At 40.8% G+C, this 144,179-nt stretch overlaps 6 protein-coding genes and 2 long non-coding RNA genes across 10 annotated transcripts in view; 5 read left to right on the plus strand and 3 right to left on the minus strand.

The window, feature by feature from the left end:
* Window positions 1-14,656: 14,656 nt before the first annotated feature.
* Window positions 14,657-30,672, plus strand: LOC144033817 (putative G-protein coupled receptor 149). The gene is made up of 5 exons (XM_077542156.1): window positions 14,657-15,738; window positions 17,387-17,568; window positions 18,620-19,134; window positions 25,970-26,113; window positions 27,874-30,672. Exons 1-5 carry the CDS (start codon window positions 14,804-14,806, stop codon window positions 28,369-28,371), a joined length of 2,274 nt encoding a protein of 757 aa, XP_077398282.1. The 5' UTR covers window positions 14,657-14,803; the 3' UTR covers window positions 28,372-30,672.
* Window positions 30,673-33,470: 2,798 nt separating this feature from the next.
* Window positions 33,471-70,851, plus strand: dhx36 (DEAH (Asp-Glu-Ala-His) box polypeptide 36). 3 transcript variants are annotated; one of them, XM_077540747.1, is made up of 27 exons: window positions 33,471-34,015; window positions 34,127-34,284; window positions 34,613-34,720; window positions 35,495-35,768; window positions 35,847-35,885; window positions 36,264-36,434; window positions 36,516-36,595; window positions 37,340-37,414; window positions 39,209-39,375; window positions 39,469-39,550; window positions 39,628-39,768; window positions 40,703-40,808; window positions 42,790-42,877; window positions 44,344-44,399; window positions 44,516-44,580; window positions 44,931-45,074; window positions 47,680-47,797; window positions 49,014-49,112; window positions 50,561-50,734; window positions 50,836-50,922; window positions 51,007-51,090; window positions 51,481-51,580; window positions 51,711-51,801; window positions 52,368-52,488; window positions 54,158-54,310; window positions 55,080-55,360; window positions 70,514-70,851. In XM_077540747.1, exons 1-26 carry the CDS (start codon window positions 33,773-33,775, stop codon window positions 55,326-55,328), a joined length of 3,273 nt encoding a protein of 1,090 aa, XP_077396873.1. In that variant the 5' UTR covers window positions 33,471-33,772; the 3' UTR covers window positions 55,329-55,360; window positions 70,514-70,851. The 3 variants fall into 3 exon arrangements, with proteins under 3 accessions (XP_077396873.1, XP_077396872.1, XP_077396874.1); XM_077540746.1 differs by lacking the exon at window positions 70,514-70,851 and having other exon boundaries at window positions 55,080-55,598; XM_077540748.1 differs by lacking the exon at window positions 70,514-70,851 and having other exon boundaries at window positions 34,637-34,720; window positions 55,080-55,598.
* On the minus strand, window positions 55,797-84,758 carry LOC144033043 (rho guanine nucleotide exchange factor 26-like). Its single transcript, XM_077540749.1, has 15 exons — window positions 84,545-84,758; window positions 82,614-83,982; window positions 82,258-82,309; window positions 81,996-82,138; window positions 78,634-78,690; window positions 78,348-78,508; window positions 73,869-74,021; window positions 73,624-73,753; window positions 73,102-73,176; window positions 71,960-72,049; window positions 71,716-71,870; window positions 65,099-65,308; window positions 58,418-58,488; window positions 58,210-58,314; window positions 55,797-57,396 (listed from the first exon to the last, which is right to left on the minus strand). Exons 2-15 carry the CDS (start codon window positions 83,892-83,894, stop codon window positions 57,254-57,256), a joined length of 2,826 nt encoding a protein of 941 aa, XP_077396875.1. The 5' UTR covers window positions 83,895-83,982; window positions 84,545-84,758; the 3' UTR covers window positions 55,797-57,253.
* A 967-nt stretch (window positions 84,759-85,725) lies between these two features.
* LOC144033542 (uncharacterized) lies at window positions 85,726-87,925 on the plus strand. Its single transcript, XM_077541726.1, has 3 exons — window positions 85,726-85,933; window positions 86,078-86,692; window positions 87,692-87,925. Exons 1-3 carry the CDS (start codon window positions 85,850-85,852, stop codon window positions 87,923-87,925), a joined length of 933 nt encoding a protein of 310 aa, XP_077397852.1. The 5' UTR covers window positions 85,726-85,849.
* Window positions 87,926-88,128: 203 nt separating this feature from the next.
* Window positions 88,129-90,338, plus strand: LOC144033371 (uncharacterized). Its single transcript, XR_013287957.1, has 2 exons — window positions 88,129-88,431; window positions 88,667-90,338. It is a non-coding gene; the product is annotated as an uncharacterized LOC144033371 (long non-coding RNA).
* A 2,667-nt stretch (window positions 90,339-93,005) lies between these two features.
* On the plus strand, window positions 93,006-95,460 carry LOC144033044 (uncharacterized). The gene is made up of 3 exons (XR_013287857.1): window positions 93,006-93,066; window positions 93,870-93,958; window positions 95,315-95,460. It is a non-coding gene; the product is annotated as an uncharacterized LOC144033044 (long non-coding RNA).
* Window positions 95,461-119,779: 24,319 nt separating this feature from the next.
* Window positions 119,780-123,894, minus strand: LOC144033195 (ras-related protein Rap-2b). The gene is made up of 2 exons (XM_077541124.1): window positions 122,833-123,894; window positions 119,780-121,226 (listed from the first exon to the last, which is right to left on the minus strand). The coding sequence occupies exon 1, from the start codon at window positions 123,428-123,430 to the stop codon at window positions 122,879-122,881; it is 552 nt and encodes a 183-aa protein (XP_077397250.1). The 5' UTR covers window positions 123,431-123,894; the 3' UTR covers window positions 119,780-121,226; window positions 122,833-122,878.
* A 16,478-nt stretch (window positions 123,895-140,372) lies between these two features.
* p2ry1 (purinergic receptor P2Y1) overlaps window positions 140,373-144,179 on the minus strand; it is a 7,197-nt gene continuing 3,390 nt past the window's right edge. Inside the window, exon 2 of the mRNA XM_077541862.1 lies at window positions 140,373-144,179. This exon is cut by the window's right edge and continues 259 nt beyond it. Coding sequence (XP_077397988.1) covers window positions 143,343-144,179 — 837 coding nt within the window. The 3' untranslated portion in view covers window positions 140,373-143,342.

A 144,179-nucleotide genomic window follows, 5' to 3' on the forward strand; every position in this document is an offset into this window, starting at 1 on the left:
CAAAAGGAGGGAAGACTTTTTCTTTTTAAAGGCAGCCAAACTGCTCATTTCGGAGTCAGCTGGATGGGGGACGATTCAAAACACACGAGATGAGGTTTGATGAGGAGATGTTACACGTCAGATGTGTGTGCGTGTTTGTGGAGACGGGAGGCAAGCTGGTGCACAGATGGCTGCCAAGAAAACCGATCACTCTGACATGTATTTTGGAGAAATATATGTAGCAGGAAAAAAATGCGCGTGTCACATGACATAATGCTGCATGTCTTCTTCGAACAAATGTGACAATTTACTCCCCCAAAAAATGCTTGCCAGCATTAAAGGGGGCCAACTTCTATCAGTCTCAGTATGCTTAATCCTTCAGAGAAGCATTTAAACGAGCCCAGGGGGAGTGCTAATGGGGCCTTAATGAAAACCTCCACCCTGCTCATTAAAGTAGACACACACACAGTCACACACACGCCAACAGACGCATGTGCGCACACACCCCAATATCAAGACAGAAAACAAATATACAGGACAGGCAGAGGGCCACTGTGTGTGTCACGTGACCTGCGTTGTGCTTGCCTTTCATCACCTCCACTTTAGCGCATCAAGAAGACAAATGCAGCGGTCGCCATGGCAACTTGTTAAAAAGCATCCCTTGCCGCAAGCAACTTTGATGTGGGGGTCATTTGTTGTGCTATTTTTCAAGCTGTCAGTCTACATGTTTGCATTATATTACATTCTGGGTGTTGATTAAAAATTTTTTTTTAAAAATCATAATATCACCACATCGCATCATTATTTAATTTACGCAGTGAACTTGTTTAACTCTTTTACTGCCACAAGTTATCAAAAAAACAAAACAAAAAAAACAAAAGACGGAGGCTTTGATCATTCACGAAAAGATACAATGCTTCCATCTGCTGGCCATAGTTGGGAATGTCTTTGATTCCACAACCCATTGACCAAGCAGCGCTGCACTTAGATGTTGCACTTTGTTGACGTCATTTAACGTTTATGGCGGCATATGTGATTTTACTAATCGTTATTAAACATTTTTGGCGGTCAAAGAGTTAATATATGAAAAAAGACAGAACACGTTCTGTGTGCTCCTGTTTTGGTTAGCAATAAAGTTGAAGCCAATAGCCTTTCTGTGACTGAGGTTATTTCTACCACTGTCTTTGTCTTGGGGCTTAGGGAGGAAAAAAACAAAACAAAAACATTTTTTAAGCAAAAGCGACAACACTTTACTTTTAATGAAGAAAATGTTTGCTCCGGTTCCTGTGATGCACAATAGACAGATGTTGGTTGTTTGCGCGCCCACACTCAGTGTTTGTCATCATTTTTCCCCGCATAAATATATTCCACTAGTCTTTATCGTTAGACTTTGACGAGCCTTCTGCTTGGCCGCCTCCTTTCGTAATTGATTCCGTTATGCCGGTTCGAGCCGAAGGAATTCATCGTGATGATTAGTGTGACGCAGACTGTGGCGACGGAGGGTCACAGTTCACAGATGGAGGTGAGACCCCCACTCCATGAAAAACCAGATCTAATTTGCCACATTTCTTCACATCTTGTTGATTGTTCCTCACACAGCTGCGACTCAGCTGGAGAGCTTAATGTCGTCCATCCTTAACTAACAGTTTCTGGCAAACAGATATGAGTCTTTGAAAAGCACAAACTCGGATTATGGTCATTTCATAGTAACAGTACACCAAAACTGTGTGCACGCTGGTTTGAAGTTCACTTGCGCACAGTGCAACAAGGCCATCTGGTGGTCAGTCAGAAAATCTGTATTATTATTATTATTATTATTATTATTATTATTATTATTATTATTATTATTGTAGCGTGTCGTGTGTCGCGTTTCGGAACACTCTCCGTAAGGAAAAATACACAAGAACTTGTACTGCGTTTGGGGAGCAACTCCGGACTGCCCCGTTTATTTCACAACTCCCTCCAAAACTCCTTTTCTCCTCCCCTCGTCGCCTCGCTCTTCCGTCATCATTCCACGACCTTCCTTTTGACGCTTACATGCGTCCCCCCAAACTAGAAGAAATGTCCTCATTTACATAAGCGAGATTAAACAAAGGAAGGAGAAAAAACAAAACAAAAAAAAAAACAACCCAAAACATCCAAAGGTAGAAGCACACTTCCAACATAACCTACCAAAACAGCAAAAAAACAAAACAAAATACACCGCACACTTAAAAAAAAAAACAACTTTTCCCCAGTATTGTGAACCCAACACAAAATACAAGACATTTGAAACCAACAGGGTACTTCTGACAGGACTTTTTTTTCCCATCTTTTTTTTATTTAGCCCTTTTAAACACACTCAAACAAAATTATCACCCCCATAAGTATCCCCCCAGCCAGGCAGGAGGCCGTGAGGGCCTACCGAAACGTGAAAACCTAGAAGCCTCAATACCCGGAGCAGGTGACTCACCCAACCCCTGTGCAGAAGCACCATCTCCATCCCCATCCCCAAGAGACCCACCAGCAAGGCTGTCAGATGAAACATCATCCGGCGATGCCATGAGCAGGGCCGGAGAGGGAGGGGAGGGAGATCCTCCACTGGAACCGTCCCTGGGGAAAACCACAGGCAGATTGTAACGCCGCAACCTGTCATAGTGGACGGTCTGAAAAGGAGAGTCCTCAAACGGGCTGCCAATCTGGTAAGTCACCCCTACCTCATCATCCCTATCCATGCGCCGCCTCACTACATAAGGCCCTTTCCAATGTGGGGCCAACTTACGGCGGCCCTCGGTCGGATCATTCAGCCATACAAGGTCTCCGACCTCATAAGGATCATGCCTCAATTTAGCATCATAGTGGGCTTTTTGTTTCTTGCTCGCTGCAATGTTGTTGTCCTTTGCCTGACCGAAAGCCGACCCCAAACGTCTGAGGAGAGAACTAGCATAGTCCCCTGGAGGCACCCCCTCCGGGCTGCCCTGCAACATCGGTCCCAAGACCACCTCAACCGGCGTCCGGGCCTCCCTGCCGTGAGTGAGGAAATACGGCGTAAATCCAGTACTTGAGTGTACACTCGTATTGTAGGCAAATGCAACATGCAGCAGGAAAGAGTCCCATTCCCCCTCACAGGACAAAAGGGTTTTGGCCAGCTGATCAATCAGCGTCCTATTGAACCTCTCGACCATCCCATCAGATTTGGGGTTATAAGGAGTGGTGCGAGTTTTCTTCACGCCCAACCGTTGGCACAACTGTTTCACCACATCGGATTCAAATTGTCTTCCCATATCTGTGTGCAGGGTCTCCATCACCCCGTGTTCCAAGACATAGTTCTGGAAGAGACAATCAGCGACCGTGGTGGCCTTCTGATCAGGGATGGCATACAAGTTGACAAACTTAGTGAAATAGTCCTCAACAACCAGGACGTAACGGTTGCCTTTGGAGGTGAGTGGCAACTCCAGTATGTCGGCGGCGACACGCTGGAAAGGCCTCACCATATGCGAGGTCCTCATGGGAGCCTGATATTGTGGAACTGGGGATTTCCTCCTCTGGCATGCATAGCACTGATCACACCAGGCCCTGATATCATTGTCCATAGTGGGCCAATAACACACACTCCTAGCACGTGATACAACACGCTCGTATGCCAGGTGAGCTGTCAGCGGTGTGCCATGCAGCTGAGAGAGAACCTCTGGGACCAACGCAGCTGGGACCACCACCTGAGTCGTCCGCCCCATGTCAGTCAGCCAAACAATCCTGCACAGTAGGTCATCAATGAAAGCGAGCCGGTGAAACTCACGCCAAAATCTCCTCAAACTCCGACTCGCCATCTTCAACCGCCATCTAGGGGGTCTGCGGCCCTCCTTCAGCCAGCCCAACACTTGAGCAATGTCAGAGTCCTGCTGCTGGAGTTCCCGGACATGAGACCCATTGTGAGACAGCGTGTAAATCAAATTCTGGTCTGACTTAACTTGGGGGCTCGGAAACGAACCCACTACAGGGGCGGCGGGGGACGACTCCACAGTACATATGGAACCGAGGGCATCGGCTGGCCTCGTCTGGGTACCCGTATGCACGGGACCACCCGCTATATCATGGTCATCCCCATCGACCAACTCACCACTGAGAATCGGCCTCCGAGATAAAGCATCGGCGTTAGTATGTTGCACCCCAGTTTTGTGCACGATTACCCAGTCGTACGGGTCCAGTTCAAGGGCCCACCGGCTCCGACGCCCCGTTCTGTCATTGTCAATCGGGAGACGTCGGAGACCGACCAATGGCCGGTGATCCGTAACAATGGTGAAGGGGCGAAGGCCCAGGTAGTGTCTGAAATGACGAACTGCCCAAACTATCGCCCACAACTCCCTATCGTATGTAGACCACCGGCGTTCGACTGCTGTAAGAGAGCGGCTCGCATATGCAACCACTCTCTCCTGACCATCGGCATCTTGCGCAAGCACTGCCCCGACCGCCCCCTGTGAAGCATCGGTATGAAGAATGAAACGGTGGGAGAAGTCTGGATGCCTCATGATAGGTTCAGAACAAAGAGCATCACGAAGGAAGTCAAAAGCCACCTGGCACTCGGATGTCCATAAGAACGGAACATCCTTCCCTGTGAGCTGACAGAGGGGGGCAGCGCGCAGGGCAAAACCCCTCACAAACCTTCTGTAATAAGAGCAAAGACCCAGGAAGGCGCGCACCTCAGTGGCCGACCGTGGCACAGGCCAAGACTTCACTTTGTCTGTGTTCTTGGGGTCTGGACGCAGTCCCTCAGCAGACACAACATGACCAAGGAAAACAACATGGTCCCGGGCAAGGTGACACTTCTCCGCATTCAGACGCAGGCCAGCGGCCCCCACCCGGGAGAAGACCTCTTCAAGCGCCGACAGGTGCTCCTCGAACGACTTACTGAATATTAGTATGTCGTCAAGATAGACCATGCAGATATGCCATGGGAGCCCCTTTAACACGAGCTCCATAACCCGCTGAAATGTTGCCGGCGCATTGGTGAGTCCCATGGGCATAGACCTGAACTGGTAAAGACCCTGCCCAGTGGTGAAGGCTGTTTTTTCACGGTCCTCCTGGGCCACCTCTATCTGCCAGTAACCATCAGAAAAATCCAAGGTACTGAACCAGAGAGCACCAGCCAAGGCATCCAGTGAATCATCGACCCTGGGCAATGGATGGGAGTCTTTAATAGTTACTGCATTAAGACCCCTATAATCCACGCAAAATCGCCACGTGTTGTTCTTTTTCTTAACAAGAACTACAGGGGATGACCATGGGCTGCAGCTCTCCTCAATGACACCCTCCTCCAATAAGCGCTGCACCTGTCTATTGATTTCTTTACGCTTGTCTGGGGAGGTACGGTACGCCCGTTGTTTTATTGGGGTGTGGCTACCAGTGTTGATGTGATGTTTAATCAAATTAGGGTTGCTCACCCCACCCCGAGCCTGGCTGAACACGCCCCGATGCTTCTCCAGCAGGACCTGCAGCTGCAGCCTCTGATCATCGGACAACGGCCCATCAGCTACATCTGGCAAGGGAGCATTCCCCCCTTCAGAACCAAAACACTCTGCGGGGGTGATTAGATCACATTCATTAACATGGTGGAAGACCCCCAAATGAGAGCCAGAGTGTAATTTCAGTGCTTGGCCATTTGGGTTAAGTAGCCGCGCAACAGTGCACCCATTCTTCACCGGCGCTACCGAGCGCGCCACCACCAGTCCCATACTTTCACGTACCTCGGGTTCTACATAACCTAGGTAGGTGCCAAGGGGCGGCCCAATAGTTCGGGTAGGCTCAACCTGAACCGGAACAATCATTTCGCTGAAAGGAGGAACCGTAATGTCAACATGCATGGAAACATTGCAACATGTTGGAATAAAGTCGGTTTCCTGGAGGAGAGGAATGTTGACATCGCCGATAATGAGTAACTTGCGGCCCACATCCATAACGGCCTTAGTTTGACGCATAAAGTCAAAACCCAGCAAAATGGCTTGCGTAGCCCCCCGCACAACATGCACAGTTTGTTCATAGGATTTCCCCCCCAGCAGTATAGGAAGTGTCACAGTACCTAGAGTGTCCAACAGTTGTCCATTCACTGCACGTGCAAACATGTACTGTGTATTCAAAACACGTTTACGCAAAGTTGGGATGGACATTTTGAACTCCTCCGAGATAAGTGAAACATTAGAACCAGAATCCATTAACACGTTCACATCAACACTTCCAACTGTCCCCCGAATGTAGGCAGTAGGTTCTGACTCACCCACCAAACAGGAGTCCACCAATGGGGGTGAGGAGGGCACTGCTAAGTCATCATTGTGACCCGGTGGCGGCAACACTGGCATCTGGGTCTCGATGCCAGTTACTGGTCGTTTCCCTGGCCCAGTCCGTGGGGTGAGGGAGAACGCCGGGACGGAGACAAAAACCTCACTCCACGTCTCGCCTGCCGATCTTCAGTGTAGGGCTGTCCTCTCGGCCTCTCGCTACGATGTCGGGGTGGCGAGAAGGTTGTAGCAGTGGACTCGCGGGTCCCCCGCTTGTGGGGAGACCACTCCTCGTCGCTGAATCCTCCCTGGCGTCCACGCTGCGGAGACCGACCTCTTTCGTTGTCGCTCCTCCGGAAGTCCTGGGAGCGGGACCTGCAGCCAACTCCGCCACACTCGCAGTGACAAGCACGTCGTCCACTATGCTCCCCTGGACTCAGCTGGCGAGTCCCAGGAAAAGAGGCGCGACGCCCACCACACTCATCCTCGCGGGCACGGGATCTTAAATCTCTCACTTCTGTCTGTAGGTCGTCCATCCTCGAAGTAAGTCGCTCCAAGGCATGGACAAGTTTCTCCGTTGCCTTCGCATTGCAATCCACAACACTCCGAGCAGATGAATTCAGGGACGCCACGACTGTAGGCTGCGGGATGGAGTAGGTCGACGGGGTTGCGCCTACCCTCAGAGTTTGCCTGGCCCGCTCACAACGTCCCGCGACGATCAAGGCCTCATCCACATCCGTGGCCCCTTGCTCGTGGCACTTAGCCTGAAGGGCAGGGTCAAGGCCAGCAAGAAAACGCCTGAAAATTTCGCCATTCCTGGCGGCTCTGTCATAATCCGGAAACGCTTCGGCCACGAGTCTGGAAACGTCAGCGGCATACACATCCAGACTCTCATTAGGCTGACGGGGCCGGGCATTGATGCATGTCTGAAAATATAGCAGGAACTGCTTCTGTCCAAAAGCCTCTTTCAACTTCTCCTTAACTCGCTCATAGTCACACTGGACCTCCGGCGCCAAACTGTCCCACAGCAGAAAAGCCGCGCCGTCCAGCCTCGTAGGGAGGAGACTCACCAACGTAGCGGCGTAACTCCCGCTCCTGGCGTGCGCGCGGACGGCAGCCTCAAACTGCTTTACCCAGGTAGCAAACGGCTTCTCGCCGTCCCCGCGAAACGGCGCCGGGAGCTCGACTCTCACTCCAGTCACGCCACCAGTCCACGGGGTGGCACTCCCGTAAAAATCTTCCTCCGTGTCCCCGTCGAAACTTCCGCGTTTCACTCCTCCCAACATGCCGCTCCAACGCAGTACTGCTAGCCGGCTAGCCGAGTAGAAAGTTCGGTAGATTCCCGGAGAGGAACGGTTCCACACAAAAAAAAAATCTTGCAGGAAACACACACAATCCCACCGCTGCCACCAATGTAGCGTGTCGTGTGTCGCGTTTCGGAACACTCTCCGTAAGGAAAAATACACAAGAACTTGTACTGCGTTTGGGGAGCAACTCCGGACTGCCCCGTTTATTTCACAACTCCCTCCAAAACTCCTTTTCTCCTCCCCTCGTCGCCTCGCTCTTCCGTCATCATTCCACGACCTTCCTTTTGACGCTTACATTATTATTATTATTATTATTATTATTATTATTATTATTATTATTATTATTACTTTATACATTCATACTGAGAGGTTGCTCTAATATTTTGTACACTGTGCACTTGTAGAGTGATTGCTATTTTATTTATTCATTCATTCAAGTTTGTAAGAATAATATGGCCCCAGTAGATGATAATTTACACTTTCAACCATTTTTAACCTTAATGAAAATATGAGAAAATGCATGTGGTCTAATGAGTAACTGATGGTGTAGAGTGAGTGGTACATTTAACCTGACTTATCATGCACAGGGATGGCGCTACACTGAGGCTAGGGGGCGCTATAGCCCCATCAGAAATACTGTACAGTAGTAATAGACCCGTCCAGCATTTTTTTGATATTCTAAAAACCATCAACAAATTATTTTCATAGCGCCCCCGTGTACCAGTCAGCCCCCCCCCCCCCCCCCCCCCCGAAAATAAATAAATAAAATGAAACATGGGATGAATACAAAATAACCAGTAATCCACCATGTCTAATATTTTATCTTGGAATGATTTATATAATTCACTTGTTGCAACCTGAAATATTTTAGGTAAAAACAACAACCTTGGGGTAAACTAACTTAAGGCCGGGCAAGTCAGTTACTTCCAGTGTTTAGTTCAAATTAAAATGATGAAGTTCACTTCATTACTGACTAATCAGGTGCCACCAAGTTGCGATAATTTAATACCAACAGTATGTCGTCATAATAGTTGTCCATTTCAACTATGCACTCATACTTGCCCAAATAAACATTGTGATCTGGTATGCACATTCAATCGTAATTTTGATTTTTGATCAAATACAATGTGAATTTTTGGAGGGACTTCTTTGCATTTTGAATTGATAAACTTATAATGGTAAAATTGTATGTCTTTGTTAAAAGGTTTTAAATTAAAATGGGCCGGTCTAAGCCATGAAACTCCAGGGCTAAAAATGAGTGTCATTCATGTAAGCAATATAGAAAATGGATGGATGTGTTGTTTGTATTGTATTAGTGTTATTAAATATATTTTTTTGCAGCATGAAATATAGCCATAGAGGAAGAATGAATGTGTGTGTGTGTATCTCTTTGTACCTGCTGCACTCATGGGAGCGCCTAAGATGAATTCACAGCTTTGAAGTTGTCTCAGTTTTTTTTTCTTTTTTTTTTTTCTTCCATTCGCTGTCTTTGATGTGCAGGTAAAAGAATTTTTAATTAACAATTGATGCAACTAAAAATAATGAGGGCATTGTTGTAAAATGTGCTGTGCTGAAATGCGCCACAAACACATAAAGCTATTGTTAGTTAGTTTTAGCTTAGTTTTCATCTTTGGTAATTAATTTAATGCATGAGCCTTTGGGGATGATTTTCAGTAGATTTATTTTGATATTAACCGGAATAAGGATGATTGAAAATGTGCCACACAGAAATGATGTCATCTAGCAGCAGCCAATAGAAGGCACCTTCAGATGACGTCGCCCCCATGGTGGTTTTTCAAAATTGCGTACAAGTATTACACATTGAAAAAAAACAAACAAACAAACAAACAAACCTAAAACTAATACTGAAACTAACTAAACGTAAACTAAAACTAAAATAAAGCATTTATTAAATAGCTAAAACTAATAAAAACTATCAAAACCTCCCTGAAAACTAATTAAAACTAACTAAATAAAAAAAAAACAACCTCAAAACCAAATAGAAACTAACTAACATGAAAAATTCCCTGGGAGTGGGTGGCCCAAAAATAGGAAAATGGGCTTGGGATACTCCAAATTTTGAGGGGGAAGGTGAATTTATTCCATTTTGGAATGAGGCTGTAACATAACAAAACGTGGGAAAAAAATGAAGCGCTGTAAATATTTTCCAGGTGCACTGTACATTAAATCTCTTTATTCATGTTCAGCTTGCCATCTGTGTAAAGTGTACATTGACCTTCAAATGAAGGAAGTCAGACTACATGTGGAGAACATGTCAACTCCGAGCAAGGATTCGAACCCAGAACCTTTCGACTGTGACATCACGTGCTAATCATCATGTAGCCATTGCAAGACTCATGATGAGTTTTTCACTTCCTATCCTCACCGTGGCTTCGACTTCAATGTTAAGCCAATGTTATTGTAAGATTTATGAGATATGTCAGGATAGGATGTCGGCAGTTGTGAGATCAAAAGTCTAAAATAATAATAATAATAATAATAAAGTTTTTTATTGGATTAGACTTCAGTGAGTGTTTATTGAAGTCGACAGTGCAATGAAAGTAGATACAAGCAAGTAATGAAGATGTCAGGTTTGAGCATTCCACTTGATTTAATGCTTCATTAAAAAAAAAAAAAAAAAAAAAAAAAAAAAAAAAAAACCCTGCAATGTAAAAGTTAAGGAAATAGTTTGACATAAATGAACAATTTTAGCTGGTGTTAAAGAACATCTGGATGTGTTTCAAACCGCGGAATGACAATTACATTTGACTGAGTTAACTTTATGGAAGGGTTTCATTTCACGACAGCACAGTTGACCGTTTTTTTTGCATCACACTGGGAGGTCAAATCAAATCAGAAGAAATGAACGGGGGTATATTTTCCACCTTTAGTAATATCTCGGGTTTTATGATGTTATTTCCTCTTACATTAGATGATTTATCTCATTTTAATGTATTTATTTAGGTGGAGTTTAATGCCTTCACAGACATTTTCATTTAACCGTACTTACCTGTATTTACTTCAATACATTGTGTCCGCTCTGTAGGACTTGGATTGTTGTATTTGATTTTAAAGACTTACATTCAGAATTTATTTATTTGTATTGACTTCACTTTTTTTTTTCTCCACTCATTCACTCCCAGCCATTTTCACAGAAGCAATTCCGTTCGCTCCCGGCCGTTTTACTGGATTTTGACTGATTTTGCAAGGCCCACAGAATATTGTGTTCTATTGCTATAAAAGCATGGAACCTACCAAAAGAAAGATTAAAGTCTCTTCTTTCATCAGGAGAAAAAAAGTATGTTTCTATCTGTTTCCGTTTAGCAGCAATTAGCATTAGAAGAGAGCTAAGTTTCATCAGTTTTCACAAATCTATTTAAAATTCTAATTTAGCTTTTTTTCTAGATGGCCCTGGTTGAACTCCTTTGTTCTGCTGCCACCTGCTGGCCGTTTGTGTAATAACTGCCATTTCTGCAACCGTTCTTTGCAGCTGAGAGGCTGCATCAAAGCCTTCTGTATGCTCTAGCATAAAAAAACAAACAAAAAACAAAAAACGTATAAATACGTCTTTGGGACACTTACAACATTAAACAAAAACATATTTACACGTTATTGGGAGCAAATGAGTTAAGTATAAGGTACTTTTCATCATTCAGACCTTCTCTTAAAGGGATACTTGGCTCATTTCGCCATTTCCAGCAATAAAAAGTTAATATTTTGTTTTTAATTCATTTGGTAACTTCATTATTTTTCATGTGCAATCAATATCTTTAAAAACACGTTTTACCACTTGCTGTCGACTGAAAATGAGATCACAGGTGCGAAAGTAACGACCAATCCTGGCTCAGCTGTTGTCTGTGTTTGGTCATGTGATCAAATTAATTATAGGCAAAATATTAACTTCTTACTGCTGAAAATGACCCAATGAGTCAACAACACTTTTATCCACTTTTTGGGGGGGGTTATTCAGCTACATTTATAATTATTGACATTTTTTGTTACGATCTAGTTATATACAGAACACCAAGTCACACGTTACCTCCCATATTACACCCATCATGCACCAAGTTTATTTTAGTTAACTAAAACTAACGAAAAACTAAAATTAAAAAAATTTAATTAACGAAATAAAATACAAAAGAAAATGCTTTAAAAAAAAACTGAAACCACATTTTATGTTGAAAAAACAAAAACTATAATTATATCAAAAATGTCATTTGTTTTTGTCTTTGGTAATGAATTTAATGCATGAGCTTGTGGGGATGATTTTAAGTAGATTTCTTTTTATATTAACCAGAAGAAAATGTAGTCACACAGAAGTGACGTCATCTATCAGCAGCCAATAGAAAAGCACCTTCAGATGACGTCGCTCTCATGGTGGTTTTTGAATATTGCGCACAAGTAATACACATTTTTTAAAAGAAACAAAAAAACTAATACTGAAACTAACTAAAACTAAACTAAACTGAAGCATTTCTTAAATAACTAAAACTAATTAAAAAAAATAGCAAAACCACCCTGAAAACTAATTAAAACAAAACAAATTAAAACAATAAAAAAAGAACACACAAAACAAAATAAAAACTAAATGAAAAATTCCAAAACTATAATAACCCTGGTACACACACAAACTAGGTCACCTTGCAGTGAAAGTCTGGGCTCAGCTGGTCCGTGCGTTTTCATGTGCTCATGCGTACACCCACGAGAGTTGCATTTTGTCCTCTAATGTTCCCCGCTGCCGTCACTGTGGCTCCAGAGAGGAGTCATTAGGCGGCCTCTCAGTCACTTAACCCAAACTCGATTAGCCAGCCGCGAGTCACAGATGTTTACACTCGTGTTTAGGATGCTTCCCGCAATGTAGCGTGCCGCTATCCAACGACATCATGGAGTAGGAGAGGCGCAGCGGACTTTACAAGTGTGGCCTGTCATTGCGCAGATGTACAAAAGAAAATGCCATAAATAACGGAGTACAAGCAAGAGTGAACACTCATGAAACCTTGTGGACAAACATGGTGGTCCTTCGTAGCTGAAAATCCTTGAAAAGCTCATGGAGGGACAAAACAAGGACACAGCCGGGTTGTAATTGGCATACACGCACATACACGACTAACTTGGCCTCGATGGAGTGTAAACATGTGTTCGGCGGCGCTAGGTCATTTCCAAGTTGTAAAATCTTATCTATAAAGAATTATGTTCGCGATTTGGGTTCGAAGAAGCCATTTCAAGGTGAATTCTTGAACTCATGTTGTCATATAGTCCAATATGCCCAAATGGTCCCCAGTTGGAAACAGGTACCCTAAACAAACACGGTGATACGATATTGCCAAGTTTGTTTGTTTTTCTGTTGTTGTTTTTTTTGCCAATGACATCCCTTGTGGGCTAAGCATGCGAGACTGATTTCCATGCGTGATTCATGCATGGAAAGCGGCAGTGCAGGACCTTTAATTGCTGCTGGCAACTTTAGAGGAGATTTATTCTGCCATATTTCCCCCCAAAAAATATAAAACAGCTCCCACAAGTGTCTTAACTGTTTTCATCAAAATATGCCTAAGATTAAAGGGACAGCAACATGAAAAGTCAACTTTTTGGAGCTTTTAGCCGTGTGCTTAAAAAAAAATAAAAATGCTAATTTCTCACTAAAAACATGACGGAAGTGGTGTTTTCCTCCATTTGTCCCTCTCTGAGAAATTCTCAGTCATTCTGCTCTCCAAGCACCATCCCCTCACAACCTGAGAAAATGAGCAAGTGCTCACTTTATGACATCATAAAGTGTGGACCCACCCCCGCACCGCGTCTGCAGACTAAACGCACGCTCACTTTCTCTGAGACTTCCATAGGATAATGACAAAAGTACCCGTCACTAAACATCAGTAAACATTCTGTCCAAATGAATTCAAAGCAATCAATTATCTTTCACATTTGCAATGCCAACGTGCAATGGTAAGTGGCTGTCTTAACTCATTGACTGCCATTGACGGAAAAAGACGTCAAATAATGCATTTTTGCTGGGCTGGCAGTGAATGTGTTAAGTGGATCTGGCTGACACTTGTGTAAACTACAAGTGAAACTTCTGCACTGTTGACCCTAACTAATTAAATAGTATAGTGGTTAGTGTGAAAGCAAGGATGGATGTATTTTTAGTTCCATCAAAATCAAAATTGATGTCTGTCAATGCAAAGTAAATGGTTTTCACTAGGGGTGTGAATTGCCTAGTACCTGACGATTCGATTCGTATCACGATTCACAGGTCACGATTCGATTCGATACCGATTAATCCCGATACGAATGTATAAGTCGATTGTTGTGATTTTTTTTTTTTTATTCAAATTTAGAAAATACTAAACAGTAAACTTGTACAGTGTAAGATTTGGATGAAAATGCATTATTTATTCATCTGAAACTTCAGTCTTATACGGGTTGTAATCTTTCATGTTTGAACAGCATTGAAATAAAATATTAAGGCTCAATGTTCTATTAATATAACATTCTTCCATGCTTAAGGTGTGAACCCTAACCCGAAGTAAGACGTTTTGTTGAATACTTTTCCATTAAAAATGGAAGTTTAAAAATCGATTCAGCCGCCTATTGAATCGATTTGAGAATTGCGCGATGTAATATCGCGATATATTGCCGAATCGATTTTGTTTTAACACCCCTAGTTTTCACAATCAAATCAATACCTTTATCCTGTTTTGTGGGTGGTGCTTATTTGACAGTATACTGTCAAATAAGCACCACCCACAACACCACTGTACATAGTTTATTGTTCTCTTTGTTAGTAAAACCATCTACTGAATAATTTTCCATAGCGTTGGAACCAATCCCTAACTTTGAGTCAGGTGCAGCAACCAATTTGAACCCATTCATCACAGCTGCCTATACTTAAAGTTTATAATTTACTGTCCTACCTTAATTAGGTTTGGTTTATCTCAAGGGATTGCTCAGAGTATTAGAAAACATAATTCATTGTCTTTGCTCATTATGCAGGTGGTACACGTGTATGAAATTAATAGTGGGAGCTGTAGTAGTTTGTTTGTATGATGAGCCCAGCCCCATCGTGACTGAAGAGAAAAAAGGGGGTGGGTGTGCACATAAGCGAGGCGACGTGCCCCCCACGTCGGCGCGCTCGGAGCGGCCAACTCAGCTTGGTCGACTCCACACGCACGCATCTCAAAAGAAAAAAAAAAATCGTGATGTGCTTTTCTGCTTTCCGTGCAAACTTTAGCGTCGTCCGATAGTAGGGAGACAATTAAGTTGATCGCCGGGAAGATGTCCACGCCGTCCGACCACGGCCACCTCTCGGCGGCCACGAGCGGCGGCGGGACGGCCGCCACCGAGGTGACGACGGCGGAGGGGCGCATCCGCCTGCTCCTCTTCGCCTTGTGCGTAACCATCGCCGCCGCCACCTTCGTCGGCGGCGTGTACTCGCTCCTGTCCCTGCTGCAGATGAGGAGGAAGACATCCCTGAGCCTCATCGTGGCGTCCATGTCCGTGGACGACCTGCTCAGCGTGGTACCGCTGTCCCTCTTCATCCTCCTGCAGTGGGAGCGCGACGGAGGCTCGGCCAGCTTGTGCACCCTGGCCGGGCTCCTCTACGTCTTCCAGGGGGTTTCGAGCAACATGAAGGCCTGTTTGATCGCCGGCTACACTTTTTACGTCACCAAGAAGAGGTTCGGGGCGCCGCGCTCCGTCCGGCGGCCCCTCCGGGTGATGTGGGCCATCGCCGGCGTGTGGGCGGTCAGCCTGGCCGTCAGCGTGCTGCCGTTGTGCGGCTGGGGCAGCTTCGCGCAAGCCCCCCTCGGCTGCTTCCCGGACAGTGGCGGCTTCTACACGTTGCTGCTCTTCCTTTTGTATTCGCTGTGCTTTTGCGGCTTGCTCTTCTTCTTCCTGCCGCTCACCTACCGGCTGCTGTGCTCCGGAGAGCCGCAGACGAGCGTGCAGCCGTGCGCCGGATATCCGGGCGACGTCCGCTCGCTCTCTCGGGACAGCCTGGACAAAAGTTTGGGCGCCTACAACCAACTGAGCCCGAGTTCGTGCGGGACGACGTGCGAGCTCGGGGAGGGCATGGAGGCGGACGCGGGGTTCCCGGGGTCCGTCTGCCGGCAAATGTCGGCGGCTGTGGGGGACTCGCCTGTGGTGTTCGCGCAAAAGCGCTTCTCGATGATCCTGGCGGTTGTCAGGGTTACTTTGTGGATGCCAATGATGATGAGTAACGACACGCGCACCACACAACATTTATTCGTCAATTGCAAATGTGCTTGATTTAGAAAAGTGTCAGGAGAGGAAGTGAGATGCCATAAACCCATTCTAGCAAACTATAACGTCTTCTTTTTTTTTAATAGGAAAAATGATAATTAACTCTAACATCAAGAATTAAATACTTTTGCCACATTACGTTGATCCTCCTGGTGTTTGCGACTTGACCACCAGGGGGCAGTATAATAACATATGGATACACATGAAAGGTGACAATCGGCCAGAAAGCCTCAGTAATATTGGCCATTCTTTGCAGAGGATTAAGAATATATGCCTGTGAATATTGCTATATTATGTGTACATGTGTTGTTGCTACGTGTGTTTCAATTGTATACACTATACAGACTGAGTTTATGACTATTTTGTTGATGTTACTTAAATTATTGGTCATTGTATTGGGTAGTACAAACAATACAACTACATCAAAACCGCCAAATACTGTATTGTACTCTTAAGAATCAGCTAGAGCTGTCAAAATTAATCGATTGGTCGACAAGTAATCGATTGTCAAAATAATCAACAACTATTTTAACAATCGAGGAATCGTTTGGAGTCATTTTTTAATTTAAAAATGTCCAAATCCTCTGATTTCAGTATATCAACAATGATTTCTGTAGTCTTTCATAAAAGAAGAGTATCTTCTGTCCATCCATCCATCCATCCATTTTCTTGACCGCTTATTCCTAACTCAAAATAAGACCTTTCCAAACATCAGTTTTTACTTTGGAAAACAACCAGTAACATAGAACAACATCAATCCACCCCCTTTTTTAATGACTACACAAATACGAAGTACAAAATAAACACCAATCACTGGTTCATAAAAAGTAATCGGGGGCAAAAAATATATATATATTTTTTTAAATACACTTTACTGCAAAATTTAAATGAGTCCAATTCGTCCATTAACTCATTTGCTCCCCAAAACGTATAAAAACATTCTATTTTAAATATTGCCAGTCCCAAAAAAACATATTTTTAACATTTTTATTTATTTATTTTTTTTATTTATTTATTTTTTTTTTTTAATACAAGAGCATACAGAAGGCTTTGATGCAGTTTCTAAAATGAAGAGAACGCTTAAAGCAATGGTAGTTATTACAAAAACGGCCAGCAGGTGGCAGCAGAGTATAAGAGATCAACCAGGGCCATGTTGCAACAAGCTCTTTTTGCCAGTGTTCTCACCAGGTTTGTGAATAACGATGAAACCTAGTTATATTCTAATGCTAATTTCTACAAAACAGAAACAGATAGAAATGTACTTTTTTTCCTAATGAAAGAAGAGACTATTATCTTTCTTTTTGTAGGTTCCATGTGTTTATAGCAATAGAACACAATATTATGTGGGCCTTGCAAAATCAGTCAAAATCCAGTAAAACAGCCGGGAGCGAAGGGGGTTGTTGCTTCAGCGAAAATGGCGGCGAGTGAATGAGTTAGTCGACTGAATAATCGATAGTTTAATCGATTCTAAAAACAGTCGATAGTGACAACACTAGAATCAGCCCTGATAAAAGAACACGAGCGATTCCCTTCACTATCCTCCGCGCCTTCATCCGCATTCATTCGTATTCATGTCCTCCCTCTCTTTCATTCACAGACTCTGATGCTGGCGCGCCACGCCGCCAATGCCCGGAGCTCGTCCCTCGAGACACTCGGCTTCATCCTCACGTTGCTGGCGCCCGCCGTCACGCCGCTCTTCGTGCTTTCCAAGCGCTGGATCCACATGCCGTGCGGCTGCTTCATTAACTGCAACCGGGAGCCCGCGCCCGACCCCTCAGGTAGCCGGGAAATCAAATAACGGCACTGACTAATCAACTATAAATTAGGAGGCCTGAATACTGTATTTTATAATTATTGTGTATTGTGTTCAAATGGATGTGACCAGATAAAGCAGCACACGTCAAATAAATGGCATAATTTTTTTTTTCCCCTAGTAAAAAATATAAGTGGTTGAAAGCAGCATATGTCACGCTTTTGACTGCAACCCACTGTGCCTGCAGAACAGACGTGACGTCTGTAAGCTGGGGTTCATGTTGGAGTTTTGCGCTGGCGTGGAGCAAGTGCTGCTAACATGAAACAAAAACAACAAAAATGGGAAACCCCCCATGCTGAAGCATTCCCAAATATGTTATTGTGATTTTTATTCTCCACACTTTTTTTTGCCACGTAACAACTCCCACATAATACTTCCAATTTACACTGTTCAAATTTCAACTAGCTTAAAAAATTCACGCCTCCCGAAGTATATATCATTCATTTTCAATGGGGCACTGAACTTTTTTTTAAGTATCGCTTTCTGCGCCCACTATATAACATCATCATTACCAGGTGTCTGATACTGCTCGGTGGCAACAGTTGGTAAATAAAGTGCTTTGCCCGGTAATCATAAGGTCATAATTTCATAACTTATCTCTCCATTGACTTCATAAGCATTCCGCATGTATTCAAATCTTAGCATTCAGCTTTCAGCATTCCCACGCAATTTCTCCAGAAATTGCACTTAGTCTAGTTCCCAGTAGTGGTTATTCTCTTCGGTAGAAACCTCTGGGTACCTCACGATACGATATGCGATACAAGCCAAGACTCACGATAACGATTATCTCACGATATGACGACATCGCCATTTTCGATATATTGGTCAGGTACTAAATCCATGATAATCTACGATAAAATTAATCAAGACATAAACGTATGTTTTTTTTTCAATGAGAAAATTGTTTCTCATTTCTAAGACTGATATTCCCATGTGTCGTAGTAGACACCCCAAATACAAATACGAACAAAGACAACTACCCGGACAGAAATGATTGTCAAATCTTCTATTCACAGCAATAAAACGAAGATTTGAGTTCAACCTTTCCCTCCACAAAGGCTGCGGCGTGTTCAAGCTGTCGCACGCTCCCATGTCTGATGGCGCCGCGCTGGCCGAGAAGCCAACCTACCGCAGCCTCCTCAACAGCGATTTCCCCGACAGCCGTCCGCATGCGCTGGAGAGTGGCGGCCTCTGCAGCTTGGGCCCAAATTTTGCTTTCGGCGCTACGTTGCCCGTGGACAGCTCCTTTCATTCACACCTCTTGCTGGAGGATGTCGGCGGTGGGGGCGGCGGCAGCGGCGGAGAGGCGCCGGTTGACTGCCGCCCTCCGTTGCTGAACCGCGAGAACCTTGGAGGTGAGGAGGGTTTTCACTCCATCCCTCTTCATCAGCGAGAGAAGGAGCGTCATCTCACAGACACCTCGTCCGTGTTCGAGGGCTCGGAGAGGAGGCTGTCGCACGAAGAGTGCCGGAAAATTGAGTTGACAGATTGGGAGTGGTGCAGAAGCAAATCAGAGCGAACGCCCAGACAGGTAAAAACCACTGGCCACATGCTCCATTTAGAATTTAAAACACCCAAGCACTTCATGTAGCAATTTGTAGCTGTCGTTTTGCGGTTTATTTGAGATGTTTAAGTCCTATTTCTCCAGAAGATTAAAACCCATTTCACAATGGCTGCGGAACGGACGCGGTGCGTTTTCCGTACGGCGGCCGTACGGACGGCGCAAGGATAGAACGCATTCAAGTTTACGTGTCAATTCACAATGATTGCGGCGATGTGGAAGGTTTCCGCAAGCGTTGTATTTCTTGGACGCTGCATGCGGAATTTCATGAAGCTGAAGAAATGACACAAGGAAATGCATCAAGGAAAGGCCGGTATATTTTAACACATTCACTGCCAGCCCAGCAAAAAAAAAAAAAAAAAAAAATCATTTGACGTCTTTTTCTGTCAATGGCAGGGAATGAGTTAAAATAAAACCGTTTACAAACTCGTTTTTTTGGGAGGGAAGCTAGCTAGCTACCTAGCATGACATGAGTCGGACATTTAAGACAAAAAATGAGCTCTGAATAAATGAAACATGACAAAATGACACTATTTAAACACAAAACGTACTTACAAATGGTGGAACAACCATGGTAGAAGTCACAGCAATAATGTCCAAAAGGCATATCAAGGTGACAACAGGCAAGCGTGGCTATTGCTTACAAATAAGACTCTATATACACTAGGGATGTAACAATAAGCACGATATTGTGATATTAAAACTGCCACAATATCGTCATCGTCATGTTCACGATATTTAAATGCAACCAAAAAAAAAAAAAGTCAGGTTGATTGCCATTTGTGCAGTCTGGCACCCTCTGGTGGCTAGTTTTTTTTTTTTTTTTTTTTTTAGTACAATTAAATTTTCATTAGGGATGTTTTGGCCCTTTTCGTTTGGTCAAGAGCAGGGTTATTATAGTTTTGGAATTTTCATTTTAGTTCGTTTTTATTTCATTTTGAGTTTTTTTTTTTTTTAATTGAGTTAGTTTTAGTTTTCAGGGTGCTTCTGTTAGTTTTTATTAGTTTAATTATTTAATAAATGCCTAGTTTTAGTTAGTTTCAGTATTAGTTTTAGTTTTTTAAAAATGTGTATTACTTATGCACAATATTTAAAAAAAAAACACCATGGGAGTGATGTCATCTGAAGGTACTTTTCTATTGGCTGCGGCTAGATGACGTCACTTCTGTGTGACACACTTTCAAACGTCCTTATTCCGGTTAATGTCAAAATAAATTATTTAAAATCACATTTAAAATCATCCCCAAAGGCTGATGCATTAAATTAATGACCAAGGACTAAAACGAAGGACATTTTTGCAATAATTATAGTTAGTTTTAGTTAGTTTTGTAAACATCAAATGTAGTTGTAGTTAGTTTTTATTTAAAAAAAAAATCATTTTCGTTTTTATTTTATTTCATTAAGGAAATTGTTTTTTTTTTATTTTGTTCGTTAGTTTTAGTTAACAAAAATAACCTTGGTCAAGAGTACAATTACCTTTTTGATTAAAGAAGCGGTTTCTTCTTTTCATTCGGACACATGTTTAGCTGTTCTGAGAAACTGCTGCTTTGTCGACTCTCGACTCATGCTAATCAAAATTTATTCGCAAGATTATAATTGTTTTTGAACTGCACAGCTGCCTAGCAAGGTCTGTTTGCCGTCTGTTTTTTTTTTTTTTTTTAAAGTTATGCCTAACTGTCTCATCTCTCCATCTCTTGATGTAGGCTAAACCTCAAATGGATTGCGACCAGTCGCGCAATCGAGCGAGATGCTGTCTCCCATCCTTTCGGCAGCAAATGTCAGCCTGTCAGTCAAAAGCAAATATTCATTGCATGCGGCTCCAACAGAGTCGAGCTCACAGTTGGGCTCGGATCTATTTATTGACTTGGTAGGGGAGGGGTGTTGTGTTGGAGCCTGCAATGTGTATTCGCGACGGTCTATATTAATTGCATTTATCCATTAGAGGCTAACATGTTTTTTGTAATTGGGGTGAGCTCTGTACAAGGACATTGTGAAGGAATTCAACAACTGAACTCATCTTAGCTTAGCCTTTTTTTTTTTTGTGTGCTTCGTTCCCAAGCCCAATTGAAATGAAATTAACAAATACAGAAATACAGACATATTAGATGTAAATTCAAAAACAAGACACAATTCAAAACTATTCTCTCAAAATATTACACAAAAGATACAAATCAGTCAAAAATACAAATATGTTATGACAAAAAAGTTCAAAAATATGAGAAACAAAATCAGACAAAAGCATACAATATTATATGCTACACCAATAATTTCTCATTTCTAGGTTCGGTCATGTGACATTCACAAGCTGAGCTGTGATTGGTTACGTGAGCCCTTGTGATGTCAATTTCAGTCGACAAGTTGCAAAATGTGTTTTTAAAAGGTACTAATTATACATGAAAAATAATGAAAATATCAAATTCATTATAGGCAAAATATAAATGTTTGACTGCCAAAAATGGCTAAGTAAGTAAAGTATCCCTTTAACGGCCGGTTAGTTAATGGCGGGTTAAGAATTTAACTGGCAGTTAGGGGTTAAACAGTGGTTAAAATAACCGAGAATTGAACAACCGGGCCCAGGTTGCAATCTGTTTCATGTTTGAACAGCATTAAAATCAAATATTAAGGCTTAATGTTCCATTAATATAACATTCTTCCTTGCTTAAAGTGGGAACCCTAAGTAAGACTTTTTTTGTTGAATATTTCCATCAAAAATTGATGTTCAAATATCAATTCGGCTGCATATTGAATCGATACAAGAATTGTGTGCTGTCAATATCGCAATATATTGCCGAAATGATTTTTCTGAACACCCCGAGTCAAATTGAATGTCAAAACTATAAAGGATTCCAGGCTCAGACACCCCTGCTGCTCTCTGCAGATGAGTGAGTAAATAAACGCCTCCGTCAACTATATGAAAAAAAATACAGAACGTCTGAAAAATGGCAAAATTAAAGAGCCTCCCACTCCTCATGGTGCATGAAAAGCAGCTTATTTATCCAGTCGTGCAAGCTGCAGAGACCCACCAAGCTATACATCACCGACAAAGTTTGCGATTTACTGTCTGTGTTTTGCTGCTCATTAGCAGGCTCTATGTCATTATCCATTGTCTCTGCTGCATACTGTCAAGCCCTCTGGCCTTCCGCCTCCAAAGCGAGAGAGAGGCAGAATTAAAGCTTAAAGACATCTTTAGCCTCTCAGTGACTTTAGACCGCGCCGGCGTGCACGTTTGCTTTATTGTGCGTTCACACGGAGCAAAAGTGAAAGCTTTTAAGCAGATCCATTCTCATAAATAGACACTATTACTGTATATGGTTACAGGGTGCACAATGAAAAGGAAATTTGTATTGAATGTGGCGAGACGCGACGAAGACCGTAATCGATGCGCTGCAAACATCAGAGAAATTGCTCACATTGATCGAGACAGACTAGAGAATGAGTCTCACAAGTAACAACATTAGGCGCAGTACACCTGTGGCGTTATTTTCTACACAAGCAGCGATTAACTTTTAAGACTCAGCTTTGTCAAGAGTAGTATTCCACGGAAACGTTGTACATTTTGAGAATATGAGATTTGGAAAGAAAGACTTGAAATAAGTCATGACGTATCACACATTATTAAGCCAACACTGTCAATAGTTTTCTTTGTGTTAAAGGGGAAGTCACCGCCACCCCCCATGCATATGTTCTATGCAGCCCAACTGGTCATCTAGTTAATATTGCGTTAGTGGAATATGAGTTAAGCAGCAATTGATCCGTCTCAGGGCCGGCCATTTTGCCACTTGGCTGTCGACTGATGATGACATCACAGTTGCTCAGGTCTCAGGTAACAACCAATCACATCTCAGCTTCAGAAAACAGCTGAGCTGTGATTGGTTGTTGCCTGTCATCTTCAGTTGACAACAAGTGGCAAAATGGCCACCCCATTGATGTCAACTGAAGATGACATCAATATTGCTCAGGGCTCAGGCAACGACCAATCACAGCTCAACTGTTTTCTGAAGCTGAGCTGTGATTGGTTGTTGCCTGTCATCTTCAGTTGACAACAAGTGGCAAAATGGCCACCCCATTGATGTCAACTGAAGATGACATCAATATTGCTCAGGGCTCAGGCAACGACCAATCACAGCTCAACTGTTTTCTGAAGCTGAGCTGTGATTGGTTGTTGCCTGTCATCTTCAGTTGACAACAAGTGGCAAAATGGCCACCCCATTGATGTCAACTGAAGATGACATCAATATTGCTCAGGGCTCAGGCAACGACCAATCACAGCTCAACTGTTTTCTGAAGCTGAGCTGTGATTGGTTGTTACCTGAGACCTGAGCAACCGTGATGTCATCTTCAGTCCACAACAAGTGGTAAAATGGCCGCCCCCTGAGATGGATACAACTGACTGGATTTTGCTTCATAACTCTTATTCCACAAATGTAATATTAATCAGAATGTCATGTTTAGACTCGTGTGGTCACATAAAACATATTATTGTCAAGAAATGTTTAAGGTTGACTTCCACTTTAAAAGGATACTTGACTCATTGAGCCATTTTCAGCAGTAAAAAGTTCAAATTTGGTCTATAATTAATGTGGTAACCATTATTTTTAATGTACAATGAATAGCTTTAAAAAGTATTTTTTGTACTTGCTGTCGACTGATGATGACATCACCAGTGCTGTTGAGGAAGTCGGTAACGACCAGTTATGGCTCAGTTTACTGATGAAATCCAGAAAACAGGTGAGCCATGATTGGCCGTTACCTACTTCCTTAGCACAGGTGATATCATCAGTCGACAGCAAGTAGAAAAATGACTTTTGAAATGTATTAATTGTACATGGAAAATAAGGACGTTATCAAATTCATTCTGGACAAAATATTAACTTTTCACTGCTCAAAATTGTTCAATGAGTCAAGTATCCCTTTAAAAAGTAATGTTTCTACTTGCTGTCAACGGATGATGACATCACCTATACTGAGGAAGTAGGTAACGACCAATCATGGCTCAGCTGTTTTCTCGGTTTGGTTAGCAAACTGAGCCATTATTAGTCGTTGCCTACTTGCTGAGCACAGATGATGTCATCATCAGTCGACAGCAAGTAGAAATATTCCTTTTTAAAGGTCTTAATTGTACATGGAAAAAAATAATGAAGTTATCACATTAATTATAGACAAAATATGAACTTTTTTACTGCTGAAAATGGCTCAATTAGTCAAGTATCACTTTAACACACCCCACACCAGAGGATAATCACTCAAGAGATATCCGAAAATCGCACCTAAGCTAACTTTGATCACAATGGAGGGAAAACGGTCAAATTTGGTCTGATTGCCTATATGAGAGAAGCCCGCTTTAGCTTGACTCGAAGTATTATAATGCTAGCTAGCGAGCTAAAAATATGCCGTTTTGAAGAATTACTTTCACAATATATTTATTATTGTGGCGTTATTATGTACGTAGCTCGTGGAGAATTGCATCATAAGTGTTCTCGTGGTTGCTAAAGAAGGGCGAAACGATGCGTCTGCCGACCTGACACACTTGGCTACGATTCCTGCATCAGCTGACACTACTCTGACTTCCATTCATTCATTCATTGGAGACGCAGGATCACCTTCATCCAACGCAGCAGCCTCAAACGTAATCATTTATGATTTGATTTCTGGCAGATCCCGCTTAAATAGATTTATGCCCCCACAATGAGCTCACTTCCATGTGTGTGCTCATCACGCTGATGGCTTCCAAGCAATATTTGATTTACTTGACAATGTGCCGTCAGCATTCAAGTCTGGCTGCCTCCCGCTTTCCCCTCCACTCATTCACAATGATACAAGAGACACTGGCAAGGTAATGGAGCCAGGCATCGACATCCTCTTTTGACTCTAATGTGCACCTTCTCCGCAATCGTTACAGCAGAGGCCGTTAATGTAAATAATGTAGAAGCCTTAATGATACCCGTCACAGTCTCCGCCTGCTGTCTCCTTTGGAAAACAGAGTCGCCGCAGCTCAATTATTCAGTGATAAATCTACCATAAAGTAGCCAGGGCCTGGGCTGCAATTAAACAATCACATTATTGGTGTGGAAACAAAGGAAGATGGAGAACACGACTGTCTAGATAGCTGCAAAGCAGGTTGGGTTTGTTATATATTTACCGTATTTTCAGCACTATAAGGTGCACCTCATTATAAGATGTTTGACATCAATGAATGACATATTTTAAAACTTTTTTCATATATAAGGCGCTACAGTAGAGGCTGGGGTTATGTTATGCATCGATTAGATGGTGCTGCGCTAAAGGGAATGTCAACAGATAGTCAGATTGGTCAGTCAAACTTTATTAATAGATTACAAACCAGCTTTCTGACAACTCCATTCACTCCCAAAATGAATAAACAGCTGTTTTATTATTTTCTCTGAGGTAAAGTATTAGTATTAGCTAGCGATCCAAGATGGCGGGATCTTCTGCGCATGAGCGTCATCGATCGTGCAGGGTCACCGATAGCGTCTTGACCTGTTGCGGCTCACTATTGATCCATCAATAAGGCGCACTGGATTATAAGGCGCATGGTTAGCTTGTGAAAAAATTGAAGGCTTTTAGGTGCGCCTTATAGTGCGGAAAATACGGTAATATATATATATATATATATATATATATATATATATATATATATATATATATATATATATAATTTTGTGTAATAAAACTTATTGACATAGTGTGTAATGTAAGTTATGTATAAATATAGAGACCATAACTTAAGATGAATAATCGTACACCGAAATGGACTAACTTTGGATGGACTCTTCTCTCAATGTAGAGGTCATCAGCTGGTCTGTCCATCCCGCTGTGCGCCTTCCAGGGAACCGTGTCTCTGCAAGCCCCCACCGGAAAGACCCTCTCTCTGTCCACCTACGAGGTCAGCAGCGACGGACTGAAAATCTCCCCCAACAATGCCAAGAGGGTATGCAAAGACGTCCTATTTTATTTTCTATTCCGAGTCCATAAATTGTTTATTTATTCAAATCACATTTTGTTTATTTTATGTATTGGTTTTGTGTCACAGATGAAGGCGGGCTGTATTTCAGGCCAGGGTACTTCCGAGCAATATGTTTTTGATTGACCTTGGGGGAGTTATTCATTTACTGGGATGCTTATGACTAAGCTTGTTCATCACATTGAATAAGATGAAAATCTTTTTATTGCTTGGTCATTGTTGATTTAAAGGGGAAGTCAGCCTTAAACATTTTTTGACAATAATATGTAACGTGTGACCTCACTAGTCTAAAATTATGATTAATATTACATTTTTGGAATGTAACTCATTAAGCCGTTTTTATCCATCTCAGGGAACGGCCATTTTGCCACATACTGTCGATTGAAGATGACATCACAGTTGCTCAAAGGCAACGACCAATCACAGATCACCTGTTTTCTGAAGCTGAGCTGTGATTGGTTGTTACCTTAGACCTGAGCAGCTGTGATGTCATTTTCTTCTGATACTGATAAAAACAGCTAGATTTTGCTGATTAACTCATATTCCACTAACATAATATTAACCAAAAAACAAAATTTGGGGGGGATTTTGGCTTCCACTTTAATTATTAAAGAATGTTCTAAACATCAATTTATGTGAATAAAGATGACTTTGACTGTTGATCTTCGAAGTTAATACAGTATAAACTTGTTTTTTTAGTGAGGGGCAGCATAGTGCTGAGTGGTTAGCACGTCTTTGCCTCACAATTTTGAAGTTTGGTTGGTTCGCGACCAGTCCGTGGTTATGATAGTTTTGGAATTTTTCATTTTAGTTAGTTTTGAATTTGTTTTGAGTTTTGTTTGTTAAATTTAGTTAGTTTTAATTAGTTTTCAGGGTGGTTCTGTTAGTTTTTACTAGTTTAGTTATTTAATAAATGCATAGTTTTTGTTTAGTTTTAGTTAGTTTAAGTATTAGTTTTAGTTTTTTTTTAATATGTATTACTTGTGCGCAATATTTTAAAAACACCATGGGAGCGACATCATCAGAAGGTGCTTTTCTATTGGTTGCTGCTAGATGACGTCACTTCTCTGTGACACACCTTCAAACGTCTTTATTCCGGTTAATTAATATCAAAATGAATCTACTTAAAATCACGTTTAAAAATCATCCCCAAAGCCTCATGCATTAAATTAATTACCAAAGACTAAAACGAAGGACATTTTTGCTGTAATTAGTTAGTTTGAGTTAGTTTTGTAAACATAAACTATAGTTTCAGTTAGTTTTTTTTTTTTAAGCATTTTCATTTTTATTTTATTTCGTTAAATAAATTGTTTTTTGAATTTTAGTTTTAGTTTTTTCGTTAATTTTAGTTGACTCATTGAGCCATTTTCAGCAGTAAAAAGTTCATATATTTTTCATGTACAATTAGTACCTTTAAAAAGTAATTTTTCTACTTGCTGTCGACTGATGATGACATCACCTGTGCTGAGGAAGTAGGTAACGACCAATCATGGCTCAGTTTGCTGACCAAACCCAGAAAACAGGTGAGCCATGATTGTTCGTAACCTACTTCCTCAGCACAGGTGATGTCATAATCAGTCGACAGCAACTAGAAAAATTACTTTTTAAAAGTATTAATTGTACGTGAAAAATAATGAAGTTATCAAATTCATTCGAGACAAAATATTTACTTTTCACTGTTGAAAATTGTTCATTGAGTCAAGTGTCAATCTCCTGCTGGCTTACAGGTGGAGGTGTACCGCTCCAAATCGGTGGGCCATGAGCCCAGTGCGGACGACGACAAAACATCAGGCGGCCAGACAGGCGATGTGAACATCGCCGACGTCAGCATGGGACTTGACATCGGAACCGAGGTCGGGGACACCAACGTCAAGATCCACCTGGAGGTCCTGGAGATCTGCGATAACGAGGAGGCCATGGACAGCGTCTCCATCGTGTCCAACATCAGCCAGTCGTCCAGCCACGCCCGCTCGCCGTCGCTGCGCTACTCGCGCCGGGAGAACCGCTTTGTTTCCTGCGACCTGGGCGAGACGGCCTCCTACTCCCTGCTCATCCCCGCCGCCGGCAATCCCGAGGCCGAGGCCATCAACATCACCATTCCCGACACGGTGGAGGCCCATCGGCAGAACAGTCGCAGACAGACGCAAGGGAGCTCGGGGTATAAAGAGGAAATACAGCTGCTCAACGAGGCCTACAGAAAACAAGCTGGGGACACCGAGGACTGAAATTCTCCAGGACAACCTCTGTCGAGGCCAACTGTTATCAAATATGATTGGCCTTTATTTGATTTTCTGTTCATTTGTTACTTGGTTGCCATGCACTTCCATTACACCCTACAAACGGAGGGTTATTGATCATACGACAGAGTCGCAAAACTGGTAAATCATTTTGTTTCTCGGGTGGAAAACACAATGGCGACATCACCGACCTTACATACTCTCCATCCATATTTCTCCGGTCCAGAGGTTAGGGTCAACCAGGTTTATGTCCATGTCCAATCCAACCTCCCAGAGGTGCACAGTGCACCTAGACCAGCCGGTAAGACATAATGTCATGGGTCTGCCCCCAGGCCAGCTCTAAACTTTTGACATGCCCTGAAGACATTCTCAGGGAGGCATCTAGGAATCATTCATAATAGATGCTCCAGACACCTCAATGAGCTCCCATCTGTCAAGACATGTTTGGTTCACAAAGTCCGAGTTTTGGACCATAGGTGATAGTGGGTACACACAATGATGGGTAATTTGAGAGCATCAACAATTCATTTGTCAATTTTACGCTCCGTCTGTCATCTTCCCCCCCCCCCAATCCATTCAACCTTCCATTCATCCTTCCATTTGCTAGAAATGAGCAAAAGGCAGACTAGCCTACACCACACAGTATGCATCCGCATTTCCAGTGCATAGTATAAACTCGGGTCAACACTGCTTGCTATTTAGGTTTTTCTATTTGCAAAACTGGGTCAATGTAAACCAGAGTGTCATTGTAATTTTTAAATAAATGAGATAAATAAACACAGATTCATGTTAACACATAAATGTTAGCTTACTTGTTGCTACGTCTTAGTTTTGGTCCTGCTAGCCCAGGACTGTTCGCCAGTAAAGTACTATTAATCCATTTCCCAGCACATGGTATCCATTTTCTAAAAGCAAAATTAGGAACATAAACTATAGTGAGACTTCAACCACCGTATTGTTCTGCGGCTCCTCATCGCTCGTTGGCCTCCATTTTTGTTGTTTGCTAGGGTGTCTCTTTCTGGCTAATGCATTAGTGCGACATGTTTTTTTTGTTGTTGCCAGCATTACATTTGTGATGCCGGTCAACTATGCAGTGGAAATGGAGCAGCAAACAATCAGTCACTGTCACTGAACCACTACACGATAAGAAACCAAGCAAGACCTCAAGATTGGTTAAAAAACGATCTGAAAAGGATAGAGAAGATGGAGAAGATGGAGCGCCAAGAACGCAGGAACCGGAAGTTGGAAAGCGATTGTTGCAGGACTCGGAAGATGGAACGTGACGGTCACAGGACTCGGAAGATTGAACGTGACGGCTGCAGGACTCGTCCAAGTCCTGCTCCACATAGTCCATTGCTATTCACTTTACTAATTTTCTTGTCAACATGTTTTGCATCTAGCAAGCAAATTAATGGCAAACGATGCAAAACCTCCTCCTGTCTGTGTTGTGTGTTTGGCGGCGATAAAGACAAAGTAGGTTTGATGAAGAAAAATTGGACTTTCACTCGATGTACGCAGCGATAAATGGACTGAGACATGTTTTCAGGGTGAAAATGTGGTCACTTGTCTGATGTCACCAATGACCGGGCCGCTAGGGGAGTGGTCAGCTGACCCTTGAGTCTGACTCATCCCTGTTTTTTTGGGGGGGATTTTTTTTTTTTTTTTTTTAGTGTTTCATTACAAAAATTCTCCTTGACCACATGTGCGCAGGCCTGATGATAGTAATAGTTTTTGATGAGGCTGCCACAAGTGTTCATACTGTGTTTTTCTGTTGCTCACTGCACTGTATTTGTTTGAATTATGCTGTGTTCCTTCTTGCGCCTGCTCCACATTCATTATTTATTGCGCGGTCTTGTGTTTTTGCTAGCAAATGAAGAGACTGTGAGGCTAAATAGGAAAAGGTGCCAAGGAGAGACGAGCGCTTTGAAAAGACTTCACGCCGTTCACGGCATTATTGGAGGCGATGCGAGGACTCTTTACAGTATGCCTCTGCGTTATACAGTGTATGTTTTTTTTTTTTTCTTTCTCCTGCACACAAGAATGTCCCGTAGAGTGCCTCCAAAATCACAAAAACAATTTGAGTCTGACTTCCCATCCAATCAGAGAGCCATCTGGGGGATTTCATGCATTCGTGCTTAAATCCACAACTCGGATTCCAGAAGTCATTTTGTGCATTTTGACACCAATTTGAATTCTTATTTTTCTGGCGAGCGTCTATCACAAGCAAATATGCCTTCACGTTCCCAGATAATGAAGTAATTATTAGGTGGTGTGCCAAAAAAAAAAAAAAAAAAAAAAATCAATTCTCATAAGAATTCTCATTCAGAACCGATTTTAAATGTCCTAAAATCGATTTTATTTAAATTATTTTATACTGTCTTGCCCTTGTTTGTGTACTGGGAGAACGCTGTTCATGTTGTACCCGATTTGGCCACTTAGTGGCCGTGTGGTTCCGTGCGTTCTGATACACAGTTAAGTCGTAGCCACATTAGAAAGTAGAAGGAAAAAGTCACTATCAAGTTATGCCAATAAAAGTTGTTTTTTTGCAGTGTAGGAAGAGCATATGTCGGTGACTAATGTTAAGATGCTTCTCTGTGTACATTCCTGAATTTTTTTGTATGAATAACCGTTCTTTTGAGGAATAAGAGTGCCGCGAGTAGCGTGCGACTTAGCGCTAGCGAGTCAGGCTAGAGTAGATCATGACAATTATTTGCTCATTTATAAAATGAAGCAGAAATTATTGTCAAATCAAGTCATTTTGAATTGAAAATCGATTCTAAATTGAATCGCAGGCCCAAAAATCGGAATCGAATCGTGAGACAGTCAAAGATTCCCATAGTCAATATAACAAAATAGTTATTCCATACCAATTTGAAAATATCTGTTTATATGTTTTTGATGGTATGCATAGCCATCTTGGATACATTATCTTTAAGGCAGTTGCAGTATTTGTATGCTTCGAAATCATCGTTTGGCCATCGCACCTCATCATTTGGAACATGTCACTTCCCCCTGAAGAATGTTGTCATTAAAAATGCATTATGTGGAAACACTGCCTCCAGAGAATTTCCATTTCCAGGCAAGACATGTACGAGAATTGCAGTAAGAACCGCAGCCGTCGTAACTGAATGTCAAAGTTGAATTTCTACCATGTGAGCTCTTATTGGAGCCGAAGGTTCCGAGTGAAGCATCCAAGCGCAGAGCAGAGGATACAAGTTGAAGTCCTCAATTATCCACTCGCGCCTTATTTTCAATTCATCTTTGCGTCAAATGGATCGATTCACGTTTTGATTTCTTGGCAGTGGGAGTTTTAGCATCAGGCTGTTTGCATATTTATTTATTTGTGTCTGTCATCTGGCTCAGTACACAATACACTACTGGGATTCCTTATTAGAAGAAAAACAAAAAAGAGGGGGGAAAATAATCTATTTAGGCTTTCATTTGTTGCACTGCTGTGATTAATCCGCAAAACCTTAATGACACATTCATTTTGTGCTGTTTAGATGTGTATATTGTATTTATTTTTAATTGCTTAATGAGGACATATAATGGATTTGTTCCCCTCCCGCCTCTTAAACAGTTTCACCATGTCTTAATAGAGGGTCTCTGACATTCTTTGGTCAAAACACACGAAAGATAAAGAATTACGCCACACTTGTATCCATGGGTTCCCAAATCTACATTTGGTCATTATTATGATCAAACATTTTTCCCCCCAATAATATATCCTATAAAAGTGTGAGTGTGTTGTATAGTGCAAGTAGCTATGAGATCCAAAAAGTAGAAAAGGTGAATGTGGCACTGAGAAAGTTGTTGAATAAAATATTCCGGCCCCTTTCCTCCTTTTTTTTTTTTTTTTTTTTGTCTCATTCAAGGACTTCCACATCCCACTCACAACCTCACAGCATCATCAGAAAGAAACCGGCATCTGTTGCCATAGTTAGCTTTATAGCGCAACCACTTTGTTCAATACATTGCTAAATATTCTTTTAAGAAAAAAAAGTGTTTTCACCCAAGGCTTTTTTATGATTCAGCGGGCCCACGGATCATTTGTATGCACCGCTGGTCGCCTTGAGGCAAACAAAACAAGGTGCATGTGCAGACTAGGAATCACCAGCGATGGGGAAAAAAAAAAAAAAATCCACTGCCTCATCCCTCACAGTCTTCATCTTCACAATGCGAAAAGCACTCTCTCGTTACTTTTTTCCCACTTGATGCCCCCTTTCTCTCATTCAGCTTCACTTCTCTCCTGCTGGGCAGCACCAAATAACACCACAGAAACATTTACTGCTCTTGGCAGATACAAATTAGGTTTGTTTTGCCCAAGCGCATGGAATAGATGACCTCAAATAAACACCTCCTTGTTTCTGAGGATGCCACTAGGTGACTGGAATGACTTTTATTCATTGACGATACCGTGTGTTCTTTGTAGGTCAGATTTTAAACTAAGGTTCCAGTGATTAATAAAGAAATAAAAAACAAACTTACCTGTATTATAAGAGACACAGCTTTAGTACATAATTATGCATCCACATTTTGCGTTTTTATGTCCAATTCTTGCCTTCCTTTTTTGGGGGGGTATTTGACACATTAATTTATGAGGGGGAGGATTAAAAGACACCAGAAGTGCTTTAAATTTTAGAAAAAAAAGCCAAATGTAGCTCATGTCCTTTAATTGAAAAAAATAATAAAAAAAGAAGCCACGTAGAAATGTATTAACAGTACTTTGATTTAAAAAAAAATGGTGTAAATCAGTATTAAGTATGTAATTGCTTGAGAAAGGTGACTTATTTTTTCAATTTCAGAGGTTCTCTGCTGGCAGAGAGTACACCGTACAAGTAGGTTCTATTATCTATCTATCTATCTATGTATCTATCTATGTATCTATCTATCTATCTATCTATCTATCTATCTATCTATCTATCTATCTATCTATCTATCTATCTATCTATCTATCTATCTATCTATCTATCTATCTATCTATCTATCTATCTATCTACCTATCTATCTATCTATCTATCATTACACGTGTAGTTCCACCCACTTGCCCGTGTAAACCAATCGCAGCTCCTGACGTCTTTTTCAAGCTACAACGACCGGTGACGTCAAATTGTGCGACACGCCGGTCGGATAGAAACAAACGCGTGAATAGCTGATGCCGTCTCGTTTATGGAATTAGAATATTTCTAAACGACATATTTGGAAGAATAGCTAAATAGTTGGTAAACGTCAACGCTAGTGGGGTTTCGTTTTAAATGTATGTCTTAACTCATCCCATGAACCGCTTAGCGCCAAGCTAATGCTAATGCTACTTATTAATGCTCCACGCTTGTGTTGACAAGTTCTGTCTTGTTTTTGCGGACGTCGCTTGTGTGTTTCTCGCGGCGGTATGAGTTCCAAGTATGCAGGCGGGGGCGGTGGACGAGGCAGAAGAGGAGGAGGTAGTAGTAGGGGTAGCGGTAGAGGTTACCGTGATGGAAGCAGAGAAAGAGCCAACCGGGGAGGTGCGAGTGTCAGCCTCGACCATGACGACAACAGTGGTCGCCATCCATCACATTTGAAGGGTCGAGAGATTGGCTTGTGGTATGCGAGATACGGAGCCGTGAGGAAGAAACAGGCTGACCGGAGATCGGTATGTTTAACACACTCACTCTCTCAAGTAACTGAGTAGGTGCTGTTTGTCTAAATTTGCTAGAACCACACTTGCTGTATTAAAGCTCAATTTTTTCCTGCATGTGTGCAGAGGGCAGTGGTCCAGATGGATGAGGCCAGAGAGCAGCACATTATCAAGTTGCTCGACTCCGTCCAGAAGGGTCAGCCAGGTCTGGAGAGACCAAACAGAGATGTCAGAGGCTCTACATCAGACAGCTGGCGTGCACATCCCAGTAAAAGTGGTCACTGGTGAGAAGTTCTGATGTGATCGCTTTTCGATCGAGCTAGGTACTTAATTCGATCATGAGGGAAATTCACTGTTCTTGTTGTCTCCTCGCGATGAAAACAACACAAATTTACTATAATTAATAATATGCTAAATATTAGAATAAAAGAAAACACAGTTTCAGTGTCGTCAAAATGTCTGGAATTAGGTGTATGGTTTCAGTATACAAGTTGCTGACACGGTGCAGTACCAAGATGAGAGATTGTGATATTATCGTTTAGCTCGCAGGGTGAAATTAAAAAAGACTAAGATAAACACGGATACCAGAGTATTGATGTCTGTTTTTAAAAGTGTGTTGCTGACCAATCGTTGTAGCTACTTTGACGGAGACATGACTGAAGAGGAAAAACAGAAGATCAAAGTTGAGGAGGAAGAGATTGACACAGCACACAAGAAACGGTAACTATCTAACTGTCCCAAATCTTTTATTTACTCATCTGCAGAGACCAGCAGGCGTTTATGAGAGATTCGGGTTTGTTGGTGGCATAATGTAATGTATGTCATTTTATTCTTGTTTACAATCAAGAATGCCGTGCACTTAGAGGCAGATGTAACTGTTCTCTACTCAACCAGTTGCATGCAATTGATGCAGACAAGCTGGCGAGTCACTGCATATTTTGTTGGATCTTGTATTCATCCATTAAAAAAAAAAAAAAAAAAAAAAAAAAAAACTACATTTTTTTACTACACAGGAGTATATGGTGTTTCAGTTATGCAGTGCCTCCGCTTGACCACTATTTTGCACTATGTAAAAGGAGTATATAAATAAGAGGATAAGAATGTAGAATCTGGTTCAAGTAGCAATATAGATGCTGTCTTTTAAACAAAGACAAAGTAAAGTGTATTAACAAAAAAAACAAGATTTCTTCTTGAGAATGCCACATTGAAGTTATAAATTAAAACTAAGAGTTCTCAAGATCAATGCTTATATGCTTGTATTGTCACAGACATTTTAGGAACATTTTAAATTGGTGAGTGGAAAATGCAAAATAGATATATGTCCCTGTCGGTGGATGATTAATTGAGGCATGCTGTCTATTTGAGCAGAGACCACTATTTCGATGTGGCATTCAAGCAAACCAGATGCAAACTGACTTGACTTCTGAACTACAAATGATTGATGACTCTCCAAGACATCTGATTTTATTCTCCCACCCCCAACCCCCCCATTAGTTCAATCTCTCAGGCGGTTGTTAAAGATGAGATCCCTGACACTTGGGATGAGGATGATGATGATGAACAAGACAAAGATGATGATGATGATGATGGTGGTGATGATGTGGAGCAGCAGCAACTCGAGGGGGACGAAGACAGGGAGAAACTGAGGAGGAAAGACAAAGATCTGGAGTTCTTACTCCAGGAAATATCCAGAGATGTTTCACTAGATGAGTCGTTGAAGAGAGATCTGCAGAGTAAGAAATCACACGCAAAGTACAAGGAGATGCTGGTGAGTTTTAGTGAGAGTTTTCCGTTTCCGTCATCGATATGCAACATTTAATAATTCGTCTTTGTCCTTTTCCCACAGATGTTCAGGCAGAAGTTGCCATCCTATGGGAAGAAAGAGGTTCATTCTTAATTTTTAATTCAGTGCTGCATTTATATATAAATGTATACGGTTCTGTGACCATGCTCGCAACTAACATTCGTATCTCAAATCCACTTAATTGAAATGAATGGCAATGAAATGGCTGCTAGTGAAGGAGTTAATTTACAGAAATTTAAACCCCTCACCCTTCTAAATTTTGGGATTTTTGCCAATTTCTGTCTGCTGTAAAGTTAAATACTAAAGGACAAAGTATTGTAAAACAAATGTTATGCCTGTAAATAACATCGTTATTGTTGTAAGCGTAAAGGGACCAAATATTCTTTTTCTTTCATTTGTATATATTTTTGAACACTAATACAGTGCTTTCCTTTCTCCAAATTCCGACCACGTTGTCAGGAGCTGGTCCGGCTGATCAACTCCAACCAAGTGCTGGTGGTGAGCGGCGAAACGGGCTGCGGGAAAACCACCCAGGTGACCCAGTTCATCCTGGACGACCACATCAACCGCGGCATGGGCTCGATGTGCCGCGTGGTTTGCACGCAGCCTCGTCGCATAAGCGCCATCTCGGTACGCCCGCCTCCACATGTCGCTCATGCTGTCACTCGGCTGGACTTTGTGGCTAATTTGCCGCTTGGCACCCTCACGCAGGTGGCAGAGCGCGTGGCCGCTGAGAGGGCGGAAAAGGTCGGCAGTGGGAATTCATGCGGTTACCAAATTCGCTTGCAGAGGTCAGTGCATTATTGATCAAACATGGCACACACACATACCGATTTTCATGATCTCAACCAATTTTATTTTGAATTTGAGACACCTCCCAAACCATATGGAAATGCTTAGCATGTGTTTTACTGCCTCACAGACTTTCCCTGATTTGCAAATGTCAAAATTGAACAGGGCTGATCTTTACGAATATGTCTCATGGCATTTTTTTGAGCCAATTGGGCCGGGTAAGTGACTCTTGCTACACCCCACACCTCAGGGTAATTGTGTCAGGTAATATTTTGGCTTTGATGTAATATCCAAATTGTAAAGCTTGACTCCAAGTATGACTATGTGCCAGAATTTCTCTAGACCGGTACAGCTACAGTAGTGTTGTAGAAACATATCTCAGTGTGATGCACTCATGTTTTGGATTTTATTAGTTTGTGTCAGTGTCACTAATGTTTTGGCTAACTACTGTAATTGGATAAATGTACAAAAAGAAAGCTCCATAAATTGGAGTTGTGTTGGCGACAGCTGGTACGTGATAAGAAAGGAAGAATGATGGAGGAGATGAAAGTAACAAAGATGCTCAAGGATAATGAACACCAGCTGTCAGAAAATGGGGAAAAATAATGGCCTCCTGTCACACATTTAAAGCCCAAACATTTTTGCAAAATGGCAACTTTATTTATGACACAACCATCTGTAAAGTTTTATTCAAACCTATTTTGGAAAATGCTTTTATTTTTTTTATTTTTGTCTTTTCACAGCCAGTTACCACGGAGACAAGGTTCAGTCCTCTACTGTACCACGGGCATTATTCTTCAGTGGCTTCGCTCAGACCCGTGAGTGTCTCTCCTTCCACCATTTCTTTTATGACTGCCCGACCTTCCCTCTGTCTTGCTTGACTTGACTGATTTGCTTTTGCTGTCAGTGCCAGACACATTAGTAAGGACCACCCATCCTCTTAAGGCAGAGAAAACGCACACAAACACAGTTGAGTCATCCGTGCCCGCTTTTCCTCGCATCACGAGTATCCTCGTTCGGAAGCGAGAGTGCCAGCTTTTGTTATCTCATTTGTGCTCATCCCAAATTTGGCACGACTTGACCCCGTGTGAGTCATTTTCGGACTTACGGGCGGTCTGACAAAACGCTGCAACTCTTACACATCATGTTTGCACAGCAGTGGGCCCAGAGGTTGGTGCAGTCCAGTTATACTCGTACTAAATGTATGATGCATAAACATTTCCAGTCCAGTGAATCCAATAACTTACTCACAGTTGAGCACCTACATTACCAAACACAGATCACATCTGTTTGAATCCCAGAGCTATGTATCATTTTAGCCAATTAGCATGCAAGCCAACACGTAAACACATGATGAGACACATTATTACTGCCATACCTGATTTATTGTGTGGAAATATGGGGAAATACATACAAAACCAATACACAATCTGTATTTAAATTACAAAAAAAAAAGAGCCATACAAATAATTAATCACTCACTTCATATAGAACCAACAAACCCGTTATTCATTAAATGAAATACTCTCAAATTCTATGACATTGTCAAATTTAAAACGGCTCAAATAATGTACAAAGTGTACAATAAGCAACTTTGCCACAGTTTTCAGGAGTTATTCGAAATCAAAGAGGTCTGCTTCTATGGGTTAAGCAGGCACAGGTCTCAAACTCCAGTCCTCAAGGGCCGCAGTCCTGCATGTTTTAGAGGTTTTTCTCCTCAAACACACCTGATTCATCAGCAAGCTCTACAGGAACCTGATAATGATCCTCATTATATGATTCAGCTGTGTTTGAGGAGAGAAACCTCTAAAACATGCAGGAATGCAGCCCTTGAGGACTGGAGTTGGAGACCTGTGAGTTAAGAGGCATAAGTGACTTAAAAAAACAACAAAAAACAATGATGAGAACAAACATAAAGCAAATGTGTGTTTCTGTTAAAGGGGTTAATTTGTGGAACAATTATGAAATTAAACTGAAAAAAAGCGAATCAATTACTGTATTTAAAAAGAGGTTTAAAAAGATGATAGAAAAATATGTAAATCAGGTATAAATGCAATTAAATTTGTGTGTGCATTTATGTGTATGTGTATGTACTCATTATGTGCATGTATGGGCACGTGCATGTGTGGCCACATATGTTCAATACTTAAGTTTTGAGAATTTATTGTATTGTATATGTAGGACTTTACATTCGCTCTCTCTCTTCTTTGTGTGTATGTGGTGGATAAGGACTTACAAATCATACCAATATATCTGTGCACTTCAGTTAAACACGTTTTGTTTATTTTCTATAGTTTAATTTTTATCTTGGTAAAAACTATTTATTTGTATATTATTAGGATCGAAGTATTAGGGAGTAGGACTACATATTGAGTTTTTGTACTTCTTCCTACTCCTTTTGAACATGTAAATTATGATACGATTGGCGATTTTTTTTTTTCTCCTTTTCTCTTTTTTTTTTGTTTTACTTCAACTTGTATTTATATACTTGTGATGTGTTTTGTTTATATGTTCAATAAACCCAACCAAGCAACTACAAATCTATATAGTAATTAAACAAAAAAAAAAAAAGAATGAAACTCATCAAACTTGTGCCTTCTCATCCCTGTCAGGCGGTTATCAAGCATCAGTCACTTAGTTCTGGATGAGATCCACGAGAGAAGCCTGCACTCAGACGTGTTGCTCACCATCATCAAGGACCTACTCGACGTGCGACACGACCTCAAGGTCGTCTTGATGAGTGCCACGCTCAATGCAGAGAAATTCTCCAAGTACTTTGGTATTTGCTTCCGAAATGACAAGCCTCATTTTTTCAGCACTTATGTGTTGAATTTCGTAAATAATTATGTTCCTTCTGTGTCTTGACCTTTAGACAATTGCCCCATGATCCACATCCCGGGCTTGACATTCCCAGTGGAGGAGTTCCTCCTTGAGGACGTAGTGGAGATGACGAGGTACAATTCAATATACCGGTACAAGTAACTGTTACATCTAACTGCTGAAACGGGGTGTCCTCCCCCCACCCCACCAGATATCGTCCCAAGAACCAGGACCGCCGACCCGCCTGGAAAAGAGGTTTCTGGCAAGGGCGCCACTCCAGACCCGAGAAGGAGGAGAAAGAGGCCGAATACAAGGAGAGCTGGCCTTGTTATGCTCGCACTCTCCAGGCCAGGTTAGTTACAGAATGCCTCGTGTTCACTTGTTGTTTGGCCATTTGAAGGTAAAGTCAAGTCAACCCCACAAGGGGCATGGATAGTTTTGTTTTTGTTTTGTTTTGCTCTTAATGAAAGGTCTCGGTCTCTATGCCCCAAGAATAAAATAGGTTGTACTGGAAACGGTGTGATACTAAAGCCAGATTTGGAATGATATTTAAATGTGATTTTAAGTAATGTATTTTGATATTAACCGGGATAAAGACGTTTGAAAGTGTGTCACACAGAAGTGTGAAGCTCCCATGGTGTTTTTTTTAAATATTGCGCACAATACACATTAAAAAAACAAAAAACTAAACTAAAACTAAAACTAATACTGAAACTCACTAAAACTAAAATTAAGCATTCATTAAATAACTGAAACTAATAAAAACTAACAGAACCACCCCGAACACGAATTAAAACTAACTCAATTGAAAAAACAAAACTCAAAATGAAATCAGAACTAACTCAAATGAAAAATTCCAAAACTTTAATAACCCTGCATGTGAGCTTAGTCCAGTTGGCAGAAGGCACATATAGGCAAACAACAAATTACACTTATATTCATATCTATAGATAAATAAGTCTTCAATTAACCTAGCATGTACGGAACGTGGGAACAAGTTGGGAAAAAAATCATTTGTCTGCCCATTTTAAAAAGTCTAAAAAAAATTTTTTTTCAATATACATGCATTAATAAGAAAGTAAAGATTGGCATTTGTATTTTAAAACATTTTGACGCCAATAGCCCCCCCCACCCACACACACACACACACACCTTTTTACAGACAATGAATATCGGCTTCAAATATCTGTTATCAGCCTCCTTGACCTACTAATAATAATCGGCATCAGTATCGGCCCGGAAAAAAACATTATCGCTTTATTTCTGGTCATTTCTTTTTTTCCCAGATACTCTGAGAGCACCATTTCTGCTCTTGAGATGCTGGACGGCGATGACAAGATTGACTTGGACCTCATATTGGCGCTCATCCGCCATATTGTGCTCAACGATGAGGTGGGTTTGCTTGAATAGACTTGAGTAGGTACACCCGCAGAATACAATCAGGTCAAGTCCAAGAATTCTGACTGTATAGCAGTGATTAATCCAAACTCAGCGTCATTATCCCTGCTTGACGTATGTGTGGAGGTTTAGCAGATGGGAGGAACATGAGGGTTAGCATCCAAGCACAGAGTGACATAAGATCAGAGAAAATGACACAGCAACTGGGCAGCGGATCAGCGCTAATGAGCGATTGCACAGATGCTCTCCCGCTACATGTTCATTCTACATGATCTTTTGTCTATCTCCGGATCCACGTTCTATCGCTCTTTGTTATTGTTGTTTTGCATATTATTTGGAAGTCGTGCGAAGACTTCAGTTGTTGTTTTAAATCATAAATTCACAGGTAAAATGCTGGGCATCATGGGAGACAAAATGCACACCTGCTGGTTATAATCCATATAATTGCATGTGTGGGAATAGGAGTGTGACGATATATCGATATTGCGATAAATCGTGATACTTTGTCTCCCGATAGATTACGATAGACCTACACCAAGTATCAATATTTGTAGTTAATATACAGCCTCTATAATGGCTCCATTGTCTATTACTTATTGAGCAATTACTTGGCGGCCACTAGGGGGAGCGCCTCATAAGAGTGCTGGAGAAATGGACGCAAGTCTTCAGGCGAAGAAGACTCATGAGCTTACTTTTTTACTTGTGGAAGATATTTGTCTGTCCAGCAACAGACTCGGTTTTGCATAGCTTTCTATGAAAAATGTGTACTATATCTTTCAATTTTAACATTTTAAAACATATTTTATGTTTCGACGTTTTGAAGCGGATGTACCCCGCCTGCTGCCCATAGCCAGCTGGGATAGGCTCCAACACCCCCCGCAACCCTTGTGAGGAGCAAGCGGTTCAGAAAATGGATGGCTGGATGGATGGACTTTTTGAAGCACACAATTTCTAAGGAATATTAATATTGATTTAATTGTATTTAATATTTTATTTATTTACATTTGCATGGGACCTTGGCATCTTTCGTGGTGAGCCATTTATTTATATTTGGGAATAATGGGAAATATAGATATTTATTGTAAACAGTCAAAGGAAAATGTCAAGAGGAAAAGAGGAGGAGATTATAACTCTTATATAAAACTGATTATCATACACAACTGGATATCCCACGGGATACATCGGTGCTCTTTTGACCATGCAAGTCAATTAAAGCAGGGCTATGAAACGCAAGTGATTAACGCAGAGAGACTTGAGTCATTAGCCCGTCACATGAGAAGCCGTCGTGTCCGTCAGTCATGGCGGCGCTCAGCCAGCCGAGCAGTCGATTGACCACGACGTGTGTCAGACGGCCGAAAAGGAAAGCGACTGACCGGCTGTGACAAAATTGTGAATTTGTGAATCGAGGAAGCAGCCAACTCTGCAGTCTGAGTGGTTAATTAGTACTTCAGCACGCCGTGATTAGATACTCGGGCAATGACATGCGGCCATCAATGGACATTTGGGGGGAAATGTAAGCAACATGACAGAAATGACTGTTCTATTTCCTCTAAGTGTTAATAAAAAAACTGTAGACTAATACTAATAATGAGCTGTATTTTAAACAGCAATGCTGGCGGTCAATAATATTTTCCCTGCCTGCTCCTTTTGAGAAGATAAATTGCGGAGTTATTTTCAACCAATTTAATATCATCCCGAGAGTATTTCTTCCCTCATCTAAAAGCGCTGCTTTGAAATGATGAAAAACCATCAATCACAAGATAAAAATAGACCCGCTCAAGTTGTCTCCCAACCACCGCGTTGCGATGAATTTGGCAGCAAATGTCAACATGTGTGTGATGACAAATTTGTTGTTGATACGAAGCTGGGCGTTAATACGTGTTTTTGACAAAGACCAAGGCTAAGTAGGAAATGAGAGTTTCTTCACTTTATCTTTGCTTACTTGTACGTGACGCGCCATCCTTTTGTCCAATAGGAAGGAGCCATTTTGGTCTTCCTGCCAGGCTGGGATAACATCAGCAGCCTCAATGACCTGCTGATGGCGCAGCAGATGTTCAGATCAGGTAGATCACACATACATGTTTTCGTGGTGATTTATGTGTCACGTGATGTCATCAAAGCAACTATATGAATGAACATCCTTCAAAAGGTATAAAAATGTGCTTATCATCTTTGGTATTTGTCTGAGTGACCACAAATAATTTACTTTAGTGGTCCATATTATTAATGGACTAGTGTCATGTGTAGGAGTGTGACGATATATTGATATTGTGATCGCCTCATAAGAGTGGCGGGGAAATGTACGGAAGTCTTCAGGCGAAGAAGACTCACAAACTTACTTTTGCTTGTGTCAGACATTTATCTGCCCGGCAACTGACTAATTTTTTGACATAATTTTCAATGAAAAATGTGTATTATATTTTCAATTTTAACATATAACAGATTTTATGTTTCGACTTTTTGAAGCACACAATTGCAATTGAGGATTAATATTGACTTAATTGGATTTAACATTTCAGTAATTTTATTGATTTACTTTTGTAATTTTACACACAAAAAATGTCAAAGTTTTTAAAATGAAACAATTGACTATGTGACTGACTGACAGGTTGCGTGAATAGAATAGAACAGAAAGTTGTCTCTGTTAAGAAGACATTTGTAGTTGTTTAAAAAAATATATATACTAAAGTACTCAGTGATGATACAAAAAGAAACAATTTTCTCATTGTAAAAACATTAATTAATATACAGCTGCTATAATGGCTCCGTTGTTCATTACTTATTGAGCAGTTACTTGGCGGAGTGCCTCATAAGAGTAACGTGGAAATTTACGAATGTCTTCAGGTGAAGAATGGTACAAAAATAAACAATTTTCTCAATGAAAAAAGCATCAGTTTATGTCTTGAGTAGTTTTATTGTAGATTATTGTGGATTTATTACCTGACTAATCTATTGATAATCGCTGTATCGTCATTTCGTGAGATAATCCTTATTGAGCCCCCTTGTTATATCGCATATCGTATCGTGAGGTACCCAGAGGTTCCCGAACCCGAGTTATGTGTGCGTTTTTAATCACTTATGAGCTGCCACAGCTCAGATTCATGACAGCTTTTGGCGAAACATAATTCTGAAGCGACAACAAGTGAAAGGAAAAGATATCCTGCCACCAAGGCCCAGGCATGTCTTTTTCAAAAACCTGCCGTGAGGAGAAAAGAGACAAGATAAAAGCAGCCAATTGGCACCGTGACATGACTTGAATGCGCAACGAAAGTTGCAGTGCCCAACTAGACAAGCTGAGGAGTATGCAAAGTAGCAGGGAGACGTGATAGCACCAACCCACAAATGTTGTTGACATTCTGAAGAACCGTTCATGTTCTGAATGATCAAAAAAGATTGGATTAGTTGTACTTTTGATACTTTAAATTGAGTTTGAGACCCCTGATCTATCACGTAGCAGCAGCCTGGAACAGCGATATCTTGTGTTTTGCCACTACCAACGCTGCCTTGTTTGTGCTTCTTGTCGTTGCAGATCGTTTTGTTATCATCCCGCTGCACTCACTCATGCCAACGGTTAATCAGACGCTGGTCAGTATTCGCCACTTCCATGCCCGTCGAACCCTCAGACAAACACCCAGCTTGATTTTTTTCCTCCCCGATTTCGCCGGAATACAATCTCGAGCTTATCCTCCGCTCCTCCCTAGGTGTTCAAACGTCCTCCAGCTGGCGTGCGCAAGATTGTGATTGCTACCAATATAGCCGAGACCAGGTAAGTCTAAAGTGGCTTTATTTTTGCCCGAGACTTTTACCAATTTCAGTTGTGTGTCTGCAAAGCAGCGATTTAATGATTAAGGACTGCGATAGTGGCTTGAACGGAGCTGACTAACTGCTGGGGATTTATTCATGTGCTCACGCGCAAATTGAAGAAGCTGACCGTGCGCTCCATCACTTCTCGAAAAACAGATGCCGAATTCCCCCCCTAGGGCTCCATTTTATTTTCTACTCAAGCACGATTCGGAGTGAAGACTAAGCATTTTCGAACCGCTTGCTTTTGAAGTGGTTTTCCGTCTGATTTCATTCCATTGGCATTTTCACTCCCCCTCCTCCCACCTCACTCAGCATCACCATCGACGATGTGGTGTTTGTGATCGACGGGGGCAAGATCAAGGAAACCAACTTCGACACCAACAACAACATCAGCACCATGACGGCCGAGTGGGTGAGCCTGGCCAACGCCAAGCAGAGGAAAGGGCGCGCTGGCAGGTGCGCATGGATTTGCATTTGTTTACTCATCGGCGTCATTTCATGGATGTTATGTAGGGGTGGGTCTAAAATATAGACATATTGATGTCGAATAGATTCCTTTTCATAGCCCAATATCGATTCATAAAACCTTGAATTAATACGTTTGCTATTTCTCCCTGTAAATTAATGTGCCAAATACCGCCCAAAAGAAGTAAGGTAAGTTGGACATAAAAACACTAGGGGTGTCACGATTCGCCAACTCCACGATTCGATTTAAATTTCGATTTTGGGGTCACGATTCGATTTTTTTTTCGATTTTTTTTTTTTTTCCGCTCCCCCACTTTATAACACAGAGGCATATGCTTCTGTAGGCTAAGGCTAGTCTATGATCATTGGTTCTATTCATTGTACAGTAAATCTTATTTCAAAAGATCGGCTACATATAGGTGATGCAATTTCCATATTATTTTTGTGTAAATTTATGTAATATATGATAATTGACATTAGGCAGGAATGATCAAATTCAAAGAATTTATTTACAATATAAAGTTAACCGTCTTGTTCTTACTGAAGTGTAAAATAAAAAATAAAAAAACAAAAACAAAAAGTCACAGTGGGTGCCTGCCATCTATTGACTGTTTTTGGTTACAACAGTGTGCTGTGCGTTCCTCTTAAAATAATGTGCAATGTGCAACAACAACAAAAAATATATTGTATCCAAAGTCATGGAACAAATACAGCCTGAACAAACTATATCCCAACATTTACAGTTGCTGGGCATACTGTAGCGTGGTTCAAGTACACTAATTAAATGTTTGAATCCAGCGTTTTCCAAGGCTGCAGGTCTGCTGCTATAAATAGACCTATGGATCTGGCGTTTCGCGCGAGCTGAAGTGTGTGGAAGTTTCACTGTAAATGAGGATGAAATAGTTGGTTGGACCGTTGTTTTCCCACTTCTAGTTGAATTTGATAAATCTAAATCTTTGTGATGCCTGCGTAAATGTCCCGTCATGTTTGTCGTGTTTCCCGTTGTTACGGCTGGCGGCTCGGGCCATTCAGTTTGAATGCGCCAGCGCGACACTCTGATTGGAGGACTGTGCCAGCGCGACACTCCGATTGGACGACTGTGCCAGCGCGACACTCCGATTGGACGACTGTGCCAGCGCGACACTCCGATTGGACGACTGTGCCAGCGCGACGCTATTGTGTATCCGTGTATTATACCCCTATTAGTTATTGTTTCTCCTCCGTTCTGTCAGTTCTGTCAAATGCGGTTATTATTTGTTCACCTTCCACTTTCACTCCCTTGTCAAACCCCTGCCTGAAATTTCAATTAAAACTACTCAGATGTTAAAGTCGACCCGTGTTTATCTACTCTATATTTTCTGTTATTGTGTTACTTCCCTTCCCCTTGACGAGCCGGGCGTAACACCGTGGCCGAGTACAGTACGCGCACATAGCATATCTTGCAACTGTGGTCTTTTTATCGACAACGTGAACGTTGTCGACATAACTCACCGGGAACGCAAAATGTTTCCAAACTGGTGACGAGAGAAGCGGGAGCGGCTTGAAGCACCATTGCTGTGTCTGTCCGCGCTTGCCATCATGACTGCAGGAGAAGTCAGCTAACAAGTGCCGTTAGCTAGTAGCTGAATGGCTGCGTCTCATTTGCTTTCCTGGGAGGTGGCGGTGGCGGCGGTGGCGGTGGCGGCGGGCGCGGGGGGGGCATCGAATCGTGTGTCCTCTCTTCTATTTCGATGCTCGAAATCGTGACGTAATTTCGATCGATTTCGATAAAAAATCGAAATCGTGACACCCTTAAAAAACACAAAATGTGGATGCATAATTATATACTATGGCTGTGTCTCTTATAATTAGGCCTGCACGATATATCGTTTGAACATCGTGATTGCGATGTGCGCAAGACGTGCAATGTTTTTATTTTTATTTTTTTAGGGCAAGCAAACGTTTGTTTTGCTTCATAAAGCTACCTCTCGCGCCCCCCCCCCCTCCCCTTCTGCTAATCAGTCACCAATGCCGCCCCGCAACCCCCCCCAATCTTTGTATTCAAATTAATTTTGCAAACAATTATCGGCTTACTTATCAGTTATCGACATCGGCACTTCTAAATTATTGGTTTATCGGTATCGGTTGAAAATAGCATTATCGTGCATTCCTAATATTTTTACTTATGCATCAAGTAAGAAAAAGAAGTTTCTACTATTTTGCAGCATTGCTACTTCTGGGAATGTCTTCCATATAAAAGTCAAACTGGTACTGCATGAAATCCTTAACTGAATCGAAAATCAATGTGAAGCGAATCGAATCGATTTTGGAAATCTGAATTCGATACCCAGCCCTAGATGTTACTGCCACTGTGATTACATGCCATCAGGCTAGTTTTCCTTTTATCATCCCCGTTTATGGTCCAAAAGTCACAAAACGAGAATGTTTCCAGATTCTGTTGCCTCTTTCCAACATCAGAGTAGAGCCAGGCCCAATTAGCACAAGCGACTTACTTGCAGTGTGTAGTTTCATGCCATTGAATCTCAATTAAGCTTTTTTTTTTTTTTTTTCCCTGACGTAACTTTTATTTTCCCTTTCCTCTCTGTTCTGCATCAAGAGTGTGCCCAGGGAAGTGCTATCATCTGTACAACGGTCTCCGAGCCAGCCTTCTGGATGCCTACCAATTACCAGAAATCATGAGGACTCCGCTGGAGGAGCTGTGCCTGCAGATCAAGGTCTGCTTGCTCGCAACGTGCGGTCCAATCACAGGCACGCAGCTCCAAAGCACAAATCTTGAAAGATACAATTTTCAGCATTGTGACACATTGAGGCCATGTCCATATTAGCACGTTTAAAATTCAATATTTCTCCCCATGTGCTTTGGTTCTTATGTCTACAAGCAAGCTGCATTTGAAATCCCTAGCGTGTTTTAAACCACTTGATCAAGTGACAATTTTCCAGTTTCTTACTGGAGCCCTGGAATTGTTTAACCGGCGCGGGCACAGAATGGGAGGGGCTGAGTTATTCTCATTTACGCTGGCTGTCAAATTCTGAATTTTCACTTTTCCTTTCCTACTATGAACTAAAAAGGGCACCGATTTTAGTCCAGTTTTGATTAAGTGAAGTACATTTTGGTCTTGTCTTCTTTAGTCGGTGAAAATGCATACTGATTTAGTCCCAGTTATTTTTTTATTAATGAGGGTTTTATTCTAGCCTAGTTTTAGTCCGGTGAAAAATGTGCGTTGACGGAATTATTTTTGTTTAGTTCTTGTTGACAAAATTAACACTGCCCTGTTGTATATTTATTATTTACCTTTTTGCCTTTTGTTGGTCTGTACAAAAATGTTACAGACGCAGATTGAGGTTACCAAGTCATTTCATGATTATTCCACCTGTCATATCAGAATTCCATCTTGACCAATTCCGCTATTGATTTTGTGGCTTTTCCATAAATAACTCCCTTCAGGCCTCTGTTTGGCTGAAACGGCCTTACAGTTTTTGGAGAGCCTGTTAGTGTTTTTTTCTGCAACTATTTTCCTTTTACCTAAATAACTGCACTTTGCACAAAAGGCTTAAACACGACACCCCCTGGAGGGGGCGCGAGGGCGTTGCCTCTTCAGCAATGAATTGCCGTTTGTTTCGAACGTCCTCTCCGCGATCCACTCCAGTGTTTGCCGCAGCGCATGCTAATGGAACACGAAACCAAAGGTCGCTCCCGTCGAGTATTTGCACCGGCGGCTTTATTGAGTGTGTTTTCAACGTTTGCTCCCGAGGTTCGGCTTTGAGACATTTGAATACATTTTCACTGTGAAGGCGGCAGATGAGAGGTGGACTTAATGCATCCCGTTTGCCATGTCGAGCAGGAGAATTATAACAAGCCTCATGATCTTATTTTTCTATTTGTGTCAGTTAGATGTATTGGTGTGTGATGGGGGTTTGTACTCTGCACAGATATTGAAGCTTGGACGCATCGCTCACTTCCTGCAGAAAGCTCTGGACCCTCCCACTGAAAAGGCCGTCAATCTGGCCATACAGAACCTCAAAGACCTGGTAAGCAAGAGCCAAAATGGGGGTGGGGGGGAATTTTATTCAAACAGGTAGAAACGGTTATGTGGTCTTCGGTGTCGAAGTTATCCAAGGTCAGAGTCGACAGTTTCTGACCATGTTTCGAGCAGGAAATGTTGCAGCTGAAATGATGTGATCCGTCCTAGAAGAAGAAGCTGAGAAATAAGTTGGGGCTAAAAACACAATTTGGTTAAAAATCTGTTTTTAAAACCTCTGCAAGTAAGCACCATTTTAGTAAGTCATTCCAATTTCAGTGTTTTTGGACTTAAAAAAAAAATCATTAAGTGCTTGCTTTTTATGGCCTTCACGGACCCTCACTTTTTTTTCTTCACACTCTGGGATGTATGCCTAACTCCAATTTGGCTGCCATGGCAACTAAAGTACTAAAGTAGTCGGGGTTGGCCAGGCAGGAGGGAGGGGACGGGGTAACATCGGATAAATCTTCGAAATGGCAGGTATTGATATCGAGCCTGATAACGGCCTTATTTTAAGCTACTGATACTCATTGAGCCTGCCGATACATGCCACCCACTGGCCTGTATATGTGACTGGATAGCCGATAGCCCATACACGCCAGTGCAAGCCGTTGACGTCACAGGGTGGCCATCTTGTTACTCCCACCTCATGAGCAGACTACTGTATAAACAACACAATATTTGGACAGATGAGACATATACAGCTCGTAGGCAGTTAGTATAAGGGCAGAGGCGGGGTGGGGGGTTTGTGCCGGGGTGCTCACTATTTTTTTTTTAACAAAAAAATAAAATAAAAATACATTTGCAGTTCCCAAGATCCCAATATTAGATTTGTTAGAGGCATCTTTTGTTGAATTACAGTTCCATAAAAAATATACAAGTTTCTTCCTGTAATAAACATCATTAAACATATAATTTATGCACGTATTTAAAAGCAAGTTGTAAAATGTCTGTAGTCCTCTTGTTTATGTTTAATAAATTGAAAATACATCAATCATTCTGTTTTGTACTAAGTACTGTCTCAAATGTTCTCCAATTTGAATACTGTAAATGTATAGGATGGTATGGCGAGAAACGTTTCTTGGGAGGAGCAATATGGCGGCCTCGCCGCCTCAAAAGTCTTGGCCTATCAGCTATCCAGTCCTGCATATATAGATCAGTGGCGCCACCAATAACTAAAGGCTGAAAAAAAATCTGTAAATCCTCCTCGGCAGTAGGTGGCACTACACTGTGGCGGACATATCATCTGCATCACAAAGAAAAGTCACAATTTTGTTGACAATGGAATGAATGAATGAATGAATGAATGGAATACTTGTACTAGTATCGGTCTGAAAATAGTGACATCAAACATTCCTACTTTTAAATTTGTAAAAAAAAAAAAAAGCATGTCTCTTTTGAAATAAGTGCATGAGCAGTTTCTAAAAGTTAAGGATAATCTCTTTTCATGTGTGTCAGAACGCCTTGGACCAATCCGAGAACCTGACGGCGCTTGGTTTCCACCTGGCTCGCCTGCCCGTGGAACCTCACATCGGAAAGCTCATCCTGTTCGGAGCACTGTTAGGCTGCCTCGACCCCGTGCTGACAATCGCCGCCTCCCTCAGCTTCAAAGACCCTTTCTTCATACCCCTGGTAGGTCGCCAACCCTCACACATGAAAGCAGCTGCAGCGGGGACCATCCGCGCACGGTCACATGATTACCTGACAATATCCCGTGACTTCCTGCTTTTCAGGGTAAAGAGGAGATGGCAGATAAGAGGAGGAAAGTGTTGTCCCGGAACTCAAAAAGTGATCACCTTACTGTGGTCAACGCCTTCCAGGTAGTCGCACAGATTACGTCTCTTTTTGTACTTTGTCAGACACAAATCCTTCCCTTTTTAATTTGTCATCCAATGATTGGTCAGGGCTGGCAGGAAGCTAAACAACGCGGTGGCCGGTGCGAGCGGGATTTCTGCTGGGACAACTTCCTGTCTGCCAACACACTTCAGGTGAGCTCAGTCCAATTTGCTTATAGCCACGTTTTTTTGTTTTTTTTTTCTTTTGTTTTAATAAATGAAAAAAATGTGTATGGCAGTGGTGTCCAAACTCGGTCATCGAAGGCCCGGGGGTCCTGCAGGTTTTGGATGTTTCTCTTCTCCAACACACCTGAAGCTCATCAACAAGCTCTTCATGAGCCTGATAATGATCCTGTTCATTGGAACAGGATCGTTGAAGCAAGGAAACATCCAAAACCTGCAGAACGTATTTATACGTTTTTGGGAGCAAATTAGCTCATGGTGTCATGTGGATATGACTTCCTTCAAATTTCTGATTGGCAGATATGGCTGAATCAGTCCTCATTTTCTCATGCTATATACGATCTAATCTTGATCATTTAGATGCTGCACAACATGAAGGGCCAGTTTGCTGAGCATCTCATGCACGCAGGCTTCGTCAGCAGCAAGGACCCTAAAGACCCCAACTCTAATGTCAACTCAGGTGGATAGAAAGGGGGAGCTGTCTAATAATAATAATAATAATAATAATAATGGCTGGTGACTTACTGACTAACTAATATCCCATGAGAGTTCAGGTTGAAATAAATAGGACATCTTTGATCCTCCCATAGATAACGAGAAGCTGATCAAAGCGGTGATTGTAGCTGGTTTGTATCCTAAAGTGGCCATGATCCGTCCATCACACAGCAAAAAGAGGCCCGGGTAAGCAAAATCATTGATATTGATTTCCGTACGAACTCTGTTCATGTTATCTCTTTTTCAAACTTGTGACACTTCAACACTTTCACTTCTATTTTATGCAACCTTTTAGTAAGTTGTTGTTTATTTCACAACCAAACCAGACGGTCGGGCCGAGTGCCGATTGCTCCCTGCTGTCAACGCGATGGTTTTGTCAGGCTCATGCCGTGCCATTTGGAACGTGGCCGTCTGAAACGCTCATCACAGTGGTGCTTCCCTCTGAGCGGTGCTGGCAGGAGCTAAAAGCAAAACAAACAAAAAAAAACAAGCAACTGGTGCATCAGAATTATAATGACATCCAAAGTTACTCCAAGTTTGCCATTACAAAGATAACTAGAATATTACTCCATCTGCATTTGTTTGACAGAATCATGACACTGTTAAGGCTGCACATCTCTGCTGAAAGTGTTTATGTGAAGTGCCATCTGCTGGTGCTGCTTTGTCATTACACCATGTCTCTCCCAACAAAAAACTTAGACCCTACTGTCTCATACTACTTTTATCCCTACTGTCTGCGTTATCTCGTGCAGGGTGAAAGTGTACACGAAGAATGACGGCAAAGTGTGCATCCACCCCAAGTCCGTCAACTACGAGGAGACCAACTTCAACTACACGTGGCTCATCTATCACCTCAAAATGAGGACCAGCAGCGTAAGAAATATTTTCATCACTCTTAGATTATTTACTAGAACTCAGTGAAGGCGGGATTTTGCTACAAGTATGCGTTCATGCATCCGTATGGCGTCCTGCTTTCAGATGGTGGATATATAAAAAAAAAAAAAAAAAGTCTACACACCCCTGTTGAACTCATGGGATGTGACTGTGGTCAGACTTAACTAGACATATCCATATGCATTGTTGACTTTGTCCACCATTTTGTGCTGTTTAAATTAAATAAATAAATAACTAAATAATTAAATAAAAAAGGTGAGACTTGCCAAATTTTCAATGCAGTGTAAAGGGCTGAACAGTGTAGTTGTGTGTGTTGCTTCTGCCGATTTCTCTCGGGTGGGGAAGTGGTTAAAGGTTGGCAGTTTTAGCCCAAATGAATTTTTGATGAAAGCACTGCCTTTCAAACGCTCTTATGCTTGAAAGACCACACACACGCGCACGCGCACAAGCAGAGAAATGGAAGGTTGGCGATGACGTTTCGTTGCGGTGACACGTTCGGCCCTGCCCGGCTGTCATGTTCCTGCCTCACGGGGCCGAGTCGGTCGTCTCCAATTTCTTTTTGTGATTTTTATTGTATTTGTCACGGAGCTTCCAGGATGAATTATGCTTCTTTGAATGCAGACTGCCTCTTAAGCAGCCTTTTAGGATTTATTTATTACTTGCCCAGCAGTACATCTGCATCTGCAACGTGCTGGTCCTTTTGTGATAGAGAGCATCATGGATTTCACAAGCCATGACTTTTTTTTTTTTTTTTTGATGAGAATAATACACACATAAATAAATAGAGCATAATCATGAACCAACCCCCACTAACAAAGCCTTAACGCCCTAATTTTGAAACCCTAGCCCCGACTCTAACTTTACGCTAGTCATTAATCACAACCGCAAACTTGGACTCAACTTAAACTAAACCCTTACACTAGTTTTTTTGTTGTTTTTTTTGGGTGAACTTTACTTTTTCTTTTATCCCGTGCTACAATGAAGTCTAATTGCACCTCGACTACAGTAGGTGGGAGTGGAGGACTTATTGATGTACTTACAACAATAATTAAAAAATAACAAATAGCACTGCCCAAAACCTAAATTCCAAACCACGATCGTAATGCTGCATTCGAGGATGGTCGGAAGTCGGACTTTTCGGAGTTTAAACCACTAAGTGTGTACGGGAACGCCCCCTTGAACTCGGAAATTCCACTTGCGAAGTCGGGAAATAATGAAGGACCCCAACTTCACCGAACGCTTTCAGGTCAGAACTGGGAAAAACCAACTCGGATATAACCGACTGACTTCCGGCCATCCTTGAATGCAGCATAAACCCTAACCACCAACACTTATTTTAACTCAACCCCTATCCCCAAACTGCTTAAGTCTAATTGTAATTATTGTCAAACCCGAATACCAAACCCTTAACACTATCCTCCATAACCCTGACTCTAACCCAAATTTCCAAACGCAACCCTAAACCAAAAAACAACAAAGTTTTCTGGCTAATAACGGAGAATAGGTTGAATGAAAAGAGCCCCTTCTACCTTTCCAAACTGTTTACATTTTTGTATAGAACAGTTAGTAAAGGATTTACTTAATGGGCCGCCGTCAGTGCCCCAGTCAGGCTGCATGTGCATCAACGCTTTCTGTGGCTTTCTGGCAGATCTTCTTGTACGACTGCACCGAAGTGTCGCCCTTCTCTCTGCTCTTCTTTGGGGGTGACATCACCATCCAAATGGACGACGACCAGGAGACCATCGCCGTGGACCAGTGGATCGTCTTCAGGTCGCCGGCGCGCACTGCTCACCTCGTCAAGGTCAGGCAGAATAGTACATACAGTAAGAAGGACAAGCATTTTTTTAAAAGCCATGTAATATATTTTGAACTAATGTGAATGTATTTTCCGTAATACTGGTTCATTTTTGTTGTTTTTTTCCGTTCACCATTCAAAAGCGGGTTTGAGGGCCTGTTGATTATGGAGGACCAAAACTGCCAAAATTCAAAATATATAAATACATGACTAAAAGTGAAAATAAAAACTGATATAAAAAAAAATTGAAAATTATATCCCAAAAAATGAATATGCTATAATGCGGTTCATTTTTGTATTGCAGATTTTATTTTGTGCAATGTTGCATGCATTTTTTTTTTTTTTTTTTTTTACAGTAGTAAAGTTTATGAAGGTTTGAACATTGAGAATGTTTAAACGAGACAAATATGAGGAAAATGTAAATGCCTTAATAAGAAAACTATGAATTGTGTGGTGAGGGGTTTTTGAGCCTTAAAACATTTATAATAAATGTAAAACATTAAGCTAACTACTTCTCGGATTTCATTTATTGCGGGTATTTTTTGGAACCGAACCCCAAGAGGAAAACGAGGGAACATTTTACATTTTTGAATTACATTTTTTTTTACATCTGTTTTTATTTTCACTTTTAGTCATTTTTGTTTCAATTTATTTTTTGTCATTTATTTATTTATTTATTTAGTCACTTATTGATTTTGAATTTTGGCAGTTTTGGTCCTCCATAGTTGATCGCCTCATGCAGCTTTCATTCGTATTTTTATCTTTTTTCCCCTAGAGTCTAAAACGAGAGCTGGATTCTCTGCTGGAGGACAAGATCCGCAGGCCGGCCCCGGTGGACTGGCAGAACCAGCGGTCCAAAGACTGCGCCGTCATCACGGCCATCATCGATCTCATCACCACTCAGGAGACGACCACAACAACGGCGGCGGCTGCTGGGGGTGGCGCCAGAGGCCACGACAGGACGTGGGGCCCCAGAGGACAACACATTTACTTCAATGACGACGACGAGGATGACGACAATTAGCTTGGGACCAGACCCGAAGGGAACAATCGCAGGTTAGTCCAAGTATTTATTCGAAAACCATCAAATGTTTGCTGGTTTCTGACAAGTTGGACAAATAGAAAGTGAAAGCAGGATTTTTGTATTCGATGTGAACTTTCACCTGGTTTTCAAAGCTCATCACGTGACCGTCTGCATCTCCTCAGTAGTCACCTCAACATGTACAGAATTTGCAAAAACATTTCATTTAGTGTGTACATCTTATGACAATAAGAAATAAAATTGTATCCTTCAGTGTTTGCCAAACTTTAATTGGCTCCTTCCTGGCACCCTATACATACACGTATTTAAACACAATGTTCAAAAATATGCAATAAGAGCACCAATGTATCTAAATTGTGTTAAAAAAAATGAAATGTGACATAAAAACAAGAACAAATGAATGTGTGACAAAGTACAAAAAAGTTGTCTGGTAAATAATAGCTCAACAGGTCAACAATTATGTTTTATTATTTATGCTTGACGTGACATGTACAGTCACCGGACACTTCATTAGGTACACCTGTACAATCTAAAACACACAGTACAAGAAGCTGTATCAAAAATTCCGGATATATTTCGTTTACAGCATGCCTGTACAGTAGAAGTACAAAAAAAAAATAATGTAGACACGTTCTCATTCCATTTTGATGGTAGCAAGTTGCTACATCGTATTGTATTTCAAAATTTGATACTTCTTGACATATTTACATAGTTACACATTTGATTTACAAGTTACTGGAACTCATGCTGGCAAGTGGAAATGTTGAGAGTGTGGGGGGGAAAGGACTTTCCCATGGCCAGATCACCCCGGTGGTGACAGATGATCTTGTTAGCGCTTTCAGTCGCGAGAGAGCAACTTCGCAAAAGTTCATGCGTCACCAAGACGGTGTGAGTGTGTTCATAATATCGACCTGTGTGTCCGTATGCAATTTGTGACGTATGTCAAGTTTTTTTAATAAGTTCTTATAAATGGCATTTTCCACCTTGCGTGCACATTAGCGACCTTCAATATTACCCATGGAACACACCTTCATTTAAATCAATTATTTACTTAACCGCAGATGTGGGAGGCATTTTGCCCAATGGACCATAAAAGTAGCATTATACACTCTTCAACATTTGCAATTTTTTTTTTCTTTTTTGCATATATTTCTGGAACCTATCCTATGATATTAGCTGAGAATGGTGTCTTGGTGCCCAAAAACTTTTTTGAAGTGAGTGGAGGCGCTTCGTTTAGACAGTAGCGCTGCTTTGCGGCCATCTTGTGGCATGTTGGTGCCGAGGAACTATGTCAACGTGAATATGTGGAGCTTCATTTAGATAGAGTAGTGCTTTGCCGCAATCTTGTGGCATCCGAGTGATAAGGAAATATGATGAAGTTGAGGAGCTTCATAAAAGAAAAAAAGAAAAAAAAAAGTAGTGTTTTGATGCCATGTTTCGGTGCCAATGAACTATGAACTTGAGAGGGGGACCAATATTTGTGGAAAATATGGTAGTAACTCAATAGCACCCCAGGGATGAAATCAAACTCCCTCACCCCACCCCCCAAGGCTAATTTCACTTAGCAGCATGAAAATTGGTCGGTTTGTCTATTGTGAGTAGACCCACAAAAAAGTCTCAAGAAGACAGGAAGACGGCCATTTTGCTTTGAAGCAGCCATTTTAGGATTATTGTGTCTTATGGCCTCGTGTCCCAATACTTTCGCCCGGACAGTATGCATCTCTTAAGTTCGTTATTTTTACTATTTTTTTTTTTTAAAAGAGACCTTGAAGGCATCAAGTTGATGCCACCTTCTTAAGGACCTGTGAGTTATTCATAAGCTGTCGGCCATCTTGTGTCTTCCCTGCTACTGATGGTCACCGAGGATTAACGTGAAAAAGAATACGTCCCGACATCCTTGTCCCGCGTCACACGTTGGTTTCCAGGCCTTGCAGGCGGTCCATCCTCTGCATGTTGCGCTCGATGGTGGCCTGACACGTGATGGGCTCGGCGCACTCCGCCAGGAACCAGCCGCGCTCGCCGTCACGTACACGCTCGCCCTCGTACCAGCCTGACGTAAAGAAACCTCAAGTTCAGTGGGTGTGGAAGTCTCTCTTTTTTTTTTTTTTTTTTTTTTAAACCACATTCTAACTACCTTCCAACTATGGTGAGTGATATAAATGGTATATTCAATATAAGTTATAAATTTTGCCAAAGGTGGAGAGATTTTGACTCATCAGACCGCCATAGTGCATGTTGATGACGTCATCGTATCTGGGTCCCGGCCTTGCGCACGGCGTACCAAACAAAAGTGTAAAAAAACCAAAAAACAAAACAAAACAGAAATGGTTCATGAAGCTTCATATTCCGTTACTATTTGAAACTATTTCAATCTTTCTGTTATATAAAACCTAGATTTGTGCTGTTTACAATGGCTACTCTTGCATGCCCTCATGACCTTCAAGCGAATACTTGCTCTGAACTGTTTTCATTTAAAATATCACCAATTTTTTGTTTGCACTATTTTGAAATTTGCACAATAAGTGTTGTTATACAAAAGTACATTTATTCTTTCAATGTTTTTTTTTATCTATTTAGCTTCTATAAAGGACTAGGTAAACAAATTATAAAGCAAATTATTAATAAAAAAAAAAATACACTTAATTTTATACTGTGATCTATATTGTTACCATGAAGGGATGCAGTTTAGACCCTGATATGATTTTGGGCCATATTGCCCAGCCACCAACACAACCTAATGAATCAATATACCTGGCTTGCCATGGATGCCAAAGGAGAGGGGTAAAAATAAATAAATAAATAAATCTCAGTTTTAAGTTTGACAATTTTATCTGATACCAAAATGAAAGTATGAGTTTCTTACCATCTTCTACCGTCTGTGAGATGAGCACCACGTCAGCCACCTGCAGTGACAGCTCATCCGGCTGTTTGGCCGTGTATGTTCTGATTACTTCCACCTGCATGGCATCTACAACAACAACAACAACACCACCACCACATTTATTCGAAAACTCCCTTTGAACATGACGAGCGTTTTATTACGCAGCCACACGGGGGCGCAATTGTCTTACTGGTCCTGTCCTGACTCTCGTCTTTGTTGACATTGTGGCCCAGGGCGCTGATCCAACGAGCACGTTCGTTCCTAAAAACAACACAAAAAGCACATTGCGTCAACTAGCAACAACTGGACACAACATTTGGTACACCTTGAGACATGTACTATTTTTCACGCACTGTTATGTTTCGTGTAATGTCACCTTTTGGAATGTTTGATCATGAAAAAAAGCCTATTCAAAATATTAATGTAATCATCATCCAGGCACTCTGACAGTACAGATATTACTGTAATATTGTAGTGCATTGAGCGTGTCAACATAATGAACCTCATTGAGTGGATTTGAGTGCTTCAGCAGGTTTGGAGACAACAAAAGGTGTGTTGTTGGAACAAAGGCAAAATCTCAGGAGGCCACTGAGAGACTTTGGCGTTTTTTCTCTGTCATTCTTGTCTGATCCGTGGGAAGAAAAGTCACACACACACACACACATGGTGGGCGGAGCCACGCAGGGCGGTTTCCACGTAACTTTATCTCCTGAGTTTCACCTGTTCCCACATCCGACTGAGGTGAGGACGTGGATCTCAAGAGTGAGGGGATTTGAAGGGATAAATAAGTTTGACTGTTTTTTTCTTAGGGGGGCTGACTCATAAAACATGAAGGGACATGCTGATGGAAGCGGAGCTTGCACTCTCACACATGCAAATCCTGTGAGTCAGCCTGGATTATTGTTTTCCAATTGTGCACTTTGCTTTTTGATCTTTTCTAGGACACGTGGTGTCTCACATTGCCCACTTTACTGGTTATAGGACATCTTATGATGAGGATTCTTGATGCCAGCGACTTTAAATGATTGTTTACGGCATATCAGCAAAAAGTATTTTAGCCTATGTTTAACAATGTTTGCCATGCAGGGACATTATTTAGAGCAACACCTTGATACAATTATTTCATTGAAGCCTCAATTGGATAGCTACTAAATTTCATGTTGCTAACCGCTAAGTAGTCTTGTGTTGTCAACTAAATTTTCATCTCTGTTCTCAAGCGAGTAGCCCAAATGCTTCCATACTTGTGACCGAAATGAATTTGGAGGCTCGGCAATATCTTTTATTATCTTTTAATAGCTAGCGAGCTTTGTTTTGCACCCTCTCCTCCAGTCTGCTCTCCTCACATAGTTGAACAGAACTAGCATTAGCGGTAGCCACACTTTTGCGAACTCCGTTCAGATGACTGGAAAAAGTAGTTTTGCACGAGGCTTGATGAAGCAATGTCAACTTAAATCTTTTTTTTTTTTAATTGAACCTAAATTACAACTATTATTACATGTATAACATTTGGTAGCGTAGTTCTGCCATTTTAATGGCAACACAGATTCCTGTGCATCGTCAGTCAATCTTTCAAGCACAAGTAGTATTTGACGCACACCTGGAATTGACCAAAATTAATCTAAAATGGCTGCTTCAAATCAAAACAGCGGACTTCGCTAAATACTTTTTTCAAGGCTACCAAATTCTCTCAATTTGCTAAGTGGAACTGGCTTTGACTACTGACTGAGTTTTCAAAGTAATCCAGTTTAGCATTGTGTCGTCATAAATAGGGATAGCCCGATTATCGGCGCCGATATTCAACATTTTGACGAATCTTGGCATCGGCCATTTTGAAAAATTATACAGTCAGTAATAGATCCATTTAAAAAATTGTTCGGGGGGGGGGGGGGGGGGGGGGTGAATCAGGGAACTAATTATTCAAATTTTCATAGATGCTTCTGACCCTGGGAACTCTCTGTACCTTCTGTTTTTGTTTGAAATTAAAACTAAGCCAAATTTTAATACTAAAAAAAAAAAAAACTTGTAGCAAACAATAGGGAGCTATTTACTTTACGTTTTACGTCTTTATTTAAATTTCGAAGACATGCTACTGTCTGACCCACAACTTGTGAGCTTAGCTGGTCTACAATTGTGACTCAACGCCACACATGGTTTAAGTTTAGCGCCGTCATCCACCACTCAAGTCCTTATCACAAGATGGCGGCTTTGTGACTCATTAACCATCAACTTGCTGTGCGACCTTAGCTAACAAACGGGACATCCTAGAAGAGTCAACAAATGTGTCGTAAATGTAACTTGATGTTGATAACCAGTCGGGGGAAGACAGTTGCTTTTCAATATCGTGATAGGTGACACATGCACAACACAGCTGAGCACGTTTATGGCGACAGTGGACGGCGTATGGATGGAGTGCATGTGTCTGACAGGCGCTTTAATGCTTATCTGTGGAATATACATAAGCAAGGAGAGCGTATGTGCGTGTTTACAAGCAGACAGGTGCTAGGCCGGTTAGGTGAACGCTTAAAGGACGAGAGAATGCGAAGCATCATAAATCCGTTGCCAGTGGATCTTCTTACGCCCTCGTCCTACGTGCACTGCGCAGCTTCTTTCTCGGCTAGACAAAAAGCGATGACAGTCTTCTTCTATCCTTCCTTCCTCATTTTCGTTCCTTGCTATCACCGTGTTTGCTAACCCTCAGAACAGTCCCACAACCCAAAGCAAGCACGTTTAAAACGCTTGACAGAAACATGACTTGTCTCTCGGCGAGAAAGGAAACTCCCATGTCAGTGCGTAGGGATGATTCCCGTCAGCGAGGCTTCCTCATGGTAAAATTTATCAAAAACAAGAACAGGCTGCACCAAAAGGCCAAACAATTCTAGATTAGTCTTGTTCTGAATAATCCGGGTTTTTTTGCGTCCAGCCTACTCTGTAATTTTGTTTTGGTTTGCGTCATTGCGGAAAATCCTGCTTGCCCAAAGATAGCATGCGGGAAATAGCAAGCAAGGTTTTCAGTTTTTTTTTTATTTATTTTTATTTTTATTTTTTATTTTTAAAAAGGTTTTATTTTGTCATTTTGTGAGCTTGTAGTAACAATATTATAGTTTCATAGTAACTCGTAGCCGTGCTGATATTGTCTCTTTAATGTAACTTTCCTTTTCTTGGAGTTGTATTTTATTTATTTATTTTGTTAACTAGCTTTTGGGCTTTTTATTTATTTATTTATTAAATCATATTGTAACCGAGACAGGTGGTCCTGACTTTCAAAATAATTTCTTTCAGACAGTGAAAATAAAAATGTTTTTGTTCAGTGTGTATGTGAGAGTCATATTCTCTTGAGCTAATAAAAAAAAATTTTTTTTTTAAAATAAAAAAAAATCTCATTTTCACAGTCAAACAGACCCACCCTTTGCTCAGAATGTGCGAAATGTCACATTGGCCTGTGGTTCAGTTTGAAGGTGTTGCGTAAGAGCAGTATCAAATATTCTGCCTTTAATTGAATATGGAAATTGGCTGCAAGCAGACGATGGACTAAAAATCTATTGGGGTCTCCCTGCGCAGGTTCAAATCCTGCCAATAACACAAGCTTTTATGGCAGTATCTCATCTGTAAGGACTTGAATGTAGTTGACTTATAGAGTGGAGTGCAAATTGAATTTCCCGTTGTGAGATTATAATTAGCCTAATGAATAAAAAAGAAATTAAAATGTGTAGTTTTATAATTGTTTAACAGCGAAAACGTATTACTTTCAATTGCATTGCATGTACTGTACAGTTAGTTTTGTGATGGCAATTGTTCCTCTTCTATTAATCATGAGGAGATAATTATTTTCTAATTACCAACCACAATAATAATTCAATATTTATTGTAGACCTGCTATTAACTACAGGTGAGTAATTTCCCCAAGGGAAGCTCTGATAATGCTTTATAATTATTATGCTACATGCAGTCCAAGTCACAAATCCATTCACACTCGATGCATAAATTAATGGACTATCTCCAGTGCTTATAAAAAGTCTGCACACCCCCGTTCAAAACACATTTGATATTAAAGAATGAGGCATCTTTTGGCCTATTACCTATCTAAATTATTACAATTATAAATATATATGTATTTGGAAAGCACAAGTAAACACAACCAAAATAATGTGGTTGCAAAAGTGTGCACACCCTCTCATAATCAGGGATTTGGCTGTGATCAGAATTAACCAATCACATTATAACTAACGCCATGATTTAAAATCCAATTAACCAAAATCTAATTCAGATGCTCTAGTAGGCTTTTCCTGACTTAAAAAAAAAAAAAATGTTTTTATTTTTTTTGCTTTCTAGTAGAAGCCTGAAGGTTTTTTGCTAACACCAAATGCTTGTACCATAGCTAACTCATCAAACAAATCAACTTACTAAGGACCTCGATGATCTTCACTAGGTCATTTCATTAGACTTGACTAAATGGTGACCCACGTCCATGAGTCACGTGGTTGGTCACTAACTCAGAAAGAATGGACGTCGGAAGTGGAAGCTATTTCCCGAGCAAAAACAAAAGATGGCACAGACGCGAGATGGTCAAGACGGGTCGAGGGAGTGAGCCGACGTGTGTGCGTGCATGTGTGTGAATGGGGGTGGCGGTCGTGGGAAACAGCTCATTTCACAATGGGACGCTGCTATGCAACCACTGTAAGAATGGACACTTGCCAGAATACTACAGTGCGCACACACAGTGACATCCCAGTCAAGCCCCCCCCAAAGTCCACGTTGTCAAAGGATGAGGGGGTTTTCCATCACAGTGCACAGAGGGGGCAGTAACCCCTCATGTAGACATGGCCAACACTCGTCACAATGCACTCGCTTCAGTGGGGCCCCTCACAATTAGAAGAACCTCTTCGGTCATTTTGTCAAACGCCTAAAAACCAGTTTAAGTTGCTCTATTAACTCATTCACTCGCAGCCATTTTCACAGAAGCAATCCCGTTCGCTCGCGGTTGTTTTACTGGATTTTGACTGATTTTGCAAGGCCCACAGAATATTATATTCTATTGCTATAAAAACATGGAACCTACCAAAAGAAAGATTAAAGTCTCTTCTTTCATCAAGAATAAAAAGTATATTTCTATCGGTTTCCGTTTTGCAGCAATTAGCATTAGAATATAGCTAAGTTTCGTCGTTATTCACATTCCTGGTGAAAACAATGGCAAAAAGAGCTTGTTGCAACATGGCCCTGGTTGATCTTTGCTCTGCCGCCACCTGCTGGCCGTTTGTGTAATAACTACCATTTCTTCAACTGTTCTTTGCAGTTGAGAGGCTGCATCAAAGCCTTCTGTATGCTCTCGCATTGAAAAAACTTACAAAAAACATAAATATGTCTTTGGGACACAAACATTTAAAATAGAACGTATTTATACGTTTTTGGGAGCAAAAGAGAAGAAAACTTTTTAGACTTTTAGAGAGTTACCTCCCAGGCACAAACTTTGTCCCTGACTCATCATCAAAGTTGTTACTGTAAGCATATTATTGTACACTGACATAGAGAACACTGAGACAGTATTTTACGTCTTTTTTTTTTTTTTTAAACACTACTTACAGTTTTCCCTCTAGAGTTAATAAAGCTTCTAATATTGGATAATAGGGAAAAAAAAAAAATCGAATTTTAGGTTGACCAGCATCCATTGTTATAAATTTCAGAACATTCATCCAAAATGTCAACTAATCACATTTAGTCGTGAATCCTACAAAATTCTCATGTGAATTAAACTGCTGTAGTGTGCACTGTGTGCGTACATGATGTGCAACTGTTCATTCTCAAACGCAGGCTGGAACAAATAAACCGGGTACGGAGCCAAATATATGACAGATCCCCTTTGTTTATGTGTGTGTTATGTAATCCGTCCAAACAAACCCTCGTCACTCTATTTACTGTACAAAAGGGAGATGGAACCGGCGGCTTCCTAACAGAGATAAAACTGTAATCCAAATAAAAGTACTTCTTATTCACTAATGGAAAGATTTAAGTAGCACGTGTCTTTGAGCGTATTTTCAACCCACTGGGTTGGAAGGCCGTCAACAAAACAATTAACCGGTGCAGCCGGCTCGCCTCACAGTACGAGCGGAGACAAAATGACTGAGCGGACTAATAAACTTGATTTCCGAGCTCCCATTAGCAGGAGGCAGTAAAAGGTGAATGTCATGGCGCGACAATGGAAGTGTAACAAAATATCCCTGTGAACCCCAAATGGGCCAAAAGTGGAAAAAGTTGTTAGTTGGGTTAGTTTCTACAGAGACACGTCCGACTGATTGAAAAATGTATTGAATGCTGGCAATACAGTATAATATATTTACAACGAATTGTTTCACGGACAGTAAATAACGGAGAATTAAATAGAAATGTCATTTTGACCCATTCATGTCTTAGAAGTTTGGCTTGCCCAAGAAAATTGTGGATATTTTTTAGGAGAAGCTATTTCTAATTTAACTAGACTAAGTGCAATTTCTGGAGAAATTGCACGGGAATGCTGGAAGCTGAATGCTAAGATTTGAATGCATGTGGAATGCTTATGAAGTAAATTAAGAGATACATTATGAAATGATAACCTCCTGGTTACTGGACAATGTGCTTTACCAACAGTGCCACTGAGCAGGATGAGACACCTGTTAATGATGATAAGTTATATGTATGGAAGTGGGCGTGGAAAGTGACACTTAGAAATAGTTCAATGTCGATCCCATTGAAAATGAATGGGGACAAGTTGATATTTAACGTTAAATTGTGCGAATACTGTAAGTAATGTGTAATCAGATGATATAGGTGTGAATTGAAGCAAGATGAAATTTGAACAGTGAAAATGCTTCAACATCCCCACAATAAGACGTGTACTCACAGTAACTCCGTCCCCAAGATCATGGGCACCTTTTCGCCGGAGTGGTTGCTGAGGAAACGCAATCGGAAGAGGTGGTTGGCGCCGGCTTGCCGTGAGCTCAGCATGCCGGCGGTGCCGCGGACCGGCGACAGGTTGACCTCCTTGGGCTGGCAGGGGCCCACCCAGATCTCGTCCCTCAGGGCGTAGTCGATCACAGAGTAGCTCTCCTCGCTGGGAATGAGAGTTGAGTTGGGAATGAGAGCTGTTAATAAGCCACGTTCGGCCCACAAAGTGTGGCCGTAGTCATCAGTCAAAAGTCAAAGGTAGTCTGTTGGTCAAGATGTATAGTTTCCAAAATACGGAAATAGAAGAAATTGTGAAGTGAAGATGTGCAGGTGATTACTGTATAAAATACTCGTTGGACAGCCAAAAAAAACCCCAAACAAACCAAAAAAAAAAACCTGGAAGGTAGAAGTGATTGTTGGTATTTACACACCTGTCCCATCATAGCTAGCTAGCTAGAGTGATAGGTAGCTAGCTAGCTAGCTAGTGTTGGGGTTAGCTAGCTAGCTAGAGTGATAGATGCTAGTGATAGACAGCTAGCTTGCTAGCTAGCGAGGTAGACAACTGATCTGAATATATGACTGGCTAGCCGATAGGCCATACATGCCCGTGCAACCTGTTGAAGTCACAGGGCGGCCATCTTACTCCTCCCATATCCCGAGCAGACTGTATAAACTACACGGTATACATACAGATGAAACATATACAGCTTATAGGCAGTTAATATAGGGCCGTGGGAGGGATGGGGGTTTTGTGGCGGGCTGGTCACAATTTTTTTCACAAGCAAAACATAAATAAATAAATAAAATAAAATAAAATACAATTAAAAAAAAAACCAACAACAGGTATTTTGGTATGTGCTGCTTTGAAGACCCAATTTTTATTTTATCGCTCAGTTCCTTAGATCCCAATATTACATTTGGCAGATAAAAAAAAAAAATATATACACAAGTTTCCTCATGTAAACATCAATCATATAATTTATACACGTATTTAAGGCAAGTTGTAGGGCATGTTGTCTGAAGTCCTCTTATGTTTAACAAATTTAAAACATCATATATCGTGCTGTTTCTACTAAGCACTGTCTCAAATATTCTCCAAGTTCAATACTGTAAATGTATAGGAACGTATGCCGGGAAGCGTTTCTTGGGAGGAGCAATATGGCGGCCTCGTGACTTCAAAAGTCTTGGCCTATCGGCTATCCAGTCATACATTCAGGTCAGTGAGCTAGACAGACAGCTAGCTATCCTGCTAGAATGACACGGAAACTTCTAGCTAGCCAGCCAGCCAGCCAAACAACTAACCAGATAGATAGATAGATAGATAGATAGATTCTATGTTGTGTGGTATTCCCTAAAACTCAGTCATCATCCTGCATCTGTTAAGACTCTGATACGACCGCCGAAGGAAGAAAATTGCCATGTCCACTTTTTCCGTGCTGGTGCCCAGAATAGTGACACAAAATAGGGCGGAAATTCCAGCTGGTTGTTTTATTCAACCCCCTCTCACCCAAACATTAAATTAAGCTCAGGTTTCTTCATCCCATAATGTTTTAAAAGCCCTCCAAGGCTTAAGACCGTCAAGTTTATTATGGTCACCAAGAGAGGCACATAAATCAGCATCTTCATTGCATATCATACTTTATGTCCGTTAAAATAAAAAAAATTAAAAATGTAACCTGTTTCTTTAGTCTGTATTTCGTACCTGTCCCTGAGTGTAAGCTTTTGTCGGCGTGCGTACACGCTCGGTAGGAAACATCTGGACCCAATTGTGCAACCTTACATGCGAAGCGTGTTTACGTAGCGCGCCCAAGAACAGAAGCTTTAAGGCGAGCCCATGTGGGTTTTATCAACTCGAGACGGGAACGGCAGCCGAGCTGGCGGGGGCGGCTGGACGGGAGAGCACCGTCACGTGAGCTGCCGTGTCATGAGGGGAGCACGCTCCAAAACAAACAGGAGGGCGTAAGTGTCTCGAAATGCTTCTGTTTTTGCGGCCTCGCTTAAAAATACGAACTGTTGGATTGTGGAAAGGGTCGCGGCCGGTCAGGGAACCCAGTCACGGTCAACAACTTCAGCTTACTTAACTTAAGATAACTGTGAGTGATGCTCAACCGACACCACCTGTTGAAGACGGCCCCCACACTTGTACCCCACCCCATTGTTCGCAAATCAACCACGTCAAACAATTAGGACTTGTGCAAAGAGGAGAACAATGATAGAAGCAGAAGGGAGAGGGAACTGATTAGCATAACTTAAGATTACTGTTGATAGCAATTAAGTTGCCAAAGCTAACACAATCCTTGAACGGAACAGCAGCCTAATTGAAAAATTGTGTTTGTCAGTATAATACTGGCAACCATGATTTAAAAACATCTGAACATAAACAGGTTAAAGCAAAAAAATAAATAAAAATATATTTGCCTGTTGTGTAGTAAGTGAAATTTATTTTTTATAGTATTGTGAAAAAAGAAAAACAAAAATTTGTGGTGGGGGGGGGGATGAAATTATGAAAAAAAGTTGTAATGTAAAACAATATTTTTTTTAAGGAATATAAGTCTCAAAAGAAAATAGTCAAACATTTTTGTTAATAAAATTGTTAAAAAAAATTGTTAACATTAAGAAAAAAAGCTCTCTGCTATACAAGAAACTGATATTTTGACATAAAACGTGTACAGTATATTTTCTAAGATTAGGATTAGTAATACAAGAACAAGCTTGCACTACTGTAATGGGTGAAAAATAAAAAGGAAAATTGAATGAAGTTTTAATGAGACAACTTTACTGATGATAATATTACAAATAATTCTATTACCTGTGACTTGTTTGTACCTAACCTTTTTATTTTATTTTATTTTTTATTTTTTTGGTAACCTATTGGATTAGGATGATGGTGATTTTTCGTCACTGCATATTTTAGTTTCATTCTTTAATAATTGACTTAAGTAGCAATGCACTGTTGCTTATCCAATGTGGAACACAGCTCACATTGTCGCTTTGATTAACGACAAGCAGGGTGCAGAAGAGCATTTCCGCTATGTCTTGCTCATCCTGAAATATTCTTACACACAACTGCAGGATTTCTTTCTTGTCACTTGTCATGATTGATTGCCCTGCAGGTAACATGTCTGGAATGCCGTTCGCATGGCGGGGATTGCAACACGAGCAAAACCTGCATGGTTGTGTGGTGAGTTTTCTGGCATGAGTGGCTGGATATAAAGCGGGCTTAAATGATTTCAATGGCCCTAATCCATTACAGTAGAAATTCTGAGATTGAACATACGCTAATTCCTTCTGGAATGCTCTTCTACCTCAAGATTGTTTGGATTTTGAAAACATTTTTCCAATAAGAAATAATGGAAATATAAGAGTGCATTTCAAGATCAAGCCTTTTAAGTGACAATTTGAAAGTAACATATCATCATTGTCTGTACAATGTGCAATTATTTATTGTACAATCCATTTTTTTGTTTTGATTTCCAGATAGAAATTTGTCGATACGTGCTTTTTGTTGAACAGTGTTGATGTGGAACATTTTCTACAATACTACTACTGTAACTAACCCAGTAATATGCTACAATATTTCGTTGAGGTTATTGATGGTAACTGTTAGCATGTAAATTGCATTTTCCATTACAGTGGACAAACTGGACAGACTTACGATTCGGCACCCATGGACATTTTATTTATTCATTTATTTATAGGTTTTGGGGGCCCCCGTTTTCACCGTTGGAAAACATGTTGAGTGTTTATCAGCATTTTATAAAAGAATTGTTATGGTTTAAAAACAAAAACAAAACAATGCATTTCTGTGGCCATCAATTCTGCGTGGATTTTCGCGATTCATGGGCCGGCCCACTAACAATCGCAGGGGCATTAATTTTATATTAATTAGAATGAAGCTAGAGTCACTCTATAGCATCGTCAAACAAACAAAGATGACATAAAAAACACAATGTAACAATAGTGGTTGTTCAAAAGATGCCCGGTTCGGAAAAAAAAGACAAAAAAAAAGACCAAGTTGGTGCAAGTGGAAATGAGAGAGAAGCCAGCTGCTGCGGATCTTTCATCATTATGTAAGTGTTCCCGCGCAGTCCAGCAACTCGACGCTTTCCTGCTGCATGACAGCCAAATCTGACACAGGGTCTGCTTTCCAGTACATATTCCCACTTTGGATCCAGGAATCCGTTCACTTCAACAAATAATCAACCTGAGCCGTCATTCGGCCATGTTGACGGAGAAATGGATGCATTTGCCGATTGAACCAGACCTCAGAAATTGAATTGAGGTACCATACCAAGTGACCAAACCTAAGCTGCTATGAGCTGTTCTGATGTTGAATGTCAATCTTGAAACGTTTATATTTGTATCTGTTTCCATTTTGCAGTAATTAGGATTAGAATATAGCTAAGTTTCATTATTCAAAAATCTATTTAGAATTATGGGGAAAAGAGCTTTTTTGCAACATGGCCCTGGTTGCTCTCTTATACTCTGCTATTGATGATGTAAACTTGGAAACCGTCTTACCACCTTCGATTTATCCCAAAGGACGGCACACTTTTCACCCTCCTTTTTTTTAGTGCTTCACTAAAAAAAAGACGTTTACTTGTTTCACTCATTCAAAGCCAAAAACGTGTAAACACGTTTTTTAATACTTTGTCCTTCACTCCCAAATACGTATTTACATGTTTTCTATGCAAGCGCATACGGAAGGCTTTGATGCTGCTTCTGACATGAAGAGATGGCTTAAAGCAATGGTAGTTATTACAAAAAACGGCAAGCAGGTGGCGACAGAGTATAAGAGATCAGCCAGGGCCATGTTGCAACAAGCTCTTTTTGTCAAGCGTTTTCACCAGGAATGTGAATATTGATGAAACTTAGCTATATCCTAATGCTGATTGCTGCAAAACGGAAACAGATAGAAATATACTTTTTTTCCTGATGAAAGAAGAGACTCCAAACTTTCTTTTGGTAGGCTCTATGTTTTTATAGCAATAGAACACAACATTCTATAGGCTTTGCAAAATCAATCAAAATCCAGTAAAACAGCCAGGAACGAAGGGGTTGCTTCAGTGAAAACGGCTGCCAGTCAATGAGTTGAAAAAAAACATGATCTCATTGTTTGTAACCCGGGAGTATCTCAGCTGTGTTTTTGTTTTGCTCGACAGAACGCGGTCAAGTTGCGTGACACGACAGAACAAACCAATATTGTAACAACTTCCCTCATTTGCACTCCTATTTCCCAAAAGCCGTCTTCTTCCAAATGCAAGCTGGACTGCACACATCAAAGCAGTCAGCCTCTTCCAGGTTCCATTCCCAGAAAAACATCTTTTGAATGTTTCTTTTCCCCCCCCCCGCCCTTCTCTACGATTCTTAGGAATTTTTGAGCGAGCCAGTCGGGGGACAATCGATTCCAGAAAGGTGGGGGCTACGCACGCTAATGAAAAACACATCATTTCCAGGAAGTCTTCAGCGATGGATGGAATCGCAGGAACAGTTTTGATGACTAAGCAACAGCAGTTGATGACACTGAGAAATAGTTATGTCGAAACGCTGCAGGTTCACACACCTGCAGCTTTATTGGCCGGGGGCGGCGGGGGAGGTTCAAAGGTGCGCTACGTTTCAGCCCGCAGTTTACCATGGTCTGTTCCCTCCTGGTCCGTCACTTAGTTTTTTGTATTGTAAAAATTTTAAAAATAAAATAAAAACAAATAAGGCGACTCACTTTCTGATGGGGTCCCGAACAGTCAATAATTAATTCACTAATCCATCAAACGTTAAAAAAAAAAAAAAAAAAAAAAATCGCAATAACATTATTAAGCATTATTATGACGACGTATTAGGGCCATGTATAAATATTTTTTTTTAAGCAAATTTGCAACTTTCTAAAGTGACAAATTTGCAACTTTTTAACGTCGCAAATTTACGAGTTTAAAAAGTGCCAGATTTTCGAGAAAAAAAACTGATTTTTTTACTCCGTTTGTGATTAATGGGACTGTTTATAAAATGAAAAGGAAGGCTGGAAACAGACACATTCTTAATTTAAACTTTGCTCGTCATACACGGTAGCTACAGTGCCAGCACTTCCTGATCAGCTGACTAGCACTAACCAATCAGAAGGGAGCATACTTTAGGTAAATGCAACTGAATGACGGAGAGCAGCAAAATCGACACATCAACTTAGATACTTGTACAAAAAAAAAAAAAAATGTATAAATGTGTAAATGATTCTGGAAACATAAATGTACAAGTTAATATATATTTTAACTAATGAACTTAAATGCTTGATCCTCAGGGTGGCAAATTTGCCACTTTCTGAACTCACAAATTGACCATTTTTTTCTCATAAATTTGCCACTTTAGAAAGAGGCAAATTTGTGACGTTTTTATCTCGGCGTATTGCCCTCGCCCTCTAAAAAAATACATATTTTTACATGACCCTAATACGCCGCCATACATTATAAACAGTTATGCCACATCGGGCACCAAATGTTTTAATCTTTATGCCCTTTAACATTTCAAGCAGGTGAGTTATGTTCAACAGAAGTTGGCACCATGCGCACCCCGCACTTTGCTTACCTCTTCTTCCGGGTGACGATGAGGACATCGTTGAAGAGGAAGAAGTAGACTTGTTGCCGCGACGTCCGCTTGAGGAAGATGCCGTTGTCCTCCACGAAGGCCGTCAGCTCGCCTCGCTTCACCATCCACCGCGATGACGAAACCAGCGGGAAAGGCTGCGAGGTGAGACAAGACCTCCGGTTAGTCACAGGAATGTGAAAACATCTTCAATATTTAATATGAGGTCACGAGGAAGCGAACCTACCTTGATCTTAAAGTCTAACTGGGAGTTGATGGTGTACATCATCTCGGTTCTCTCCATTGTGCGCGCGCCCTCGTTGCATTTTCTCACCACCTGCACATACAGACACAGTTAAATAAATTGTTCACAAGAGAAGATTGTTTTCATCGTTTTTTTTTTTTTTTTTTAAGATACAGAATACAAAAAATGAACTGATTTTTGTGGAAGGCTAGCACATTTGTGTATTTATTAAAGTGCAATACAATTTTATCACCAGGCATTAAGCAAACATTAATAATTGTACAAAATCTCCTTAACATGTAATTAAAAAAATATATATAAATTTTACATTTATTTATGTAGCAGTTCCTCAGTATGTTTTGAACTTCTGTTTCAATGCCAGTGTTTTATTGAGGAGAAGAAGGTTGGATAGGAGTTGGATAGCTGAGATAATTATAATAGTCGACTATTATGCCCATATCTATAAAAAAAATTTCTAAAACGAGCAAAAATAAATTGTTTATTAAAATAATCTGTAATGAGGAGTTTCTCTGTGAATATTCTGAACTCCTGTCCGATGATCCACCCCCCCCCCCTTTTTTTTTTAACTTTACAATAAACATAATCAATGAATTGATTGGTACACCCATCTCTATTTAAGTATTTATTAAGATTTCAGTTTTTAGAAATAACATTATTGAAATATTTTCAATGGAATTGAGGAAATTCTGTGTGCATGTTCTGAACTCGTTTTTCCACGACGGTATTTATGCAGCGTAATAATAATACTGTAATACATTCAACACATTTAACGTACGGTAGTTCAGTTGTTTTTTCAAATGCAATTTTGTATTCAATTTGACTTTATTTTGATGTATTCATTTATCAATTTTCAAATAATTAACAAAACTATCCCAACATGACTTGATTTAAATTGCACAGTGGAGAATGTACTTTTTACTTGTTCTCTTTATGCACAAAACACGTACACCGATGTATATAAAAACACGATGTTTTCCCCTCGATTTGGATCAGCTGAAAATGACGTGATTAGGCCCAATTTCCGATCACTTGAGCCTTTGTGGATTTTCCCACTCTTATAGTTTCAGTGAATAGTGTGAGTGATGTGACATAAATGCAATGTTATCCACTGTTCACTCACTGACCTTGCTGACGGCATGTAAAGCCTTCTTACATTCTTCATACTGCGCCGAGTCTTTCGGAGTCTTCTGGCAAATTGTCTGCAGGTGGCATTGCGCGCACAGGCAAAAACAAAACAAAAAACGGGATCAGGTCATTGCGTTTATAAAAGCACACAGCGCCTTATCACTGCTTGATAGCGCAAGAGCAGCTGTGGGAAGAAAATGAAGTGAAACCAAATTTTCTCAGAATCCAGAGGCCTCCGTGTGGACTAAACCCCAGAGGCTCTTGGGAGAAACTCACAACATATTGAAGCAGAAAAGGGGTCGAAGTGGAGCACGAGAAAGGAAAAGGGAGAATAATAGAAACTGAAGAACAAACATAGTAAGAGATACGGTAGATCGGACCATGACGTCGTAAAGTCACCTGAACTGAAAGTTTGTGAGTCGAAGCCCACACCCTGCATGCTGTTTGCTATGCCACACTAAAAATGAAACATGTTACGTAAGAGCCAAAGTCTGGCCATTCCAAAGCTCAGGCACACTCACGTCCATGAGCAAGGGCAAGCGCGTGACCCTCTGCATGGGCAGGATGAGGAAGGAGATCATGGGGAGGTTCCTGCAGTCAGGGTGGCCCTCGATCCTGCTCAGCACCTCCTTAAAAACCGGATTCTTGGATCTGGCCCATGCGGAGGAGGAAGAAAAAGTAGCGTTCTTTAAAACCGCCAAGGTCAAAGTGCGAGAGTCGTACATTCTGCGCGAAAGCCCGCAGGAGATAAAGCGAAAATACTCACAACAGCCTCTGCAGGGTTCGCTGCTGGTAGACCTCGTTGGAGCAGTACGTCACGTAAGGGTCGAAGTTGGATTCGGCGTGCTTGCAAACGATGTCGCTGATGCTGTCGATCACAACGTTGTGCTGGTGTTTCTCCTCCAATTGTTTAAAGAACCTAAAGACGAGACATGGTTAGCCCCTTTTTTGTGAAGAAACGGAATGGAAACAAGATGAAGTCATCTTGCAAATATTCCGCCTTTGGGGGGGGTCGCACCCGAGGCAGGATGGTGCTTGTGTGCAATAGAATGTTGACCAACACCCCAGCAGTGCCCCCCACCCAATCAATCAACAACAATGGCTGGGAATGCTAAGCTGTTGTCCTGATGGTTATCCATCTCTGCTTGTTGCTAACAGCAGAACCATACTGCTTCATCTATCTTTCCCTCCTTCCTTTCTTTAGTTTTTCCTCTGGTCTCTTGATATCTCCCTACTCTGTTGGAATTTAGAGGTTTTTGGGGTTGGTGTAAGACTCTGGTTCTGTAACCATGTGGGTGGCAGGTGGTGGTTAGTTGGTGCTGGATTTCACTTTGGTTCATCTTTCTTTCCTTTGACCTTTCCTCTGGTCTCCTTCACAACTCTGGCGAGACTCTGAAGTATCCGGTTAAGGTAAAGGGTAATCGGATTTTTATACTAACGAGCTAAAATATACTAATGAGCACAAATTCACACGAATTCACACCCGTGCGCGCGCGCACACGCACACAAATGTGCACATACACACATTTAAAAAAAGAAAAAGAAAAAAAAAAAAACAATGATGATGATATGCTGAATCGGTAAGACTGCTGAATGAACAATTCTGAGATTCTCAATTCTGAGATGCAACGGGAAGAAGCCTGATGGGTCACCCAAACAGCTCCCCCATTTCTCAGATGAAAAAAAGTATAGGTTTGGAAAAACTTGCACATGTGGAAGTGGGACAGGTGCCTGTAATTGTCTGGAGAACAGTCCAGCGTGTACCAAAGCCGGGGTACCACATCTGGGATAGACTCTCGGTAATTCGTCGTGACCCGGGTATTGAGGACAGAAGTAGTTTATCCATGTGCTATTAGTCCAGCATGCTTTGGGATCTTGGCAGTACGGCATCTGTGTAAACAGAAGTGTGAGTCGGTACGATCCAGTGGAAGGGGGGCATGAGCTCGAGGCGTAAAGGGAATATGCAGGACATGACAGATGCAGGAGTCAGCGAGGCAGGAAACATCCCCAACACCTTTCTCCTGGAAGATCACAGAAGAGGAACTCCACACCTCTTAAAATAGAGACACGGTCCAACAACAGCAGCTTTTCCTCTTCCTGAGGAGCAGCAGATGGTCTGCTTAACAGCATGAAACAAAAAAGGGGCCATAGCATGTCATGCGAAGGTGCCAAACAGGAACCAACCTTGACCAGCGGTGCACCCGATTGTGCACATGTAAACAACACACAGAATGTCTATCTATAGGAGGCGATGCATTTTAGGAACCCCCCCCCCCATCCTATTGAGGACACGTCTACACTGGATCAAAGGCTGCGTGAGTTATCCAAAACATCTTTTCTCGGTCCTAACGGGTCAAGGATGCGGGCTCCCACTGGGAACAAAACTCACTGACCCGACTCCTGTGGCTTCATGTTGTTGTCGTGATGGAATGCGGAGGGTGACGCTACTATGGCTAAGGCGTTTGGATTTGGGATATGTTTACAAACGACGTAAAAAAAATTATAAAAATAAAAAAACTAGGTTTGTCACGTCAGTCGATTACATTTTTTAATCCAAATTAATCACATGACTTCAATAATTAACTAAGAGTTAATTATTACATTTTTATACATGTTCTAAATGTACAATAAAATAAAATGTAAAATGTACAATTAGATAAAATGGACAATATTTTTTTTTGTTTCCTCACGGTTTTTGTTGCTCTAGTTAACATAAAAGTAATACAAATATGATGGTATATTTTAAATTTCTCAATAGTTAATAAAGCTATTTGAAGTTAAAGTTAAAAAGATGTACTGTACTGTAAAAAAAAAAAAAAAAAAAAAAAAAAAAAAAAGAGACATTGATTTGTGTTGAGTTCATTTTTTCTGCCAGTAGATGGAACGCGTTTAATGTTGGACATTGATGACAAACAGTGCAAGGGGCGGGCATTAATCGAGTGTTAAATAAATTAATGGTGTTAAAGGAACGTTAAATTAACTCGATATGGATTTTGACACCCCTAAAAAAAACAAAAAACATTTCAATCCAGAAAAGTAAATTGTACTAAACAAATTATGAATGCCCCTGTAAGGCTGAATTTACAATGTCTACCTTTAACCTAGTATACCAGTAATTTCCAACTTTGTTGCTAACCAAAACATCAGCATCTACTGGAACACATGAACAGTCTCTCAGTCTCAGATGATTTCAGATTATCAGAATTTCCACCCAGTTTGGTCGAATCTGACATGATTGCGCCATAACGTTTTGTGTTTATACTGCGCCAACCTATTAGGTCCATCAAGTCTGCCTCAGTTTCTCTGCCGTTCCCCATTCTTTTATGAACGTCAATTTCACTTGACATCATATATGACTACAATTCCACTATTTGCTGACATCCTCTCAATAATGATCATGTACACGGAATGCTAGTAAATGAGCTTTCTCATAACCCGAGGCGGCCATTGAAATACAATCAGTCACACACCTGCGTGTAAAACCCTCCCACCAGCTGTCACATTACGCACTGACAACGTCACAAGACGCCTGCAGGCGCGATGGACGTTTCACCCCGCTTTCATTCACATAGTACACCCGAATTCCGACTATTTCTCCCTTGTTTGACTGTTGCTTTGGGCCATTTGTATATCTTAGCTGCCCAATGTGTAGGTGTGGCGGGTATTGCAGAATGAGGTGTGTGGAGTGAAATGTACAAGAGGTCACAGCAAGTCTCAACAGGTTGAAGGAATTTGCGCATGTGCGTTATGCATTTAAGTGAATTAGCGTAATGCGCACGTGGTAAAAAATAGATTTTAAATAAATGTAAGACTAATTCATAAAATGTATAATATTTTCACACGGATTATGAAAGCCCCACGGGGGAAATGATAAATCATGACCAACTTTATTTAGTTTAGGTGCAAAAACTCCCGGTTAAAGGGTAGGACTGAATGATGCTTGAAAATAATGATTGAAAATGACACTGGAAACAGCCAACAATAAAATTTACATGGCTCGTACATTGGAATTGTTATTTTGCATAGCATTTAATGTCTGATGAAAAGAGTGCACCCACAATTTGTACAAATGAATGTGAATATACAGGAAATTTGCTAAATTGTACGTGAATGTTGTTGTATAATCTTACTCCCTGAATGACTACAATGGCTCTGTTACAGTTAAAATTAACTCATAAAAAAAAAAAAAAAAAAGAATTGGAGTTTCCCGTAAAAGCTCCAACCCTCCCACCTACACAACTATTTTTTTTATGAATGACATTAGAGACAAAAAAAAATGTTTATCGTATCACTGTCAGGAATGGGTGTGAGAAAACCCTGGTAAGAGTATAACAAAATTTAAGCCACATCCAGGGCAAACAAATTCAGGCGCCAGGAATCTGAATGGACGCGCTGCTCTCTGCTCATTGTGTCTCTTGTATCACTTGTAAGCGTCAATTTTAAAACACTTCCAGTGTGGCTTGGGGAAGAATAGTTTCACTCGTTCTTCCATTTGGGCTTGGAAGGCTGTTGCTTCCAGTCCATAAACGTCGTTATGGCGATACAACACTTGTTAATCATTTTCCAGTATTGGATTAGGCATTGTGGACAAAGAATAAAAGTGCAAATATCTCTGGCATCTTATTTTAAACCGATTAAGTACAGTATCAGATTTCGAACGTACCGTGGTGAATGCCATTATCCTGGTCAGGTGATGGTAATGACGTATCTCGTGCGTAAAACGAAAACCGCCTTCGTTCATTTAACTGGGAGTTTGCTGACATAATTGGCAAGAAAAAGACGTCTTCGATCCCAAATACTGCGCCAATTCTGTTCAGAGTCAAATCCAGTCAAATAGCTGGTTAGTTTTGAAATCATGACAGACAGATGCAGTCAGAGGGTTGATAGAACAACAATAAAAATACACTTTGACCTTAATTTGCCTTTTAATCTCAGAATCTCTTTTGTACTGGTCAGCAGAGACCACCATCAAGCTACAAAACAAGCCAGGTGTAGAAAGAAGGCAAATGTGCTGGTGTTTATCCACACGCCTCACACGGAAGTGAGCACGTTCTCCCAAGTGTTGAAGTGCTATTAAATGCGGAATTATCCGGCACATTTGCCGAAAGCAAAATACCACAAACCTTTTACGAGGCGCACAGGAGTAGCCAAAAAAAACAAAACAAAAAAAAACCATCACTTTTGTTATTGTAGTCTAATTATAGTCGACCAAAACATTATAAGGTGGCCGTTTTGTATCTCTTACTTTTTGCTGGCCTCGCACACGTCTGTGATGTTGGAGAAGAGGTGGTGATGTTCCGTCTTGGTCATGGCCTCGCTGAGCTCCGGCGAGTTCTTGAACATGCGGATCAGGATCTCCAGACTGTGGAGGTACGAGTGCTCGGAGGAGATCACCTCGAAGACGGCCTGAGGAGGAATTCGGCTTTATTCGTCATGACAGTGTCGCAAATCTAGCGTAAGGGCAAAAAGTATTGCGGAAGTGATGAATGTGTATCAAAGGCGCCAAAGTAAGTATCAAACATAATCAATACCTCTTGTCTTTTGCGTTCTTCCTGACTCATGCGATCAAACAGACCGCTTTTCTTCACCTTGGGGGAGAAAACATTTCAGTCAGCGAAACACGTTGTGGCATCAAACTCGCTTCACAGGGGGTTCTCCGCCGCATTTTATCGCAAGTGTGTGCTGCTATTGCGTCTGTTGTCCCAAGCGTACAATGACCGGAGCACTTAACATACCGCGCTCTGCGTGAAGAGAGAGGGGGGGGGGGCGCAACAAAGTTGTTGTGGAAACGGGACATCTTCATTGCATGAGAACGCCCGTGGCGACGGGTGATGCGCTGACATCAAAAGTAACAAATAGCCGCCTGCCCTTGTGCTCATTGAGGATCATTGACTGTAAGTATGGAAGGCAAATGCAAAATGTGTTTGAATATGATCGAAACCAAAGTGATCTTTTGGAGTGGACTGGGTGTGAACTGTGAAGCCAGAGTGACTGATTCTGCCAGCGTCTTTGTCAGTAAGAAGTTAAGCCTGAATTAAAAGCCCACCAGAGACTTGAGTTGTGCATTATTTCACCAGTAAGCCCGTCTACTTCAAATTAAAACATGCCAAAAAAAACAAACTCCCTTAATGGCCAAGCTCCAAGACGGCTCCTGGAAAGACACCAGGAAGTGATACTGCTTCATCTCTAGTATCTGGCCTAAGGCCCAACTGGGGATAAACAAACTAGTAAATACCTCTCGAGGCTTCTCCGCACAATATAATTGGCCTTATTTAAAGTGTTTGTTTTATGCTGTACAAATGACGCGGATTTTCAAGTGTACAGCAGCCACCATTCGTGCTTGAATTTGTAAGAATAGGCATTTTCCCACCACTGGGACTTTTGGACAACTTTTCAGTTTACCTTGGTAAAATTCACTTTACGAATTTTTCATAAATTCCCCAGGGGACATCGAAGTAGTATCTCAGCAGAAGGGTCTTGCTGAGCCAGGCAGGAACTTTGAGGGGGGCGGGCTGCAATGACCACGGCTGATTGGTCAAATTTGGGGGCGTTGTTTTTACGTCGGCTGGGCTCAATCAAACTTAACCGAGAACTCTAAGACTACTGTGAAGCTGTGGAAACACAATTCTAAATTCCCTGCTGAACTTTTACAACCAAGAACTCCATTTACCCAGAACTCAAAGTTCCCGGGCTTGTATGTGGAAAAACAGCTAATGTGAGATATATAGTCAAGGTAATTAGTAGAACTTTGTTGTTTTGCCTATAAATGTGTGATTGGTAAAAACATTTTGGTGGACACTTAAGCCCATAATCACTGTGAAATTAATTTGACACGTCTTCCAGTTTATGATGTTCGTTGCCATATTTCTTGTCATTTTTTTGGAGTATGAAATGGAATTAATAACTGATTAATAGATCCTTAAAAATATGGCTGACTGCGTGGAAGTGACTGTCTAATCGAGTCTTGCACTATTCAGCTGTAAGAAGTGTATTCAGTAGCTGTTAATTTGTTAATGTTTTACTGTCTACAGAACACAGACATGATGTCGATCTCCACTGACTGCACACCGGAGTAAAAAAACAAAAAACAAAACAGATTCTCTCATCTCAACAATTATAAATAATTAAGATAAAATGAATCAGTCCTGTTCAAACTCTATGATGTTTAACTGTTCCATTTAGCTGAGATGCAACTGGTAATTCTGGTTCTCGGCTTCTTTCGAGTTTCGTATCATCAGAAGACAGCGACAACATTACACCTTCTTCGAAATTCTAAAATAACTCTCGTGTCCCAAACGCAAACAATTACAGCCGAATTTTACAGACTGGTGATGATGTCGGGTACAGTACAATCATTTCACATCAGTACAGGATGTTATTGTTGTCCTTTTAATCTGGTCACTTTCACGTTTTATCACGTCTCACCGAGTAAACAAGCCAATGAGGATGCCCAGGCATAAACAAAACTCGCTCATCTCTTCCTCGAGTACATTCCCTCCATTCCCAATTTCTAAGTGCAATTATGCAACCGTGGCGACCGGCCGCACGTCCCTCTCAAGGCAACATTTTATGCATAGCTTCAGTCTGACAAAATGAGAGGAGCTCGCCAGTGTGCACTGGCATGAGACGATGCGGTGCTCCCAAAAGAGGTCTGGCTGACTGACTGCCTCCCTGTTCTTGACGAAGTGCGCCTGCAACTCTTGGCTGAGCGACACTCGCCCAACTGGATATGACGGCATTCTTGAGAATGTGCACATTCCGAGTACTGTATACTGTATTCAGCTAAAGAGACAGGATGAGAATGGAGGGGCGGGCGAGGGGGATGTTAAGTAGTCTTAAGATCAATTCTTTGTGAGCGAGTGGTGAAAAGGTCGACTTTAATAGAATCAGGTTATTTTGTGGGCAATATTGTTTTTTGTTGAGATGCAGTATCCATGGAATATCCCTTTGTTATGGTCCCATTTGTAGTCAGCTCGTTAGTAATTTGGTCTGTTAGTCAGGTACTTAGTGTCAATTATTTTGTTAGCTCCTTAGCCATGGTACTGTCATACTCAGCTCACCATTTTTTTGTATTCCAATGTTAAAGGATGAGATGAGATTTTTTATTTTCAGTGTTTACAAAGGAATTGTGTTAAAATCAACACCTTTAACACCGCATTTTATGGCTACGTTTGACATTCCATGGTAATTTTCTTCATTCTTTCTTTTTGGACATTTTATGTTTACTTTTGCCTTTTCCTCAATCAATTTTCTGACTTTTTTTTTTTTGGGGCAATTTTGTGGACATTTTGTGGTAATTTTGGGGATTTCTTTTGTTTTTAGACACTTTATGGTTACTTTTTTAAAAACATTTTATTTTGTGCCTTTTTAAAACAAAACAATTTTCTGACTTTTTTTGGGGCGGCAATTTTGTAGACATTTTATGGTAATTTTCAGTATTTCTTCTTTTGTTTTTGGACATTTTAATAGTTACTTTTTGAACGTTTTCTTTTTTGCCATTAACATTCAATTCTATGACATTTTTGGCAATTTCGTGGACATGTTAAGGTAAATTTCTACTTTAACTTTTAGGAGATTTTATGGTCACTTTTTTTTATTTTTCGGTAGCTTTTAAAACTTTTCCCTCTACGGTTCATCTTTCTTTTTCTAACAACTTGAAATTTTTTTTGAATATTGTTCATTTTTAATTCATTTATTTTTTTTCTAAAAAAAATTAATACATACAAAAACATAATTTCTATTTTTATTTATTTATTTATTTTTAATAGATAGATATATCCAGAGGGAGCCACGGGCAAGGGACTAAAGAGCCACATGTGGCTCCAGTCACAGGTTGCAGACCACTGTACTAAGTCAACGTGTCCGTAAAATGGAGTGTGTGTAAATGTCTAACCACAGTAAGCTGGCTCCAGGACGTCCGGATCGGTCTGTATTGTAACACGATGCTGTTATCGGCTGGAGCTTCTCTGGAATCGGCATCCTCATCCGAATCGTTATGTAACGCCTTTTCCTGATAGTTCTGGTACAGTTCCTCCTCTGAAAGACATTTTTTTTTTTTCAAGAAGAAAGAATGAGTGTTTGAAAACAAAAAGGATCGACAATGACAACACCGGCCGGCCTGTGAGTGAAATGTGATACCGGATGCCTGCTCTCACCTTCGCTGTCAAAGGTGCGTTGAGGGGTCAGAATGTTCTTCTTGTCAGGAATCTGAAAACGGGAGACGACACATGTGGGATTGTGCATGTGCACCGCAAACTGTGGCACCTGCCTCTGAACTGTGCTGACCTCTGCCATTGTCCACTAACAGAGCCACTTTGTGTGTATGTGTCTAGCATTACATCATGTCTTCCAACCATCAAATAATAGATGCCCTTGTAAGGCTTTGTTCTGATTTCTGGAGTAAGTACATGAACTTTTTTTTCACCCTGATACTTCATGTCTACTTTGAGGAACATGCAAGATCCTGTTATCTTAATGATTCTGTTATCTTTATAGGACTAGCTCAGCTTACCTTGCTTTTTCTCGTGCCAGTAGGAGTTGTAGGACTGTCAGGCTTGGATGCCCCCGGGCTGGTGGGCTTTACAGCGCACGGACGGCCTGCTGGCTGAGTTTTATTACCGCTATCTAATCCCTTCACGGCAGCCTGGGCAAGCGCCTGCGCCTCCAGATCGACCCCGGTGACAACGGCCCTCCGGTAGGACGTACTCCTCAGCCCCCTCCTCAGCGTCCCCGGGCTTTCGTTTTCCCCGTCCGTCCCGTCGCCGTGCGCCGCTCCCGTGGAAAAGTAGGCCCCCGTTTCCACCATGCTGAGGGTTTTTAAGGCTCGCTTGGGAGCATCCAAACCAAGCAACCCCGACAACCCTTGGCCTTGTGGCCCGGACGCGGGGGTCTTGCTCTGGCGACTACCCGAAGCTAAGCCCTTCGGGATGAGCTGCTGGGTGCCCATCTTCAGGGCGGCGGGGCTGTGGGTGCTGAGGACGATAGCGGGAGGGGGGGAGATACACGGGGAAAGGGAAGGAGAGGGGGAAGAAGAAGCATGCCTGGCGTCTTGCGAGACGGCGGGCGAGGGCGACGATTGTCCCGGGAGGGGCGGCCGGATGTCGGTCGGCGATGAGGAGCGCGGTGTCGGGGGGTCCGAGGAGGTGAGGGAGGACAGGGAGGGGATGCTCGAGGTGGAGCTGTGGGAAGGGGTCCGTCGAGCAGCGGGATACGGGCTTGACGGGGACGAGAAGGACAGTTCAAGGTTGTTCGGAGTGTGTTGAACCGTTTCGGGTAGGTTATGATAAGATGGGGTCTTCTCCTTTGGCAAGTTGAGACTCAGCACACTAGAAATGAGAGCTTGAGGAGAGCGGACACACTTGTCAGGCCAAACGGTCCGTCCGTTGCTGTGATTTACCGCGTTGTACTCTCCACGACTCGCTTTGTCGCCCATCGAGGCCGATCGGCCTCCGTCGAACTTGAACTTCGACAAGGAGAAGCGTCCGTTGGAGATGTGCCCAATACTGATACTCCGAACAACTCGGGACTTTTTGGAAGGTTTGTGCAAAACGTGCTTGAGCACCGCCATGTTCTTGCCCTGAGATGTAACCACCAGTTTCTCAGCCGGCTGGCTTAAGGTGAACGCGCACTCGCCCTCCGCTGAGAAGTCTGTCGCCCCGACGCCGTTGCCGTGGCAGCTACGTGGCCGCGGCTTCCTCGAGTCCGGCGGGCTTCTGTGGTTGTCCGTACGCCGCTTCCACAGAGGCATGATGTTGTTGTTGTTGGACAAGTCCACATCATTGCCGATATCCATGGTCCACGGGTGTCCTCTTCCCGATCTGCGTCACAGCCGGAAGGCCGCAGTGCAAACACCGCCGCCCTGCTGAGAGCTGATCTCAACCCTTTGGGCAAACAAAGAAGAATTGCAGTTCAATCGGCCGTGTCCAGTTTCCTATAGTTCACTCATTAACCGACAACTAAAACCAATCGAATCTAGTGTTTTCAACTTGGCAACAGCATGCATTTAGAAGACTTTGGTAAGCTCTTTGGTTAAGTGAAATGTCCTCAAAATAGAAATTGTAAACTGTAAACAGTTGTCCCTCAATATTACACACGAGTAGGCTACATCATTATGTTTTTGAGGTTAGTCTCCTGACAGTGGGGTGCCAGTATTGCATTACAGTACATTACTTTAAGCATGAGAATTGTGTTTATTGATAAAAATGGTGCCAAGCAACAAAACAAGGCCACAAGGTCCAATGTGCAAAGTTTTATGAGTATAACCTCCTTCAAGCAGGTACATGGAGTCAATAATAAGCAGTATGTTAACGATTAGTTCTACTCTAAACTCCAACCCCATTTCTTATACTTGTACCAAAACAAATGAGAACATGCAATACTTGTCCTTCAACACCTCAGAAGTAAACTCAAGTGCTGTCATTTATTTGAAAGTTTCATATTCACCTGAAGCAGAAACGTGCAGTCAGTTGACGTGCCGCAGGTCGACCATGTTCTCCCAATCCCCCTCCTGAATTCCGAGGACTTTAATCCAACATCGTATTGGGAACCCACACACGTAAAAAGTGCGTGAAAGCGGATTTGGAGGTGAAACAGCGTGGATTGAGCACAGAGGAGTAGAGTACAGTGCGCGGCAAAGGGCGCTGCTGACTGAGGTGAGGCGGGTTGGACGGGATGGGGGGGGGGGTCTCTCTGCGCCAGGGGGCGGGGATAAGAGCAGAAAGGGGACACTGCTCGTCCGGTTCTCATGCGGACCCCCAAGTGGGCAGTATCGACCCTCTCACGAGTCGAAAGCAGAACAATCTGGCGATGAGACGTTTAGTGCTTTTACACTTCAAACAAAAATAAATACTTTTGTTATTATTATTTTTAACATGTTTACTTTCAAATTCAAAATACACGTCTAGATCAGAATAATACAATATGTTAAGAATTAAACTTATTAATAATTATAGTAATTTATTTAATTACACAACCACGATGTGGGAGATTATCAATAAAAAATTTTATTTTACCTAACGTCACCTGCTGGAAGTGAATGCGAGCGCTGTTGCTCTTGTAGCTACAGTCCGCCACCGTGTGGCTATTTATGCAGTTGCAACATGCTTCTTAAAAAAAATAAAAAATTATTGACTTATTTATTTATTTATACATTGAACAACTCTTTAAAACAAACATCTGTATCAAAGACAAATATATAAAAAAATTATCCCGAGTTGCAACATGCAGCACTGAAACAAATGTTGCACTTCAGTAAAGTACAGTGGTACTGGACATATAGCACTTATGGCTGAGCGGAGTATGAAAAAGCTACACATTCAAAATAAATAAATCCATCCGTCTGTCCGTCCGTCCATCCATCCATCCATCCATCCATTTTCTTGACCGCTTATTCCTCACAAGGGTCGCGGGTAATGTCTATAGTCGATGTTACTTTTCAGTTTTTCAGTTTGTTTAAAAAGCCCTTTTCTACGGAGCCCCTAAAGTGACATGGGAGAAAAAAAAATAAATTAAATGTTTCTCGTCCGGACGAGAAACTTTCTCGTCCGGACAAGAAACTTTCTCGTTCGGACGAGAAACTTTCTCGTCCGGACAAGAAAAGTTTCTCGTCCGGACAAGAAAAGTTTCTCGTCCGGACAAGAAAAGTTTCTCGTCCGGACGAGAAACATCACCTGCGAGCGGGAACTAGGAGAGCTAGCTTGTGGCGGCGAACGGTAGACCACTGTTCAACTTGCTTCCAGTGCAGACTCAATGTCAGCAGAAGAGGACTTTGAATCTTTCCTTAGAACAAGGAATATACCGAATAGTGTCATCGACCAACTAAAAGAAGAAAAGGTAAGGATGATTGTTAACTTTTTGTCACATGAATAGACCCCATATGCTGCACGCTTAATTTGCGTCTTTACTTGCTTTTGTTATTGTAGCCTCATGCTAGCCTCAAATGCTTCGCATATTTTAAGTTGGCATTTCTAATTACAGATCGACATTAACGTCATATGTGTTATGACGGATGATGAGTTGGGACAGTATGTCACGAGATATGGAGACCGACTTGCTATCAGAGCATTTTGTCGTCGGAGAACCGTGACGAACGAACGTTCGGGAGGAATTCAGACTGCTAAATCTGCGCTCATGCAGAACATCAGAGAAAGGCTTGGTATTGAACGGGAAAATGCTGTCGACCGAGGAGGAGCACGCGGTGCTGGAAATAAAAGTGCAGCCAAAGTCACCCGGCGAGTTGAGATGGGATGGCTACACTTTCAGAACGGCTCTTTTCATCAAATAAGAGCAAGAGGTGGAGGTGGAACACGGCACTTGGCAGTTGACAAATCGGTGACCATGGCTGAGATGCTGGAGACAGGAAAAGGATTGTTTTTTCCAAATGGACATTCGTCAAAAGGACCGATTGAAGACTTTCACTTCGGTGTTCGTGATTATAGCCACAATGTTGTGTCCCTTGACGTTACAGTGGGCCAGCTGTATGAGGAACGTAAAATGGGAATGCTGCGCGTTTACATGACCTCCAAGGCAAAAACAATACTCCTCTCGGATGTATCATCTGACATCGAGACCCCAGACGAGCAGCCACAGAAGGTAATGCTATTTTATATTCTGTGACGTGAGTGGTGTAAATACATAGACTACTGTACTGCAGAAATTGCATTCATAAACAAGATGACTTGTTTGAAAACTGGGACCGGAGATTGTTGTGGATTAGCATACCTCAAATGAACCCCACCACCCTCATCTTCCTCCTTATTGACAAAGGCACTGCGTACGGTCACAACTATACAGGTGTTAGTCAGAAAATTAGAATATCCTTAAAAAGTTGAATAATTTCTGTAATTCCATTGAAAAAATCAAACTTTCATAGATTATAGCTTCAGGGCCCACAACTTAAGTGATTTCAAGTATTTATTTGTTTATTATTATTATTATTTTTTACATTATTTGGGCTTCCAGCTCATAAAACACTAAAACATGTCAAAATTTGAATAATGTGAAGGAATTACCATGCACACTTCCCAATGTGTTGTATGGGGGAAAAAAAGATGGATCGATGGATGGATCCATCTTTTTTTTCCCCCCCATGCAAAATACTGGGAAGTATGCATGGTGATTTCTTCCCATCATTCTAATTTTTTGATGTCCTGTTTTATTGGTTTTATGAGCTGGAAGCCCTAATAATGTAAAAATAAAAAAATAAATACTTGAAATCACTTAAGTTGTGGGCCCTGAAGCTATAATCTATGAAAGTTTGACTTTTTCAATAGAAATACAGAAATTAGAGGAAGTCAACCCAAAAATATTCTTTACAATAATATTTTCGATGAAGCTCCACTAGTCTAAACATGGTATTCTGGTTAATATTGTGTTTTTGGAATATAAATTAAGCAGTAAAATCTACTAATTTTTATCCATTTCAGGGGGCGGCCATTTTGCCATCACAGTTACTCAGTGCTCAGTTAATGACCAATTACAGCTCCCCTGTTTTCTGAAGCTGACCTGTGATTGGTCATTGGTCTGTGATGTCATTTTCAGTCGACAGAAAATGATAAAATGGCATTTATGTATTTTCTACTGACTATGCAGAGACGATCCTTGAGGAAGCGGAGTCAGAGACATCAGCACAGGAGGACAAGAATTAATCAAGTGGATAACCCAGAGAGGTCCTCTGATTTGGATCCAGCACCAAGTAGCTCAATGCAGGTAAACTATGAAATAGTCTACAGTCTATGCAGTGTATGGAAATTGCCAAAATGCTTGAACAATATTTTTAAACACAAACAAATTGATCACAGGTTACTTTCCTGTTGTGACATTTAGGTAACATCTACATTGCGACACCGCTGTGGTATTGAGCCCTAAGCTCAAGAACTTATTGCATGCCTTTGCGATATGCATATTGCAAGAGCCAATATCGCGATATCATATTTTTTCGATATATTGTGCAGCCCTAGTAAAAATTCACATCCCTGGTCAGATGATCCATCGAAAAGACAAGGTAATAACTATGTGTTTATGGAGAACTAATGGACCGATCAAGACCAGCATCTCTTGAGATGAGTGACACAGAAGAAGCCCTACATCCTCCGTCTTCCGATGAGCTTGGCCAATTAACAGACAGGCATGGACCTGAGGTTGACCATTTTATCCCTGTATCAAATGAAGATGCTGTCCAGGTCTTTGGTGACATTTTGGAAATACCTTTTGCCCATGCCATTGAAGCATCGCTTGAGGATGATGAAGTACAATTTGGACCGATTAGTGGCGATGATGACGACCAAGACTCCACTATCCCATGGAATGCATCTGAGTTAAACAGTATGCAGGTATTGTTGCTTAAGATTTAGAACTAAGTTCCAACTGGATGCTAAAAAAAATGCTTACCTATTCATTGTTTTTCTATAAAATTTACAAAGACCGTTATAATCTTTTAAATCCTGTTTTCATCTAAAGCAGATGTTTGTAAATACAGCTTTAGTGATTGTTAAAGTTGTTGAAAAATATTTTGTTCCCTTTTAATCAACTAATCAGTTATCAATTTTCTTTTTAAATATCTTGCAGTACTCTACACCAAATGATGAACCTGTACCTGTATCCTCAAGGAGCGTTGCAACATCACCAGATTTCACTAAAGAACAGCTCCTTGTAAAATTAAGACGTGTAAACATAGTGGATGATGTCCTTCATGTCTTCATGGAACCAAATATACTGAATGTTAATTTAAAAATGGAGTTCACAAATGAGAAAGCTGTAGACAGCGACGGTGTGTCTAGAGAGGCATACTCCGCATTCTGGGAGCATTTCTTGGAACTGTGTGAGGGGGAAGATGAACGAGTACCCAGACTAAGGGCAGACTATTGTGAAAAGAAATGGCAAGCTCTTGGAAGAGTGTGGTTAAAAGGATACCTGGACCACAAAATCCTACCAATCAGACTGTCACCAGCTTTTGTCCTTGCCTGCTGTCACGGACTTAGTTCAGTGGATGAAGAACTCTTGATGGTTTCATTTGCCAAATTTCTTTCAGAGAATGAGCGTGCATCACTTGAAAAAGCATTTCAGGGTGACATTGATGAAACAGTTACGGAAGACTTACTAGACATCTTCTCAAGGATGGGATCTCACTGCCTGCCCTCGCACGACAACTTACGGGCTGCCACTCTAACAATTGCACACAAGGCACTTCTTCAAGAGCCAAAGTTCATAATTGACTGTTTCCATTCCAGTATTGCCAATGCTATGCCACTACTCATAACAAAAGACAACATAATGGAGCTTTATGAGTCCAAGAAGCCAACAAACAAGAAAGTGGCCCTGATGATAAAGCCATCAACTGAAACACTCGGTCCACAAGAGCAGACATCACTGAACCACCTACTAAGGTATGTGAGAAACATTGACCAAAGAAAACTGGAGATATTCTTGCGCTTCTGCACCGGATCCACTGTGCTGTGCAAGGACAAAATCGAAGTGACTTTTAATCAACTGTGTGGTTTAAGTCGAAGGCCTGTAGCACACACATGTGGATCAGTTCTCGAGTTACCTTGCACCTACAGCTCATACCCCGAGTTTCGTCAAGAGTTTGACAATGTCCTGTCTGGTGATTGCTTTACAATGGATATTTTGTAGCAAGTGCAGGGGCTGCATATTGTATAAGATTGTTATGGCATTTCACTGAAACAGTTTATTTCAAATATGACCAAAAATGTTTTGTTATGTCACTGTTGATGTTTTTTGCTGCATGTAATTTGCAATTTTCTCAGGTTCAAGAGATTGTAGAAGTTTTACAAAAGGTGATGTGCAATTCATCCAAGCACCATTTGCACATTTTGTGTGTTTGTTTTTTTTTAATCGATCATTTAAGGCAATTGATAAGTTGATTCAACATCAACTAGTTAAAAAAATATCTGCTTAAAGGCGTATACTAGTGAATTGTTTCATATGTTATTCATGGCTGTTTTTGCTGAAGCCTCATAGTGTTAGTCTAATAGCATAAAAGCCAAAGTCATTTTCAAATGTCTCAAATTGTCTCAATCCAATCTTTATAGTACATCATGGATTAAATAATAAAGAAACTGCACAAACAAAGCAAAATGCAAATTAATTCACATATTGGTAATTTTTTTTCTTACTGAAAAAATGTCTTAGTAAATTATGCTATTAGGCTAACAATATGTTAAAAATGCTAGTAGTTTCTAGCAACAGTATTTCTGAATAAAGATTCAATTTCTCCTTTCATGGACTGGTTTATTGAACTTTGTTAGGGGTTTGTTCATTTCCCATATATGATCAATGTAAAGCCAAGCATTGATGATAATGTTATACGTACTGTTTATGCTATACAACAAATTGAAATGTAAATTGAGCCGTACCATTTGTGATCTACACACGAGCTAAAGTATGTACGTTTTTTGATAAGTTATAATAAGCGTGGATATGGGAATAATCCGTTCAAAGTTACAATCTGAGTTTCTACAGAATTTATCTGAAAAATTACAATTGCAGTAAGTATCCAATGGTGGACTGTGAAACGTTCATTTTTAGAAGTGTTCAAATGTAAATCCATCTCAAATTACAGAGCAGATGTTATCTCACGCCTCAAATGCAGGTACAGATCCAATGCTTCATAGGCATCAGATGGATTGTGAATCTGTGACTCCACCATTAAAATATTGCAGATGTTGTATATTTCTATGTCACATGGCACCGCTGGGCGAAATGTGCATCGACTCCAACACAACTGTACATCAGCTCTGTCCACTGAGGAAATGCAGTCATAACTTGAATAGAGTTCTGGGAACATGTACATGATTTGTGGCCGACCACTGGGTACCCTTTCGTTCTTCGATGGTCTGATGATGTGTGCATCCCACACATGGATGGTCTCATCTAGTTCGTCCTGGGGGGAAAGAAAAAAATAGTAGGCAATGTTAGACAGTAACATAAAAACTTAATATTCATGTGGTTGTGTGTCATAGTTTTGGTTAGTTCTCTTGAAATAAATCATGTTAAATGTTTTTGATGACGATACATTCAAATTGCATGAATGTATCAAAGAGCAGCAAATAGGAATGTGAGGCCAGTGACACATCACCACCATGAACAGCTCCAGACCTCACTGATCAATTACAAATGGTGTGCTGCAAGTAGGCTACAATATGGGTCTCCGGGTGGCGGAGTAGTTACCGTCACTTGCCTACGGTGCAAGTTGGTGTGAGTTCGTTTCCCCCACCTTGGAGACCATGTACGAGTGTGAAAACAAAGCATAAAAAAAGTAGGCTACAATATATTGGTGACTACATTCGATGCACCCTTTAACTGCGGAATGAAGTCAAATTTATTGAAGTGACAGTATTTGCATCTGATATTAATACAGAAAACCGCTTTGAACGGCACATGCAATGCTCAGTCATAAATTGGCCACTTGGGCAGGATCCGGGGTGGGGAGGAGACCTCACTTCATTTGCGTATGTGGATCCTTATACACCTAAAATGTAAACATTATGTTTTTGTTGTTGTTATGACTTATTAATAGTAGATCACAGATGTCCTGATTTTATTATAATCTGATATTGATACCCGTTCCCGGCATCAGGTGCCGTTTCATTACACAGCAGGCATGTGCGGTGCGGCTCGGCCAATACTGTCCTCTGCCTATACTACATATGCAATATATAATTTAAAAAAAAAAAAAAAAAAAAAACGTTTTTCATGCTTTATCATTGTATTCCAATTAACAATTATATACGATATTTACTGTTTTTGAGCCGATGTTGACAATTGAACATTAAAACTATGGCTTACCTGAATGATGCCCATGAAGCAGAACTGAATCAGATTTCGATCCAAATATGATCCATCGAACAAACCACGGTCCTTCAGATCAGTGAAGAGAGAGATGTAAAATTCCATTGATTGCCTTCTGAGAAAGCCCCACCAACTCTCGATGCGCTGATTAGCTGTGCTTGCGCCTTCGATGTAGCATTCAACGCTGGAGCCGTCGTGAATGTTGCGATGGAGAAATCGTTGAAAGTCTCGGACTTTAACATTCTCTGTGCCCCGATCTCCTCTGACAATTCTTGGACAACCACTTAATCTGTGGATTGCCTCCATGTAGTAGCCTCCAACAATTTTTGGGTCACTGTTGGTGGTGAACGCATTCATCCATATGATTTTGCGGGAAAATCCGTCAATGCAGCCGTTAATGCATATTCCAAATGGTTTTAGCTTATCGTATGAGTCAAAGTGCCAAATGTAATTTGGTCCTATTGCGAAATAGTTCCGGCGATGGAGCCGTCTCCTTCTTCTTAGCGCAACACCTCTTGGGTCAAGTTCTTGAATAATTAGGCGCACCTGTTCTTTTTTTACGCGTAATCCATTCTCCTTGCATTTAGTATACACCCATCGATATCCGCAGAGCTGCCCAGATGTTTGTAAAAGTCCATGAATAAAATTAACCACATGATCCAAAAATGAATATTCCTTGCGCCGCAGCAGACCACACGACTTCAAAATTCGTTTTAAATGTCTCTCAGACACAACATAATGGTGCCGACTTGCAAGTAACGCAGCAATGTCCTTATAATAAAGTCCCAGGTGAAAATAGAACCTGACTAGGTCCTGTGCTATCATTTTCACACATGAACACAAACTGAAATGTAGTTAGTATAACGTCTCCCACACGAGTATGCTGGTTTCTCGTCCGGACGAGAAAAGTTTCTCGTCCGGACGAGAAACTTTTCTTGTCCGGACGAGAAAGTTTCTTGTCCGGACGAGAAACTTTCTCGTCCGGACGAGAAACTTTCTTGTCCGGACGAGAAACTTTTAATTTATTTTTTTTTCTCCCATGTCACTTTAGGGGCTCCGTACTTTTCCACCTTTTTTTTTCTTTAAAAAAAAAAATTCTTTTAGAGTAAGCCACCGTGGCCAATTAGAAGCAAGTACACCTGGGCATTGAGCAAATGGTAACAAACTTGCGTCTCATTTCGTTATTCCTACCTTATTGAGCCGAGTTTGTGATTATAGGACTTTTGTCAACCACTATAAGATACAGCATTACTACTTTCTTGTTTTAATAAGTCTTTTAGTGACTAGATATTTTGGCAAAACATTCTTTGAAGTAGCGAATTATCTTCGAACCAGCGAGACGCTAGCAACGCTAACGTTAGCGAAAAGCGAATTGCTCTCGTGTCATCTGTGAGCTTTTAACAGACATGATTTAGAGAATTATTTCACAATGTATGTTTCAAATGTTCACGGTTTGGTATTAAAATTTGTTTTGTAACGGACTCGTCATTAAAAGTGCAGACAGGCTAGCCAGCTAGCTAACGATTACAAAGAAAAAGTGCATTTTGGGACTTGTAGTTTGAGTTGAAATGAAATAAACGCTATAAATCTGTTTCAACACATAAAACACCACTCAAAAAACATTTTGCTTTGTTTTCTTTCTTTTTTTTTTATAAGAAAAAACAACACTATTGTGATAATAAATAAAAACAGTAATATAATTAAATAGAATGTTAAAAAAAAAAAAAGTTTGTGTATCATGATTTCACGTTGTGCAGCTACTTCTGTTGTGCATACCTTGGCCACCATGGGGCGGTGTTTAATATACAGACATAATGTACATGGCTACAATTGCTCAGTAAACTTACCGCAGTCATATTAATTTGACATTGTGTGTAAGCATTTAGCTAGCAGACATTTTTGTAAGACAGAGTTATGTATACACAACATGTAATCTCATTTCATTTGTTTCCTTTTACAGTAAACTTCATCTGGGAGCGGAGTAAAATCTTGAAGCAAGCAAGCAACGGCCAAGTGCCGGGTCATTAGCCGAGGTTCCTCTGACTTCCAGTAAGTGTTACCTTGCGCAAGTTTACATGATCAACATAGCTATCTGAGAGATGATGATGATGATGTTGATGATGATGAGCTGGATGAGTCACCCCAGCTGACTATTGCAGGTGCACAGATGTGGCAAGTTCACACGGAAACAAAAGTCCAGTGCACTAGAGTTCATCTTGAAAGTCAACTAAAAACAGATGAGACGTTTCACTTTATGCTCTACTTCCGCTTTATCAGACACCGGACCAGTTCTCACATTCCTAACACTTGAAGTATTGCTGTATGTACACAGGAATCAATCTTTGGTGGGGATTACTGCACTAGCCTTGGTGCTTTTTGTCTCTAAGCTGCTTAGCTCCGCTCGGGGTTTAACCCCGAGAATTGTGCGCGCCGAGCGGTGTCGGATGCAACCAAGGTTAGTTTAGTTAACTGAAACTAACGGAAAAAAAAATAAAAATAAAAAAAATAAAAAAAAAAGAAGCAATTTTGTTAACGAAATAAAATACATTTTATGTTTACAAAATGAATTATAGCACAAATGTCATTTTTTTTTCTTCTTTTTTTTAAATAATTAATTTCATGCACGCGCCTTTGGGGGATGATTTTAAATGTGATTTTAAGTAGATTTATTTTGATATTAACTAGAATAAGGACAATTGAAAATGTGTCACATACAAGTGACGTCATCTAGCAGCGGGCCAATAGAAAAGCACCTTCAGATGACGTCGCTCGCATGGTGGTTTTTGAATATTGTGCACAAGTAATACACATTTAAAAAAACAACAACAAAAAAACAAAAACAAAAACAAAAAAAACTAAAACTAATACTGAAACTAACTAAAACTAAACTAACGATGCATTGATTGAAAACCAATAAAAATTAACAGAACCACCCTTAAAACTAACTAAATTCAGAAAAACAATACTCAAAATGAAAACTAACTCAAATGAAAAATTCCAAAACTATAATAATAACTATAATAACCCTGATCACTACTTCTCTCCTGCTTTGACTCACTGCCATCCTCGCATCCCCTCTCCTCCATTGCCACCCACGCGTCTCCCGCCCCCCCATCGGCCCGCCTGTGTTGCATTTACATATGCATGAGACCATATGTTGCTCAACAACAGCTAATGACCGTAAATGTGTCGGCGGTGATGAACCCGCTCATCCTCTCGATGTACACAAAATGCGCACATGGAACCAAGGCGGGGGAGGCGGGGGCGTCCACCCGTCGCTCACACCGTTGGCACGCGGGCTCGTCGTCATGGCTACGGGGCATCTCGCTAGTATACTCATGAGGTGACCTGTGATTGACTCGCCCCTCCCTCCTGTGTGTTCTCTGTGCCGTCTTGCCCATGCAGGACGATGATGTCATCGTATGTGGCGCCTTGCAGCACTGGCGGGTGCAAATGGAGGGGAGACGGATGTGGAAGCACCTTTTGATGGATTGAAAAAGGATTTGTAGAGCTTCATCAACATGCCACTAGAGGGCCACATCACAACAAAGCACAAGGTGAATCGCAGGCTTTTTCAAACTCCGACCTATTATGACAAATATAACAGTTTTAAAGTTTTTAAGATAATCTAGAAAAATTACATAAAATGGAGATGAAGCGTCTTCTGCTGGCCTAATTATATTTATGTTCATATATTTGTTCTGTCATATATAATTGTTTGCAAACCTACCCTTATCCTATTATGCTGCAAGTCAAATTAACCCATTCTAAAGTAACTCTTCTGACGGCTTTCTTTTTGCTATGTTATAGTTTTTATTCCATAAATCTATTATTTATTATTTGCTTAAGGGAATACTTGACTCATTGAGCCATTTTCAGCAGTAAAAAGTTAATATTTTGTCTATAATTAATGTGGTAACATCATTTTTCATGTACAATTAGTACCTTTTGTAAAAAGTAATTATACTAGTTGCTGTCGACTGATGATGACATCACCTGTGCTGAGGAAGTAGGTAACGACCAATCATGGCTCAGTTTACTGACCAAACCCTGAAAACGGGTGTATACAATAGAAAAAACACAGTCGACAAGCATCAGTTTGACAGGAAAATGCCATTGCTTCCTCTCATGAGTCTGCATTCACTTTTCATCACAATTGCATAATTTATCATCTCAGTGTGATTTATGATAACCAGACCCCCCACCCTGCAGAGTTCTTCCCCACAGCGATTTGCCTATGTGTTTTATACAGTATTTACAGTAAATGATTTAACAGGCTCATTTGCGACATACTGGATGTCATTAGCAATAATGACCTACCTTTGGGATGTTCTTAGCCTAAGATGGGAGTCCCCAGGGCCATTTCTGTGAAAAACATACACGCACAGTCGCGCACACAGCAAATTTAGCCTGCAGCGCATGACTCACCTGGGGGTGGAAAGTATGATTTACGGAACAGCACAAAGACGGTATACACTTGAAGGCCACTTCATTAGGGACACCTGCACAGCCGAATGAGTTGGATATTCCAATTGACACCCCCTCCAATTTAACTTCACATTCATTGTATTAAGTACTGTAGTTGTTTTGAAATGGTTTTATTTCCTGCCTTTTCCTTAATCAATTTTCTGACTTTATTTATTTATGTATTTATTTATTTATTTTTGTTGCAATTTTGTGGACATTTTATGGTCATTTTCAGGATTTCTTCTTTTGCTTTTTAGACATTTAATTGTTCTTTTTGACGTTTTTTTATTTTGGCAATTTGGTGGACATATTATAAACCTAGCCTGCATATTTGAAGGCCATTTCACCTGCACAACCTGAGCTGAATGAGCTGAATTTCCCAAATGACACCCCCTCCAAAAGTTGAGATTCTCACATAATTTAACTTCCTATTCGTTGTATGAGGTATATGCCACGGAAGAGGCGGGACATGATTTTGCACATCAGTTTGGTTCCGGTCCGGGTTGTGAACGCGCAACCGAGGGGCAAAGTCGGAAGCACAAGTATTTTGACGCAGCCCACACGCCGCAAACCGAACCGGAACCAAACTAATGTGCAAAAACAGTCCCGCCTCTTCCGTGGCATATACCCCATTAAGTAGTGTAGTTATGAAATGTTTTTTTTTTAAATGTTACAGTGCCTACAACATTTTGTCCATATCTTTTCTGTGGATCTCATTAGTGAACTAATTAAATGCCCGACGAGGCTGTGACCTGATGATGGAGTGAAAGAAGCGGATGCTCATTTGGTGCAAAGATACCATCTGTCAAAATGATTTCTACAACAAATGTCCTGAAAAAAGACAGGCGGCAGGAATGTTATGTTGTTTAGATCCCATGTTTGTGTATGGGTGTGTGTGCATGCGTGCGTTTGGAAGGGAGCTAGACAAACAGCAATTTAGCCCCGTTGGGCGTGAACCAGAATCCGCATCTGTTTGGTTTTCTCACACGCGTATTTTGGAACCAACTCACGGCAGCATCAGGGAATAAGCTGTCATTGTACTCATTTACTCCACAACTGCACCAATTGGCATAATCATTGTTTTAGAGATGAACATGGACGGATACACACTCTCACATACTGTATATAGACACATGCCCTGTAAGAGGGTCACAGCTCCAGCAGTTATGCTTTATGTTGCTATTTTCATTTCTGGCATTCTTTTTTTTTTTTTTTTTTTTTTTTTAAGAGCTCAGAATTGTTCATTCGGTAGTCTTACCGATTCAACGTCTTATCATCATTGCTCTTTTTTTTTTTGTGTGTGTGTGTGTGCGTGCGTTTGCGTGCGTGCGTGCGCGTGCGTGCGTGTGCGTGCAAATACGTATAAATTTATACTCATTAATTCACCTAAAGCCTTATAAATATCCCGTTACCCTTCGCCTTAACCAGGTACTTCAGAATCTTGCCAGAGTCGTGAGGTTTAAATGGTCAGGAGACCAAAGAAAAGGTCAGAAAAAAATAAAGAGAAAAGAAAGATAAATCAAAGTGAAATCCAGCACCGACCAAACATTTCTGGCATTCTTATTACTTGCTGCCAAGGTTGTGAATCTGTTGACACTCATAATTATGACTTCATTATTACCTGTCAGTCAAAGCAGAGCAATATTTTCTTTATGTATGCATTTTTTTTTAATTTTATTTTTCAAACCAAAAATAACATGGTTCAGTGGATTAGAGGAAATTGGAGCAAGAAATAAATGTGAGAGAGTGGATATTGGAGCGCTTGTTGACATGAATCACCTCATTTGTTGACTGCACTTGTGCATTTTGGTGATTGGGACTCTCTGTGCTTAGCTTCCAGGGGTTTTCCTGGCTCAAAATGAGGCAGAGGTGGTATCATCCCGACTATGAAGGGTGAACACCGATACCAGGTATTGGTATCGATGCCAATACTATTCTGATTTTAGGTATTATTTTAAGGTATCGATACTCGTGGTGGTGACCTATACAATGGTATCGGTTAGCCATATTATGATCAGGAACTAAAAATGAGAAATTATATAAATACAAAGTTGCCATTAATTTTTGCCATTTTTTTAAAATTACAATCATTGAAGCTCCCCTCATATGAAATGTTTTTTTGGGGGGGTTTTGATCATAAATATGCCTTACCATAGCCTGACTAAGTCCCCAAAGCTGTGAGATAAACGACGCATGTTTCCCTTTCCTATGGGCGTTTGTATCAAATTAACTCAAACAGCACTCTCAAATGGGCTGTTTCAGCAAGTCGGTTTTACACGTCACTAACCCCACCTTTTTCGGTTTACACGTCACTAGCTCAGCGCGAACTCCACCCTCACAATTTTCCGGTGAACTGCTGTTGATATAGCGCCTCCATAACGGCGCAACAGCAGTTAAAATTCCTTCCTGCCAGCTGTGTTGAGCGATATCAGTGGCTCAGGCTGGAGGTGGCGAGCAAATTAGGTGGAGGTGGCCGCCTCTAAATTTTCTAAATTTAAAAAACCCTGGCTTTTCAGCCACAGTTAGAGATCAAATCATACTGTTGGCCGCACATGAAGATTAGCCGCAGTTTGACGGTTCAGTGAGTCTCACTTGGCTTGTTGCCCAGTGTGTGGCGGGCAGGCTTTAGAAAGGATTGTTCAAAAGAAACGTGACACGCTATACATTCAGATCGCTATAATGTTTAATCAAGGATCCCTGATCTATTTCAACGAGTACTTTTCAGACGTGCCAGAGCGCAAACACGCCGTCAGTGCTCGCCGCTGGGTTGTGTTCAAAAAGCGAGCATGTCACGCGTCTTCATGTCCTGTCAGGGTGTCGTGGTACGCTGTGAAGAGCTCACTCCTCTGTGTTGCCTCTCACTCTTTTTCCTCCCACACCGCTCAGATCGCGGATGCAGCATTCCCGCCTGAGCGGCCCACACGGTCGTTGAATGACAGTTTTGTCTTCGGATGACACATAACAAGCCCCTCCTCCTATTTTTTTTTTTGGTCTTTCTCACTTGTCTTTCAATCCTGCAAAGCATCGTGTGTCTTTCCGTATAACAACCTTGCCCATGCGTGATTGACAAACGGTGGATGCATCAGAGCACAAGTGCTAGTTTCTGAGAATGTGTGAACACACACACCACAAAGTCACTAAAACATCCGCAATAAATCATTTAGCATGCTTTTACTGCCAAGAAAATGATGACATCATCAGAATGGCATCACAGTCAATCATATACTTTTCTCTGCTGCGTGACTAATAACTTGACATTTTCGACTGTCGCTATGGAAAAGTAGGGAATATGGTTTTACTTCATGAACCACATTTATATAACATTTGTTTGATCATAATGAACATATGTTATTTGCTCAATCAATTGTGGAAAAGCTGGATATCACTCCAGTGTGTCCTTGAAAGAGTTGCTGCTCAGTTTTGATTGACGCTATCAATGTAGATTAACTCAGATTGTGTTTGGCTACCTAATGCTGCATACAGCCGTGTTTCTGAAGATGTTTATATTTTAATAATGTACATGGAGGCGGACACGAGGGGGTGTGTTGGCCATGAGTGAACAAAAGGCACCGCAGTATGAGCTCATCCGTGAAATAGGTGAGCTCATGTCTTGTGCTTGCTGCAAAAGTGGACGTCTGACAATGGTGGCTTGGCAAGACCTTGGTCAAAAGTGCGACATGTCTCGGACCGCGTTCAGTTCTGTGTGCAGGTGTACAACTTTCTCCACAATATATTGGAATGTAATGTATTTTCTCTACACTGAAGATGATAGATGGATGGATGGATTGAGATCTCCCTAATCTGTTTGAATTTAAAGATTTCTGTGGTTGGTGAAAGATTCTGGTTTTGTAGCCCTGTGCGTGGCAGGCGGTGCCTGGTTGGTGCTGGATTTCACTTTGCTTCATCTCTCTTTCCTTTGATCCTTCCTCTGGTCTCCTCACAACTTCACAACTTAAGTGTCCGGTTCAGGTGAAGGGTGTGGGATTTTTCTTAGGTTTCAGGTGAATTAAAGAGCACCAAAAAAGCAAAGAGAGCTCAGAGCAATGATGACATGTTGAATCAGTAAGACTGCCGAATGAACAATAATGAGCTCTCAAGGAAAAAATAAAGATGGACATAGATGGACGAATGAGCAGACGAGGTTTCTCATTTTTCCTCAGGTGAGGATTTTTGAGGTTTTTTTTTTTTTTTTTTTTTGCCTTGGCCTTCTGGTGGGTTACAATTAGGGGATGTCGTTTATTTGTCAACTGTGGTCTTGTGAAGCCTTTTAAGACTCTTCTGTGATTAAGGGTTATATAAATAAATTTGACTCGACTTGACAAGTGGATAAATACTGCAGAGGAATAGATGAACCAATTAAATGGTTTTAAAATATTCCTTCCTTGGCATAAGCAACTATACAGACAGAACGTATAGACAGATGTACAGATGAACAGAGAGGCAGATAAATGGATAAACTGTTTAACAGTGCGAGCAAAGATAACAATTCTGATTTTCAGAGAGATATACATGAATTTCTCTTGCTCCTACACACTGACTCATCCGTCCTCTCATCTTTTCATCTTTCGCTCTCGCTTTCTCTATCTGTGGATAGCACATTGGAAGAGAACCTCCGCGCCCAGACAGATGAGCTGTGACCCCCACACAGACTAATGCAACACTTGGCCATGAGCTGTATTTAAAAAAAAAAAATAAATACAAAAATGCATGCACAACAGGGTTCATTTGGACTGCTGATGATCAGGGAAACAAAACTGGTGAGAAACTCGAATGCAAGCTGTTTGCAGTCACCATCTTTTTAAACCAAAGTAATGTCAGGCAAAAAATGCCTCTATGATGTGCTACATTAGTTAGGAAATGCAAACAGGGACTGGCCCTTCTTATGAAAGTACACTCTGATTGCCTCTGCGCAGTCTTCACACGTGAAATCGCCTCTCACGCTCGACAAACTGCCAACATGTGAAAGTCGAAAATCGTGGCTTTGATTTTGAATGGAAAGGTCTACACATAAGAAGGAAAAAAAAATCAAGCGATACTATGCCCAGTCATTTGTCTCAAAGGTCAAATGTTTTAAAAAAGGCGTGTCGATTTTCGAGTCACACCATCCAAGCCGTTTCCTGTCAACGGTTACTGTACTATAATGCTATCTAACCGCGAGCTAGCCGTGTAACCCACGTGTAATCTTATCAGCAGGCACAGATATAGAAGTGTGTGTATGTTGCTGTGTGTTGGTGTGAATGCTCCCTGGAGGTTGGCAGAGTGAATTCACTTCATAGGAATGCACAGCTGAGTCTAGCTGTTTTTACATCAAAATACCTTCTGTAACGTTTTTTTTTTTTTTTTTATGTGGGGAAAATACGTAGGGAACTATATAAAAAAGCACACACATTGAGAGAGAGTGAGCCAAGCTAACACATTTATTTTATTTAGCAAATGCATTTGTTTTTCATTTTCTGTCCACATTTTAACAAGTTCCTGGTTCACAGAGTGTGATTTCGACGTAAAATTGTTGGGCTGCGTCATTTTATTTCAACATGTGGTAAGCAAACAACAAAACAAAATCTTACACATTATCTTTATTTGCACCAGAAATTATACTATTTTATGTTATCCAGCTAACTAACAAATAAATAAATACACCAACTGAAGTAATCATATTAATAACCTAAATTACAAAATGAATCACCTGATGTTGTCAAGCAAAAGCAAGTTGTATTATCTTTGTAAAGACAGAATTTAGGTGTTCCTAATGTTGTGACCAGTGAATGCATCTCCCATCATGTCCTCCTGGCTAGAACACTTCGCTCTCAGCCGCCTACACTCGGTTCCAGAAATAGGCAAATATTCCAAGGGAAGCACGACGGCCACATTGAAGGAGCCACGCACCTTGACGAGGCAGTCAACTACGATTTCACAGCCGCCGTTTCATCTCATCCTGTCGATTGAAACACCAAAAGCTTTCCAAGTGCATTTTCATTCAGCTAGAATTAGCTTGAAAACCTGCGTATAGATTTGCATCCCCTTTTAAAAGCACGGATCAGCATCACTATCACAAACGTCCTTACAAACATGCTAATGCTCTAGTTTGATTGGCACTGTCAGACAGCATATACTGTCTACAACATTGTTAGCATTGGGAGGAATTCTCATACCTCCAAAATGATCACTTTTCAGGAGACCCCAAAAACGGCATGTTTGTTCGACCATTAACATTTCATCATTAAACATAAGTATTACTGGAATGTCGCAAAACGATGCTAACTGCAGCCACAAAAATAAGGAAGCTAAATATCATTTGTATAAACAGAACAAAAATATAAATACAAAACTTTTGTTGACTCCCATTTGTCTTTTGTCTAGAATGGATGATAATTTGTGGACACTGAAGAAGTCTCCCAGCTCAAGTTCATCACATGAAAAATGGAGCTAAAGCAAAAGTGTTTTTTTGTTTTTAATTATTTATTTTATTATTTTTTTTATTTATTTGTTTTACATTTTATTTTTGTTCTGTATATAGGGTAACTAATGTCTAAAGGGATATTTGACTTATTGAGCTATTTTCAGCAGTAAAATTAATATTTTGTCCAGAATTAATATGATAACATCATTATTTTTCATGCACAATGAATACTTTTTTAAAAACTAATTTTCCCTCTTGCTGTCGACTGAAGATGACATCACCTGTGCTGAGGAAGTAGGTAACGACCAATCATGGTTCTGATTACTGGACAAACCCAAAATACAGGTGAGCTGTGATTGGTTGTTACCTATTTCCTCAGCACAGGCGAGTTCATCTTTAGTTGACAGTACGTGGTAAATTTTGTTTTTAAAGGTATTAATTGTACATGAAAAATAATACGGTATCCAATTAATTCTGGACAAAAATATTAACTTTTTACTCTTGAAGATGGTTCAATGAGTCAAGTATCCCTTTACAAAACAATATAAATATGTATTACAGGAATTCACATCTACACTTCATTATAAATTTTTATTCCGATATTCCATTCAGGAGATGCCGAAGCAACAAAGCCCAGTAGCACATTTAACCACGTTATTTACATAATGATGCAGGTTGTGTGATATAATATCCACAGAGGGATGGGGAAGAAATGCGAGTAGCGCCAATTAAATGGTGGTGTTGTCATGGCGACGGGTCGAGCAGGCCACATATGAAGTTTAGCCGCCTTTTGCTTTTTCTTCGTGTGCCATTTTCTTGTTACCTTTTTTAACTGCTGCAATTGCAACCAAAGCAGCTTGGGCCAACCTTTTCCTTTCTCTCTCGGGCAGCTGTGCTCTCGTCTGCGTTAGAACGCCAGACACTCGGGCACAAGAGGCAGTGGGGGGTGAGGGGGTGCCACAGGGGTTTACAATCTGCCCCACACCCCCAAGCCACGCACACTCACATTCACCACCAACATATTTCTTACAAAATGGCCAGCCATGTTTCATTGTTAGCACAGAGAGGTAGAAAGAGGAAGTGTGACACTTTAATTCCAGTGATCTTCCTTTTTTTTTTTTTTTTTTTTTAAGTTTCAGTCTGATGCAAGTCTTTGCAGGTCAGACATGCCAAGTGAAGCAATTAGATGGCCCGTGTCAGCAATTTTGTAACTAAATGTGCCTCTGATGCCTTTTCTGCACTTGTCTAGGGGGATCATTCTACAGTTAAAGTCTGTAACAAATGCACTGTTATGAAAGACTGGATTTTTGGTACACTTGAATTGCATCCTATTGGCTTTAAGTGGTACAATTCGAAATATGCTTAATGGCAGCTAGTGTCAAGTTTGTCTGTTCAGTCATCAACCTCATCTTGTTTTTATCTAGTCCATTTTTAGTTGACTATAAATCTAGCATTTTAGTCCAATAAAACGTAATTTTATTCATCTAGTTTTTAGTCAACAAAAACTGTTAACATTTTAGTCTCATTTTAGTCAGGACAACCATTTTACCCCTATGTATATATATATTTTTTGTCAGCAGATTTAGTGAACCTTTTCGGATCTAAAACTATTTCACATCAAATGTTTTTGTCTTTTTGATGACAAACAACTTGACACAATTACAGTTACACAATTACTATTGCTCCATGCTATGAGCTAGTAAGTTAGCCAGCATTAGTTAGCAGTCACATTAACATTATTGTTGCAACGTTATAGTCGTTGGATTAATGTTAAGTTATACTGTAACTATAATTTACTTTTTTTTTTAACCTTTCACCGTGAATCCACATTCTGTCTGTCCCATGTGTCTCTCCCATGTGTCACATGACAATGTCGCAGACGTGACAGATTAGCAGAGACGAGGTTTTATAAAATCATATAATTTCCGTCTCGTTTTTGTTCATAAACTAAAATGTCCATAGATTTTAGTCCACTTTTTATTAAGCGAACAACATATTCGTCTCGTCTTTATTAGTTGATGAAAATGCATACTGATTTAGTCCGAGTTATTGTTTATTAATGAGGGTTTTAGTCTAGTCTAGTTTCAGTCCGGTAAAAAATGTGTGTTGACGTAATTATTTTTGTTTAGTTTTTGTTGACGAAATTAACACTAATGGCAGAATTTGTAAAATGTAAAAAAAACAAAAAAAAAAACACACACACACACAGTGGAATCCGATTGTGGGTACAGAAATAGCAAACTTATTCACTTTGCTGCAAGTCAACCGTAAGAAAAAAAAAAAAAGAGGCCTTTCCGTTTTTTTGAACAACAAACTTCTCGAGCGTTGACTTCTCAGGCTCCGCTGATGTTGATGAAAAGCACAATGACTCAGACAAGTATGTGTGTGTAGACTTATATACACGTAGACGAGCATAGGCAGGTAGACAGACGCCACATCAACTGAGTAGGCAAAGGAGGAGGAGGAGGAAGACGAGCTGACACGTTAACACAGAGGTTGCATATTGCTGTTACACAACCGCAGACGTGAAGGTGCCAACATGATAACGTAGGTGGGCTCGTTATGTGACGTGTGTGTGAGTGTCCTGTGGGGATTTATCTTTGCTCAGCAGGCACCATATGGTCCAAAGTGTAGACTTCCTCAAAACACATACACACACATTTACGCAAAAAAAAAAAAAAAAAAAAAGAGCATGAACAACAAATATAAAGATTACATTAAATATTTTGAATCGAAATGTTTATGCAGGAAGTGAGGAATAATAAGAAGCCACTCTTGACAGGAACTTTGAGAAAAAATGTCTGTTGAACAGCAGGCCGTTTCGTAGAGGGGTGTGGGGCATGGGGGGTGCCGGGCGGGTCTACTAATCTCCTCAAGGTCCATATGGCCAGGAGGTATTCAACACCACTGCAAAATGACATGACAGAGCAAGACGTTGACTGCATATGTGACCGGCAAAAGGTCACGTGCCCCCCCCCCCCCCCCCCCCCCCCCCCCAAAAAAAAAAATCAAAATTGAGATATTGATATATTTGGATTCTGCACTTAATTCCCTTTAAAATGATATATAATACATGGATGTAGCTCAGAAATTGACAAAGTTACAGCAGTTTTAATGTTGGAAGGTTGAAATCACTAGTTTTGAGAAAAAGGGCTTTAAAGTTTTGATACTTGCATCTTTCAAATGTCCATAGCAACCAGTACCTTGGGAAAAAAAGATATGAAATTTTCAGGGACTGTTGAAATATCAACGGGAAGTCAGGTCATCGTCCGAGATTTTAACCCTTTTAAACGTTTTAGAAGTTTGACCTCTCAAGAGATTAAATCAGCCTCAACTTTGAAGATCACATTCAGCATACAATTCATCTTCTTAGGCATCAGCCAAAGTTTGGTTATTTTATTGTTGCTCCTTGTGGTATTTTCTTGCATAAATGATGTCATATTACCACAGTGGAAATTTTTATTTAATAATTTTGTCTCAATTAAAAGATTCCTATTTGCCATTTCCTGTGGCCTGTGAAAAGTGCTTTCTTGATAACTTATCCTGGATGTGATGTCTCAAATGCTTTTGGTCACATGAAGAAAATGTTTTGTTTGTTTGTTTGTTTTGTTTTGTTTTGGAGGTTTTTGTCCCACCACCCCACCCCAAGTAATACACAAGGGACACTAAACTATTGTATTTACAAGTAATTCGCTGGCAACCAGTTCCACCCCGCCAACTGCCCAAAGCCAGCTGGGATAGGCTCCAGCACCCCGCGACACTTGTGAGGAGCAAGCGGTTAAGAAAATGGATGGATGGGTGAATAATATATTGGGATATAGAGGTCTTTCTTTAAAATCATCTGTCATTTATGGGTGGGGAATTTTATTTACTAGTGGTATCGGTATTTGGTATCAGGTGCGGTGACTACTCAAGAGTTTCGTATTAGCCGGGCAAAAAGTGGTATTGAACATTAGAGGTGTGCAAAATTTCCGATTCTTAGATTATTCACGATTCGGCCGTGGAACAATCGAGAACGATTCACAAACGTCCAAATTCCGATTATATAAATATGCCAAGGGAAGCGAAACTAAAGTGACCCGAGCGAAAAGTACGCGGAACTGAAACGCAGTAGCGCGCGCGGTCTTCGGGACGCTTTTTGGGACGGACCGAGATTACACATCCACAACTCACGCCTCGAGATTCAAAACAACAACAAGCATGGCTGAGCTGACCAACCCACCTCTTCGTGAGATCAGACCTGCTCCGAAAGGCAAACAACTTGAGGCGGAAGTATCAGCTAGCTGGCTGCAGTGCGTCGGTTAGCGTTCTACAGGGCGCCGTGCAGTGATACGAACGAACGAACAGAAAAGTAGTGGCTGGCGGTAATGGCGTCTGACTTTATTCAGAAAAGAGTATTGTGGTGGAAATGTATCACGCTTTTGAAAACAAAAAGTTTTTAGAAGAAAAACGCTTTATTTCCGAGACCCCAGCCAGCTTGGTGGATTATTTTCCTCTCGTCCAACGCCAAAGTCAGTGCTGATCGCACATACGGGAGGTGAGGATCAAATTGAGATTCATGTTAAAAAAGCCGAACGATCCCATTAATGTTTACACGTTCATGTTTACACAAGTTAAAAAGCAGAAAAGCACTTGAGTTTTTTTTTTTTTTTTTTTTTTTGTACCTCTGAGAAACTTTAATGTTTACATGTTCATCTTTATACAACTTAAAAAGCAGGAAAGCACTTTTTTTTTTTTTAGGCATTTGTATTGAAGTAGTAGTTCACATTGTCTTTCATTTATACCTCAGTGCACTTTTGAGTGGATAAAAATAATATATTTTTGCTCAATGCTATGTTTTATTCTGTTGAAGACTGAATATACTTAAAAGCTGTTGTTACAGAATGAGGACATGATTATTTTATTTACTGTTTTGAACTGTTAACTTGATACTGAAATAGTAGTTTATTTAGGCCTGAGAGGACTTTTGTACTATTTTTGTAACTAATGTACGAAACATTAAAAGCACCAAAATACATTGTTTTTTTTCTGCTGCCTGGGGGGGAAATCAATAATCGTTTTATAATCGAATCGTAGCCTCTGAATCGTAATCGCAATCGAATCGTGAGGTGCCCCAAGATTCCCACCTCTATTGAACATCCCTAATCCTGACCTTGCACCATGACGTGCAATTTACATGTTCTGTAAATTCAACAGACTTGCTTCCTTTTTTTTCCAGCAACATGCAATAATTCCATGTTTCAATAATAAGAATAATAGTTCCAATAAGAATATGACTATTATGTTAAAGCATTCATTCATTATCAGTCACTTAGGCTGGAAATAAGGTGAAGGTGGCCGCCTCTGAATTTTGTACACAGGAAAAACCCTGCATACAGAAGTGGCATACATTAAAGGTAGTCATTGAGTAAACTTTGTGTATTATTTAAGCATCTTGAGGTCTTTATTATTTTTTTTTAAATGAAAATATAGTCACCATTTTGTTGTCATACAATTTCTGCACTGAATACATTCATAATTAGCACAGCGTTATTGTCTGCGCATTGTTGGACGTAACATTTTGGCGACAAGGATGGATCTGCACTTTACGCCGTTGCCCTAGTTTCTCGCCCCCAGTCCCTTGGTCTCACTGCCACTGTTATGAATATTTCAAGGCTATCTCCAATCGGAATACCGCTAGCTAGCGAGGCTAACTGCTATTCCCATCCACAAGCAGCTTATTTTCGTCGTCGTGTATGAAGACTGTGCCACTTAGTTGGCTGGACATAAGACTGACTTTGTTTATACACCATTGATGGTAAACAAGAAGCTAAAAAACATTTTAAGCATACCAATGTTTTTCTTGTACCGTATATGCCTTCATGACATTCACATCTGTTGCGCTCCTCCATCCTCTCAGCTTTTATTTTCCTCCCTTCCAGCCTCATTGATATGCTCGGTCTTGATATTGATTCACCCCCCCGCACTAATTGGCACACAAGTCATTACAGCTGACATTTCTCACATTAAATATCAATCAGCTGGGCTCGAATCACACTCGCAAAAGGAAAACACATCTCAAGGGAGGCATTTGGCAGCTTTGGAAATCGGATTTAGTCAACATTTGTCCTTCTGTCAAATGAATACGGAGCACAAACTAAAGAGGCTAATGCACTTATTTGCTGAGATGATAGATGAGGAGAGCCGTGCGTACGGCAGCTAAATGAGGGCAAACCAGAAGAAACAACGATCCTGCCTGGGGCTAGCGCAGATCGAAGGCGTATTTATGAACGTGAGAAAAAAAAAAAATACTATGATGGACTGTTTGCTGAATGGGGGGAAAGATTAGATCATCTTTGAGAAAGAAAGCAACCAAGGTTTCATAACATTTTATTAATCAAGAATAATACAAAAAAGATAATCTATGTGGATTTTTATATTTAAAAATGACTTGAATTATTTAAATGCGTTGTTTTTAATAATTACAAATTCATTGTTTTTTAAAAACCATTTTAGAACATTGAAACTATATTTGAATTACTAAACTTAATTTAGTGTAGTGTAATTATTATTCAAAATTGTTTAATCTACAATATGTGTATTATTAAAATAATTCCAAAATATTTCTTACTGTATTCTTAGTAGTATTGGCAGAGCGAGGGACACATCACCTGTCCACATGTAAGACAGAAAGTACAGTGGCAAACTGTCAATGAAAAAAAATGTGAGAGTGAGAAGTCACACTCTGGGCACAGGAATTGTGAATCCACCCTTCCTTCCTGTCAGCACCGTGCTTGTCACTTGACACAATAGACACTAGTCAGTGTCATGTCACATGCGACACGGTGCTGGAGTGCATGCTCACAATTAAGTTGTTCACGGCAGAATGTGCACACTGACTGCACAGCTGATTGAATACCGCTGCCGCATGTGTAAACTAAGTGTGGAGGGAATTTCCCAGTACAACAAATGGGCAAAAGTATTGGGAAAGTTGGCCATTACAGGAAGAACACAACCAATTCTGAAAAAGTGTGATTCAAGATTATAATATACTGTAAACAAACGAACAAACAATATATTTAAAAAATAAAATAAAATCTAACACAATATGAAACGTGCTCATTCATTCTTCAATTTAAAATAAATTATTGTTCTTTGCAAAGAAAGCAACCAGTGTTCTGACAATTCTGAAAACATGCAATTGAGATAAATAAAATAAAATATAATAAATAAAAAAATACCTATAACAAAGTAAATATGAAGTAATTTAAATAAAGTTTTGCAAATAAAAAACACCTTTGAAATAATGTACCATATTTATTCATTTTTTTATCTTTTATTTTTTTGAAAATGTGTGAAATACAGTATGTTAAAATGTAAATATAATTTTCCACGCCTATTCAAATGTCTGAATTACCACCCATTTGTGCACTATTTAATAAAAAACAAAACAAAAAAAGCAATAACGACGAAAGCTTGGTTCGGAATACACTGACTGTGTGTGATCACAGATCAGAGTGCTGCTAGTATCAATATCGATGCAACTCTCCCCAGCACTTTTGTCCGCAACAGTGATGTGGAAAATGAATTGGCAGGAGTATGATACACAACCAATGCACCTGAAATCCACACGGTGCGCCTTGGAGATAAGTAAACAAAAAGCTCGGGACAGCAGCAGCTGTATGACAAAAAAGTGTGGGTACACCTGAGACAGTGCAGCGGCGCTAATGTGGGTCATGAGGCCGCAGATTCCCAGTGTCACAGGAGACTTCCTCTTCCAGTGCTCCACACAGGATATGAGCAATTTCCTATGGGCTTTGCTGCTCGAAAATTCCCAGAAACAGTCAACAACGGGGACATTTTTAAAGATAACGCATCATCATGATGATCGTGTCATAAACAGCTGTTATGCCAACAATGTCGGAGCATGTTAAAGGTGTGGAAGAACATGCATGACTTTTTGTTGTTGTTGTTGGAAGAATAAACAACCATACAATGCTTTGAATGACTTGCTATTGTGTGGTAACACGATTCAGTTCAAGAGGATAAAGCACAAGTGTGATGCCACTTTTTAGCATTGTGGGTGGAGCTGCTGCGTTCCATTGATCAGTGCAAATGAGTCAGCTTTGCCACAATGATTGGCATTTCCTGCCAAGGCTCATGTTTGGCAAACTATTAAAACAATCGGAAATAGCAGCACACTCCCAGTTGCAAGACAAAAAACAACTGGAACTTCCAAATTTAATATAAATATATATATATATATATATATATATATATATATATATATATATATATATATATAAAACATGCATCAAAGCTGAAGTATTTCAAATATTTGTAAGCATCCATCCATCAGTTATCTGAACCACTTTGTGTGCAGATATACTACCGTATATTATTGTGTTGATCATGGGTGAAACGAAGCCTTTTAAAAAGTTCTAAGTAGAAGAGAAGTCAATCCAAAACAAAAAAATCCTCTGAATGCAACACTGGCCTATAGTATCTCTGTCATTACGCTCGCTAATTGTTGGACTAGCTCGGACACCGCTCATGCTGTATGTTGTTTTTCCAGAGTTGTGCAAGGAGTAATAAAGCCTGGGAGCAATAAAAACATAAAATACATTCTTCCTTACTGTTTCTTTAACAGTAAAACAACAATGGAAAGGCCTGACTGGTACCTTCAACATCAATGTTATGTTAACAGAGCCGCTGTAAAAGCTTGAACCCTGCTGAAAAGTGAGGTGGCTGATGTTACAGATTGTGTGGGAACTTTAAATAAATATACCTTTTTACACATAATATCCACAACCTATTATTCTCCTTTTCTAAACTGAGTCAGTATGAGGGATACATAATCGTTTCTATAGCTATACATGAAAGGTTTAGCTGTGTTTGTTGTCTCCCACCAGGTTTTCTTAGGCCTGCCTGCTGCTCAGGTTACGAAAGAGAAGTTGCATAAATGCCCGAGGAACAAAGTTTGATGATGAATCACAACTCCTGACTAGGGTGGGCGCTCGGAGGGGGGGAGTCGAAGGAAGACGAGCGCGCGGAGATAAGCAAACACACCTCAGAAGCAATATGACAGGCGAAGGAATGCGGGGAGGAAAGGGGCGATGGAAGATGATGGAAAGAGGAGCGCATCACGCGGGGGCCGGGGTAGGAAGGTCAGGGATGTCGCGGCATGTTAGTCAGAATGCTGAGTGGGGTTGCTGTGGTGACAGCAGGGTACGGGACGGTGGTGGGAAGCGCTCACATGAACCGGCATCAAGCCCTAGAGGAGGAGGCCACAAAGCCTCCCAAAAACCACTCGTGTACTGTGATGATGGGGGTGGGAAAGCAGGAAGACTGAGGGTAAAGTGTATTTTTTACTGAGCTAATACAACGGTAACGTTCCCGAACCATAAACACTCGTATCGCAAATAATCCTTTCCTAGTAGAATCCATTTAAAGGTCATTAATCCATTCCAGCGCCCTTCAAAAATACAAAAACTGCAATGTTTTTTACAAAGGAAAATATAACATTGTACTTGACAACATGTAGCAATAACACAATGAAATAGAATGTGTAGAATTAAACAGTTCCATAATATTTGTGAGTACAGTAACCGCCCCATCTGCTTTGAGTGTAATTCTACCATCGCAACACACTATTTAGTTTGAAGCTGTGTTAATGTGAAACGACAAATCACAGCCTAATTTTCATTGAAAATAATTGAACATCATCCTCTGTAATCCTGCTTTTTATGCCCACAGAAAGCGATAGATGTAGGTTAATTTTCTAATGTACGACTTTGGGCATGATTATTGATGTACATTGTGAGATGATAAGTTTTGGGGCGAAAAACTACTTAATTTAAAAACTGCCACACTAATCCTAGCACAACTATGGTGTTTGGCATTGTATGTTAGCATTAAAGTATGTGGATTTGAGGCAATGCTACTGTATGTTTTTAAATACACAATTTGTAATTATTTTTGTCCTAATCTATCCTTAGTTTGACAATAATTAAAATAACATCTTAAATCCTTTTTTCACTATTGTCCATTGTTCACTGCCACCATTCAACAATCACACTTCAATATCTCAAGTTTTTGCATGCACGTCAAAGCGACTAATCTGCCAAATGACAGTTCATGTTTCAAATATCTCCTAAGTCAGGTCACTTGTATCTCAAGGCCCTCATGTACACAAAACTGGCATGGCTGTGCCACTTTTGGGTGCACACAAATGCCAGGCTTTTATTAAATGCACATATCTTCCGATTGGTTGACAGGCAGTTACCACTTCCAAGCATAATGGCAATAAGACAAAAGTTTTTTTTTTTTTTTTTTTTTTTTTTTTTTTAAGTTTGTGTCATAAAAAGCCACATGTCAAGAAGATCACACAAAACACTAGATGTCCTCCATTGTTGTCTGCTTGTTCTTCTTGGGTGGGCTGCGTAGCACTGCTAGGATTGTTGCTATCCAGCAATGACCTTCCAGCCCTCCATTTTCTATACCGCTCAGCTTGTTCAGGGTTGAAGGCAGCAGTATACAAAATTGATGTGCGGTCCACTTCAGTTCAGTTTGTCATGGAGACCGTTCAAATCCTGATCAGGCTTGTATCTCCATTGATCAAGGTGCGCAATGGTTGCACAAATGAGTCTATTTTTTGGCTTCTTAATTTCAGTGATAATTTCATCAAGACTGAAACTTTAATTTTAGTCAAAAGACTAAAACTTAAAATTTCTTGTCAAAATTAACACTGCTTCATTTTCACTTTTACATCTCATTGTATAAAAGTAGTGAAAATTGTCAGTACTCTGGTTAGTTCCATCCTACACAAGCCTAAACATGCTAATACAAAAAAACAGGACTGTATCAATTGGACATTTTGGAACCTTTCTATCCATCCATTTTCGGTACCACTCTTCCTCATTAGGTTAATACCCCAGCTGTGATACCAAGAAAGAGGCGGAGTGCACATTGGACTGGCCATCCGTGAATCACGTGCATTATAGCATAATTGTCGACCCCTGACATTGGAAATTTCCCAAAACCTGAAATGAACAATGCTTGTTGCAAACAAAGAAATGGATTAGTCAACTGAAGACGTCAATCAATCCATCCCAGACAGGAAGATGCTATTCTTCTGCTCACTGGTCTCAGAAAGCTCCCAGGCAAAATGTTGGAGCCAGATGTTGGGGGGAGTGCGTCTGTCATTATATTCAAGAAGAGAGACTCCCAGAGAAGTATCACGCAACGTCTGCCCGTATGCGGTTTCACCCCAGAATCGTGCGCAATTACACAAATAGAAGAAACTCATCTGCCCTTTCTCTAAATGCATGTATGCTCTAAAGTGGTTGCATACGGCCATCTGAAGGCAGGCCTCGCGTTGGACGGTGCTAAATAAACAACCAGGAAATATTCCAAACCATAAGTCTCGTGGCGGAGAGCGAAACCACACCCAAACCTCAGGAAATCTCTCCGTCTGAAGGCAGCACAGAGCTTATACAAAAGACCTTAATACCCTACACAGTATTAGTGCTTTCACATCAACAATCTTTAGTTTGTTTCAAACAAACTTTATCTGGTTCATTTGGACAGGTGTGAACCCAGCAAACAAACTGTGGTGTGGACCAAACCAACCGGTCCTCCAGAAAGAGGCGGTCACGGTAGGGTTCCAAATGCACTCGAGCGCGGTTCCTCACTCCACAACCGCCATTCATATTATTTACCCTCAACATGTGATGTGATGCATCGGTAGATAGCAGGATGAAGGTGCTCTGGATAAGCTCTGACCATGCTCGAAAATCTATATGAACGTAAACAGAAGTAAATTCTCTTTATTTTATCCTTATAAAAACATTAAAGGGATTACACCAAAGTATTTTAAGCCCTTCCAACAGTTAACTATAAGCATACAATTAAATCTTACCTTTGACACCATGGCGATGTAATATTTTTATGAAATATTGGGTGTTTTGCTGGTGAGTTTTGTAAAGCGGAAGTAAAATGCCTGTATCAGTAAAACCCCGCTTCACCCCATGTGATTGCCGCGCTCCCGGCGAGCTGACTGCAGTCTGCTGTTGGAGATCTGCATTTGAGCACTCCACTAAATGCTATCCATCAATTCTTCAATTAACATTTGAAACAAAATGGCTCCTTGCTGCAATCGTGGAGGAGCAGGGGAGGATAGGCAAGAAGGAAGAAGGTGGGGGAGGAAAAAAAAAAAAACTTAAGCTAGTCTCGAACCGGGGACTTGATGCTTAGAGAGCGAGCACACAATTTTTACTTGCAGTTTACACAAGTGTCTACCAGAACCTTTTGTGGGATTTTAAGACAGCCAATTGTCATTGCACTTGGGCATTCCCAATGTGAAGGATAATTGATTGCTTTGAATTAATTTGGACAGAATGTTTACTAATAAAGGCTACTTTTGTCACTATCCCATTGAGGTCTCAGAGAAAATGGGCGTGCGTTGAGTCTGCAGAGGTGGTGCGGGGGTGGGTCTGCACTTTATGATGTCATAAAGTGACAACAGCTCATTTTCTCCGGTTGGGAGGGGCTGGTGCTTGGAGAGCAGAATAACCTAGAATTTCTCATAGCGGGGCGAATGAATGAAAACACCACTTCGGTTGTGTTTTTGGTATGGAATCAGCATTTTAAGGTGGCTAAAAACTCCAAAAAGTTTCGTGGCCCTTTAAGTATTAACTATTTGGTGGTTTGTGGTATTCTGGTGGCTTGCCAGATAATCCTAATTATGAAAACATCAACAGCAACTTTCTCTCCACTTTGTCACTAATACTGGACAGTAAGTAAAGTAAGTAAGTAAATTTCCATCCCAAAGGGATCAATAAAGTCAAGTCTAAGTCTAAGAGAAGAGCCTGGGTTGTTGCGATTTTTGGTATACGGAACCAAACGGAGTGAAAGAGACACTTCATAAAAACCCATCAACAGATTCAGACCAGAGAGAGCAAATGACATGTGTGAAAGCACCCTTACTTATTATGCCTTCACCGCAATCTGCCAAACCAGTCATCATTAAAAATGTGGCAGCAATGTCACCGAACAAAAGCTACTAATCCCCACGGGGATGCTGTAAGAAACTCATCCAGTCTGACTGGTTCCTTTGGCCTACTTTCTTTTTTTGGTGTTCTGTGATTATCTCAAAATGGTCAGAAGTTCATTTGGCTGCCTGATTCCATCTTGCGACACCAACTCCTCTGTTGCTTTAGTCTTTCACAACTTCTGCAATTCTTTACAGGATACCTCCCAACGATTGGACTCTTATCACTGATATTAAGTGAGGCCATGAATCTATTTAAAAGCATAAATACCACAGCGCTTTAAAACCAGCGAGTCATATCCAAAACACTGCCTCTCCTCTCATTGCTTCACGGATACCGGCTAAAGACATGTCCAGACATCACAGTGTACGGAATGCTGGGAATGGGAAGAATTCGGGGGCATTTCCATCCACGGCACAGCTTTCTCCACAGGGAGAAGGCCGCTCCCTGACTTGCGGGGGAAACGGGGAAAGCATCGGCTCACACAGACCGGCCCTTGTCAGACCGAACAAGTCTCGGCTTCTTTGCGATAAGTAGCGCGGCAGAAATTGTGAAAAGGCTAACTTTCTCTGGGGTTGGGGGGGGGGGAGAACCACATAGGATGTCCGAAGTGCGAACCATCAGCAACCTGAGAATCCAACTTTACCCAACCACACTGAAGTTTAGTGTGCGGAAAATGTTACTGTACAATAATGTAACTAAACTGCAATCAAAGACGTGAAAAGGACTAATGGAATACATAAGAATTTGTTCCGGAAGCTAAACAATTACTCCGCATGACCTCAAACAAGAACAGGATTTCGGATTGGTGTATTGAGGCCTTTAGACAAATCTCCTGAGACCTTAGCAAATCTCCTGAGACTTCAACTCAGTGAGCTTTACAAGGATTAACTCCACTTCTCTGGAAAATTATGCCTAAAAAGTCAAACAAAACTTCAGAGTTCAAACCATCATTATGCCTTCATAAGCAGTGTTTTGTTTTTGTTTTTTTTAACATATTGCAACTATTTAAAGCATGAAAAGCATCTCTGCCATGACTGCTCATTATGGCCAATGCATCAATAAGGCAACAATAAGCGCACACATATACACAATATGGTGCTTAACTATTTAACTATTTAACACGCACACCTAAGTAGTAGTTTAAAGCTGCCGAACACAGAAAATTCCATTTTGAATCACGAATGCCCCCTGTGGCCGAAAAATGAAACCGTACACAGTCTTGTACACATGACGTCACATCCACAGACAGAGGGTGGGAAATTCGAACCCAAATCATTGTTAACAGCTAAGGTGTTAAATTACTAACTAGAAGTTATTTAAGTCACAAATGGTCAAATAAAAATGCTATTGTATAGACATTTTGGGGCAAATTGTTACAAAGAGCAGCTTTAAAGTGTTAAGTTTTAAAATACTGACTGTTATCATCCGTATATGCATTGTCGTCGTCACGATGTTGGCGGCGATATCGTTGTGTGCGTGGAGCGCTGTGTTGGTAATCTTGAGAATACTAAGCACTAAAAGTGCTGTTATCAGTTAAAAATCAGTATGTGGTTTCCTTGTTCTATTCAGGTTCGTCATCAAAAAAACACTGTGCACATGGCAGTTCTTGACTCGGAACATCGCTGACCACGATGCGCGGCCTAAATCAACTCATGTTGTCACTTAAGATTTAACGTAGATGCTGCACAGGCATTTTTTTTGTTTGTTTAATTATCGGCATTGAGTAACTTGATAAAAGGAGGCTAATACAGTTAAGAGGAATGCCAGGGAGCTACAGCGAAGGAGAATAGAAAACCACAAACTTGTACACAACAGAGCCTCCAAAATAGCACTCTGACGCTCGGGGAGCAGAGGCAGCCTGTAATTCAGTGAGGAGTCTATATAGTGATTAAGTCTGGTGTAAAAATGACCACAAAAAAAAAGACAAAAATGTTGAAACCACCCACTCATGCTGAAAATGCGCCGACTCCAGCAAAAAAAAAAAAAAAGCCTGGTTTATCACTATGAGATCAATAAGCAGTTTCAATGCAAAGCTGACAGTATGTGTGGTCAAAACAGCCGACGCCGTCAACGTCACGATGCCACACCACTCCCCCCAGCAGCCATACCACAACGTAACCATGGCAACCAACTCTCATGACATAAAATAAAAATCCTTGTGATGATTCTTGTGCCGCGTCGCCTTTTTACACCAAAGGGCAAATTCTTCAGCTATCAGATGTTTACGCCACAGCCTCCGATCGAAACAGTCAAAGGATGGAGGGCGGGTTAACGTTCGCACTATCTGGCTCACAAGCAGCAATAAACGCTCTTATCAAGTAACTGAGGCAGAGTTCAATTTCAACCACGCGCGCATCATGACTCCGTTTAAACAGAAGGCTCACCTTCACTGCAACCAATAATGACTTTTAGTTGGTTTTCTACAGTGGGAAATTGAGGCTCCTCTGTACAAACCAACCATTTCAGCCACACACAAGTTCACCATAGCATTGCTCGCTGATTTATCAACTGTCTGACTGATTTTCTAGCTCACACAGATTGTTTTCTAATTCACTTGCATTGACGCCCTGCCCTCCACCGCAAGGGGCGCACTTCATTCACTGCCAGTCATTATAGAAAATTTTTACATTTCCAATACTCACGTGATATTACATTCAATAATTATATATAAACCGAATCTACCAAATAACAGAATAGACTCCCTACTTTTTGTCCCGTCCCGTTCTTTTATAATTGACAGCAGAAAAATGTAGGTTTGCCAAAATACAGCCATTTCTCCCATGGACTCTGAAACTGTGTTTATTTCCTATAAAATGGGGCAATGATGTCATCTACCGGTGGTTGGGCATCAGTAAAGTTGTTTCCAAGTTTGATATTTACAGTGGAGCATGCTCAGATTCGCCCCCATTTAGCACCGCTCTAAAAAATACAATTGACAAGTATACTTGTCAAAGGCAGTGAATGAGTTAAACGCGACATCGCGCTAGAAGGGTCTATTAACGACATCCTCACCTGGAGATGAAGCGATCAGCTCCATGGTCAAGACGCTGACTCGGGAGCGTTGCGGGTAGAACACTACCCGCTGACTCACATGATTGACACACATACACTACATATGTCATTTAAAACCTGTCTGACATTGACAATGCAAACTGAGCATTTTTTTATAGTGCTCTTGTATTGGCCATCATGAGATAATCTGCATGCAGACGCTATAGGTGGGAGGACAGCAAGTGTCATGCAAACAGGAAGACGAGCAAGAGTAAGGGCACTTTAAAGGTGGCAATCGGAAACTTCTGTTTTCACCTAACGGAAAGTTTGAGCACAAGTAAGATTATACCGTTGGTAGCCTTACTTCCTGTTATGTTGCACAAACGATCATTTATAAGTTGGGGGAGGAAGTTTTGTAACTTTTCAGAGCAAAGCCAAAGCGGTGATGTGATTATGGATAAGCTAAAAAACTTGAAAGCAGAGGAACGCCTCAGAATTGAAACACTCGTGAAGCTGTACAGTTTCAAAATAAAAAGTTTGGCAAACTGAAATGATTAAATTTGCACATCTTTCTATTTTATGGTAACGTATCAAAGACTTTGCTCAGATTCACGCACTTGTCTTTTTCTTTGACTTTTTGGCAACACTTGTTCTTAAATGAAACATCAGCACCTCATGAGAAGAATTAAGTTTGTTGTTTTGCTTTTTGTGACACTTTTGCTGAAGGACTAGTTTCAGATGTTAAGGGAAGAAGGTGACTGTGTGGTTCGATAGTTTTTATTAAAGGTGCGTGTTTTGTTTTAAATTACATTTTAATATAAAGATGGTGGTTGGTTTACGACGTAGCCCTAATTTATATGCAAGTCGTAACGTGCGGTAACTAACCTACTCTCGACTAAAGGCAAAATTTGAGTAATTTTGCGGGGGGGGGGGGGGGGGGGGGGCACTTCTATGCCATAAATTGTAAAAGCATCAATTGAAAAAAAACAAGATGGCTGACAGGAAACTGAGCCAGTGACTTCATATTCTTGCGACACACATCAAACCAGTTAATTGTGTGCTGTACGCAATCTGGAAATGTCGTATGCTGGGACTACCATAAACTGAGGACCGCTTGTTAGCTTCTTTTAATGCCTCTGGAAAGTGAAAATAAATCTCTTCTAAATTTGACATACCCCGGGTTATTATAGGTTGGGAATTTTTCATTTTACATTAGATTTCATTTTAGTTTTGTTTTCTTAAATTTTGTTTTAATTAGTTTTCATGGTGGTTCTGTTAGTTTTTATAAGTTTTAGTTATTTAATAAATGCTTAGTTTTAGTTAGTTTCAGTATTTTTTTTTCTTTTAAATGTGTATGACTTGTGCACAATATTTAAAATCCACCATTTTTTTAAAATTGTTTTTTTGTTTTCGTTGTTATTTTTGTTTTAATAAATTGGAGGTTGACCCTCATGTTTGGACATGACAAAAACATAACAGAAAAGTGAACAAAAAGAATGAACACAGCCTGGTGTTTTTTTTTTTGTTTTTAAAAAAAATGCCATCTGTATTAAAAGTTTTTTTTGTTTTGTTTTTTTAAACAGACCGCCCACAGGCTGGCCCAAAATTCAACTTACAATCAGGATTAGATTTGTCAACACCATGTACATCATCATCATCACTTGTCCAACAAAATAAAACGTTGATTGAAGAGGTCCGGAGGTGGTTTGGTGCCGTTGTCGGAATGGTTCCCAGTACCTGTGCGTTTCAAGACTGGGTGCAGCGCTGAACACTGTCGACTAACGGGAGGCGGAAGAAAAAAAAAACCCAAACGTACAGAAGAGCACCATTCCTTGTACCTCTGTTGCCACACAGAGGTGTGTTGGCAGTAAACGCGAACAGCTGAAGAACGTTGGGGAGAGGGGACAAAAAAAAAAAAAAAAAAAGGCACTAGACACGAGGCGGTGGTCCTCACGTCAAGTCCGCTAAGATCCCCTTGCAACTCCGACAAGAAGAGAATTGTAGCGTTATTCCACCACCATCTTGTTAGACTTTGGAACAAAAAAAAAAAAAAAAGAAAAAAAAAGAAAAACTAAAAGAACTTCGAAGTCTGTACCGTCCAGAATTGGATACGGTTATTAACAAAATATACTTTCAGAGTTTCTCTCTCTCCCCCAAATCTCCTTTGAATGTCCACCGTGCCGTTTCCTTGAAGGAGAAATGTGAGTTCCTTGGTTGGGCTAGAATCAGTGGGATCAGACCTCAACTGTGGACACGGACCACACCGCAAAGATTCTCCGAGCCAGCAGAATTCCTGAAGAGTGGATGGACCCCTCCCCTCTGCCTCAGATGCTCCCCTCCTCCGCTTGTTCCCCTGCAGCATTCCTCTTCAGTTTTCCTCCGAGGCCAGGCTGAGACGCCAACAAGACACACTTGCTGCAACACACTGACACAACAAAAAACACAATGGTCACCAATCAAGCCAGCCAGGACCACAAAACAGTACTAGGATGCGAGCCAATAGAGGAAACCTGGGAGAAGCTGTGAGAAAGTGAAACAAGCCATCTTGGATAAAAATAAGCAACCGCTAACTTTAAAAAAAAAAAAAATCTAATCAAGTTACAAGAACAACTCGTCTCTCCAGTTCTGCAAACAAGTCAGACACTTCCTCAATCCTGTCAGCGTGAAAAACAAACAAATAAACTAAAGGGCTGACTCAGAAGTAGCTGGTTTCTGGATTACAAGGTCAGAGCTTCGTGTGTCGTGACTATGTGGACCAAAAAGTAATGAGGTTAGGAGGCGGTTGTGCTGCTTGTGTGACACTGAGCAAGCCACTGGACTCCTAAAAGTTAGCTGACAAACTTTGTGTATAACCCTTGATTTGTACATTTAGTCTCATACACACTGCTGGATTCCATGTACATCACATGGGGGTCCTCGGTTTGACTGGGTTTGGTTTAGGGATGCACGATGATATCGGTGGCCGATAATCAATTGGCAATTATCGACCTATTTGATGTCAAACAGATAAACGAGATAATAAAAAAATTCTGGCGATAACATACATGCTACGTTGGTCCATCTGTTGTGGTTGTGCTTATATCAATAAAATTCGGCTTCATAGTGCTTTACGTGCGTACATTGAAAATTGCTAAATTTTGCGGGGGGGGGGACTCGGTTTACAATGGTCCTGACATCCAACATTTTGAGATCATGAACAGTGCACAATGAATTTAATTTAAATCCGTACTGACTTTTCCATTCGGTGTTTTTGTGGCGGAGAAGTGTTTTTCATACAAATATTTACAGTTCACTACATTGTTAACCTCGGCAAGTGAGCGACTATGGGCCATTCCGACTTATTTACAAATTGGTGTTATGTTGTCATGATCGGAATGGGAGTCTGATATAAACAGATGGCGACTGCAAATGTGTATTAAGTTCAATATGTAGTTTACATTTAATACAATAGTCATTTAATAGTCAACAGTTAACACGTATAATTCCCTTACTTTGAACTTCCTTGTGTAACTGTTTTCCTATTTTTCATTGGCCAATGGGGCAGTTATGATAGAGGCTCTTGAACTCTACCTAGCAACAAGTGGCCATGTGACCAGAAAAAAAAACACAAAAAAAAAACACTACTGTTCAATAGTCATCAAAGCTCGCTCCATTTTTTAAAGTTTTACAATGACGGCTACTTTTGTTGACAATGTGAATCACAACATTAGAATAAAACAATAAATGCACAATAAACTGTTTTAGTGCACTGTCCAAGAAGTAAATGACATTGTTGATAATAGTAACTGTAATCATGTTATGTGGTCACAAACGAACTGGCCCTGCTTGTGTAAAGGGACCCCCACCAAGAATGTGGTGGTTTTTGCCTTGGCCCCCGCCCCACCCATCTACACACTTTTCATTCGAGTTTGTTAAGTCGTTTCAACACTAAGTGGCGACCAAACAAACGGTGATAAAAGCATCAACGTATTAAAGTAGAGCGTTTTAAAGTAATGCTTATAAAAGAAAAGTCGTCAACTCACTCGACTTACCATTACAAAAATAAAAAGCGAGCAAGGAGCCGAAGTTTTTCCCCTTTTACAGGATGACACAGGACGAACAACACTGGTCGTCGCCATTCGGCGTGGACGCATAATTCATCTGGCGGACTATCTCGGCGAACAACTCGTCCACCGAGGTCTTGTTCTTCGCCGAGGTCTCCATGAAGGGACAGTTCCAGTCGTCCGCCAGCGCCTTGCCCTCGCCGGACGACACCTCCCGCTCCCCCTCCAGGTCCACTTTGTTGCCCACCAGGATCATGGGCACCCTCTCGTACCGTTTCACCCGAATGATCTGATCCCGCATGGGTTTGATGTCCTGGAAGCTCTGCTGGTTGACCAGGCTGTAGACCAGGATGAAGCCCTGGCCGTTCTTGATGTACAAGTCTCGCATGGAGGCGAACTGCTCGGTGCCGGCCGTGTCCAAGATCTCCAGCACGGACGGCGAGGAGTCCACCTCGATCTCCTTCCGATAGAAATCCTCTATCGTGGGGTCATACTTCTCGATGAAGGAGCCCGTCACGAACTGGACGGTCAGCGCGGATTTGCCGACGCCGCCGGAGCCGAGGACCACCACTTTGTACTCCCTCATGGTTTCCCCCGAGAGAGAGCAGCCTGCCTGGCTTCCTCGCCCCAGCAGTTGTATTCGTCGGGAAGGGGGGGGCTCTCCAGTCGCTGGCTTACGGGGCGTGGCGCTCGAGGTGTGTGCGGGGAGTTGGAGTGGGGGGTAAACACGGTTGTTCCCGAGCCGCACTCAGCGCTGGTGTTGTGACATGTCGAGTCGGCGCTAACACAACCCGGCCTGTTCTTGTTGTAGCTCACGTCGCTGTAGACACACCGCGCTCGTTCGCCCCAGACAAGTATTCGGAACACGCCCGCTGCTTCCTGTTACGGCCTTCCAAAATAAAAGCTCACTTACGACTAAAATTAACCGACTACCACTTGAAATTGAGCGTATCGTTACTTTAAACTACAACTTCCGGCGCCGCGCTTGCTAAATTTATGTAATGTAGCAGCGACGCCGGGCTTCCTGCCCACGCACGCATGCGTCTGACGTCACACACGCGTTTTAAAGGTACAGTACTGTATACTAAACCTCACAAGACCGGCTCCTGGTGCCCCACCTTGGAGTTTCGACATGGTTGATCCCGGGGCTTACCAGCGCTTGACTCACAGCATTCTTTTGTTGTCCTGCATGCTGTCAAGTGAAGCACTTTTTTTTCTTTTTTTTTTTAATTACACAAACGTGTGAGACTCAAAACAAATGCAGTGAAATGCTCAAAACGACCCTCGGTGGTGACTACTAGTAGAAGTGTTCATAGTTTCACCTGATAGAACTGCTGATATTATGCTCTTAAGATTTGAAACACAAAGCCTATCTTTTAACAGTTCTGTGAATATATTTCTACCTTATTTTTTACTCATACAAGTCCAGCGCAATACACTCGGCCAAAAACAAACAAACAAATAAAATAAATACAAGCCCATATTCTGCAGACCAGAGAATTTCACAAGACAAGGGTGCTGTTATTGGCTTAAAAAAAAACTTTTTAAATGCCAAGTCGCACATTCAACAAGTCTGGTCGACTTAAAATTTCCTCACACGCGTGCACAAAAATTCCTTTTGAACCACAGAGTCAAGTGACCGTCATCACCCCCGTGACTGCAGTGTGTGACACAGCAGGCTTTGTTGTCGATGTCTGACAAACCTTTGCCCGCTGCAACGAGGCAGTTGTCTTCATTTCTTCCGCTCACTGCATTGGGCAATGTCAGCTGTTAGATCAATATCAGCACTGGGCTGATTTTTTTTTCTTTTTTCTTTTTTCTTTTTTCTTCCTCCACACTCCACAGTTGACTGTCATGCGTGACGTTTTTGCGTTAGGTCAAGTCAGTTGCGAACCAGCCTCACGTGTTTCAGATCAATGGTGATATAAAGCCCAGCTGCCATGACTTCATCACCTCCGAAGCAGGCCGCTGAATCAATAGAGTTTTAATTTGGCCACTAATCAACAGCAGCTCGAGCACACAGTCACATAAAAACACACACATCAGCCTGAATCATGAGCGTGAGTCACTTTAGGCCTCGTTATACTTCTGCTTAAGGCTCCAAGGTGTTTCACACACATTTCCATAGAACTCACATGCCACACGCACAACCGTACTGACATTGACTTGCACTGGTAGGTCAAATATGTGGATTGGCCCGAGGCTAATGAGACCTCCGTGTTGTGGATTGGTCACAATCGTGTGGCCCTGTCATCAGGTGGAGGTGGCTTTTATTTTCACGCCAGGCTGATAATTAGATAAACTTGGCCGCCTAATCGGGTTGCGACATTTTAACACCGCCGTGCTGAATGCTCGACAACAGAGCAAGATAAAAGAATTGTGTGGCGGCGACGTGTGGCTTTTGACACACTTGTTGCAGTTTCTTTCGGTCGCTTCAAAGTGCACGTACACCAAAGTTATTTTAGTGTACTAAAACTAACGAAAAAACTAAAATTCCAAAAAACATTTCGTTAATGAAATAAAAAACAAAAATGCTAACAAAAAAAAAACCTAACTGAAACTACATGTTATGTTTACAAAACTAACTAAAACTAAACTATATATAAAATGTCCTTTGTTTTAGTCTTTGGTAATGTAATGTATGAGTCTTTGGGGTATGATTTTAAATGTGATTTTAAGTCGATTTATTTTGATATTAACCGAAATAAGGACGTTTGAAAATGTGTCACACAGAAGTGACATCATCGAGCAGCAGCCAATCGAAAAGCACCTTCAGATGACATTGCTCGCCTAGTGGTTTTTGAATATTGTGCACAAGTAACGTCTTTTTTTTTTTTAACTAAAACTAATACTGAAACTAAAACTAAACTAAAACCAAACATTTATTAAATAACTAAAACTAACAAAACAACCCTGAAAACTAATTAAAACTAACTACAAAACAAAACAAACAAACCTCTAACTAAAGTGAAAAATTCCTAAACTACAATAACCTTGACATACACGCACATTAAAATACCTAATCATAAAAAGTAGGAATCTAATTTGACTATTATGACGGTATTCAGTTTTATTGACTTGAAATTTATCTTAGAGGGCTGTTTAAATTTTTTTTAATTTGGACAACAGAATGTCTCTAGAGGTATTTAAAAATAAAATAAGATGGCATTAACTTTTTCAAAAATTCTTTATTTAGTTTAAGTCCAGTTCAACAGCACAAATCCCGAAGCATATTATGGAAAGTGGTCCATCCTAAAATGCACTATAAATTTCCATTTTATAGGCCAAGTACAGAACACACACAATAAGAGTAATTGATTTGAAATTGAAAGTCCGGCTTAATCCAGTCCTAAAATGTTATCTTGTGTTTTGTCGCAACATTGTTGGTCTGTATAGTCATAACTCAGCATCAGTATTCCACGCAGAAGCCTTTTATATATATATATATATATATATATATATATATATATATATATATATATATATATATATATATATATACCCTTGGCTCACCCCCATTTATATCTCATATCACCTCCAGCATGTTGTAATTGAAAATTGAAGTACACTGGCCCCGTGTGATCCTCGCAGAAGGTGAACATCTTCAGAAGAATGCAAGGAGATAACATAAAAGATACAATGGAGCGCTTTCTTTTCATCCTTTCTCTCGGCCCTGTGAGAGTGACGGTCGACTAATTAAAATGTCTGAAACAACTGAGCTAATTAATTAAGGGGATTAGTCACCTCCCTCGTCCCGCCGGTTGAGGGAGGCCTTTCAAACAATGTGTTTGAGTCTTTGTGTGTATGTATTGGGAGGAGATGTTATTATGTGCTGTTTATAGCCTTCTTGAGCCTGAATTAATTACTCCATTTTACTTTGTGTTTGCACTCAGCCTCGGAGGCAGTGCTTGTGTGTTTTTGATTTATGAATTATTCAGACGGCCATTTATCATTCCTGTAGAGGCACACATTGACATTTAGTGTAAAACTATTTCTCCCCACACTAGCATCTTGTGATGTGGCTTTGTAGTTATAAATCTGCTATAGTCAGAATGTGAGCGCAAAAAATATTTTGCAATATTTTGAATTGTCAAAAGCAAACGAGCACAATTTATTAATCTACAAAAGACTAGGATGTTCAAAAGCTAACTCAATACTAGCTCATATATCCGCCAGCATACATGGCAAAAGGCTAGCTAACACAAAACTTTTGTTCCCCCCCATCTTGTGATGTGGCTTTGCAGTAATGAATCTGCTCTTTTTATCAGTGTTTAGAAGGAATTCAAGAAGTTTTGTGTGACTGACAATGGCAGGTGGTTCGAGTCTCAGTCCTGGTTTTCTCCAGCCACTATAGATTCCTCCAACATTCTAAAAACATGACTATTAGGTAAATTACAGAAGACTGATTGTCCATAGATGTGACATGTGATTGGCTCTTGACCAGGCCAGGTTGTACATAGATTTGCAATGTACTGACAGACATTTGGGAACTTGTTGATAGAATCTGAGATACTCTGACCCCTTCAAAACAGTTTAGCAGCATTCTAGAAATATGCAGGAGGAGGATTATGTCCAGCAGGAGGCAGCAGACTGCCATTCAACCATGCACGTGCGCTCAGCTGTTGGAATGTACAATTCATAGTGTTGGGAGAGCGCAGCAGCTGGATAAGAAGAAGACACAGCATCTTTCATTGGGTCCACAATAGCAGCTTTTATACATGATGTGGAATGTGACCCACATTAACATGGCATACAGTCCACTACAGTTATACAGTAGTTAAATGGGGTCATAGTTAAAGGGTGACATGTCAGTTGAAGCTACTATTCCTTCATTGTTAACTCTATCTATCTATCTATCTATCTATCTATCTATCTATCTATCTATCTATCTATCTATCTATCTATCTATCTATCTATCTATCTATCTATCTATCTATCTATCTATCTATCTATCTATCTATCTATCTAGATAGCTAGATAGCTAGCTAGCAAGCTTCAAAAGCAAATGCTACTAGCTAAAAGGCTAATCTGACAGAATGGTCAAAAATAACTAATCAATTAAAATAGCATGTTTATTAGAGTTAGAGTACAGACAAAAAAAAATAAAAAAATAAAAATAATGAATTCCTTCACATGTCATGACCCCCCACATAGTTACAAATTCACATGCAATACCATTGAAACATTCCACTGATACTAGTACATGCAACAATGTATCCTTCTAAAATTCCTCTTTCAGCATTTGTTTTTAACACTCATTTCCCATCTCAGTTTGTCTCACTATACCGATTTATTCACAGCCCAACTAAATGCCGAACAATAACGGTCAAATGTTGGCTACTAGCTAAAGCCTAATGAGTGTAATAGCTAATTAACTTGTGTTTATTTTGTTTACACCTAGGTCACCATTGCAAATGAGCATTTGTTCTCATTTACTTTGCCCGGATAAATAAAGGTTGAATGAATCAAAAAATAATAAGTGACTCAAAAATAATCTGCTATTATGGTAAAATGCTGGCTTTCAACAAATAAAATTACTAACTTTCTCACTTACGAAGCTGCCTATCCATGTGTATTTGTTAACCTAATAAAATGCTAACTAAGAGGCTAACGGATGTCATGCTGACCGACTGCTGAATTTGAACAAGATGTTCCTTAAAGATTTAAGAATGTGGGTACAAAGTCGACAAGGGACTGGGGTTGTAAAGTTGAGCAAATGACACTCACTCACTACTGCGGAACTGTTTTGTTGAAAGCAATTGTCGCTGTTACAGACGCCGCACCAGACGTTGCCGTTGACGTCATCTTGTTACTTAATCGCGGAATGCCATGTCGCTGTTGTTGTAGTTGTTCAAACATTGGCGTTGACCTTGAAAGCAGCAACTAAAATGGTTTAAAAGATCTCGGCAACGGCTAGCCGCTTCCTCGCCCCCCGCAGACCTTCACCCCAATCGATATCTTCTTGATTGGTGACTTGATGTGCACTTGGTAAGATGAGACAACAGGCCGGTAGGCTGAAGGAAAAAAAAATAATTGCTTGGTCACCGTCAAGGAGCAGCAGCTAAGTTTAGCGGTGGGGAATCCAGGACGACTAGATCGTCTTTCACGCACAGTGACACTCAAGTAAAAGTCCATGTACACAAACACATAAAAAAATGAGGAACTCACAAACATTTCAATTCCCAACAAACGTTTCGGTTTGAGAGACTGACCAAAACTGCCAAAACTCAAAATAAATAAATGACTAAATAAATAAATAAATGACTATCCAACCATCCATCAATTTTCTTAACCACTTGCTCCTCACAAGGGTCACGGGGGTGCTGGAGCCTATCCCAGCTGGCTTCGGCCAGTCGGCGAGGTACACCCCGAACTGGTTGCCAGCCAATCGCAGTAAATGACTAAAAGTGAAAATAAAAATGGATATAAAATATATATATAATTCAAGGTAAAAAATGTAATTCGAAAATATGTATATAAAATAAATAGAAATGAAATAAAAAGAACAAAAACTATATATATGTTCTTTTTATTTTAATTTATATGTATTTTTTTATATATATAATTTTAGAATTCTTTTTTTTATACGTTTTTATTTTCACTGTTTTCACGGAAACAGGACTGACATGGATGAATCTGATTAGCTGCTGACTGACATGCGGGTGAAAACTGATTCTGACCAGTTGAAAGAGATTAAAGATTGCTGACATCACATAGTTGCTGGTTACATGCTGATTACATCAGTTCAAAGAAAACAAAACATGTCAGACAACAGACATTTACCACAACAAAACACGGTCATGGCAGTTACTAATATTGTCAGTCCCAACAATTAAGAGCCATCAATCTGTGCTGTTTTTTTGTTTTGTTTTTTTGTTTTTTGCAATAGGTATATTCAGCCAAGAGTACAGACTCAGTGTGTGTAATTGGATACATATAGACAAACTAAGAAGCATTTACACTCACATTGACACCATAAGAACATAAGCAGTTTTCAGTGAGCCCAACATTTGTTTTTTGGATGTTCACACTGTGAGGCAGGCACGCTAACCACTAGCCCACAGTCTATTACGTATCCTAAATGTTTTTTTGTTGTTGCTTTTAACATTTCAAAAGTCTCTTCCCGCTATTGTAGCTGCAGGGCAAGCGTGCCCTATACAGCTGATGAGTGCTATTGATCCAGCCAGCCGTGCAATTCTAAAAACAAAATAAACCCGCAAGCTGTGATGAATGTATCCACTTATTCATGGCCCATCCTTCAGATGATCGTCAAACTTTCACTCCGTGCTCTGTTCAAATTCCCCAAGAATTTCAACACAGTGTCCATGTGCATTTATTCCTCACAGCAGCTCGAAACGCACACATACACACACACACGCACATTTGAGTTAATGAGACGAGACGAGGAGGATAATAGAAGGTAAACAAGCAGGCTGAAGCGGGAAGCGAAAGGTGAAAAGGCAGACGCGTCGGCGAGAGGAGAAATGATGGTCAAGGAGGTGATATTGTTGCAACCCACTCCGTTGCTCACTAGTCTTTTCTTTTTCACACCGTCATGGGTGCTCATATGCAACATGAAACGGACTAATTGTCTTTAAAAAAAAAAGAAGAAAAACAATGACCGCGTAGCTTAGCATTTAGTCTGCTCGCTTAATGCCGGTACAATATTAAGAGTGCTCTTTTGTTTTGAGAGGATGGAATGGATCAATAGCTTTGCCATCTATTTCAGTGAGGAACGATTGTTTCCGATCCGAGTGATTTGAGTTACAAGCATGATCGCTGAACAAATTTTACACGCTTCTCAACTTAGGCAACATTGTATATTGAAATAACAATAACATTCATCCGTGTATTTTCTACACTGCTTTTGTACTAGTGGGGTCGGTGGTGACTTTGGGCAAGAAGAAAGTTACACCCTAGACTGGTCGCCAGCCAATCGCAGGACACATAATTATTATAATGGCTTATATTATATAGAATCTCTTAAGCAGCACAAGGAGGCTTTTTTTTTTGTCCAAAGAATGTCAGAATCCTTTTATTTCAACACCTAGAAACTCTTATCGTATGAAAACTAAATGGATGTCTCCCCTAATATGCATCTGTGCGCAGACATTATTTATAAATATCTGTTTAGCAAGAGAATGATGCAATAAAACGATTAAAAGTGCAAGGCGATAGCAAAACGTGAACATTTCCTCGTTTTTCCTGCTTCGCTAATGTCTTCCTTGGGAGATTCCCAGCTTTATACACACCAAAATAAACAGCAACAGCCGGAGATAAGAAAAGCAACAGCGGAGAGTCAGCTGCTATGCATGTGAGGCGTCATGAATACACTTGTGAAAACACACACACAGCGGCTGGAGAGGTAGTTTGGGTAGATCATTCATGCAGGTCACAGCAGGAGCGTGGAGGCGGTAATATAAGAGAAAGACGGCAGCGTCTTTCGAGTTAATACATTGTTTTGGTTTGTTTTTTTAGAACTCAGAATTTTTATTTGGCAGTCTTACAGATTCAACATATATTTTTTTATGAGCGCATTGGGGTGTGTAGGCGTGTGTGTGAATTTGTGCTCATGAGTTCACCTGAAACCTAATAAAAAATCTTAACCGGATACTTCAGAGATCGCCCGAGTCGTGAAGTTCAGAATGTCAGGAGACCAGAGGAAAGATCAAAGGAAAGAAAGATGAAGCAAAGTGAAATCCAGCACCAACCAAACACCACCATAGTGATAACTATGTGGCGCTATTACATTTTGACACTGAAGGAATACCGTCGTTATCAAAGAGTCGACTTGACATATGTGTATGTATTTGATTCATTCTCAGGAGCTTATAAACATCAGGTGACACGTTGTGAAATTTATTTGTCCATTTGCAAGACAATTACCAGGCAATGCTGGCGTGTGGCTGTTTGGCAGAGATGCAAAGCAATGATTTAAACGCTGCACGTGGTTAACGTCGGCATCCATCAGCAACGTTTTAGCGCACTTATTAAATATTCACCAAACAGCCTGCGTGCTGTGGAGGAGTAGGTAAACATACACAAAAAGTTTTCATGAGTGCATTGAAAGTCGAATGGGTTACATAGAGAAAGTGATTACGGTCGATAAATGGATGACTCATTAAAGCAGAGTGGAACAAAGTCACCATCGTGCTTCAAGGACGGTAAAGGTGTTTAATTGTCTTTAACCCTGCGCAGAAGTTTGTTTATCCTGATCGTGATCATCAAAAGTGGCAAGAACAAGTGAATCTGTGACAATAAAAGCCAGCACCTGCTCACTGTGCAGGCAATGTTTTGGGTAACACAGTCAACTAGTTTACATTTCTCATTCTTGTTTTTGTTGCCAAACATATGGCGATTGATAACCCGGACAAATTTCAACATTTTTAGCCCTTTTCGATCAAAGTCGGAAAAGGCCCAATTGTCAGATATCTCCGGAAGATTGCTCAAAATCATTCCATGGTTAAGTTTGTTCACATTCTTCTGCTTTAGTCGACTAGACCCTAGACCAGCCAAAATCAGGTCTTATGCTGCATTCAAGGATGATCGGAAATCGGATTTTTTTTATTCAGTTGGTTTTTCACAGTTCCGACCTGAAAGCGTTCGAGGCAAAAGTAAACACACAAAATGGCGGACAGTGATCATTTTTAATTTTTTTTAATTTTGGTTCTTAAAACTTATTTTGACATCCAGCAAACTTAACTTCTTGTAATTTTGCTTCATTTATTGTTTTTATCTTATTTCATAAGCATTCCATACAGTTCAGTAGTTGACCGTGTAATTCCATGCAGGGAGATAGAGGCATACTGTCACGCACTAGGGATGTAACGATATCCAAACATCACGATCCGATATGAAGGTCTTGATATGATAATTATTACGATATTGTGGGGGGTTGGCGATATTAAAAAAAGGTCACAATATTGTTTAAAAAAAAAAAAAGAGCTCATACTAATAAAAGCACACTATTATGGTTTTGTGCATAACAGGAATGCATATAAACCACCTACAATTTCTAATAATATTTAGGAACAATATTGAGCACACATTGATCGCTTCACAAGCAAATTAGGTTCCCCTTCATCTGACAATTAGCTTAATTTTAAACATAGAAAGCCAAAACATCCCTTATGAAAATTAAATTGCACTAATAAACTAGCCACTACAGGGTGCTAGAACGGCTGTTGTATGGGTGTGGTGGTGGTCAGGGGGCCATACACGGACACACAGGCATGGAAATAGTGTCCTATAAGAGCCGTAAAAACAAACATGAATTCGGTTAAAAAGGTTAAAAATCATCATGTGTATTTTTTGTTTTTATCGACCTCTTACATTGTAATTGGTACAGAATATCACGTGAATGTGTCGCTCCACTTCCTGTGTATACACAACACACAGCTGGCCGCACAGCTTGTAGTGCACACAAGCTACCACCCGCACCGTATTACACACAATGGCACGCTGCGACATTGCTTTGCCCAACCTGCCCGCGTGTAAAACGCCGGCGTTAAGAGATTTATCATCGCAGGAGCAGCAGCGCAGTCTGAAGAATGACAAGCCTGCCTATTCGGGTAGAAACGATCAGGGGAAGGAAGGCCATCACGCGTCACATGCTCATTGTTCAAGTTGCAGTCGAGCTGCTGACAGGACGTGGTGCTTAGACTCGGAAGAAAATATTTCTTCCCTTATATAATGCACCCTCGTCGCCTCATGATGTTTGTGGTTGAGTCAATAGAGTTTAGAGTACGGAAATACACAATCACATTTGATGTATTGAACTGGAATTTCATTAGGTACACTTGTGAAATTGAATACAAGAGATGTGTGTGTATATGGGCTATATATATATATATATATATATATATATATATATATATATATATATATATATATATATATATATATATATATATATATATATATATATATATATATATATTAGGGGTGTGAATTGCCTAGTACCTGACGATTCGATTCGTATCACGATTCACAGGTCACGATTCGATTCGATACCGATTAATCCCGATACGAATTTATAAGTCGATTGTTGCGATTTTTTTTCATTCAAATTTAGAAAATACTAATCAGTAAGCTTGTAGAGTGTAAGATTTATATGAAAATGTATTATTTATTTATCTGAAATTTCAGTCTTATAGAGGTTGTAATCTGTTTCATGTTTGAACAGCATTAAAATAAAATATTAAGGCTTAATGTTCCGTTCATATAACATTCTTCCATGCTCAAGGTGTGAATCCTTAAAAAAAAAAAAAAAAAAAAAAAAAAAAAAAATCGATTCTGCCGATTATTGAATCGATTCGAGAATCGCGCGATGTAGTATCGCGATATATCGCCGAATCGAGTTTTTTTAACACCCCTAATATATATATATATATATATATATATATATATATATATATATATATATATATACATATATATATATACATATATATATATATATATATATATATATATATATATATACATATATATATATATATATATATATATATATATATATATATATATATATATATATATATATATATATATATATATACACATACACACAAGTATATGATATTGATTGTATACAATAAGTATTGCATCATATCATACCGAAATGTATTGTTATGAACTTAACTTTTGGAGTCAGCCAGTCCTCCCTCAAACGTCTCCGCTTGCCTCTTAACTGGAACACGTAAATATGAGTCCGGGACCACATAATTCCTTTCTGGCCTCCCTCCACTCTGAATTGAATAATTATTTTTTCAATTCTGACATTTTTTTTTCTCAAATTTCAAAATGCTCTTTGCGCTGCTCCACCCCAACACTCTTGCCCGATGTCTCAGGTCAGCTGACCAGCTGCTCCTTGAGGTCTCGAACTATATCTTAAAACATATTGCCTCGTCACGTATGGTACGATATTGTATGGTATGGGTATTACATTGTATGTAATCGTATATACCATACCGTATTTAACCGCATTGCCTTATATGGTATATTATGGTACGGTATTGTATAGTATGCTTCCGTATTATTGGATACGTATTCCTTATCACATCGTATTGTATCGTGTCAGAATGTACTACATCATATCGTATTGTATTAAAGACAGTATTTCGTATCATAATGTATGGTACTGTCCACTGTACCGTATTTTAACCACATTGTCACGTATGCTAGGCTATGTAATCGTAATGTATTGAAACATTGTCATAGCTGAAAACTGTATTATCCAAAATAAAGGACAATTCATTTTGTTGATCTTAGATATGAAAAGACGTGGTGCAGGTGTACTTAATGAAATGTCCCTCGTGCATACGTTTTTATATGCTGCGATCATCCTATGTTTTCTTTCTCCTCTATCACCTCCCTCTAATGCAACATCGTATTTGCTTTCACGTTAGCTCTCGGCTTCTTGACTCACACCTCCTTTATCTCATAGGCCCCCCCTGAGACCCCCCCCCTTCTTCTCAGCTTTTTTTTTTTTTTTTTGTACAAGTCCTACCTTGCAGCGCTTATCAGGCAGGCGGACCGGCCAGCCGTCCGTCCGGCTGGGACATCTCGCTCAAACACCCACTCAACCGTCAGGTCGATCTGTTTGCCATATAGGCCGTCATCGATTCAAGAGATCGTAAAGCCGTCTTGCAATCGTGCTTCCGAGGGACCGTTTAGGTTACATACTTGTTTTTCTTGCATTATTCATGCATTGATGCAATAAATACAAAAGGTAAAGATGTCATTAACTCGTTCAAACCCAAAAATACTTGGTGCTTCACTCCTAAAAAACATATTTACACTTTTTTTTTTTTTAATGCAAGAGCATACAGAAGACTTTGATGCAGCTTTTGACATGATGAGGTGGCTTAAAGCAATGGTAGTTATTACGAAAAACGGCTAACAAGTGGCAACAGAGTTTAAGAGGTCAGCCACTGCCATGTTGCAACAAGCTCTTTTTGCCAGTGTTTTCACCAGGAATTTGAATATTGATGAAATTTGGCGATATTCTGATGCTAATTGCTGCAAAATGGAAACAGATACAAATATATATATATATATTTTCCTGATGAAAGAAGATACTCTAAACTTTCTTTTGGTAGGTTATATATTTTATAACAATAGAGCACAATATTCTGTGGGCCTTGCAAAATCAATCAAAATCCAGTAAAACAGCCAGCAGCAAAGGGGTGTGAATGAGTTAAGTGATGGTATGGGGTCCAGTTTAACATGCTTAAGGCATAACTTGGAAGCAAATGAAGCACACCTCAAAAATATGCAATTTCGTCTTAAACCCGGAACATTTTTTGGTCCTTACAGACCGAGCTACTGGCAGAATACCAGTCCAACTTGAGACCGAAATGTGTGGATGTCCGACAACGTGCTGACCTTTTAAAGCTGATGCATAGCGGCGCCACAATGCGGCAGAACATCAGCGGGAAGTCAAGATGGTGCCTGACGTCGTTTATACGGAAGAATGCAGTTAGGTCAGCTGCGTAATGGCAGCGTTAAAAATGCTAGCTTATCTCATTTGGCGCTCGTCGCCAGGCTTGGTTCACGAGTCCACGCAGGACTGCTCTACCGCCCCCCAATTTGTAGTCAAACCGCTGTCAACATAATGGAAGTGTAAAGTCAAACGCGAGCTCTCAGCAGACATTCAGCTCACTGGGCTGACGCTGTGGAAAGTAAACGGCCCCCAGCGGGCGTCTGGCGGACTCGCGATAGCATCGCTCTGGTGGTGCGGCCGTGTGCTGTTGTTCATCATCTTGGCACCCTTATTGTGGACAGGGTGACAATGTGGATGTTCGCATTGAATGACAACATGATGGATGGGCTGCTGGTTTCGAACACTCGGGGCCAAACGTGGGCTCTTTTTTTCTTTTTACTGAGATGAGTTCTCAATTTTGCTGTTTCGTTTGTGATATTTTGGCTTTGAATTATGGTAAAATAGTAAAAAACAAAAAAACAACAAATTGGTGGTGTGGCCATAATGACATGATAAAATGCTAATTTTAGCTCAGCTTAATTTACGAGTTAATAGGGATGGAACGATACCGGCAATATTGTGATATTAACTCTTTGACCGCCAAAAACGTTGAATAACGTTTAGTAAAATCACGATGTATGCCGCCATAAACGTTAAGTGACGTCAACTACTTTTTTTTTTTTTTTTTTGCAGATGGCAGCATTGTATCTCTTTTCAATGGGCTGCCGGTGTATGGAATTACTCAACTCAACTCAAGTTTAACCTCGTTAGCGGTAGCTGCTCGGGCCCTAACTAGAGCTGCGAATTACAATGAAACATGACACAATTTGATGAAATAGAACATTTTCAAGGCTGACGTGAATAATCAAAGCGTTTGTAACATTAAACTTAATTTGACGGAGCGTCACTAAACTAAAAATATTAGTATCAAAGTCACTGTTGTGGAGAAAATGTATCCTTTCTTTTCAATTTTCGCTCAATGTCACTCAAATGACCTATTTTCAAATGGTGATTACTAAAGAACGGAATAAGGTAGAAACATACGTTTTTTTCTAATGAAAGTATGGAATGTGATCTTTCACGTGGTACCCATTTAGTGTATGTAGCAAAAGAACACAATATTCTGTTTGCTTCGAAAAATGAGTTAAAATGCTCGAAATCCGCTGGCATTGTTTTTTGTTTTTTTTTTGATAACGTGTGGCAGTAAAAGAGTTAAAACTGCCACACCATATCGTCGTCGAAAAATAAGATCAAATTATTTCAAGTGGCGATCGAGATACCGTTATACTGTCATGAACACTCAACAGTCAGTCAGTGACTCACACAGTCTGAGTCCTTGGCTGTTTGGTTCATTGACTGTCAGTGAGGTGTGAGATATGCCAACCTGGCCAAACTCTTGCACACCAAGTGCTTCATCCACAAAATAATGCTTAGAAAAGTCAACAATTGTTTTCTACATGGGAACTCGATGTTGGCGCATTGTGCGGTGGAGTGCATAAATACCGTCGTGTAGTTGTGGCTTCCACCACAGGAAATGCAGGATGTTCTGTGTGGTTCCCACAGTAGCGTTTCCCCCGTTTTGGCTCACTCACAAAAAGCATCTGTCCAGGCAAATGCTGCCACCCCGTTGTCACGGTTACAACAATAACAACAAGGACTTGGGCGCACCGATCCGCATTGCAGTTTTATCACAAAACTGTCATGAATTTCTACTGACAAGTGAATTCAATCACGCCAAAAACAACAACAAAAAGTTCCCATTGGAATTCATTAAACTAATTGGTTCCATGGTTAACAATTGCCATATTTTAAGTTACATTTTAAAGTTTCATACCTGTCATATAAGTGTCAAAGAATGTTAAACACTGTAAAAACAGCAAAACTAGCAGTACCCATCAACCTTAACTTTGACTAAAAATGCAGTTGTGCTTTGAGATTTATTTATTTTTTTCCATGGCGTCTTTCAAAATAAATATGTTCAATCATCAGTCCCCATTGAAATGAATGGAAATGCAATGACCCAATCCAAAAAGTGTCCTCTGCATTATTCTACTGTAAAAACACAGTAATAACTTAGAGTAAATTGCTGGTTGTATAACCAACAATCACGGAAAATGCGAGTGATGCGACGTTTGCTTGTATCTCTTTGCTTGAGTTTCTTTCTTTTTTTTTTTTTATTTAGTTTAGTTTTAGTTAGTTTTCAGGGTGGTTTTATTAATTCTTATTAGTTTTTGTTATTTGATGAGTGCTTAGTTTTAGTTAGTTTCAGTATTATTATTTTTTTTATGACGTCACTTCTGTGTGACACACTTTCAAACAGTTAATATTGCGGTTAATATCAAAACAAATCTACTTAAAATCACATTTAAAATCATCCCCAAAAGCTCATGCATTAGTTTTGTAAACACAAAATGTGGTTTCAGTTTGAATTAATTTTAATTTTAAAATAACTAAAATAACTTTGCACTGTAACAATATTGGAGTTACTTTAGGAAACTTTTCATCATTTTGGGGGAGAATGCGTTTCGCAAAACGCAAAAGAAAAACAAAATACACACCCAGAATTTGTGAAGTGAGATCTCATGGCTCAAATCTACGTTCGGTGTGAATTAAGTGTGATTATTTTCACCCACGTAACGGTCCTCCGCTGCAAAACCATCCTTCCGATTTTATCGTCGTATCAACTTCAAAACCAATGTGACTGAAGTGGTCGTCATCTGTGCAGAGCCGTCAGTAGCTCCCCCGAAAGGGTTGGTCTTCACCCAACAATCTTCATTCAGCCGTTCCTTGCCTTTCGACTGTAGGATTGAATCCAATATGCTCGTCAACACGCCACATGTCCCAAAATCCCTCATTTGTAGTTTTACGGCAGATACGTGGCTTCCACATTTGGTGCAAGGGTACCTTCCTGTCATTAATCAAAGGGCACACACAAGTGGGGACATAAATCTCTGCGATTTAAGGACGGCTGTCGACGCTTAACTTTTGTTTTGACAAAAGAAGCAACAAAACGGCGAGGGTGGGGGAAAGGTCTTCATCACCTTCAGGCGCCCAAGTGTGGAACAGATCGAAAAGCTTGTTTTTTATTCACACGCCAAGCAGGGAGATTGGTGCCCACAGCGATGTGTGGCGTTCCCCCTCGGGTTTTCGGCCAACACCAGACCCCCCCCCCCCCCCCCCCTCCCCTCCCTCATTGCCACAAACACAAGAGATGTCTTAGGATAAGCTCAAGGAAAGAAGTGCTGCTCTTTTATTCCTCCCCTTGTTCTGTTGCATCCTCATGGCAACGTTGAAAAGGAAAGTCAACAACCCTGCAGGATGAGGAGGATGAAAACAAATTGAAAATGAATATTTTGGCTTCTTCGACAGAGCTAGAAATTATGGACAGTTGCTGGTTTTCATTTTCATTTGATTTCCATATATCGCAGAAAATGACAAAAACACAAAAGCAAAGTGGTATTTTAACCCCTTCCAAAAGTTAACTATAAGCATATAATGATTAAATCTTACCTTTGACACCATGGCGATGTCATTTTTTAAAATGAAATATTCGGTGTTTTGCTGGTTAATTTTCTAACACGGAAGTAAAACAGTTCAGTAACATTTGAAACAAAAAGGCTTGCAAGAAATTGTGGAGGAAGAGAGAGAAGGAGAGGAAAGGAGGAGGAAAAAAAAATAAGCCTGGGCTGGTTTCGAACCAGTGACTCGCTGTTTACATAGCGAGCACACTAACCACTTTACTATTCGTACAGTTATGGTCAACAAAAATGGAAAACAGTACTGTGCAATGTGAAAGTGGTTAAAAAAGTACCTCAGATGGAATGCAGCCAAGATAATTGAGCCGACTTGCAATTAGGGCTTGATGGCCCGTGCAGTGTCAACGTGTCTCTCTTTGAAAACACCTTTTATTCTCCATGTTGCAACAAACAGTCAAGTTTTAGCGACAGTGTTTTGCGTCTAGACTCTACACATTAGACAACATCCTGTACAGTGAAAACAACATTCATTATGCAGATGACCCCCCCCCCCTCCCGCCCCCGTTCACTGTAGTGCATTTAAAAACTCCATGTTGGTGAGTGTATTCACAGGACACACATCCAACAAACGAGCTGCATCATAAATAGTAATATCTCAGTATGACAAAAATGCAGTACGGCTCCTGTTTTGACTGTCGTCAGGTGTACCTAATATTATGACCAGTACATCAATAAAATCCTTCCAAGTCTATTACGGCCGCTCCATCCCCCCCAAAAGCTGCTTAACAGTCATTGATGGAGCTTCGCGCTCGGCGACTGCAGAAGGCAGGTTGCAATCTTTTTCATCTCTTTTACTCCTCAGCAAATTTAAGTGCAAAACCTTTTTTTAGTCCCAAGTATGACATCATCAGCGGTCTGTAGTCCTCACGGGGATGACGGAAAGGCCACCATTTTAGGCACAGCTGGACAGTCTGATGAGATGTAGCGGAAATTCTGCCTTTACAAAGATGTTTATGTTTTGACTGATAAGTAACGCGCTACGACGACGCAACGAAACATAATGCGGATGACGCATAAATACATTGATCATATTTGACACAATCAAGAATCGTGCTGTCACTATTAAATATTTTTAGAATTGATTAATCTATTCAGTCGATTGACTAATCAGATTCATTTTAATTTTGCATTAAAGTGTATTTCCCCTGATTACTGTTTATTTGCAAGTGATTGGTGTTTATTTTGTACTTCGTATTTGATCAAAAATAAATAAATAAATTTAAAAAGCGGTTTGATGTTGTACTATGTTACCAGTTCGGTCATTGTTTTCCAATGTAAAAACAGATGTTTGAAAATATCTAATTTTGATTAAACACAGAAGATAATTAGTCTTATTTCTTGAAGGACGACAGAAATCAGCGAACAATTACTGTTGATAACCTTAAATCAGAGGATTTGGACAATTCAATTAAAAAAAAATGGCGGCAAACAATTACTCGCTTATTTATAAACGGTTGCCGAATAATTTGATCATAGATTACTTGTCGATTAATCAGTTCATTTTGACAGCTCTAATCATGAATGAATATCAACCAGCCAGCATCACCGAACACATCAAAAGGGCGCGTTAGCATCTTTGTAAAGGCACTTTTAGCTTTGAGTGTCGATTGATTGCGTAAGTGTACCTATAATTTTGGCCGGTGCATGTCACGTAAGACAACACGCGTGCACAACAACACAGCACGAGAGTGTAACCACATCACTTATCTATATATATACATAACTGGATAGCCGATAGGGTAAGACTTTTGAGGTGGCGAGGCCGCCATATTGCTCCTCCGAAGAATCGTTTCTTGGCATACAATCCTATACATTTTATAGTTTCGAAATTGGAGAGCATTTGAGACAATACTTAGTAGAAACCGCATGATTTATGGTGTTTTAAATGTATTAAACATAAACAAGAGGACTTCAGACATTTTAAAACTTGCCTTAAATACATGTATAAATTATGTGCAGTACATGTATGTAGTACAGGAGGAAACTTGTATACCGGTTTTATTCAAGAATTATAACTGTAATTCAACAAAAGATGGCTCTGCCAAATCTAATATTGGGGTCTAAGAACTGAGCGATAAAAGAAAAAGTTGTTGTTAACTTATTTATTTATTTTTTTACTTGCTAACAAATAGTGACCACCCCATTACAACCCCCCCCCACCCCGCCTCCGGCCTTATGCTGCATTCGAGGATGGTCGGACGTCGGATATATCCGAGTTGGTTTTTCCCAGTTCCGACTCGAAAGCGTAAACAACCAAAATGGCGCATAGTGGTAAGTTGTTTTTTTAATTTTGGTCCTCAAAACTCATTTTGACCTTCAGCAAACTTTGCTTCTCGCAATTTTGCTTCATTCATTGTTTTTATCGTATTTCATAAGCACTCCATATATTTCAGTAGTTCACTGTATAATTTGATGCCGGGAGATAGCGGCATACTGTCACGTACGTTGTGTTACGTGAAGGCATGTCGAATATTTATGAATGAAGAAATCTAGTTTTATACTCGAGTAAATTGTGTTTTACCATTCACGGTAGGGGTGTGAATTGCCCAGTAGTACCTGACGATTCGATTCACATCACGATTCATAGGCCACGATTCGATTGGATACCAATTAATCCCGATACGAATTTACAAGTTGATTGTTGCAAATTTTTTTTTATTCAAATTTAGAAAATACTAATCAGTAAACTTGTACATGTACACTGTAAGATTTGTATGAAAAACTATGATTTATTTATCTGAAACTTCATCTTATAACTGTGAGCCACTGTATTTAACAAAGAGGTTGTAATCTGTTTCATGTTTGAACAGCATTGAAATAAAATATTAAGGCTTAATGTTCCATTAATATAACGTTGTTCCGTGCTTAAGGTTTGAACCTTAACCCTTAGTAAGACGTTTTGTTGAATATTTTTCCATCAAAAAAAGGATGCTTAAAAATCGATTTGGCTTCCTATTGAATCCATTTGAGAATTGTGCGCTGTAATATCGCAATATATTGTCAAATTGATTTATTTTAACACCCCTAATTTATGATCTATGCTTCCAAGTGGGTCGCAATTGTAGAGTGACGCCAGTCCCTCGGTGAATTCGGGTCCTTTTTTTTTTTTTTTTCCCCTCCCGACTTCGCAAGTGGAATTTCCAAGTTCAAGGGGGCGTTCCCGTACACACTTCCTGGTTTAAAGTCGGACTTCTGACCATCCTCGAATGCAGCATTATACAAACTGCCTACGAGTTGTATATGTCTCATCTGTACGTATACCGTATAGTTTATAAGAGTAGTCTGCTCATGAGGTGGGAGTAACAAGATGGCCGCCCTGTGACTTCAACGGCTTGCACTGGCATATATGGGCTATCGGCTATCCAGTCATTTACAGGTCAGTGATCCACATTGACAGTCATCACATGGTAAAAAACAAAAATGGCCCCCGGGTCTGTACAGGGTCCGTACAGGGTCCGTACAGGGTCCGTACGAATTCACATCCGCTGCTCGCCGTTCTCCACGTACTCCGCCAGACTATTGAGCGCCGTCTCCTCGCTCTTGGACTGCGGCGCGTTCTCCCCCTTCCTGGACGGCTTCCTGGTGGCCCGCGACAGCTTCCTCCTGAAGGTGTCGCCGGCCAGGAAGTAGAGGACGGGGTCCACGCAGCTGTTGAGGCTGGCCAATCCGCGGGTCACCTGATAGGTGGCGTAGACGCGGTTGTTAAAGTCGCACATGGCCGGACTCTGGAAGTACAACCGGGCTCGCATGTTGAGGTTCTTCATGACGTGGAACGGCAGGTAGGAGACGGCGAAGACGGCCAGGACGATGATGACCAAGTGGATGGACTTCTGCCGGAGGGGCGCGTTGTTCATGTCGTTGCAAATCAAGGCTTTGACGATCATGCCGTAGCAGCAGAAGATGATGACGAAGGGGATGCAGAAGCCGAAGACGGTCAAGGTCATGCTGTAGATGAAATAAGCGGGCAGCTCATCCTCGGTGGTGGTGTCGTAGCAGGTGGTGGCGTTGCGCTTGGCGCCCGTCCGCGAGTAGTAGAGGATGGGCGAGGCGGCGAGGACCACCGCCGCCCACACCAGCGCGCTGGTGACCACGGCGCTCTTCTTCTTGAGCCGGCCCAGCGACTCGAGCGGGTGCACCACGCCGGTGTAGCGGTGCACGCTGATGCAGGTGAGGAACAGGATGCTGCCGTACAGGTTGACGTGGAAGATGAAGCGCTGCAGCCGGCACAGCGCGTCGCCGAAGATCCAGTCGGTCTTGTTGAAGTAGTAGAAGATCAGGAAGGGCAGCGAGAGCACGTAGCAGAAGTCGGCCAG

The sequence above is a fragment of the Festucalex cinctus genome, chromosome 13, assembly GCF_051991245.1.
Source record: "Festucalex cinctus isolate MCC-2025b chromosome 13, RoL_Fcin_1.0, whole genome shotgun sequence".
Classification (NCBI taxonomy): domain Eukaryota; kingdom Metazoa; phylum Chordata; class Actinopteri; order Syngnathiformes; family Syngnathidae; genus Festucalex; species Festucalex cinctus.

Bases quoted from the DNA above. Each gene is read 5' to 3' on its own strand.
- LOC144033817 (XM_077542156.1), top strand. From the start codon at position 14,804: ATGTCCACGCCGTCCGACCACGGCCACCTCTCGGCGGCCACGAGCGGC. The intron at 17,569-18,619 runs GTAGCCGGGAAA...TTCTATTCACAG, and splicing joins GCCCGCGCCCGACCCCTCAG to CAATAAAACGAAGATTTGAG. The intron at 26,114-27,873 runs GTATGCAAAGAC...GCTGGCTTACAG, and splicing joins CCCCCAACAATGCCAAGAGG to GTGGAGGTGTACCGCTCCAA.
- dhx36 (XM_077540747.1), top strand. From the start codon at position 33,773: ATGAGTTCCAAGTATGCAGGCGGGGGCGGTGGACGAGGCAGAAGAGGA. The intron at 36,596-37,339 runs GTCAGTGCATTA...GTCTTTTCACAG, and splicing joins TACCAAATTCGCTTGCAGAG to CCAGTTACCACGGAGACAAG. The intron at 39,769-40,702 runs GTTAGTTACAGA...TTTTTTTCCCAG, and splicing joins GCTCGCACTCTCCAGGCCAG to ATACTCTGAGAGCACCATTT.
- LOC144033043 (XM_077540749.1), bottom strand. From the start codon at position 83,894: ATGGATATCGGCAATGATGTGGACTTGTCCAACAACAACAACATCATG. The intron at 82,310-82,613 runs GTAAGCTGAGCT...TCCCGTTTTCAG, and splicing joins CTGGCACGAGAAAAAGCAAG to ATTCCTGACAAGAAGAACAT. The intron at 78,509-78,633 runs GTATTGATTATG...ATTCCTCCTCAG, and splicing joins AAGAACGCAAAAGACAAGAG to GCCGTCTTCGAGGTGATCTC.
- LOC144033542 (XM_077541726.1), top strand. From the start codon at position 85,850: ATGTCAGCAGAAGAGGACTTTGAATCTTTCCTTAGAACAAGGAATATA. The intron at 85,934-86,077 runs GTAAGGATGATT...TTCTAATTACAG, and splicing joins ACCAACTAAAAGAAGAAAAG to ATCGACATTAACGTCATATG. The intron at 86,693-87,691 runs GTAATGCTATTT...CTGACTATGCAG, and splicing joins CAGACGAGCAGCCACAGAAG to AGACGATCCTTGAGGAAGCG.
- LOC144033195 (XM_077541124.1), bottom strand. From the start codon at position 123,430: ATGAGGGAGTACAAAGTGGTGGTCCTCGGCTCCGGCGGCGTCGGCAAA.